General features: G+C 52.3%; 8 protein-coding genes across 12 annotated transcripts; 3 read left to right on the plus strand and 5 right to left on the minus strand.

Annotated features, from left to right (window-relative positions):
- Positions 1 to 5,107: 5,107 nt before the first annotated feature.
- Positions 5,108 to 8,274, plus strand: GLMP (glycosylated lysosomal membrane protein; the record flags this gene model as incomplete). The annotated part of the gene is made up of 6 exons (XM_080690683.1): positions 5,108 to 5,227; positions 5,682 to 5,939; positions 6,097 to 6,297; positions 6,417 to 6,635; positions 7,749 to 8,005; positions 8,109 to 8,274. The coding sequence occupies 6 exons, from the start codon at positions 5,108 to 5,110 to the stop codon at positions 8,272 to 8,274; spliced, it is 1,221 nt and encodes a 406-aa protein (XP_080546809.1).
- A 2,082-nt stretch (positions 8,275 to 10,356) lies between these two features.
- TMEM79 (transmembrane protein 79) lies at positions 10,357 to 13,609 on the minus strand (the record flags this gene model as incomplete). Its single annotated transcript, XM_080693347.1, has 3 exons — positions 10,357 to 10,570; positions 12,431 to 12,644; positions 12,853 to 13,609. The coding sequence occupies 3 exons, from the start codon at positions 13,607 to 13,609 to the stop codon at positions 10,357 to 10,359; spliced, it is 1,185 nt and encodes a 394-aa protein (XP_080549473.1).
- A 5,933-nt stretch (positions 13,610 to 19,542) lies between these two features.
- On the plus strand, positions 19,543 to 49,810 carry SMG5 (SMG5 nonsense mediated mRNA decay factor; the record flags this gene model as incomplete). Of its 3 annotated transcripts, XM_080690963.1 has the most annotated exons (22): positions 19,543 to 19,616; positions 26,730 to 26,828; positions 28,533 to 28,656; positions 28,976 to 29,132; positions 29,852 to 29,941; positions 32,019 to 32,108; positions 32,560 to 32,638; positions 36,512 to 36,637; positions 36,736 to 36,804; positions 37,447 to 37,655; positions 38,236 to 38,373; positions 38,718 to 39,311; positions 41,869 to 42,044; positions 42,871 to 42,946; positions 43,503 to 43,678; positions 44,699 to 44,857; positions 47,844 to 47,903; positions 48,154 to 48,313; positions 48,629 to 48,719; positions 49,216 to 49,290; positions 49,502 to 49,640; positions 49,727 to 49,810. In XM_080690963.1, 22 exons carry the CDS (start codon positions 19,543 to 19,545, stop codon positions 49,808 to 49,810), a joined length of 3,045 nt encoding a protein of 1,014 aa, XP_080547089.1. The 3 variants fall into 3 exon arrangements, with proteins under 3 accessions (XP_080547089.1, XP_080547091.1, XP_080547090.1); XM_080690965.1 differs by lacking the exon at positions 44,699 to 44,857; XM_080690964.1 differs by lacking the exon at positions 38,236 to 38,373.
- Positions 49,811 to 53,382: 3,572 nt separating this feature from the next.
- On the plus strand, positions 53,383 to 57,929 carry PAQR6 (progestin and adipoQ receptor family member 6; the record flags this gene model as incomplete). The annotated part of the gene is made up of 8 exons (XM_080692650.1): positions 53,383 to 53,403; positions 53,631 to 53,706; positions 54,268 to 54,395; positions 54,474 to 54,679; positions 54,947 to 55,073; positions 56,679 to 56,775; positions 56,909 to 57,053; positions 57,655 to 57,929. The coding sequence occupies exons 2-8, from the start codon at positions 53,656 to 53,658 to the stop codon at positions 57,927 to 57,929; spliced, it is 1,029 nt and encodes a 342-aa protein (XP_080548776.1). The 5' UTR covers positions 53,383 to 53,403; positions 53,631 to 53,655.
- A 732-nt stretch (positions 57,930 to 58,661) lies between these two features.
- On the minus strand, positions 58,662 to 59,348 carry BGLAP (bone gamma-carboxyglutamate protein; the record flags this gene model as incomplete). Its single annotated transcript, XM_080691574.1, has 4 exons — positions 58,662 to 58,797; positions 58,881 to 58,951; positions 59,108 to 59,145; positions 59,285 to 59,348. 4 exons carry the CDS (start codon positions 59,346 to 59,348, stop codon positions 58,662 to 58,664), a joined length of 309 nt encoding a protein of 102 aa, XP_080547700.1.
- A 4,576-nt stretch (positions 59,349 to 63,924) lies between these two features.
- Positions 63,925 to 77,925, minus strand: LOC308260267 (polyamine-modulated factor 1-like; the record flags this gene model as incomplete). The annotated part of the gene is made up of 5 exons (XM_080691575.1): positions 63,925 to 63,978; positions 65,709 to 65,904; positions 67,555 to 67,655; positions 69,535 to 69,640; positions 77,768 to 77,925. The coding sequence occupies 5 exons, from the start codon at positions 77,923 to 77,925 to the stop codon at positions 63,925 to 63,927; spliced, it is 615 nt and encodes a 204-aa protein (XP_080547701.1).
- A 2,341-nt stretch (positions 77,926 to 80,266) lies between these two features.
- On the minus strand, positions 80,267 to 90,263 carry SLC25A44 (solute carrier family 25 member 44; the record flags this gene model as incomplete). 2 transcript variants are annotated; one of them, XM_080692374.1, is made up of 3 exons in its annotated part: positions 80,267 to 80,458; positions 82,951 to 83,078; positions 89,630 to 90,263. In XM_080692374.1, 3 exons carry the CDS (start codon positions 90,252 to 90,254, stop codon positions 80,267 to 80,269), a joined length of 945 nt encoding a protein of 314 aa, XP_080548500.1. The 2 variants fall into 2 exon arrangements, with proteins under 2 accessions (XP_080548500.1, XP_080548499.1); XM_080692373.1 differs by lacking the exon at positions 80,267 to 80,458 and having other exon boundaries at positions 83,054 to 83,073; positions 89,630 to 90,254.
- A 12,556-nt stretch (positions 90,264 to 102,819) lies between these two features.
- Positions 102,820 to 122,756, minus strand: SEMA4A (semaphorin 4A; the record flags this gene model as incomplete). Of its 2 annotated transcripts, none has more annotated exons than XM_080690442.1 (14): positions 102,820 to 103,412; positions 104,458 to 104,558; positions 104,875 to 105,032; positions 105,145 to 105,263; positions 106,530 to 106,710; positions 112,603 to 112,753; positions 113,825 to 113,997; positions 114,133 to 114,257; positions 114,529 to 114,645; positions 115,905 to 116,010; positions 116,218 to 116,313; positions 117,089 to 117,151; positions 118,812 to 118,972; positions 122,591 to 122,756. In XM_080690442.1, the coding sequence occupies 14 exons, from the start codon at positions 122,730 to 122,732 to the stop codon at positions 102,820 to 102,822; spliced, it is 2,286 nt and encodes a 761-aa protein (XP_080546568.1). The 2 variants fall into 2 exon arrangements, with proteins under 2 accessions (XP_080546568.1, XP_080546567.1); XM_080690441.1 differs by having other exon boundaries at positions 104,458 to 104,555; positions 122,591 to 122,732.
- Between the last annotated feature and the right edge of the window lie 16,065 nt (positions 122,757 to 138,821).

Raw genomic sequence — 138,821 nt, forward strand, 5'->3', positions numbered from 1 at the left:
GAAGCCCTTCTACCTCTGGGCTACACTCCCAGACCTATTTTTTTATTTGGAAACAGGGTCTCTTAAGCCAGCGAGGCTGGCTCCGAACCAGCGCGATCCTCCTGTCTCTGCCTCCCAAGTGTGGGGATTACAAGCGTGTGCCACCACGCCCGGCTCATCTGGCTTGGGTTTTTATTTTTTATTTGAAAACTGTCTCACTGCCCCGTGTGGTGGTACACGCTTGTAATCCTAGTTATTTGGGAAGCCGAGACAGGAGAATCACATGTTCTCAGCCAGCCTCAGTTCCTTAGTGAAGCCCTCTGCAACTTAGACCCTGTTTCAAAATAAAGAATAAAAAATAGGGCTAAGGAGCCAGGCATGGTGGCAAACACTTGTAATCCTAGTACTTGGGTGGCTGAGACCAGGAGGATTGCAGGTTTGTGGCCAGCCTCAGCTACTTAGGCCCTCCGCAACTTAGACCCTGTTTCAAAATAAAGAATTAAATAAAAAAAAAAAAAAAAAAAACAAGGCTGGGAGTGTATGTAGCTCAGAGGCGAATGCTTCTGGGCTCCATCCCTAGTGTTTGGGGTGGGTACTGCAAAAGAGAGCTGTCACCAAGTCGCTGAGTCCCAGATTGCTGAGGCTGGCTTTCAACCTGTGATCCTCTTCCAGCCTTCTAAGTACTGGTATTATAAGCGTGGTGAACACTGCCTTATTTTTTGCCTGAAACTAAATTGCTGAGGCTATCTTCAAACATGTGAGCTCCTGCCTCCCAAGTACTTAGATTGCAGGTGTCACCACCACGCCGGCTTTTTTTTTTTTTTTTTTTGCGGGTCTGGGGAAGGAACCCAGGGGCATTCGACCTCTGAGCTACACCTCCTGCCCTGTTTTTGAGACAGGGTCTCATTGAGTTACAGAGGGCCTCACTAAGTAGCTGAGGCTGTCTGTGAGAACCACGATCCTCCATTCTCAACCTCCCAAATGCTGGGATTACAAACGTGGGCCACCACGCCCGGCTCACGCCTGGCTTTTATGTGCCTTCCTGAAGGAGTATTCTAAAGCTTCTCAGTAGGTCTTGGCTGGAAAAACTTGGGAGTTCAAAGAATGGTAATGCTTAAGGGCTGTGGGTGTAGCCCAGTAGTAGAGCACTTGCTAAGCATGCACAAGGCTCTGGGTTTGATTCCCAGCACCACCAAAAAAATTTTTTTTTATATTTGCCACCCAAAGAACAGGAGAAACCTGCCCAAACCGTGGGTGTTCCCGGTCTGTGGTTAGGTGTAGAGACACACCCAATGCAGGCTAGTGCTCAGACATTTGTCCTGGAGGGCATGTAACTTTTTTTTTTTTTTTTTTTTTTATGGTACTGGGATGGAACTCAGGGGCTTTCTACCTCCAGGCTACATTCCCAGACCTATTTTATATTTATTTGGAAACAGGGTCTCACTAAGTTGCTGAGAGCCTCACTAAATATCAGGCTGGCTTCAAACCTGTGTGATCCTCTTGTCTCAGCCTCCCAAACACTGGGATTACAAGCGTGCACTACCACGTCCATCTGTAACTTTTTTTTTTTTAAACTGGGGAACGGACCTAGGGGCATTCTATTTCTAGCAAGGCCCCCAATCCTATATTTTATTCTTTATTTTGAAACTAAGTCTCACTAAGTTGTGTTGGGCCTTACTAAATAGCTATGAACCTGCGATCCTGTCTCAGCCTTCCGAATACTGGGATTACCAGAGTGTGCCACCACACCCAGTTTAACGTCTCTTTTCATAAAGGGGGATGCCAGTAGTGTCCCTAAGTGAGGTCAGCCTTTGATTTCTTCCTTGTGCTACCTCTCACAACAGGGCCTTCCACCTTCCCCCTTTGATAGGCAAAAAAAATCCAATGGACCCAGGTGTGGGGGCACATGCTTGTAACCCCAGCATTCAGGATGCTGAGAGGAGGATCGTGGTTCACGGACAGCCTCAGCTACTTAGTGAGGCCCTTTGCAGCTCAGTGGACCCAGTTTCAAAATAAAGAATAAAAAATTGGGCTGGGGTGTAGCTTGGAGGTAGAATGCCTCTGGGTTCCATCCTCAGACCCACAAAAAAAAAATTGTATGGATGATTCATGCATCCAGCCATGTTTATCTTTTCCCTGACTGGACTTAGTCATACTAAGCTGAATACTTGGTAGAACAATGGTAATTTAATAAGTATGTTCTAGACAACTGTGTGTGAGTTAAGTAATTTTCACAACAATTCTATAAGGTAGTTAACATTGTCCTCGTGTGTGTGTGAGTATGTGAGAGAGAGAGGGAGATCGAGATTGGGGATTGAACCCGGGGCATTCTACCTCTGAGCTACACACCCAGCCTTACTTTATTTTTTATTTTGAAACTGTCTCACTAAATTGAGGTCCTCACAAGTTGCCGAGGCTGGTTGTGAACCTGCGAATCTCCTCAGCCTCCCAAGTACTAGGATTACAAGGTTGCACCACCAAGCCTGCCTTGCCCTTGGTTTTGTGCGGAGTAGTCTAAAATTCAGATAAAGCAGTATGTCCAGCTGTGGAAGCCAGTCCAGCCGTCCCACTGAGAAGGGGTGGAAAGGGCTGAGTACCTCTGGGCACCCTTGTGTGGCTCATGCCCGTCTTGACCTTCCGCCCTCAGCTTGAACTCTCCTACCTGGTGCTCCCCAGTGAGCTGCCCTCCTTTTGCTCAAATCCCGTCTCTGCCTCTGGTGTTAGTCCTTGGGGATGATGAGTAAAGTTTCAAGTCAGGGTCCTGAAATACTGCCCCAGGAGTACAGCTCGGTGAGAGCTCCAGCCTAGTGAGCATGAGGCCCTCACCCCAGCACTGCAAAGAAAAGACTGCCCGAGGAATCTCGGAGGTCCTCCGAGCAGAGGTTCCTCTTGTTTCTTCTTTTGTTGCTGGTGTTCTTTCTGGGTTCAGTTCTGATACTTAAGCATGTATATGTATATAATTAATTTTTTTTTTTTTTTGCGGTACTGGGAATGGGACCCAGGGGCATTCTACCTCTAAGCTACACCCCCAGCCCTCGTTTTTATTCTTTATTTTGAAACAGGTCTCACTGAGTTGCAAAGGGCCTCACTTAAGTAGCTAAAGCTGTCTGCAAACCGTGATCCTCCTGTCTCAGCCTTCCGAATGCTGGGATTACAAGTGTGCATGACAACTCCCAGCTCCCTCAAACCTTTTTTATTTTTTTCCAGTACTAGGAATTGAGCCCGAGGGCATTTTATCCCCAAGCTATACCCCCAGCCCTGTCTTTTTTTTTTTTTTTTTTTTTTCTGTACTGGGGATAGAACCCAAGGGTATTTGACCTCTGAGCTACACCCCTAATTCTATTTTTTTATTCTTTATTTTGAAACAGGGTCTCAGAATGGCCTCTCCCCTTGAGAACCGAGATCCTCCTGTCTCAGCCTCCTGAATGCTGGGATTGCAAGCTCCCAACCTAGGAGCTTTCTACCTCTGAATTATACCTATAGTTTGTGTGTGTGTGTTACTGAGGGTGGAACTCAGGGACATTCTACATCTGCACCAGTCTTTTAGTTTTTTTAATCGTTTTACTTAGAAACAGGGTCTATGTTGCTGATACTAATGATGAACCTGCGATCCTCTAGGCCTTTTAAACTTTGTATACAGCCGGGCATGGTGGCGCACGCTTGTAATCCCCGCATTTGGGAGGCTGAGACCGGAGGATCGCGCAGGTTCGAAGCCAGCCTCAGCTAGCTTAAGAGACCCTGTTTCCAAATAAAATATAAAATAGGTCTGGGAGTGGAGCCCGGAGGTAGGAGGCCCCTGGGTTTCATCCCCAGTACCACAAAAAAAGAAGAAAGAAAGAAAAAAAATAGGGCAGGGGGTGTAGCTCAGATGTTGAATGATCCTGGGTTCCATCCCCAGACCCGCAAAAAATAAAGAATAAAAAATGGGGGCTAGGAGTGTTTAAAATGTTCCTGGGTTCCATCACCAGTGTTGCAATAATGATAGATAGATAGATAGATAGATAGATAATAGATAGGGTTGTAACTTGGAGGCAGAATGCCCTTGGTTTCAATCCCCAGTACCGCAAAAAAAATAAAATAAAATTTGTATGTGTGTGATACCGGGGATTGAACCCAGGAGGATTGATTCTACCTCCAAGATACAGCCCAGCCCTTTTTTTATTTTGTTTTGTATCAGGGTCTTGGTAGATTACTGAGAATCTCACTAAATTGCTCAGGCTGTCCTCAAACCTGACTCTTCCTGTCTCAGAGTCAGCTAGGATTAAAGGCTAATTTTTTTTTAATAGTCTAAGTGCCAAGGCTGGTCTTGAACAATCCTTGTATTTCAGCTTCCTAAGTACTGGGATTATAGGTGTGTGTCACCACAGCTGGCCCATGTGCATTTATTATTTTTTAAAATTTTTTTGGCAGTACTGGGGATGGAACCCCAGTGCCTTTTACTTCCAGGCTACACCCTAGCCTTATTTATTTTTTATTTGGAAACAGTGTCTACCTAAATTGCTGAGAGCCAGAGTCGCTGAGGCTGGCCTGAAACCTGTGACCCACCTGTCTCAGCCTGGGTCACAAACATGAGGAGACACCACATCCGGCTTCAAAATAATTTAAGATTAAGCAAAAACAACAAAAAAGCATGCAATGGCCCAGCCAGCTGTGACTCCCTCTAAATAAAAGTGTTTCCTGGGACATCTTCACAATAAAATTGTGTGCTCCTCCAAGATGGCATCCTACTTGCCCAAGTTCTGAATAAATATTAGGTGATAAAAGTCTGGGGTACTTGCTTCATCTCAGAATTCCTTCCAGGTCCTCTCTGCACCTTCCTGCCATGGAGTCGGGTCACTCAGATTCTGTTTGGATCTTAAGTCCAGACGTGCTTGGTACAGTTAGCTGTTGAGAGGGTCTGGCTGGGTAGGCGCGGCTGGCGGTGTGTGTCTGCACCTGACCTGGAAGGTCGCCTGTCAGCCTCACCGGGGTTGGTGTTCTCCCAATCTTCCAGCTACGTTTGAAATCTGGGTTAAGGGAAGCGGTCTCTTTAAGAACTGCTGTGTTCGTCCCGCCCTTTAAAGGGATCAGCTGAATCTGAGTCACATGACTGCGGTCCCTTCCTCCAGCCCAACTTGCCGCTGGCCGCATGTACGGCTGTGGGGAGCCCCGCCGGGGTTGGGGTCCCCAAGCCCCCAGCCCCATGCTCCTCTTGAGTCTACTGCTATCTACAGTACCATCTATCCTGCTAGGGGAGGAGACCCGCCAGGTGAGGGCCGGGGAGAAGAGCAGTGAGGCTTCAGGAAATGCCATTTCCAGGGTTGCTGGAATCTGGGGCAAACAAGGGAGGCGGCTGCCAGGAGAAGTTTCTTCAACCCAAGGGGCAGCCATGGGTCCTGGGAAAGGATTGTGCAGGGGAGGAGGCGCCCTGGCTTCATGCTGTCCAGCGATGTCATCCCTGATGGCCCCGCGACACAACTCCAGGCAGGCCTGCTCTGGGGTTTTCATTCTCATCCCTGCCTTGACCTCCCCCTGCCAGGGTCAGGGCAGGCCTCCTCCACCCTCGGCCATTACTCCGGGATGCCCTTAGCTCCCTGCACCTGCCTGTCACCTAGGCTTCCTGGGTGCCCTGTGCTTCCTAGTGTCCCCCAATCCCTGTCCAGCCACCCTCGAGCTTCTCTGCCTGATCCGCTTCCTCCGCCCTTCCCTGCCCCATCTCCCAGGTCTCTCTGGAGGTTGACCCTGGCTGGCCAGGCCCCCCCCAGAACCTGCTCCATATCCGGGCAGTGGGCAGCAACTCCACACTCCACTACGTGTGGGGCAGCCTGGGGCCTCCAGCCGTGGTGCTGGTGGCCACCAACACGCCTCACAGCGTCCTGCGTGTCAACTGGAGCCTCCTGCTCTCCCCTGAGCCAGGCGGGGGCCTGGCGGTGCTCCCCAAGGACAGCGTCCAGTTTGCTTCAGCCCTCGTCTTCACCAGGGTGAGCGGGTTGGGGGACAGCGGAGAAGAGCGGAGAGAGTGCATCCCCATCAAAGCCAGGGAGACTGTGGGGGGTGAGACAGTGAGATGTGAGGGCCGGGGAGGGGGCCGGGGATGCAGGAGAGAGGGAGACACAGGCACCACTTCCCCACCCACAGCTGCTCGAGTTCCACAGCACCAACACGTCCGACGAGGAAGCAGAGCCACAGGGAAAACCCTACCCTCCATACTCCCTGGCCAGCTTCTCCTGGAACAACATCTCAGGCTCATTGGATCCCGCCACCTTGAGCGTCACGTTTCGAGGCCACCCTGTGCACGACCCTACCAAGGCTTTTGCCAATGGCACCCTGGCCTTCAAGGTAAAGGTGGAAACAGAACTCACAGGACCGGCTGGAGATGGTGGAGCTGATAGGGGTAGTCTTCAAGCACAGGCCTCCGCCTGTCCGCTTCCTTCCTTTCTCTGTGTCCTCCTTCCTAGGTCCAGGCCTTCTCCAGGTCCGGCCGGCCTGCCCAGCCCCCTCGCCTCCTGCACACAGCGGACACCTGTCAGCTAGAAGTGGCCCTGGTCGGGGCCTCTCCCCGAGGAAATCACTCCCTGTTTGGGCTGGAGGTAGTGGCTGTGGGGCAGGGCCTTGACTGCCACTCGATCCAGAAGCAGTACTCCATTGATGATGAATATTCACCCGCCGTCTTCCAGGTGAGGCTGCCCCCAGAGAGGAGAGGCAGGTGGATGGGAAATGTAGGGGGGACCCTAACAGGACCCTGGAGAAGTTTTGACCATTAAGACCTTCTTTTCTTTCTCCTTTTCTTTCTTTCTCTCCTCTTTCTTCCTTTCTTCCCTCCTTCGTACTGGGACAGAACCTTCTGAACTTCCTTGGTATTGGGGATAGAACCCAGGGGCATTCTACCTCCGAGCTACACCCCCCAGCCCTATTTTTTTTTTTTTTTTTTTTTTTTTTTGGTGGTACTGGGGTTCCTGGAAGCCCTTCTACCTCCGGGCTACACTCCCAGACCTATTTCTATTTTTACATTTTCATTTTGGAAACAGGGTCTCCTAAGCCAGCGCGCGCGGCTGGCTTCGAACCTGCGGGATCCTCCTGTCTCCGCCTCCCAAGCGCGGGGATTACAAGTGTGCGCCACCACGCCCGGCTTTTTTTTTTTTTTTTTTTTTTTTTTGTGGTACTGGGGGTGGAACCCAGAGGCTTTCTGCTTCTGGGCTATACTCCCAGACCCATTTTATATTTTATTTGGAAACAGGGTCTCACTGAGTTGCTGAGAGCCTCACTAAGTAGCTGAGGCTGGCTTCAAACCTGCGCGATCCTCCTGTCTCAGCCTCCAAAGTGTAGGGATTACAAGCATGCACCACCACGCCGGGCTTTCCCAGCCCTATTTTTTATTTTTTATTTTGAAACAGGGTCTCAGGGTCTAACTGGGTTGCAAAGAACCTCACTACATAGCTGAGGCTGGCCGCGAACCTGGATGTTCCTGTCTCAGCCTCCCAAATGCTGGGATTACAAGCGTGCGCCACCACGTCTGGCTATTTTTTATTCTTTATTTTGAAACAGGGTCTCACTGAGTTGCAGAGGGCCTCACTAAGTAGCTGAGGCTGTCCGCAAACCGCGATCCTCCTGTCTCAGCCTCCCGAATGCTGGGATTACAAGAGAGCGCCACCACGCTGGCTCAGGCACAGGATTCTTGTTGCCCTGAGCAGAAGGCTGTCACTGTTGGTGACAGACGGAGGCAGAGAGGTGGGCGAGTGGGTTAGACACGGGTTGCTCCTTCTCACCCAGCCTGTCACCTTTCTCCCCAGTTGGACCAGTTGCTGTGGGGCTCCCCGCCGTCCGGCTTTGCACAGTGGCGGCCAGTGGCTTTCTCCCAGAAGCAGGGCAGCCGAGACTCAGCACTGTCCTGCCAGATTTCCCCTCTGCGCCCCACCGTGGCCTACTCCCTGCCCCAGTCTCCCATCATCCAAGCCTTCTTTGGCTCTCAAAGCAACGTGTGCACCTTCAACCTGACCTTCGGGGCGTCAGCGGGTCCTGGCTACTGGGACCAACACTACCTCAGCTGGTGAGAGCCGGGACGGGGCTGAGGGGCTGGGGTTGAAGTGGAGGAGGGCGGAGCTCCCCATCCCCGAAGCCCACCTACCTCTCCTTCTCCCCTCTTGTCCTAGGTCGATGCTCCTGGGCGTGGGCTCCCCTCCACTGGATGCCTTGTCCCCGCTTGTCCTAGGAATCATGGCAGCGGCCCTGGGGGCACCAGGGCTCATGCTGCTTGGGGGAGGCCTGGTTCTGCTGCTGCGACACAGACAGTACTCAGAGTACCAGTCCATCAACTGAGGCCCACTCTCCGGAAAGAAGGACATTACTGGACCTTCCTTTCTGTGCCTGGGACCACTGGACACAGGAGGGCCAGTGTTGTAGCTGGCTGCTCCCCTCTCCCATCATGCTTTGCTGCAGAACCTCAGAAACCAGCTTCAACTTCGTGGTGACCCCTAGGGGGTGCTTCATAAGTATCTTGAGGGGCCCTGGCCAGGACTTTTACAAAAAGATGTTGCCTCTTTATGCCAACCCCTGTGGAGGAGAACTCCAAGGCCTAAACGGGAGTGATTGGTGGGTTGCTCAGAGGCTCTGAAATAAGACTTATCTTTTCCACAAGTTTCCATTCTCTCACTGTGTGGACGTTGTTGGATTCATCTGGGGCTGGTTCCGGGGAGGGCAGAGGTGGGTCTGGAAGGCAAGCTTCCATCCGAGGCCCCAGCTCTCACCAGCCGTGCTTCCTTCCCTCCCTCTTGAACCCTGACTCCTGCCACCACCACGGAGCTAGTGGATTTCAGTACAGTCGGAATCAAACAAGAAAGGGGCACTTGTAAGTGAAGGGCAAATGGGAAATGAAGCCAGGCATGGTGGCGCACACCTGCAATCCCAGTACTTGGGAGGAAGATCACAGGTTCAAGGCCAGCCTCAGCAATCTAAGTGAGACTCTCAGCTTAATGAGACCCTGTTTCAAAATAAAAAATAGAGCCAGGCATAGTGGCACACGCTTGTCATCTCAGCATTTGGGGAGGCTGAGACAGGAGGATAACAGTTCACAGACAGCCTCTGCAACTCAGTGAGACCCTGTTTCAAAATAAAAAATAGGGCAGGGGGTGTAGCTCGGAGATCAAATGCCTCTGGGTTCCATCTCCAGACCCGCAAAAAAGTAAAAAAAAAAATAAAAAATAAATAAAGAATTTAAAATAGGGCAGGGGGTATAGCTCGGAGGTCAAATGCCTCTGGGTTCCATTCCCAGACCTGCAAAAAAAAAAAAAAAAAAAAAAAAAATAGGGCTGAGAGTGTCACTCAGAGGTACTGGGTTCCATCCCCAGTACCGCCAAAAAAAAAAAAGCCAATGAAGACTGATATAGAAATTTATTGTTACTCACACGTGTACACACACACTCACACTAGTTAACATCAGCCACTGGTCTTCCAGTCACCACCCAGGTGGGTGCACATGCCCTCTTGGGGGGCAGATGTCTCTGTCCTCTCTTCCCATGGCAGGCGTAGCTTCTGGGAGGTTTGGGTGCGCGCCTATGTAGGTTGCTGGAAGGGAAGAGGCCGCAGCGCTGCATGGGGCAGCTGTAATAGTCTTGTCTGAAGCTATAAAGGGCCTTAAGGCCAGTCATGGAGGGTCCTGAACCCAAGCCAAACGTGAAAGTCCTTATTTGATCTGATGCCTCCCTCGAGCCTGGGACATGGGCCATTTGTCCAATCTCCTTGAGTTCCTCTGCTTAAACAACTGGTACAGAAACCATCAGGGTTAGCCGGGCGTGGTTGGCGCAGGCTTGTAACCCCAGCATTCGGGAGGCTGAGACCAGAGGATCGCGGTTCGGGGACAGCCTCAGCTACTTAGTGAGGCCCTCTGCAACTCAGTGAGACCCGGTTTCAAAATAAAGAATAAAAATAGCCCTGGGGGTGTAGCTCGGAGGTCGAATGCCCCTGGGTTCCATCCCCAGACCCGCAAAAAAAAAAAAAAAAAAAAAAAAAAAAAACCATCAGGGTTAACTGGCTTTCGCCCCTGTCTCCTGGGCAGCGTTCAGGGTCAGGGAGAACCCAGAAGCAGTAGAAGGAGGCTGCTCCGGAGGAACCAGCACCTCCCCCTGGTCTGGGTCCGGGGTCCTCAGCATCCTTAAGGGACATGGCGGTCCATTTCTAGCCCCGCAGAAGTCCCTCCATTTGACTGTCCCAAGCCGCAAAGGTGGAGGCGGCAGCTGCTGGGGCAGAACAGGGCCAGGGCCAAGTCCAGGCTCTGACCGATGGGTCCGGACCCCTATGGGGCAGTAGCAGGGATCCTCCCGCATGGCCCAGGGCCTGGGCTAAGTCCAGACGCGCAACCGGCTCAGAGAAGGTCAGTCGGCGAGCAAACACCGTGGGCAGAGCTCAGCCCCAGGGGCGAGGCCTGTAGTCGGAGGCCGAGCGGGCGTGGTCGGGGTAGTCCAAGCGGCCCTCGGAGGCAGTGAGCATGCGCTCGGGCTCCACCGCGAACATGTAGTAGAGGTTCCAGACCAGCATGGCCAGCAGCGGCAGGAAGGTCAGGCCGTAGCCGAAGCCTCGGAAGGAGCGGCCCACGGCGAAGGTCAGCCAGTAGATCAGCCTGCAGGGGTGCAAGGCGGGCACTCAGGGACCCCAGCCGGCGGGCTGAGGGAGGCAGGGGTTGGTGAGGATGGGTGGTAAGCCGAAAACAACTGGTGCTGCCTTTTTTCTTTTCTTTTCTTTTTCCGGTACTGGGGATGGAACCCAGGGGCATTCTACCTCCAAGCTACACACCCAGCCCTTTTTTTAATTCTTTATTTTATTTGTTTGTTTGTTTGTTTGTTTGTTTTGGTGGTACTGGGGTTCCTGGAAACCCTTCTATCTCCAGGCTACACTCCCAGACCTATTTTTATACTTTTTAAATTTGGAAACAGGGTCTCTTTTTTTTTTTTTTTTTGGTGGTACTGGGGGTGGAATCCCCTGGGCTATACTACCAGACCCATTTTATATTTTATTTGGAAACAGGGTCTCACTAAGTTGCTGAGAGCCTCACTAAGTAGCTGAGGCTGGCTATGAACCTGTGCGATCCTCCTGTCTCAGCCTCCCAAGCACTGGGATTACAAGCGTGCACCACCATGCCCGGCTGGTTTCTGCCTTTCCAATGGTCTAGGAACACAGCTAATGACAGCAGGTGCATGATGTAATTATTTATTTATTTATTTTTGTGCTACTGGGGAGGGAACCAAGGGGCTTTCTACCTCCAGGCTATACTCCCAGACCTATTTTATACTTTATTTGGAAACAGGGTCTCACTAAGTTGCTGAGAGCCTCACTAAGTAGCTGAGGCTGGCTATGAACCTGTGCGATCCTCCTGTCTCAGCCTCCCAAGCACTGGGATTACAAGCGTGCACCACCATGCCCGTCTCACGATGTAATTTTGACTTCCCAGACTATTCATGAGTGGGCAGTCCACATTCACACAGTTTCAAACTACACCCTATACCTATTTTTTCCTTTTTTTTCTTTTTTTGTGGGGCTGGGGATGGAACCCAGGGACATTCGACCTCCAAGCTGTACCCCAGCCCTGTTTGTTTGTTTGTTTGTTTGTTTGTTTGTTTTTGTGGTACTGGGGATGGAATCCAGGGGCATTCTACCTCTGAGCTATATCCCCAGCCCTGTGTTTTATTCCTTATTTTGAAACAGGGTCTAAGTTGCAGAAGGCCTCACTAAGTAGCTGAGGCTGTATATGAACCTGTGAACCTCCTGTCTCAGCCTCTCAAGCACTGAGATTACAAGCGTACAGTTTATAAATTCATTTTTATTTATTTATTTTGCAGTACTGAGAATGGAACTTAAGGGCATTGTACCTCAGAGCTACACCCCCAGCCCTATTGTTTTAGTCTTTTGTTGTTGTTGTTGTTGTTGCAGATCTGGGGATGGAACCCAGGGACATTCTACCTTCGAGCTATACCCTTTGCCCTATTTTTTTTTTTTATTCTTTATTTTGAAACAGGGTCTCACTAAGTTGCGCAGGGCCTCACTGAGTAGCTGAGGCTGTCCGAGAACCGTGCTCCTCCTGTCTCAGCCTCCCAAATGCTGGGATTACAAGCGTGCGCCAACACACCCTGCTATAAACACTTTTTTTTTCTTGGTGGTATTGGGGTTCCTGGAAACCCTTCTATCTCCGGACTACACTCCCAGGCCTATTTTTATTTTTTTATTTGGAAGCAGGGTCTCTTAAGCCAGCGCGGCTGGCTTCAAACCTGCGCGATCCTCCTGTCTCCGCCTCCCAAGCACGGGGATTACAAGCGTGCAACACCACACCTTGCTATAAATGCATTTTTAAGAGAGAAAGAGAAAGTGGATTCATCCCCAACGTGTCCACTGAGTCTGATGTAGAATCCAGAAAGACCCCGACCCTGGCTTTCCAGACTCTTGGGTGTCTGGCTCCTCCCTCTCCCCTCCCCAGGCGCCTACTCACCGGGAGATGGCAAAGAGCCCCGTGAGCAGGGGCAGCAGCTTGAGGGTGTCCTGCGGCAGGTAGGTGGAAAGCACGGCCAGGTTAAAGAAGTAGAGAATGAAGAGCTGCACCGACTGGGCCACGTACCGCCGGTGGATCTCCACCTCCCGCCTGGGCTCCTCGAAGGGCCGCAGAGACGAAAAGCACAGCAGGCTCAGCCCGTACACCAGGAGCCCTGGGGAGGCAGGTTGGGAGCACACTGGGTCAGAGGAGGAGGCAGGAGGGGAGACAGCAGGAAGGCGGGCCCCGCTCGCCTGGCACCCCGGCGGGCAGAGGTGCTCTTGCAAGGGGATGGCACACAGACCGGGTGAAGGGCATCCCTCCTACCCAGGCCAGGCAGACTCAGCCCGCAGCCCAGGTCTCCTCCCAAGGCCCAGACTCACCCAGAATAATGGGGAAGGTGGCGAAGACCCCACAGCGCAGTGTGTAGATGAGGCGGGAGCTCATGGTGGGCAGCCGCGGGGCATCGAAGGGCAGGAAGGCGTAGGCCCCGTACAGCAAGCAGGGGAAGAGCACCAGGGCGGCGCCCACCGAGGCCACGGCCCTCAGCCCCTCGCGGCCCCCGCAGGTCCCGCAGCCCCCGCAGGGCCGGGCCGGCGGCTTCACGATGGCCTCTGCCCACTTGCGCTCCAGGGGCTCGGGGTAGCTGGCCCGGGGCGGCAGGAAGGGCCGGCGGGCGCCCTGGCCGGGCTCGCAGCGCACGATGAGGTCTTCCTGGGGCCGCCGCTCGATGCACTGAAGGTCGATGGGCACGAAAGCCCGGGCCGCCTTCTCAGGCAGCAGGTTGGCATCCTCTTCTGGGGGCTCCTCTGGCTTGGTGGCTGGTTCAGACTCCAGGAGCTCCGGCTCCAGCTTCCGCCAGCCGGGAGGATCCGGGAATGGGGCAGTGGGCTGGGGCTCAGCACCCCAGGGCAGGGTGGCAGCCTCGCTTACTGTGCTGTCTAGACCGTCCTCAGCCCCCTCTCCGGCCATGGGTGATCCGACTGAAGACCCCACTCTGAGGGACTCGGCCCCAGGGGACTCGGTCTCACTTTCCTCCTCTGGCTGCCGGCCATTAGGGACCAAGGCCTGGGGTGGACCCTTCTCCAGGGTCTCAGGCCCCTTCACCTCCGTCAGGGCCAGGGCCTCAGGTTCTGCCATCCTGGGGCCTCAGTTCTGGGTCTACCATGAGGTCATCCTGGAGAGAGCAGAAGAAAGGTCTCTTGAAGCTCCTGTCTTTAGCCGGGGAAGGGGTACACGCCTGCAATCCCAGTACTTGGGAGGCTGCGGCAGGAGGATTGCAGGTTGGAGGCCGGCCTCAGATACTTAGTGAGGCCCTCCGCAACTTAGTGAGACCCTGTTTCAACATGAAAAATAAAATAGGAGATGGTAATGGTGGCTCACGCTTGTAATCCCAGCATTTGGGAGGCTGAGACATAGGATCGTGGTTCACGGACAGCCTCAGCTACTTAGTGAGGCCCTCTGCAACTCAATGAGACCCTGTTTCAAAACAAAGAATAAAAAATAGGGCAGGGGGTGTAGCTTAGAGGTCGAATACCTCTGTGTTTCATCCCCAAAACCACAAAAAAAAGAAAAAAAATAGGGCTGGGGCTGTATCTTGGAAGTAGAATGCCTCTGGATTCAATCCCCAGTACCTCAAAATAAATAAATAAAACAAACAAACAAACAAACAAACAAATGGTCTAGTGGTGGTGGAGCTCAGAGGTAGAATGCTCCTGATTTCAATCCCTAGTACCACAAGGGGGGAAAAAAAAAACCTGTTTTAGTGCTGGGAATATGGCTCAGGGCTGGAGCACTTTGCCTAGAATGCACAAGGTGTTGGATTCCATCCCTAACACATAAAACAAACAAGCCGGGCGGTGAATGCGCACGCCTGTAATCCCAGTACTTGGGAGGCTGATCCAGGAGGATCGCAGGTTGGAGCCAGCCTTAGCAACGTAGTAAGACTCTCTCTCATCAACCTAGTGAGACCCTGTTTCCAAATAAAAATTAAATGGAAGCTAGAGGTGTAGCTTGGAGGTAGAATGCCCCTGAGTCCAATCCCCAGCATCCTCCCCCCAACACACACACACACACACACACACACACTCACACGCACGCACACACGCAAAGCCCCTGTCTTCTGGCCCTTATCGACAGTTTGTCAGAACTGGAACTCTCTGGGGCAGCTGGCTTCACTGGTTTGGCTCCGCCTAGGACCTTAGGGAGTGGGATGGTGTTGAAACAGAGAGGCGGGAGGGCCGCGAGCGGCTGGCACAGAGGCTTTCAACATCAAATACAATCCAGCAGGTCAGAGTGAGTCAGGGGGCACCGGCCTCAGCCAGCCCCACCCACACCTTCTACCCCTCCGCCAAAACCCCTGGAGTCATGGCCACCCCAGCCGGGAATGGGAGGGTGAAAAAGGATAGTCTTAGAACTTTCAAAAGCGTCTTTCCCACCAAGGGCCTTTTCTTTTTTTTCTTTTTAGTACTGGAGATAGAACCCAGAGGCATTCTACCTCGGACCAATAACCCCAGCCCTACTTTTTATTCTTTATTTTTTATTATTTTATTTTATTTTATTTTGGCGATACTGGGGGTGGAACCCAGGGGCATTCTACCTCCAAGCTACACCCCCAGCCCTATTTTTTATTCTTTATTTTGAAACAGGGTCTCACTAAGTTGGTGAGAGTTTTACTACTTGGTGAGGCTGGCCTCTAACCTGTGATCATCCTGTCTCAGCCTCCCAAGTACTGGGATTACAGGAGTGTGCCATCACTGCCCAGCTTGTTTATGTGTTAGGGGTGGAATCCAAGATCTCAGTTTCCAGGTCTCACGAAGAAACTATTCCCAAGAGGGGCTCACTAAGTGGCTGAAGCTGGCCACGAACCCGGATCCTTCCATCTCAGCTTCCCCAATGCTGGGATTACCACGCCCGGCCTTTATTTTTTATTATTTATTTATTTATTTTTGTGGTGCTGGGGATAGAACCCAAGGGCATTCTACCTCAGAGCTATACCCCCAGCCCTATTCTTTATTTTGAAACAGGGTCTCACTGAGTTGCAGAGGGCCTCACTAAGTAGCCAAGGCTGTCAGAAAACCCGGATCCTGTGTCAGCCTCCCAAATGCTGGGGTTACAAGCGTGTGCCACTACACATGGCGCTTACTTATTCTTTATTTTGAAACAGGGTCTCACTGAGTTGCAGAGGGCCTCACTAAGTAGCTGGGGCTGTCCGAGAACCATGATCCTCTGGTCTCAGCCTCCCAAGTGCTGGGATTACAAGCTTGAGCCAGCATGCCTGGTTCAAGGATCTTTCTAAAAAACAGAGGTGCTGCCCTCCACGGCCCCATCCACCTTTCTCCCTGCCGATCGGTCCTCACTTTGAACTCTTCTGAAAACTGGCCCCAGTGACCTGCTGACACATCTGTCCCGAGGGGTGGCAAGGCGACACACCGGCTCATGGTGCCTCCAATCTGGGTCCCTGGGCAGTTTCCAGACTCCCTGCTCGCCCCCCCACCCCAGCCTCCTCCCATCTCTGCGAGGCCTGGGCTCCTCGTCCTAACACTTAGGTCTAGTCTAGTTGTGGCTGCTTCCCCTGCCTCTCTTCAGTCCTTCCTCCCCACCACCCTGCATCTCACTGCTTCTAGAAGGGTCTCTTCTAGGACCCTCCTAGCCCTGCCGTTTAGACCCATGACACCCTCTTACCTTTCATCTGGAGAGAGGTGGCAGGTCCCTAGCATCCGGGAGGGAGCTGCCCCAGCTCCCTGCTAGCTCTGCAAGTATTTCTCTCTGTCTCCCTCCCTTTACCCGTGTCTCCAAACCTGTCTGACCAGAGCAGGTGGGGCCCAGATTAAAGGGGCAGGCCCTGTCCTGCTAAATCGGAGGACAGAAAAAGCATTGAAAGTAGCCCGGCATGGTGGCGCGTGTTTGTCTTCCCAGGATTTGGGAGGCTGAGACAGGAGAATCTGGGTTCAAGGACAGCCTCAGGGACTTAGTGAGACTCTGTTTCAAAATAAAGAATAAAAAATAGAGATAGGGGGTGGAGCTCAGAGGTAGAATGCTCCTGGGTTCCACCTCCTGTGCCATAAATAAGAAAAAAGAGAGAGAGAATAAAAAATAGAGCTGGAGTTGTAGCTTGGAGGTATAATGCCCCAGGGTTAGCCGGCTGTGGTGGTGCAGGCTTGTAATCCCACCATTGGGAGGCTGAGACCTGAGGATCATGGTTCACAGACAGCTTCAGCTACTTAGTGAGGCCCTCCCCAACTTAGTGAGACCCTGTTTCAAAATAAAGAATAAAAAATAGGGCAGGGGGTATAGCTTGGAGGTCGAATACCCTTGGGTTCCATCACCAGACCCACACACACACACACACAAAAAGAATGCCCCTGGGTTCCATTCTCAGTGCTGCAAAATAATAATAATAATAATAATAATAATAATAATAATAAGAAGAAGAAGAAGAAGAAGAAGAAGCAGCCGGGCGTGGTGGTGCACACTTGTAATCCCAGTATTCAGAAGGTTGAGACAGGAGGATCGCAGTTCGCGGTCAGCCTCAGCTACTACTTAGTAAGGCCCTTTGCAACTTGGTTTCAAAATAAAGAATAAAAAATAGGGCTGAAGCACGCTTTTAATCCCCGCGCTTGGGAGGCAGAGACAGGAAGATTGTGCTTGTTCGAAGCCAGCCATGCTGGCTTAAGAGACCCTGTTTCCAAATATAAATTTAAAATATAAATATAAAACTGTTTAAAATATAAAACAGTTCTGGGAGTGTAGCCTGGAGGTAGAAGGGTTTCCAGGAACCCCAGTACCACCACCAAAAGAAAAAAATAGGGCTGAGGGTGGACCTCACGTGCACGCACAAACACACACACACACACACACACACACACACAGCATTGAAGGTGGACATCACCCTCTCTTGGTGTGGGGTGCAGCTGGGCACAGAGGGAGATTTGTGTTGTAGACAAATGGCAGGTGTAAGAGTTCCCAGGTCAGGAAAGCACAGGGAGTCGGGGGAGGTGGGTTTGTGTGCATTAAAGGACATTTAGAGTAGGTTGGGACACCTAGAAGAAAAGCATTTGTGCATTTTTTTATTTATTGAGCCACTGCTATTAGCGACACACTATTCTAGGCCCAGGTACAGAAGAGAACGAGATGCCTGTGGCGCTCTCTGCCATGAGTTCATGTTTTGTTTTGTTTTTGTGTGTCTGGGGATGGAACCCAGGGTCATTCTACCTCCGAGCTACACCCCCTGCCTCCTTCTTCTTCTTCTTCTTCTTCTTCTTCTTCTTCTTCTTCTTCTTCTCTTCTTCTTTTTGGTGGTACTGGGGGTGGAACCCAGAGGCTTTCTACCTCCGGGCTATACTCCCAGACCTATTTTATATTTTATTTGGAAACAGAGTCTCACGACCCTAAGAGCCTCACTAAGTAGCTGAGGCTGGCTTCGAACCTGTGCGATCCTCCTGTCTCAGCCTCCCAAGCGCAGGGGAATATAAGTGTGTGCCACCACGCCTGGCTTTTTCTTCTTTACTTTGAAACAGGGTCTCACTAAGTTGCGGAGGGCCTAAGTAGCTAAGGCTGTCCCCAAATAGCAATCCTCTGGTCTCAGCCTCCCGAATGCTGGGATTACAAGAGTGCACCACCACGCCCGGCCTTGAGTTCACTTTTTAATGGTACAACAGTAGCCAGGAGTGGTGGCACATGTTTGTAATCCCAGGACTTGGGAGGCTGAGACAGGAAGATTATGCAGGTTCGAAGCCAGCCTTGGCTACTTAGTGAGGCTCTCAGAAATTTAGACCCTTGAGAGCCAGGCGTGGTGGTGGCGCATGCTTGTAATCCCAGCATTTGGGAGGCTGAGGCAGGAGCATCGCGGTTCGCGGACAGCCTCAGCTACTACTTAGTGAGGCGCTTTGCAACTCAGTGAGACCCTGTTTCAAAATAAAGAATAAAAAATAGGGCTGGAGGTGTAGCTGGGAGGTAGAATGCCCCTGGGTTTCATCCCAGTACCGCATAAAAAAAATAAAAAAATAAAAATAAATTAATAAATGGGGCTGGGGGTGTACCTTAGAGGTAAAATGCCCTTGGGTTCACTCCCCAGTTCTGCCAAAAAATATATATAAATAAAACCAAATCTGCTTGCCATGCTGGTACACACTTGTAATCCCTGTACTTGGGAGGCTGAGACAGGAGGATCGCACAGGTTCGAAGCCAGCCTCAGCTACTTGATGAGGCTCTCAGCAACTTAGTGAGACCCTGTTTCCAAATAAAATATAAAATAGTTCGGGGAGTGTAGTCCGGAGATTAAAAAAAAAAAAAAAAAAGAGTCCCTGGGTTCCATCCCCAGTACCTCCTCAACACACAAGCAAAAGAAATATAAATAAATAAATAAATAAATTCCAGATTCCCAGTACCACCATAAACAAATAATTAACTAATTAATTTTGGGGGCGAGGGATCAATGTGTATGTTGTGTGTGTGTCCGAGAGATATACTGGGGATTGAACTCAGGGGCATTCTACCTCTGAGTTACAGCCCCAACCCTATTTTATGTTTTATTTGGAAGCAGGGTCTCACTAAGTTGCTGAGGCTGGCTACGAAACTGCGATGCTCCTGTTTTAGCCTCCCAACTCCTGGGCTCCCAGGCATGTGCCACCACAGCCTACGGTACGGGAATCATTCTCAACAATGGCCTGATCGAGCTGTGAATCCACCGGTCCCATCCAGCTCAGCCTCAGCGGCGCGGGGCCCACTGTCCGTTCTCCGCACGTCTGTTTCAATAAAGTTTTTCTTAAGGTCTTGAAGAGAAGCCAGAAAGAGGCCACGCTGCCCACACTTAGTTCTGGCAACTTCCGGGGAGGGAAAGCAAGTTCCGCGAGATTTGGTAGCAGCGGGCCGCCGGCCCGTCACGGCGCCGCTGCTCTCGCGAGATTTGGGCGGCGGAGGAGGAGCTGGCGCGGGCTGCCGCCTCTCAGCGATGGCGGCCGAGCAGGGCCGGCGGCGGTGGCGGCTGCGGCGACGGCCGGAGAGGGCAGCGGTGGAGGTAGCGGTGGGCGGCGGGGGCCTGTGACCCGGAGCCGCCCCCGGACCCGGGCATCATGAGCCAAGGCCCCCCTCCAGGGGAGAGCAGCGAGCCCGAGGCCAAGGTCCTCCACACTAAGCGGCTTTACCGGTGAGCGGGGCCGGGGCGTGAGTGCAGCTGCCGGGGGCGGCCCGGCCGAGGTGGGCTGCGCGGCGTGGGCAGGAGCGGGACCGGGGCCCGTGACCTGGGATGGCTCTGAAAGGAGCAGCGGGGTGGGTGGGAGGCTGGCGAGCACGTGGGGGCCCCCTCCGCGGCGCCTTGGGGTGGGCGCGGCGCTCTAGGAGTTGGGGTACCCGGGTGGGAGTGGGGCCTGGAGGGGCACGAGTAGGTGAGTCCGGCGGGCGGGGGTCAGGGATGGAGAGAAGCCGGAAGGAAAAGGTGCTGAGAAGCTTGAGCGACGCACGGAGCAGAGCCCTTTGCTGAAAACCACAGAGTCAGGCTCAGGTCCCTGCTGTGCCTTCTCATCGGGTGACCTTGGGCCTCAGTTTCCTCTTCCTTAAAAGGAGAGGGTTGGATCGAATACGCTCAGAAGTCGCTCAGGTCCCCAGTTCCGGGGAGTCCGAATGGAGCTAGGAGGAGGGCGGAGGAAAGAGCCTAGCGGAGGAGCTGTGTTGGCCGGGAAGGTCCGCGAAGGACTTTGTGTCCAGCACCCGGGCACTCCCGCGGCCTGCGTTTCTCCGGCCTCAGGGCGACGTTGTCTTGCCAGTTTCCATTCGTGGTTTCTGATTTCCACGGTGCCACTCGGTTGGGAACACCAGCAAGAGGTCTTCCCACCTTGGGTGGAGGAATTTTTGTGTAGGTCACCTGGAATATGGGCCCCAGAACTGGATCACAATAGGATGAAACACAAACCAAACCGAAGCTTCTGCCTTCTAGTAGGAAGTAGCGTTTGGAATTTTCATTGAGCTCGGGCTGTGCGGGACAGGGGTTCCACCTGACAAGATACCCTCAGCGCCTTAGACCTCTGGCAGGGAAAGGGTCAAGAGTATGTTGTCTTTTCCTCCTTGAGCAGGCATCTTGCCTGCTACGGCCTTGTGAGCCAAGAGGCAGAGGGGAATATAGGCTGGTCCCAAAATAGCAGAATGATCCAATCCAGCTGCCTCTGGGCGCCCACTGTCCCCAGGCAGGTGAGGAGTTGGCTGCGGGTGGCATGTGTGCCTGAGCATGCTGTTGGGTGGCGGTGCTGCCTGTCAGAGCGTGGGCAATGTCTGCAGTATTTTTTACTCAGCTCTAGCTCTGGGGGATGGCGCTGGCCAGCTCTGATTTTCCTCAAATCTAGTCCTTTCTCAAACCGTGACCTTCACCAGATTGACTGCCTTAAAACTGGTATGTTTGCCTATGTGGCTTACATGTGTTACATATAGGTATCTCTGCCTGTAATTGTGTGTTTTTGACTTTGAGGAGAGTGAACAGTTGAGGCAACCCGTTTCTGTATTTATTTATTTATTTATTTATTTATTTATTTATTTATTTATTTATTTATTTTTGCCGTACTGGGGATGGAACCCAGGGGCATTCTACCTCCAAGCTACAGCCCTATTTTTTATTTATTGTGAAACAGGATCTCAATGAGTTGCGGAGGGCCTCACTAAGTAGCTGAGGCTGTCTGTGAACCACAATCCTCTTGTCTCAGCCTCCCAAATGCTGGGATTACAAGCGTGCACCACCACATACGGCTTCTGTTGTTGTTGTTGTTGTTGTTATTATTATTATTATTATTATTACTATTATTATTATTATTATGTACTGCAGATTGAACCCAGGGGCATTCTACTTCTTGCTTGTATCCCCAGCCTAATTTTTTATTCTTTATTTTGAAACAGGGTCTCACTAAGTTGCAGAGGGCCTCATTAAGTAGCTGAGGCTGGTTGCGAACTTGCGATCGTCCTGTCTCAGCCTCCTAAGTACTGGGATTACAAGCATGTGCCATCACGCCTGGCTTATTCTTTAGTTTTTGAGACAGGATCTCACTGAGTTACGGTGGGCTTCACTAAGTACCTGAGGCTGGCTGTGAACTGTGATCCTCCTGTCTCAGCCTCCCAAGTACTGGGATTACAAGCATGCACCACCATGCCTGGCTCTGTTTTTATTTATTATAGCAGTGGTGATTGGTGGAAGGCGCTGGGAGGGATGTCTGATTTCGCTGCCTAAGATAAATATGTTTTTAGATTATGGACCTGTCATACAGCTTCAGTAAATTTGGGGAACTTCCAAACATAGCTGTTATTTTTTCCAGTACCAGGGATTGAACCCAGGGGCATTCTACCTCCAAGATACATCCCCAGCCCAATTTTTTATTCTTTCTTTCTTTCTTTTTTTGAAATTTTTGGTGGTATTGGGGATGGAACCCCAGTACTACCCATTTTATATTTTATTTGGAAACAGGGTCTCTTAAGTCATGGAGGCTGGCTTGGTACCTGCGTGATCCTCCTGTCTCCGCCTCCCAAGTACAGCGTGCGCCGCCACACATGGCTTTATTCTTTATTTTTGTTTGTTTGTTTGTTTTTGGTGGTACTGGAGTTCCTGGAAATCCTTCTACGTCCGGGCTATATTCCCGGACCTATTTTTATATTTTTTTTATTTGGAAACAGGGTCTCTTAAGCCAGTGAGGCTGGCTTCGAACCTGCATGATCCTCCTGTCTCCGCCTCCCAAGCTTGGGGATTATAAGAGTGCGCCACCACGCCCGGCTATTTGTTCTTTTTAAATGAAGTCTCACTACGTTGTAGAGGCCTCATTAAGTAGCTGAGGTTGGCTGGGAATCTGTGATCCTCCTGTCTCAGCCTCTCATATACTGGGATTACAAGTGTGTGCCACCACTCTTGGCTCCTATTTTTAAATTTTTATTTTGAAACAGGGTCTCACTAAATTTTGGAGGCCTTGCTGAGTAGCTGGGGCTGGCTGCGAACCTGTAATTCTCCTGTCTCAACCTCTAAAGTACTGGAATTACCATGCCTGGCTTAATTTGGGGGGGGGGGTTTCTTTTCTTTTTTCTTTTCTTTTCTTTTCTTCCGGTACTAGGGGTTGAACCCAGGGGGCATTCTATCTCTTGAGTAGTACCCCCAGCCCTATTTTTATTCTTTATTTTTGAAAGAGGGTCTCAGTATGTTGCAGAGGGCCTCATTAAGTAGCTGAGGCTATCCTCCTGTCTTTGCCTCCCAAGAACTGGGATTTTCAATGTGTGTCACAATGCAGGCTAGGGTTTTGTTTTTGTGTGTGTGTGTGGTGCTGGGGATGGAGCCCAGGGGCATTTGACCTCCGAGCCACACCCCCTGCCCTATTTTTATTCTTTGAAACAGGGTCTCACTAAGTTGCGGAGGGACTCACTAAGTAGCTGAGGCTGTCCGCGAACTACAATCCTCTGGTTTCAGCCTCCCAAATGCTGGGATTACAAGTGTGCGCCACCACGTCTGGCTCCGATTTTTTTTTTCCTTCTTTATTTTGAAACATCATCTTACTGAGTTGCAAAGGGCCTCACTAAATAGCTGAGGCTGTCCATGAACTGTGATCCTCCTGTCTCAGCCTCCCAAGTACTGGGATGACAAGTGTACCACCATGCCCAGCTTCCTACTTTATTTTTATTCTTTATTTTGAAGCAAGGTCTCACTAAGTAGCTGAGGCTGTCAGTGAATCTGTGATTTTCCTGTTTCAGCCTACCAAGTGCTGGGATTACATGCATGTGCAGTCACCCAGCTTTAATCATTTCTTTTAAAAACTTAAACTGTCCAGCCTGGAATTATATAAGTGAATGAGACAACTACAAATAATTTTTCAGTTTTTGTTCTGAAGGAGATTAGAATTTAGTGGAAGATATTATGGTCTGATGGGGAATGGAGAAAAAATGTGTTTGAGCTTTCCAAAGTTTTGGTTATTAACCTTTTTTGGGTTGAGAATCTAAGAGCTCTGGAGCCTATCCATAAAAATACATACACGGGGGCTGGGGTTGTAGTTCACTGGAGGCCCTGAGGTCAATCCCCAGCACCAAAAAAAGAAAAGAAAAATACACACATTCCCATCAGATCTGTTCATGGAAACGAAGTTAAAAGCTCTTGCAGAGCTGGCATGGTGGTTTATGCCTGGATCACAGGTTTGAGGACAGCCTCAGCAAAATAAAAAATAAAATAGGGCTAGGGGTATAGCTTGGAGGTAGAATGCCCCTGGGCTCAATCCCCAGTAAAACACACACACACACACACACACACACACACACACACACACACACAGCCCTGTCAGGCAGGTGGTAGTATATATAATCCTAGCTACTCAAGAGGCCAAAGCAGGAAGGGTTTTTTGAACTCTGGAGTTTGAGGGCAGCCTGGGCAATGTAGCAAGACACACACACTCCCTTCCTTCCTTCCTTCCTTCCTTCCTTCCTTCCTTCCTTCCTTCCCTCCCTCCCTCCTTCCTTCTTCCTTCTTTCCTATTGAACATAGGAGTGCTTTATCTCTGAGCTCTACCCTTAGCCCTTTTTTATTTATATTTTCTGTGGTACTAGGAATGGAACCCAGGGGCATTCCACCTCCGAGCTACACCCCAGCTCTGTTTTATGTCTTGCTGGGTTGCGTCTCCCAAGTACTAGGGTTACAGGTGTGTGCCATCACTCCCAGCTTGAGACTGGGTCAGGCTAGCCTTGCTATTGCCTCGGCAGTGGGATTACAACACAGATGTATACCTTTGCACCTGGCTAGGACCCTGTCTCTTTTATTTATTTTTTGTATGTGGTACTATGGGTTGAACTCAGGAGCATTTTACCTCTGAGCTACACCCCAGCCCTGTTTTTAAACATTTATTTATTTATTTTTGCAGTCCCGGGAATGGAATCCAGGGGCATACTACCTTCAAGCTACACCCCCCAGCCCTATTTTTATTCTTTTGAAACAGTCTCACAGAGTTGCAAAGGGCCTCACTAAGTAGTTGAGGCTGTCCACAAACCACGATCCTCTGTCTCAGCATCCCAAATGCTGGGATTACAAGCATGTGCCACCACGCTTGGCTTAGCTTAGCATTTTTATGTATTTTTTTATTTTTTGGTGGTACTGGGGGGTGGAACCCAAAGGCTTTCTACCTCTGGGCTATACTTTTTTATATATATTTTATTTGGAAACAGGGTCTCACTAAGTTGCTGAGAGCCTCACTGAGTTGCTGAGGCTGGCTTCGAACCTGTGTGAGCCTCCTGTCTCAGCTTCCCAAGCGCTGTGATTACAAGCGTGCACCACCACGCCCGGCTCTTGAAACAGGTTCTTACTAGGTTGCTGAGTCTCACTAACTTGCTGAGGCTGTCTGAACCTTTCATCCTCCTTGCTCAGATTGCCTAGTACTGCATTGCAGGTGTGTGCCACCAGTTCCTGTAGGACCTTCTATCTGTCTATCTATCTATCATCTATCTATCTTTTCCTGTGTGTGAGGGGGGTTACTGTGGATGGAACCCAGGGGCATTCTACCTCTGAGCTATACTCTCATCCCTTTTTACAGGGTCGTGTTAGATTGCTAAGAGTATCACTACATTGCCGAGGATGGTCTTAAACCTGTGATCCTCCTATTTCAGCTGTACTGGGATTAGGCCTGTGCCTCCATGCTTGGCAGGACCTTATCTCTCAAAATAAAGAGCGATGCTGTACCCGATCACTGTGCTGCTGGTGCCTGTCACAGCTTCACTGCTGCCGCCCCTGATGTTGAGAGCCAATGGGCTGGGAAATGCAGTTTTCCTCCCGGCCGCCAGGAAGGCATTGGCAGAGACTGAGCTTTCAGTATCGCCTGTGAGGAGGCCTTGCTGCCATTCTGCGGCTCAGCTGGGAGCCTCAGTACAGGGCAGCTCATGGGGTCCCACCTGAGCCCCACCACCGCGTGCCAGCCTGTGGCCCATTTGCCCTGGGCTGGGTGCATCTGGGCTTGTTCTGGGTATTGTGTGTGTGTGTGTGTGTGTGTGTGTGTGTGTGTGTGTGTGTGTGTGTGTTACTGGGGATTGAACCCAGAGGCATTCTACCTTTAAGCTACACCCCCAGCCCTAATGTATTTCTTATTAGAAACAGGGTCTCACTAAGTTGCAGAGGGCCTCATTAAGGAGCTGAGGCTGTCCATGAACTGCGATCCTCCGGTCTCAGCTTCCTGAATGCTGGGATTACAGGTGTGCACCACCATGCATGGCTTTGTCTGTTTTTATTGATTTAGTAAAGCTTTTTTTTCCCTTGTGGTACTGGAGGTGGAGCCCAGGGGCATTATACCTCCAAGTTACACCCTGCAGTCTCTTTATTTTGAAGTGGGTGCTCACTGAGTTGTGGAGGGTCTCCCTGAGTAGCTGAGTCTGGCTCCCAACCTACCATCCTTTTTTCTCAGCCTCCCAAGCACTGTGATAATAAGCTTGGGCCACCATGCCCAGCTGATACTATAAAGCTTTAAAAGGTTAGATAAGTCAGAGTGGTGCCTGCTTGTAATCCCAGTACTTGGGAGGCTAAGACAGGAGGATCGCAGGTTTGAATCCAGCCTCAGCAATTTAGTAAGACCCTTTTGAATAAGTAAATATATAGGGCTGGAGGTGTAGCTCAGAGTTACAATGCCTGGGTTCAATCTCCAATACCACACACACACACACACAAAGATTATTTGTCAAAAGACATGGGATTCTGATTCAGATTTCTGCCTGGCATGGAAGCCTGCCCATTTTCCAATGGGAGAGTCTCCATTCCTAAATCAGAGCTTCTCTACTTGACACTGTTGACATTTTGGACAGGTTAAATCTTTATCGCGTAGTAGGCTAACTCATGTATTATGTCTGTCAGCACCCACTAAGTGCCAGTAGCTAATACCCTCACCCCCAAGTGTTTGTTGTTGTTGTTGTTGTTGTTTTTGGTTTTTTTGCAGGTCTGGGGATGGAACCCAGGGGCATTCTACTTTTTATTCTTTATTTTGACACAGGGTCTCGCTGAGTTGCAAAGGGCCTCACTGAGTAGCTGAGGCTGTCCACAAACCGTGATCCTCCTGTCTCAGCCTCCCAAATGCTGGGATGACAAGCGTGCGCCACCACACCCAGATCCCAAGTTATGACAACTGAAAATGCCTCCATCCTTGCCAAAAGTCCCTCATCTGGAGGCCTCTGGGCGCTGTGTTCATCCTGCTTTGTCCACCCCGACGTCGCAGCGTTTCTGTAGAACGAGCATCTGCGCTGGGCTGTGCCATGCTCAGCGGCTCTTCCCCTCATTTCCTTGCAGGGCTGTGGTGGAGGCTGTGCATCGACTTGACCTCATCCTTTGCAACAAAACTGCGTATCAAGAAGTGTTCAAACCAGAGAACATCAGTCTGAGGAACAAGTAAGCTGGAGACTAAGCGCAGAGCCTCACTGGAACCCTGCCGAGCAGGAGCCCATGCTCCCTCTTCTCTCCTGCCCTGTGATAGCACAGTGGAACAGACGCTTCTGGCCTCCCTGAGGGGGTGGGGCCCTTGCTCCACCGCAGCCTCCACATTCAGCACCCTGGTTCCATAGAGAGCCCCTGGAGCTGGACGCTGTGCTGCATGCCTGTGGTCCCATGACTCAGGAGGCTGAGGCAGGAGCTTCAAGTTGGAGTGGGCGCTCAGCACCTTTTCCATATCCTGTCTCAGAAAGTGCTAGGGATGTGGCTCAGTGGTAGAGCACCCCTGAGTTCAGTTCTCACCCCCGTGCCCACCCTGCCCGCACTCACAGACAGGTATTGGAGGGAGATGGCCTGCTTCACTGGGAAGGGAAAGGGAGAGGGACTAAAAAAATCAGAGGAAGAAGCCGGGGTGCTGGGTGGCACACACTCCTGATCCCAGTACTCAGGAGGCTAGACAGAAGGATCGCAGATCATGGCCAGCCTCAGCTACTTAGTGAGGCCCTCTGCAACTCAGTGAGACCCTCTTCAAAATAAAGAATCAAAAATAGGGCTGAGAGTGGGGCTCAGCCCTATTTTTATATTTTTATATTTTATATTTTTATATTTTTTATACAATGCCCCTGGGTTCCATCCCCAGTTCAGGGGGTGGGGGGGAGGCAGAGAATAAGAGAGTGAAGGATATAGGAGGAAATGAGGGTCCTTAAAAAATATTTTGGCTGGGTGTGGTGGCACACGCTTGCAATCCCAGCACTTGGGAGGCTGAGACAGAAAGATCACACTGGTTCAAAGCCAGCCTTGGCTACTTAGTGAGCTGACCTATTTTCTATTTTATTTGGAAACATGATCTCACTAAGTTGCTGAGAGCCTCAATAAGTAGCTGAGGCTGGCTTTGAACCTGTGCGATCCTCCTGTCTCAGCCTCCCAAGAACTGGGATTACAAGCATGTGCCACCACGCCTGGCTTATTCTTTATTTTGTAACAGGGTCTCACTAAGTTGTTGGGGGCTACACTAAGTAGCTGAGGCTGGCCATGAACTGTGATCCTCCTGTCTCAGGCCTCCCAAGGGCTGAGATCACAAGCATGAGCTACCATGCTCCACTATCTATCTATTTATTTATTTTGCAGGACTGGGGATTGAGTTCAGGAGGATCCTACCTCCGAGCTACACCCCCAGCCCTATTTTTTATTCCTTTTATTTGAAACAGGGTCTCACTAAGTTGCAGAAGGCCTCACAAGTAGCTGAGGCTGGCTGGGACCTGCGATCCTCCTTCAGTCTCCCATGTATAGGGATTACGATCGTGCACTACCACTCCCGGTTTTTTTATTTTGAAACAGGGTCTCACTAAGTTGCAGGGGGCCTCACTGAGCTGCTGAGGCTGGCTGTGAAGCTGTGCTCCTCCTGTTTCGGCCTCCCAAGCACTGGGATTATAGGCGTGCCCCACCATGCCTGGCAGATCCTGAAACTTCTTACTGACCCCTGCTTCTGTCTTTGGGACCCCTACTGGCTTCCTAGGCTGTTGTTTGGGGTCGTGGACTCTGGACGTCTCTTGGGGCGCTCATTGGTTTGTTGGCGGGGGAGCTGGCATGAGCCTTCTTGTCATCTGTTCCCATGCCCCTCACCAAGGGATGGGCGGCCTTTCATGCTCTTTCACCCATCCCCAGGCTGCGTGAACTCTGCGTCAAGCTTATGTTCCTGCATCCGGTGGACTATGGGAGGAAGGCCGAGGAGCTGCTATGGAGAAAGGTGTACTACGAGGTTATCCAGCTTATCAAGACTAACAAAAAGGTAAGGGAGGACCTAGAGTCTAAGAAGAAACCTGAGTAAGAAAGGTAGCTAAGGCAGAGGCCGCTAGTACAGCATGCCCAAAGTGTGGCCAGAGGCCGGGGGGCCAAGGAAAAGGTGTCAGAAAGGAAGAAGGAAACCAGGCATCATTGGGTTGGAGAAAGGGGCGTCGAGTTCCAGGTGGGGAGACCAGAGGTCAGAAACAAGAGCTGTGGATGGGTTCCAGAGCCAAGAGGTAAGTGTATTGTCTCAATGAGATGACGAGTGGGGCGGGCAGGTGTCCTCAGCTACTGCTCAGCCAGCCCCTCCTTTCCCGCCCCAGCACATCCACAGCCGGAGCACCTTGGAATGCGCCTACAGGACACACCTGGTGGCTGGTATTGGCTTCTACCAGCATCTCCTTCTCTATATCCAGTCCCACTACCAGCTTGAACTGCAGTGCTGCATTGACTGGACCCATGTCACCGACCCCCTCATAGGTCAGTGAAACCGAAGGAGGACGTGAGGAGGCATGGTTAGGTGCGGCGGCCCCTTGTCCCTCGGGGTTTGTGTAGCTTGAGACCAGCCAGGTAGCGGGAGTTCTAACACCGCCTGCAAGTGCTTTGTGGAACTCCAGTGGCTCCACACAGGCCTGTGAGTTGGGGTAAAGATCTGAAGAAAGGAGAAGGCCTGGGATTGTGGACCAATATGGAGGCAAGGGAGGGACGAGAAGGGTCTAGCATAGGTCTGGCGCTGGAGCATGGTACTATGACATTTTTCGTCTTCCAGTTGAATTTTGCTGGCACTGTTCTTTATTTTTCTCTCTTTTTTCCCCCCTGAACTGCGGGTGGAACCTAGGGGCATTCTGCCTCTGAGCTACACCCCAGCCCTATTTTTATATGCACATACATACATACATACATACATTTATCTATTTTTGTGGTGCTGGGGATGGAACCTAGGGGTGTTTGTAGTTGGGAAGGTGGCACATGCTTGTAATCCCAGCCCTTGGGAGGCTGAGACAGGAGCATCTAAGGTTCAAGGTCAGCCTCAGCATTTAGCAAGATTCTGTTTCAAGAAATAAAATAGAGCTGGAGATACAGCTCAGAGGTAGAATACCCCTGGGTTCCATCCCCAGTACCTGCCACACACAGGCCAAAAAAAAGTGAACTTCAGTAGGGCAAAGGAATGGACTCATAAGTGTCTCTCTCTTTCGTAGGATGCAAGAAGCCAGTGTCTGCCTCAGGGAAGGAGATGGACTGGGCGCAGATGGCTTGCCACCGATGTCTAGTGTACCTGGGGGACTTGTGTAAGAATCTGTACCTCTCATTTCTTCTCTTTGGGGCCCAGGAAGGACCCATGTTGCTTCAGTGGTTAGTGCCGCCTTCTACCTGGGTGGAGAGCAGAAGAAACGGCCTTTTCATGGCTACCCGTGAGGCAGAGAGGACCAGTGAGCGGAGAAGGGGGTGTGCTTTTGAGCTCCGAGAAAGCCAGGGTGGTCACTGTCACTAGAGGGCAGGAAGGTTTTAACTTTTTGGGGGTGGTCTGGGGATGGAACCCAGAGACATTTGACCTCCAAGCTACACCCCCGCCCTATTTTTTATTCTTTATTTTGAAACCGGGTCTCACTGAGTTGCTGAGGGCCTCACTAAGTAGCTGAGGCTGTCTGAGAGCCACGATCCTCCGGTCTCAGCCTCCCGAATGCTGGGATTACAAGCGTGCGCCACCACGCCCGGATCGGAAGGTCTTAACTTGATGTGTCTCTCCTTGGAGTCCCTCCCTGTGGGCGCCTCGATGAGTAGGGACTTCAGGACTTGGGAGCTCTCGGCTGTCTGGCAGATGCTCTTAAGGACGGAGAAGTGCGTCTTGCTTTATGCCTATGTCTCCAGACATCGTGCCTCGTTAGGCCATTGGCCTGTGGCTGCTGGGCGCATAATCGGCTGTGACCGGAGGTCCTTCTGTCCTGCCGGGAGCCCTCTCCTGGGCGCTGTGCAGAGCTGGCGGTTTCACATTAGTGGCCTGGAGCAGCCTTAGCAGTGTCTTCTGTAGAATCAGGTGGTCTTAGCTGCATGTGCCGCGGCTCCCCTTCATTGGGGAGACATAATCAAGAACAGCCTATTTGCTTTTATTTATTTATACTTTTTTTCTGATACTAGAGATTGAACCAAGGAGCACTCTACCTCTGAGCTACACCCCTGGCTCTATTTAATTTTTTTATTTTGAAACAAGGTCTTGTTAGGCTGATGAAAATCTCACTACTTGCTGAGGCTGACCTTTAATCTGTAATCCTCCTGTCTCAGCTTTCCAAATTCTGGGATTACGGGTGTATGCTGCCACACCTGACTCCCATTTACTTTTTATTTATTTATTTTTCATTTTTTTATTTTTTGCGGTATTGAGGATGGATCCCAGGGACATTCTACCTCCAAGCTACATCTCCAATGCTATTATTATTATTATTATTATTATTATTATTATTATTATTTTATTTATTTTGTGGTACCGAGGATGGAACCAGGGGCCTTATACCTCTAGGCTATACCCTCAGACCTATTTTTATTTTTTTATTTGGAAACTGGGTCTTTCACTAAATTGAGAGCCTTGCTGAGCTGGTGTTACTGGCTCTGAACCTGCGATCCTCCTGTCTCAGCCTCCCAAGTACTAGGATTATCAGCGTGCACCACACCCAGCTTCCCATTTACCTTTTTTTTGGGGGGGTGGTACTGGGAATGGAACCCAGGAGCGGTGTACCTCCCAGCTTTACCCCCAACCTTATTTTTAGTTTTATTATTTATTTATTTATTTATTTATTTATTTATTTATTTATTTATTTATTAGTGGTGCTGGAGGTAGAACCCAGAGACTCTTCTACCCCCGGGCTATACTCCCAGACCTATTTTATATTTTATTTGGAAATAGGGTCTCACTAAGTAGCTGAGAGCCTCACTAAGTAGCTGAGGCTGGCTTCTAACCTCTGCAGTCCTGTCTCCACCTCCCAAGTGCGGGGATTACAGAGTGTGCCACCACTCCTGGCTTTTTTTATTTTTTGAAACAGGGTCTCACTGAGTTGCAAAGGGCCTCACTAAGTAGCTGAGACTGTCTTCGAACTGTGACCCTCCCATATTAGCCTCCTAAATACTGGGAGTACAAGCATGCGCCACCCGCCCAGCCTTGTCCTTTACATTTTGAACTGACCAGCAAGAAAGAGAGTTAAGTGATTTGCCCGTAGTCGCAGGGGTTGAGAGCCCTCTGAGACTCCACAATGTGCTTCCTAGCTTGGGTCCCGCCCTCCCAGGCTCTTGTTATAGCTCTTCAGGGTGGGCTTCCATGAGGGGAGAGTGTTCTGAAACATGGAATCATCATGGTTCGCGTCCTCTCTTCTACAGCACGCTATCAGAATGAATTAGCTGGCGTGGACACCGAGCTGCTAGCTGAGAGGTTTTACTACCAGGCCCTGTCAGTAGCTCCTCAGATTGGTAAGTGGACAGCCAGTAACGTTTCCAAGAGGGTGGCAGAGCTGTCGGGCTGTTGGCCTGCTACTCGTGTCCCCAGGCCCTCACCCTCGGCCCCTGCCCTCACCTCAGGTGTGCATTCTCCACCTCGTCTTCACTCTCGGAAGGTGCTGGAGAGAGGAGGAATGGGGTTCCTCCTATGTGAGGAGGTCACGCTGCAGCATCCCCACGGGGGATGCAGGGAAAGAAGGGGTGGCTGGCCTTCCAGGGAGAGGGGGCTTTGCATGTAGGGTGTAGGAAGGAACTCAGGTGATGAACTGAGCCAGGAGACCCGCTTCCTGGAATCCCATCAACCCTGGAAGAGCCACAGCGGAACCTGAAGGAGTGGACTCGAGCCACACCTCGGCCGGGACCCAGGGTTGCCTGCAGAGCTCCTGGCTCTGCCTTCGGCTGCATGAATTCTCTTTCTCTCCAGGAATGCCCTTCAACCAACTGGGCACGCTTGCAGGCAGCAAGTACTATAACGTGGAAGCCATGTACTGCTACCTGCGCTGGTGAGTACTGGCAGCTGCTGCCCATGCTCCTGTGCATTCTCCTGCTTTGTTTCCCGTCTTCTTTACTTCCTTCTCCAGCTAGATAGGATGCTAGGGCCCTCCACTCGGGGATGCTGGAATAGCCCATTCCTTTTTTTTTTTTTTTTTTTTGCAGGTCTGGGGCTGAAACCCAGGGGGGGAATTCGACCTCTGAGCTACACCCCCTGCCCTATTTTTTATTCTTTATTTTGAAACAGGGTCTTACTAAGTTGCCGAGGACCTCACTAAGTAGCTGAGGCTGTCTGCGAACCGCCATCCTCTGTTCTCAGCCTCCCGAATGCTGGATTACGAGCATGTGCCTCCATGCCCGGCAGCCCTATTACTTTTCATAGAGCCAAATGGGTTTGGAGGCACTTGGGCTGCTAAAATAACTAAACACTTCTTGAAGAAAGAATTTTTTTTTTCAGTACTGGGGATTGAACCCAGAGACATTCTACCTTCGAGCTACACCCCCAACCCTATTTTATTCTTTATTTGAAACTGTCTCACAGAGTTGTGGAAGGCCTCAGAACCTAAGATCCTCCTGTCTCAGCCTCCCAAGTACTGGGATTACTAGCATGCACTCCCATGCCAGGCTGGAAATAAATTTGATACAGTTTTGACAAGAACCTTGGAATTCTAAGCCCTCAGTGTTTTAATATGGTGCTAAATTAGCTGCAGAGTGGGTCACTACTTCCCTGAATCTGACCCCACAGCTCCAAGCGAAAAAAAAGTTTCAGGACACCCAAAATTGTTTAGGCTCAAGGTACGGAGTCACCATGACCAAGTACACAGGAGGCTGGTGGGCTGCCGGACGCCATTGAGGCTGTCACAGTGAGGGGAGCCTGCATATCCACAGTTCAGCCTTCTTGGGGCCCAGGTATCCTGGAGGACCAGGTCATGCCAGAGAGAGAGGTTCAGCATGAGTTGGCATCTAGCACAGGGCACTGTGTGGTCTTCACAGCAAAAGTGATCAAGTACTAAAGTGTGTCCCGGTAGTACAGTGGCCAGCCAGTGGTGCACACCTGGAATCCCAGCAGCTTGGGAGGTTGAGACAGGAGGACCGCAGGTTCAAGGACATCCTGGGCAACGTTGTGAGGCCTCGTCTCAGGAAAGAATGAAAAGAGCTGGAGATTAAATTCAGTGGCTTCAATCCCCGGTGCCATATTTTTGTGGCATCCTACCTCTGAGATAACACTTACAGCCCACTTTTATTTTTATTTTGAAACAGGGACTAGGTTAATGAAAATCTCACTGTTAGCTGAGGTTGGCCTTCAACCTGTGATCCTCCTGTCTCAGCCTCCCAACTACTGGGATTAGAAGTGTGTGCCACCAGGCCTGGCCAAAAAATGTTTTTAAAAAGTAAAGTGAGCTGGGCGTGGTGGCGCATGCCTGTAATCCCTGCGCTTGGGAGGCTAAGACAGGAGGATCGCACAGGTTCAAAGCCAGCCTCAGCTACTTAGTGAGGCTCTCAGCAACTTAGTGAAACCCTGTTTCCAAATAAAATATTAAAAAAGGGTTGGGAGTATAGCCCAGAGGTGAAAGCCCCTGGGTTCCACCCCCAGTACCACCAAAAAAAAAAAAAGTAAAGTGAGCCGGGCATGGTAGCACACGCTTGTAATCCCTGTGCTTGGGAGGCAGAGACAGGAGGATCACACAGTTTCAAAGCCAGCCTTGCTGGCTTAAGAGACCCTGTTTCCAAATAAAAATATAAAAAAAATTAGGTGTCTGGGAGTATAGCCCAGAGGTAGAAGAGTTTCCAGGAACCCCAAGACCACCAAAAAAAAAAAAAAGTAAAGTTAAGCCAGGCGTGGTGGCGCACGCTTGTAATCCTAGTTTTCAGGAGGCTGAGACCAGAGGATCGCAGTTCGCGGCCTCAGCTACTTAGGCCCTCTGCAACTCAGTGAGACCTGGCAGGGGGGTGTAGCTCGGAGGTCAAATGCCCCTGGGTTCCATCCCCAGACCTGCCCCCCCCCAAAAAAAAAAAAAGTAAAATGGTTGGCACTGGAACCCTGGAAATTCAAATGGAGGTGGTGTGAAGGTAGCTGGAGCATCAGGGAGCCCCCCCCCCCCCCACCCGGGGCCTGGGTTCTGAACAGGATGTCCTTGGACAAAGCATTTGTTTTCTGGAGTCCGCCGCTTCCTGCCAGGACAGGCCTTGGGAAAGGGGCCGAGCTGCCGAGCTGCTGTAGTACCCTCAGCTCACGGTCTCTGGGCTTAGCTTGTCTTTAAATGGCACAAGCGTGCGTGCCGCTCCCGCTCAGGTGACAGCGTCCCCTGCGTCTTTCATATTCCTCAGGCGCCTCCCAGAGAACCCTGCTTGTTCTTAGTCTCCTCACACTCATAAACTCGCTTAGGGTGAGTCACTTCCAAACAGAGCCAAGCACGTCCACGTTTGGGAGGTTTTCTTTTAAGAGCCTTCCCTCTGTGTTAAAAACAATTGAAGCTCCTGGTGTATGGGTGAGGCATCTGGGCAGGGCGCCTGTGGGCATTCCTCCAGTGGTATTGTGTGGGGCAGTCATTGGGTCTCAGCTGGCCGGGGCGTCTCAGAAACCTACAGGCTTGGCCCAGATGGCTCCCTCCGTCTTGACGCAGTGTCAGGGCCCCTGCGTGGTGTCCTGCTCAGGCTGGGTGGACTTCTTCATCTAACATCACAAGCATGCGCCACCATGCCTGGCTTCTAAAACATTGTTTTTGTTTTTGTGTTGCAGGTCTGGGGATGGAACCCAGGGGCATTTGACCTCCCAAGCTACATCTCTGGCCCTATTTTTTTATTCTTTATTTTGAAACAGGGTCTCACTGAATTGTGAAGGGCCTCATTAAGTAGCTGAGGCTGTCCGTGAACCGTGATCCTCCGATCTCAGCCTCCCTAATGCTGGGATTACAAGCGTGCGCCACCATACCCGGCTAAAACATTGTTTTTAAAAAATAAGACAAGCTGGGCATGGTGGCGCACACTTGTAATCACAGCATTCAGGAAGCTGAGATGGGAGGATCACGGTTCGCAGCCAGCCTCAGCTACTGAGTGAGGCCCTTTACAACGCAGTGAGACCCTGTTTCAAAATAATGAATAAATAGGGCTGGGGTGTAGCTCAGAGGTAGAATGCTCTGGGTTCCATCCCCAGTACCACAAAAATAAAAAATAAAAAGCAAAAAATAAGAGAAGCCAGGTGTGGTGGCGCACGCTTGTAATCCTGGTACCTGGGAGGCTGAGACAGGAGGAGGATGGCAGGTTTGTGAACAGCCTTGGCTACGTAGTGAGGCCCTCCGCAGCTTATTGAGTCTCTGTTTTAAAATAAAGAATAAAAAGTAGGGCTGGTGATGTAACACCGAGGTAGCGTGCCCCTGGGTTCAATCCCTGGTAACACACACAAAGATAGCCTGCTGTGTAGTGCCAGGATTGTTGACTTTGATGTGCCGTGGCGTGCCCTTGGGCATGTCCTTGTTCTTGAAGGCTGTTTTGTCATCTCTGTGGACAGTGTCCGCGCACACTGTGTCTGACATAGGGCTGCTCAGGAATCTTTGGCTCTGGGCCGGGCGTGGTGGCGCACGCTTGTAATCCCCGCGCTTGGGAGGCGGAGACAGGAGGATCACGCAGGTTCGAAGCCAGCCGCGCTGGCATAAGAGACCCTGTTTCAAAAATATAAAATAGGTCTGGGAGTGTAGCCCGGAGGTAGAAGGGCTTCCAGGAACCCCAGTATCACCAAAAAAAAAAAAAGGAATCTTTGGCCCTGAGCGTGAACAGAGGTGAGGCCGGCAGCGTGTGCTTATTCATAGCCCTCTTCCCCAGCCCGCTGGAACATGTTCCTTCTCGCCTGCCTGCCCAAACTCAGCTCACCCCCGTGTCTCCCTCAGCATCCAGTCGGAGGTGTCCTTTGAGGGAGCCTATGGGAACCTCAAGCGGCTCTATGACAAGGCAGCCAAAATGTACCACCAGCTGAAGAGGTGTGAGGTTCGGAAACTCTCTCCCAGCAAGAAGCGGTGAGCGCGGCGTGCTGCGGGGCCTGCTGGCACTGGGACAGTCGGCCCACAGGGCCTCTGGAGCCACTCGTGGTCACTCTGGGCTCCTCTTGTTTCAGATGTAAAGATATTAAGAGGCTGTTGGTGAACTTCATGTATTTGCAAAGCCTCCTGCAGCCCAAGAGCAGGTGAGTGGAAGGAAGCACAGACCAGGATGCGCTGGGAGCCGGCTCTGAGCATCCTACTTTATTTGGAAACAGGATCTCACTAAGTTGCTGAGAGCCTCACTCAGTAGCTGAGGCTGGCTTGGAACCTGTGCGATCCTCCTGTCTCAGCCTCCCAAGCACAGGGATTACAAGTGTGCACTACCACGCCTGGCTACATCCCTTATTTTTGATTCTTTATTTTGAAACAGGGTCTCTAAGTGCAGAGGGCCTCCCTAAGTAGTTGAGGCTGTCTGCAAACCGTGATCCTCCGGTCTTAGCCTCCCAAGTACTGGGATGACAAGCGTGTGCACCACGCCCGGCTAACTTAGTCTTTTGCCCATGGGTTCTGTGCCCATCCTCTCCCTGGCAGCTCACTCTCTGACACAGAGCACATGGCTCAGTGGGTGTTGAAGGAGCACCCCCTTCCCACACTGCTGTCCTGCCCTGTGCTGGGCAAGTGCTTTCTCCCCGAGCCATGGCCTCCTTGGTTTGCTTTGGAGATTGCCCAGTACTGGCCTCGTGGCAGTCTCCCCAGGCTCCCGGGAGCCTCCGGTGTTTCCCCTGAACCTTGTGTGCGGCTCCAGGCCCATCGCTGACCCTTGCCCATCTCTTGCCCTTGCCCAGCTCCCTGGACTCAGAGCTGACCTCACTTTGCCAGTCGGTCCTGGAGGACTTCAATCTTTGTCTCTTCTACCTGCCCTCCTCGCCCAACCTCAGCCTGGCCAGTGAGGAGGAGGAGGAGTATGAGAGCGGATACGCTTTTCTCCCGGACCTGCTCCTTTTTCAGATGGTCATCATCTGCCTTATGGGTGTGCACAGCCTGAAGAGAGCAGGTATCCTCCCCGGCCCCTCTTCCCCTCCCGACTGGGATCCAAACTGCCCTGTTTTGCAGCTCCTTATTTGTAAACTTCCTTCCATGAGCAGCCCCTGCCGGGCTGCGGGAGCTAAGGGCCAAGGAGGCCCACCCTGTGGGACCTCCTGTGAAGGAGCAGGGGCTGCGGTGGCCCACCATGGCCCTGTGCCCTTGGCCTAGGACATGGGCCAGGTGACAGCCAGCATGCTCAGCTAATGAGCCAGAGTTCACAGCTGCCATGGGGGCACTCGGCCACTTCTGGAAATCTTTCTGATAGAGGTCCTCCGAGAGCAAGGCCGGAAGGAAGGGGGAGGGGAGGGGCATGGCTGGTGGGAGGACTCTTGGGCTAACGGGAGGAGCCTGGAAGCCAGAGTAGTGTGCCTGGGTGAGAGGATTCGCTTGCGAGGGGAGGGCAGGCTGAGCTGGTGCCTCGCAGGTGGCGAGAGGGCAGTGGTCTCGACCTTGGGAGAAGCTTTGAGGGGTGGTGCAGATGTGGGGGTGGACTTGGCAGGACCTACTCCTCATTAGGCCTGGGCCCTCCTCCCTCTCTTCTGGCCCAGGATCCAGGCAGTACAGCGCAGCCATCGCCTTCACCCTGGCCCTCTTCTCCCACCTCGTCAACCACGTCAACATAAGGCTGCAGGCTGAACTGGAAGAGAGCGAGAACCCTGTCCCTGCCTTCCCGAGCGACGGCACAGGTGGGGAGCGGGACGGGGAGACCATGACAGTGGGGAGCAAGAGAGGGATGGAACCCCGCCCTCGGGAGCCTGAGGGAGGAGGAGCCCCAGCGCAAGGCCAGCCCGGCAGCTGAGACAGGAGACCCTTTTTCCACAAAGAAATGAAATTGAACTGGGGTGTAGCTCAGGTAGAATGCCTCTGGGTTCAGTTCTAGTACCACCATAAAGGGGGGCTGGGGTGCAGTTCAGTGTAGAGTGCTCCTGGGCTCAGTCCACAGTCCTGCTCAAAATGTGGAGGTAGAGGCGTGCGGGAGAGCTCAGGCTCCAGGCGTCCTGAGGCTGTGCCTGATCTTCCTTGTCCACAGACGAGCTGGAGTCCAAGGAGCCACTGGAGAAGGAGGAGCCGGACCCTGAGCCTCCTCCTGCAGCACCCCACGCCATGGAGGGCAGAAAGAACCGGAAGGTCTCCCGCCTGTCCTGCCTCCGCCGCCGCCGGCCGCCCAGAGCCGGCGATGACAGTGACCTGAGCGAGGGCTTCGAGTCCGACTCCAGCCGGGGCTCAGCCCAGGCCAGCGAAGGCTCTGACAGTGGTTCAGACAAGAGTCTGGAAGGCGGGGGCACGGCCTTCGATGCCGAGACAGACTCAGAGATGAACAGCCAAGAGTCCCGGTCAGACCTGGAAGACATGGAGGACGAGGACGGGGCACGGTCCCCTCCTCTTGAGCCCCCTCGGGCCAGATCGGAGGCTGTCGAGGCCCTCAACGGGCCCCTAGGCCCCAGCGAGGCCAGCATTGCCAGAAATCTGCAGGCCATGTCCACCCAGATGTTCCAGACCAAGCGCTGCTTCCGCCTGGCCCCCACCTTCAGCAACCTGCTTCTCCAGCCCCCCGCTGAGTCTCACGCCTTGGCCAGTCGCAGGCCCTGTGCCAACGGTGATGTGGACAAGCCCTCCGAGCCAGGTGTGTGGCCTCGCTTGCCCTGCTCTTCCCACGCCTCCCGCCACTGGCCTTCACCCTGGAGGGGCCGCTTCCCAGCCCAGGAAGCGCGCTCATCCTGCCGCCCAGTCCTCCTGCTGGGGCAGATCCCTGCAGTGTACTCAAGAGCCTCCCCTGCTCACTTTCATTTCTGGGCTCCAATGATCCTCCCGGTGTCACTCCTCTCCCATGCCGCTGACTGTGCCTTGGGCTCCTCACCCACAGAGTTGCAGCTAGAGCTTCCTCCGCTGGTGCCCTCGGTGGCTCTGGGCTCCCCAAAGCTGGGAAACCTCTTGCCATCTGTGCAGCATGGGTGGCTTTGAATGGGACTTCTCTCCTGAGGAGCCCCTGCAGCAGCACAGCCAGGACCTGCTGCACCTGCACCAGCCTGGGCACCGTGTTCTCCATGGTTTGGGGGGGGGGGGTATTGAGTTTGGGTCCCAGGGGCAGTCTGTCTCTGAACTACACCCTGGCCCTGTTTTTTATTCTTTATTTTGAGGCAGGGCCTCACTTAGTCGAGAAGGGCCGCGAACCTGTGATCCTCTTGTCTCAGCCTCCCAAGTATTGGGATTACAAGCGTGCGCCACCACACCCAGCTTTTATTCTTTTTATTTTGAAACAGGGTCTCACTGAGTTGCAAAGGTCCTCACTAAGTAGCTGAGGCTGGCTGTGAACCACAATCCTCCTGTCTTGGCCTCCTGAATGCTGGGATTACAAGCGTGTGCCGCCACACCTGGTATTCTGAGTGTTTTTTTATTTTGAACTGTCAGGTGTTTTTATTTTCAATTGTCAGAACAGTCCTGTGGTGGAGGAGTTGTGCTTTTTTTTTTCTTCTTTTTTTGGTGCTGGGGATTGGACCAAGGGTCTTGTGCTCTCCCACTGAGCTAAACTTCCAGCCCTGGGTGCTGCCTTTTACCTCCAGACTTTTGAGCATGGTCTCCCTCCCTCTGCAGCATACTTCCCTTCTCCCTGCCCCACCCATCCTGCCAGTTGGTTGATTCTTGCTTGCCCTCTCCCTCAAGATTTTAACTTAGATACCTGTGATCCTCCTGTCTCAGCCTCCCAACTACCGGGAATACAAGCATGGGCCATCATGCCCATCTAGAAAATTTTGAATAAATGAAATGTGGAAATTGGCCAGGTGTGGGGCCATCAGCTTGAGGCCAGGCTCAGCAGCATACTGAGACTCTTTCAAACTTTAAGATAAAATAAGGCTGGGGGTGTTGCTCAGAGGTAAAATACCACTGGGTTCAATCTCTGGTACCCCCCCACACACACACCCCCAGGAAATGTGGAAGCTGTTGCTTAAGAGAAACCTGCACTGTGTTCTTACTTATAAAATAGAATATGGGTATAGTGGTGCACGCCTGTAATTCCAGTGTTTGGGAGGCTGAGACAGGTGGATCACAGGTTAAAGGTCAGCCCCAGCAAGTAGTGAGACTCTCATCAACCAGTGAGATCCTGTTTCTTATTAAAAGTAAGATAGGGCTGGAGTTTATCTTGGAAGTAGGATGCCCCTGGGTTCAATCCCCAGTACTATTAAAAAAAAACAAAACAGCAAAATAGAAGACATAGAGCCAAGTGCAGGCGCTTGTCTGTAACCCCAGTACTTGAGAGGCGAAGAGGAGGACCACAGATTTGAGGTCAGGCTTAGCAACTTAGTGAGACCCTGTTTCAAAATTTAAAAAGGAGCTGGGTGTGGTGGCGCACACTTATCCCAGTACTTGAGAAGCTGGGACAGGAGGGTTGCAGGTTCGAAGCCAGCCTCAGCGGTTTAGTGAGGTTCTCAGCAACTTAGTGAGACCCTGTTTCCAAATAAAACATTAAAAAAAATTAGGTCTGGGAGTATAGCCCAGAGACAGAAGGCACCTGGGCTTCATCCCCAGTACCACAAAAACAAAACAAAGCAAAAAAGGACATGGGGTATACTCAGAGGTAGAATGTCCCTGGTACACAAAAAAATTTCCAGTCATACACATGCACACACATGAAGAGGTGGCGGTGTGGAGTCGTTTTCACCTGTGCCCCTTGATTTTCTCCTTTCCTTACAGCTCCTTGGGGCTGCTTACCTTTCAGCACAGAGTAGGCACTTCATAAATGTTAGTTGAGCTGGGTGTAGGGGCGCACACTTGTAATCTCAGTACTTGGGCTGAGACAGGAGGATCCAGGTTTGTGGACAGCCTCAGCTACTTAGTGAGGCCCTCTGCAACTCAGTGAGACCCAGTTTCAAAAAAAAGAATAAAAAATAGGGCTGGGGTGTAACTTGAGGTAGAATGCCCCTGGGTTCCATCCCCAGTACTGCAAAAAAAGAAAAAAGAAAAGAAAAATTAGCTTGAGTTTGAAAGAATCATATTAAACGGCACCAGGCTCTTGGTTTAAAAGCAGCTAATTAATGGGTCTGACAGTGAGTTCCCTGCCTCTTCCCCGTCAGTTCCTCAGAAGATTCGGGAGGGCTTGGGGCGTGCCCCCCCCCCCCAGCCCTGCGCTGCGGCCTTTTGCCAAGCACCTCAGTTCACCTCAGTTCTCCCCCCCCCCCCCCCAGCCTCTGAGGAGGGCTCTGAGTCGGAGGGGAGCGAGTCCAGTGGGCGCTCCTGTCGTAACGAGCGCAGCCTCCAGGAGAAGCTGCAGGTGCTGACGGCTGAGGGCCTGCTTCCCGCTGTGAAAGTCTTCCTGGACTGGCTGCGGACCAACCCTGACCTCATCATCGTGTGTGCGCAGGTGCTGGCCGGCCTCGGGTCCCAGGTTGCGGGGTGGGGGAGTAGGCAAGTCCCTTGCACTCTCAGAGCCTGTGGCCAGGAAGCTGCGAGAGCGGCCTGCTTTGCTTCATGAGGGATGTTGATGGAAGTTGGTGTTTGAGGCCCGAACTTGGTAACTACTGGAAAATCTGACAGGGGCCACCGAGTGGAGGAGAGCTTGGGGTGGGGGCGGGTGCAGGTGGGCGCAGAGCGGAGCCGCTGGGGGCTGCCTTCTCCTTGGGTTCAGAGACCCCTGAGCCCTTGTGCTCTGAGGCTTGTGTTCAGTGAGTTTCTCCCAGGAGCCCACCTGCCCTGCTGTAAAAGATTCCCTCTCTTGGCCCATCCCTTCCCTGGATGAGAGTTTGGGCCAGGGCCAGGCACACCCTGGGTGTGTACTGAGGACAGCTACTCAGTCGCTCGTCATCCAGGAGGGTGGGGAAGGAAATACTGGGTCACGTCCCTGGGGAGCTGTCCTGGAATGGACACAGGGAGGCCAACAAAGGCTTTGTCTAGACACAGAGAAGCCACCTCCTCCGGGGCCCGCTTTTCCTACAGCCTGGCTCCAGGGAGTCCTTCCTGCGGCTCCCTGCCTTCTCTTCTGAGGAAGTGCTCAGCTGCTGAAGAATTTCAGGGCAGCCCGTGGTCCCTTCCACCCTCCCTTTCTGCAGTCCTCGAGTCCATGGCCTCCTGCTCCTTTCCTATGAAACCTCTCCAGGCCCGGAGCACAGCCCAGATCCCCCTAGGCCGGTGGGGTAGCTGCGGCCCTCACACCGGCTGAAGCCTCCCTTCCGCTCCGCTCCCCTCCCCAGAGCTCTCAGAGTCTGTGGAACCGCCTGTCAGTGCTGCTGAACCTGCTGCCAGCTGCCAGCGAGCTGCAGGAGTCAGGTGAGTGGTCCTGGGCACCCCTCCCTCTCTTCTCCCTCTTACCCAGCCCGAGCCCCGGGCAGGGAAGTTCTGGGGCTCACTGTCAGCCTCTGCCAGCACACAGCAGGCATTGTGTTACAGGGCTCTCGGGTTCCACCGACACGCCTGCTGGGGCAGGTAGCCCCGGGCGGGCTGCCTCTGCCAGGGGTGCTCCCTGGGGGCGAGGGGAGCCAGGCTCCACTGCGGCCTGGGCATTGAGAAGTGACTCATGCCTCCTGCCGCCTTCTAGCTGGACCCCTGCCCTTTTCTCCTGCCAGCCACCCACAAGGCTGATGGCATTTGCGTCCCAGTGTCCCCGCCCCTGTCAGAGCCTCCCTGGGCCACGCGGCCCTTATTCTTCCACCCCTAGCCTTGTTCTCCGACCTCCAACCTCCGTCTTCAGTGTCCTCGACTCAGCCTGACTGGTCCCTGCGTGCTCAGCCCTCTCCTCCCTGGGCTCCCTCCACCTCTGTCCTGTGCTGTGTGCCCCCGCCTGGGCGCTCCCAAGGAAGTGGCTGATGTGTCTCTCCCTGCCCAGGCCTGGCCTTGTGTCCCGAGGTCCAGGGTCTTCTGGAAGGTTGTGAGCTGCCCGACCTCCCCGCTAGCCTCCTGCTCCCGGAGGACATGGCGCTTCGCAGCCTGCCCCCTCTCCGGGCCGCACACAGACGCTTTAACTTTGATGCGGATCGGCCCCTGCTCAGCACGCTAGAGGAGGTGAGGAGCTCTTCTCAGGTCTCGCGCAGGAGCGTCCTCAGGCTGCCGGGCCTTGAGGACCTTCCAAAGGGCCACCTTTGGGACCCTCCACCCACTCCTCGCCAAGTTCTGTAGAGGGCAAAGCAAGTTAATTTCTGGGCTTGGGGTTTTTTTTTGTTTTTTGGGGTTTTTTGTACTGGGGTTTGAAACAGTCTTGCTAGGTTGGTGAGAGTCTCACTACTTGCTGAGGGTGTCCTTGAACCTAGGATCCTCTTGTCTCGGCCTCCCAAGTACTAGGATTACAGGCATGTGCCACCAAGCTCCTCTGGCTTGGAAATCTTTATCAGCCTCCAGGCCTGCTCCTGAACTGAAGGTCAGATGACAGATTCGAGGCTGCAGGGGCCTGCTGCAGTCCGCCACCACACGGGCTTCTGGGGGCAGCAGAGGGAGGCCGAGCAGACAGGTGCTCCTGCTTTCCCTGGCTGCCTCCTTTCCAGGAGTGTTGACTAAACTGTTTTATATTGTAGAGTTCCATCGGGCTTTTATTTGAAGGGGAAGAAGGGTTTTACTGGCAAAAAAGAGTTGAGGAAAGTCGATCTAGCTTAGTCCCCTCAGTCACAGGCGAGAAGCCGAGTCCCTGAGCGAGACGGCACTGGAGCCTCGTGCAGCCCTTTGCTGGCTCTCCCAGCCCTGCCTGGTTCTCCATCCACCCGGGCCCTGCTGCCTCTCCATCCACACAGGCCCTGCCTCCCTCTCCATCCACCCAGGCCCTGCTGCCTCTCCATCTACTCAGGCCCTGCCTGCCCCTCCATCCACCCGGGCCCTGCCTGCCTCTCCATCCACCCGGGCCCTGCCTGCCTCTTCATCCACACAGGGCCTGCCTGCATGCTTGACTCATTTCTGGGGTTAGAGCTCCGGCCTTGGCACTCCTCTCCTGCCGTACACCCCAAGCCTTTCCCAGCAGCCCCTGTTCCCAGGTGGCCTGGTTAGCAGGAAGGTGCTCCCCGCAGGCAGCGCCCTGAGGGCTCTGTGTCCCCGCAGTCTGTGGTGCGCATTTGCTGCATTCGCAGCTTTGGGCACTTCGTCGCCCGCCTGCAAGGCAGCATTCTGCAGTTCAACCCAGAGGTCGGCATCTTCGTCAGCATCGCCCAGTCTGAGCAGGAGAGCCTGCTGCAGCAGGCCCAGGCCCAGTTCCGCATGGTGAGTCTGGTGTGCGGGGAGACAGCGGGGGCTTGAGGGCTGTGTCTGTCGCCTTCTCTGAGTGAGCCAGCCACTGAACCTCACTAAGCCAGCTTCCTCTGTCAGCTAGGTGGGATTAAATGCGGTGGGACTTTGTGGGGTTTTGTGAAGATGGAGTGACAAGCTCCATCTTCATGGGCACAGTGGTGCACACCTGCCATCCCAGTGCTTGGGAAGCTGAGACAGGAGGATCTCAGGTTCCAGGCCAGCATGTGCTAATGTAGCAAGACCCTGTTTCAAAATAATAAAGACAGCCGGGCGTGGTGGCACAAGCTTGTAATCCCCGTGCTTGGAAGGCGGAAACAGGAGGATCGCACAGGTTCGAAGCCAGTCTTGCTGGCTTAAGAGACCCTGTTTCCACGTTTAAAAAATATTAAAAAAAAATAGGTCTGGGAGTATAGTCCAGAGATAGAAGGGTTTCCAGGAACCCTAGTACCACCAAAATAATAATAATAATAATAGTAGTAGTAGTAGTAGTAGTAATAGTAATAATAAATAATAATAATAATAAAATACAGCCAGGCTTGGTGGCGCATGCTTGTAATCCACGTATTTGGGAGGCTGAGACAGGAGGATCACACAGGTTTGAAGCCATCCTCAGATACTTAGTGAGATCCTGTTTCCAAATAAAATAGGTCTGGGAGGATAGCCTGGAGGTAGAAAGCCCCTGGGTTCCACCCCCAGTACTACAAAAAAAAAACCACAAAATAATAAATACAATAAGGCTGGGGTGTGCCTTGTTAGTGGACGGTCCTGGGTCGTTCCCCAGCACCACCCAGACACAGAAAGACGCAGTGATGACATGGCTGGCCTGGGTGCCTTAGCCTGTGGTGTGCCTGGCCCAGCAAGGCCTAGGGCCTCCCAGGCACAACCCACAGGCCTGGCGGCAGGCAGAGCCTGTGCTGCCTCTTCTCTGTTGAGAGATTGTCCTGCACGTGCTTAGCAAGTGCTCCGTGGACACGCTGGTGCTCTGAGCGCAGGGTGCGGAGGCAAACACCACGATTTTCTCTCGTGGGCTGATGCTTGGGGCTCGCACAGCCTGGGCCTCTGTCTACCCGACGCCAAGCTGGCTGCCAGTGCCTGGCATGGGAGGCACAGCCACAGTCTCGGCTAGGCAAGTGTCCTCCCCCACTCTGCCCGCCCCAGCCCAGTCAGCAGCTCCTACCCTCTCAGAGCCCCAGTCCTGGGGGCAGGGAAGGGCCTGCTCCCCAGAAACTCCCTTCCTTGTGGTCTTATAAACAAGCACCTTTTATTAAGAACAAGCCTTTTGTGTGAGCCTTTTACTGCTGTCCCATAGGGGAAGAAGACAGGGAGGGGGATGTTAGAAAAATAATTATGGGGAAGTTACACAGCTTCAAAAAATGTTAGCGTTCTACAGGCATTTCCCCTAGCCAGAAGCTCCTGGGCCGGCCGGGTGGGGAGCACCTGCAGCCTCCTCGCCCAGTGCGCTTCCTCCTGCTCCACCTGGCAACGGGCTGCTGCCCTGGGGCGCAGCCCTCAGCAAGCACTGTCCTTCTGGGCTCACTGAGCTGCAGAGGGCCTCACTAAGTAGCTGAGGCTGGCTGAGAACCATGATCCTTCAGTCTCAGCCTCCCGAATGCTGGGATTGATTCCAAGTGTGCGCCATCACGCCCGGCTTCGTTTTCTATTCTCTTTGAGCCAGGGTCTCCTATGTTTCCCAGGCTGGTCCTGGACTTGTAGTAATCTTCCTGCCTCAGCTTCTCGAGGAGCTGGGATTACAGGTGTGTGCCACACGCCCGGCACAGACAGTTCTTTATTGTGCAGGCTCCGTAGGTTTTGGGGGTGGAGCTTGGTAACTGCAGTAATTACCCAAACTGCGAAGTTGGGATTGGCACAGTAGTCCTCACTAGACTTCATAACACCTGTTTGGAGTTTCCCTCTACCTGTCCGGTGCGGTCTTCTGGTCAAAACAAGGTGTTGGAAACTCCCCCCAACCCCCTGGCATGATACTGCTCAGCTCACCCAGGAGTCTCCAGTGACGGCCTGTGTCTCAGAGTAAGGGCCGGTCCTGGAGCCGGGCGTGGTGGCGCACTCTTGGGAGGCTGAGACAGGAGGATCGCACAGGTTCGCAGCCAGCCTCAGCTACTGAGTGAGGCTCTCAGCAACTTAGTGAGACCCTGTTTCCAAATAAAGTATAAAATAGGTGCGGGAGTGTAGCCCGGAGATAGAAAGCCCCTGGGTTCCATCATTAGTACCATTTAAAAAAGGGCCCCGTACTTCTCTGCTTTTAGAACGTGTTAAGGAATTTGGCTTTCACCCAGGAAAACCACCAAAGGACTAGGCAGGGCCATGATGGCGTCAGTGGTGTGAACAGTTGCTGTGGCCCTGGTGGAGGGAGGTTTTGAGTGAGGGGCCGACACGGAGGGGGTTGGGGCAGTTGGGACGGGAGAGGCGGTTGGGCCAGGGTTTCTGCAGTCGGGTTGTGCTAGGTAGGAGAGTCAGTGGGCAGCACTGGGCGCTGGGGACGTCTGGGCCGAGGAAAGAGTCAAAGCTCTGAGCTTGCCGGCTTGGGCAGACGGACGGCAGGTCCCTTAGGAAGCGCAGGGACGCTAGAGGGAAAGAAGCCAATTGAGGGACGCCTGGGGCTGCCTGGCAGGGCGGGCAGGTGTCTGTGGGGCTGGAGCTCAGGCGGGCCAGGCCTGGGCTACGTCTGCAGAGCTGAAGGCAAGGGGGAGCCGGCTGAGAAGAGCAGAAGTCAGGCGCTGCGGCCCAGCACAGGCTGTCCTGAGAGGCTGCTCCGTGTGACCTGTGGCCACGCTCATGGGGGTCTCCACTGCACCAGGAGAATGCTCCCTCTTCCAGCCCTCCCCTCCTGCAGCAGGAGGAGCATAGATGGTTTTCCAGGAGCCACTAAGGTCTCAGACCCCAGGAATGCCTCTGGAGGAGGGGACACACTTCCCCTCCACACAACTTCTATTTCCTGCAGGCACAGGAGGAAGCTCGGCGGAACAGGCTGATGAGGGACATGGCCCAGCTCCGGCTTCAGGTAGGACATCAGGCCCGGGTACTCCTTCAGTTCTTGGTCTGTTTTTTGCTTAAACCCCACCTCGGTTGCAGACCCCTGTGCAGCCCCTGTGCCCCCAGCCTCTCACCTCCAGGCCTCCAGGTGGGCCTCCCGTCCCTCAGGCTCCCTTTCCCTCCCCCTTCCTGAGGTCTTGGGAGGAAGGTTCTCCCGCCCCTAGCTGTGGAGGAGCCTGCTGCATGCCCTGGGTCCCTTCTCTGCCCTCTCTCACCAGCTGGAGGTCTCTCAGCTGGAGGGCAGCCTGCAGCAGCCCAAGGCGCAGTCCGCTATGTCTCCCTACCTCGTCCCTGACACACAGGCCCTCTGCCACCACCTCCCCGTCATCCGTCAGCTGGCCTCGAGTGGCCGCTTCATTGTCATCATCCCTCGGACAGGTAGGCATGGGGCCTGGGGACGCTGCGGCGGGTGGGGCTGAAAACCCTCATCTGGGGCCAGATCATACAGGGCCTGCTACCTCTCCACCTCCCCACCCGTCATGTCACCTGGAATGGGCAGAGGCCTGCTGAGCCTGCCTCCAGGGCGGTGGGAGGGACATCCAGCACCGGCCCGTCGCCAGGTGCATCCCGGGCAGGAGTTTGTGTGTTTAAAGGCTTTCCTGAGCCTCGCGGGCCTGGCCCCTGCGTGTGCTGGGGTGTGCAGGCTCCCCAGAGCCCACGCAGCGGCCGCAGCTTCTCCTCGTCCTGCACCAGTGATTGATGGCCTGGATTTGCTGAAGAAGGAGCATCCAGGGGCCCGGGATGGGATCCGCTACCTGGAGGCAGAGTTTAAAAAAGGAAACAGGTGAGTGCAAGCCTGGCTGGCTGCAGCCCTGCCACCCAGGCCGGCCTGCGGGCGGCACCCAGCTCCAGCTGCAGGCTCCTTGTAAGGGATTTTCTCCCTTAGGGTGTCCCAGTGTGGGCGCCTTCACTCAGCCGGCCCAGGGCCTCCCTGCCCTCCAGCCTTTGGGGCTGGAGGAAAAGTAGGCAGGGCGCACCAGGCCGGAGGGAGCCGCTCCTCCCCCTCCGCCTGAGTGGCAGGAAGCCGCATAAGGCCTGCTTGTTTGGACCTTGTCTCCAGAAGCCCTGACTTGAAAGCCTCTGCTCTTGCCCTCCCGCTCTCCCCCGGGAGGAACCGGAGCCGATGTTATCAGCAGAGCAAGCCGGGCCTGGTGGCCAGGAAGCCACTCCAGAGTGGCTGCACACACACAAGGGCCGGGGGAGAGGTCCTCCCGCCCTGGCCACAACACCTGCTTTGTGCAGGCCCCTCCCGGCCTGGCCCACTGCGCTCTCCTCTGCAGGTACATCCGCTGCCAGAAAGAGGTGGGGAAGAGCTTCGAGCGGCATAAGCTGAAGAGGCAGGACGCAGACGCCTGGTAAACCTCAGCCCTCGCCCAGGCCGTCAGGGGCCAGCCTCGCCCCACAGGCACCCCGGGGAGCAAGAGAGCAGGACAGTGCGCTCGGCGCCCTCCAGGGCCCGCGTCCAGGACCGCTGCCTCCGGGTGCCCTCCCACTGCCAGGCCCTGGCCCTGGGCCCTCTGGTCGGGTTGTGCTAATGCTGGGCTTTGGCCTCTTTCCATCCTCCAGGACTCTCTACAAGATCCTGGACAGCTGCAAACAACTGACGCTGGCCCAGGGGGCGGGGGAGGAGGACCCGGGCGGCATGGTGACTATCATCACGGGCCTCCCCCTGGACAGCCCCAGCACACTCTCAGGGCCCATGCAGGTGGGTCTTGGGCGCTGGTTGAGCCCCCCACCCCACCCCATGGCCTGCCAGCCAGCTCAGCTCAGGCCCTCCTTCCCATTTTACAGGCTGCCCTGCAGGCCACCGCCCATGCCAGTGTGGACATCAAGAATGTTCTGGACTTCTACAAGCAGTGGAAGGAGATTGGTTGAGGCTGACCCCAAGGCCCTGCCGTGGGGCTGACTCCAGATCTCCCCCGGCAGCCGGGACCACCTGTAGTCACCCCACCACATGCAGACTCACGCACGCACATAGGAAGGAAGCCAGCTGCGCAGAGGCTGCTGGGAGGGTGGGGTTCCTGTTGCCAGGACGACAGGAAAGCAGGGAGTGCTGGGAGCAGGAGAGGCCCCTGTTCCCCGGCAGGCGGCAGGCGGGGGTGTCCGCGTTTCAGAGTGGGTCCTGGACCTCTAAGGGGAAGGGACAGCAGAGGGGCCCTTCATCCTCCCCAGGACGTGAGGTTTGGGCAGGGATTGGGACCGCCTAGGCCTGGGCAGCAGTGACTGATGAGTGTCTGGTGGTTCTCTGCAGACCCTTCCCCCTCGGCTCCCCAGGGCAGCTGTGGGTCGGCGGGAGGAAGGGCCAAGTGGCCTGTGCCACCTGGCCGGGCAGGGGCTCAGCTTCCTCCTGCTCCCTGGCCTCTGTCTTGCTGCAGGTGCCTGGCCAAATTCTATGAGGAGTGCCCCACGCCACCAGCCTGCGGTCGCCGTGCTCTCCTGGCTGCTGTGCTGAGGCGGAGGGGGTGGCAGGAAAGGGGGGTGCGGGCTGAGCTGGCCCTCACTACCTGGGGAGGCCAAGAGGGTGGCGCCAGTGGGAGCAGAAGGGAGAGGCCTGGGGCACTGCTGGGCTGGGGCCCTCGTCCGGGCTTCCCTCCTGCCTCCCCAGCACTGGTGCCTGGGTGGGCCGAGCGCTGGCCGGCCTCAGGGAATCGAGTGGCCGCGTGGGAGCAGAGGTCATGATAGCTCAGGGCAGTGTCGCCACAGGAGGCCACGGAAGGGTCTCAGCTCTGCTCCCAGCCCCGTGCTGGCCTGGCTTCCCAGGCTGTACTGAGGAGAGCTGGCTTCCTGCCTTTCTTCCACAAGAGCATGTCTGGAAGACCTGGGGGAGCGGGCTCACCTGCCCCCAGACCCTGGCAGAGACCAGACCGAAGCGTCATTAATAAAGACCCCAAGCCCATACCTGTGTACAGGACTCTTCCTGGGATGTCGCCGAAAGTGCACTAAGGGTGGACAGAAGCCAGGCTGTTGGTGCACATTATGTAATCCTAGTGTTTGGAAGGCTTGAGGCAGAGGGATCACAGGTTTACAGCCAGCCCTCTGCGACATAGTGAGACCCTGTTTCAAAATAAAATAGGAAGCCAGGCATGGTGGTGCACACTTGTAATCTCAGCATTAGGAGGCTGAGACTGGAGGATCGCGGTTCTCTGCCAGCCTCAGCTACTTAGGCCCTTTATTTCAAAATAAAGAGTAAAAACTAGGATGCTGGGCGTGGTGGCGCAGGCTTGTAATCCCCATGCTTGGGAGGCTGAGACAGAATCGCACAGGTTCAAAGTCAGCCTCAGCTCTTTAGTGAGGCTCTCAGCAACCTAGTGAGACCCTGTTTCCATATAAAACCGGCCTGAGAGTATAGCCCAGAGGTAGAAAGCCTTTGGGTTCCACCCCCACTCACACACACACACACACACACAAAAGAATAAAAACTAGGCATGAAAAGCCAGGCATGGTGGCGCATACTTGTAATCCCAGCACTAGGGAGGCTGAGAGGAGGATCCCAGTTTGCAGACAGCCTCAGCTACTTAGTGAGATCCTGTTTAAAAAAAAAAAAATAGGGCTAGAGGTGTAGTTTGGAGGTAGAATGCCCCTATGTTCCATCCCCAGTACTGCAAAAAATAAGACTGGGGTGTAGCTCAAAGGTAGAATACCGTTGGGTTCGATACCCGGTAACCCCCTCCCCCCCAAAATGGGCAAAGGTGTGGCCACACACACCTGTATCCCCAGTTTAGGAAGCAGAGCCAGGAGGATCACAGGTTTAAGGGCATCCTCTGCAACTTCGTAAGACCCTCTTTACAAGTTAAAAAAATAATTTGGCCAGGCGTGGTGGCGCACGCTTGTAATCCCCACCCTTGGGAGGTGGAGACGGGAGGATCGAGTAGGTTCGAAGCCAGCCCGCACACGCTGGCTTAGGAGACCCTGTTTCCAAATAAAAACATAAAATAGGTCTGGGAGTGTAGCCCGGAGGTAGACGGGCTCCCAGGAACCCCAGTACCGCCCCCCCCAAAAAAAATATTGGGTCTAAGTTTACCTCAACGGGAGAACACCTCTGGGTCCAATCCCCAGCACAAAAAGGGAATGACATGCCAGATGTTGTGGCACATGCTTGTAATCCCTGCACTTGGGAGGCTGATCGCACACGTTCAAAAACAGCCTCAGTTACACCTGAGATCCTGTTTCCAAATATAAGATAGGTCTGGGAGTATGTCCCGGAGGTAGAAAGCCTATGGGTTCCACCCTCAGTACCACCAAAAAAAAGAAAACCAGAAGGGTAGGCAGGATGCCCGGGGCTGGCACAGACCTGTAATTCCAATATTTGAAAGGCTGAGACAAGAAGATCCCAGGTTCCAAAATAAAAAGGCTAAGGGTGTAGCTCAAGAGGTAGGCGGCCCCTAGGTTCAATCCTCAGTGCTACAAAAAGGTAAAGGTGGACAGGACAGTGGTTCCAGAGATCCCAGGAGGGGGCCCGAGGAGTTGCCGCGGCGCTGCTGTCTGGGTGGCTTTGCCGTCCCCTGCCGGATCCTGGGCCCGAGGGGATGTGGGAGGTCACCTGAGACCAGCGTGGGGCCACAGTGCTGGTCTGGCAAGAGTTAGCACAAACCGGGGTGAATAAGCCTGGCACATCCTTGGTGAGCTTTGAAGCGGGTTCATAGTCACCGCCCGGACCCTGCCTGAGCGTGCAGAGCCAGGCAGCCAAACTGACAGGACCAATCCACACAGACTGGGGCGCAGCTTTGGAGCTGGGTGCACTGCTCTGGGGGTTAGGCCCACTGCCCTCGGGCCCTGCCCTGTCCCCGGCTGGTCTGCACTGCGAGCTGGGTCAAGTTGGAGGCTGCCGTGTGCCCAAGGCTGAGTGAGCTGCCTGCTAATGGGGCTGGGCCACCGGAGCTGCTCCCCAGAGGCCAGACAAGGCTGGGATTGTGCCCGGCTCCCTTTGTCTCCCCACTCCCCGCCCAGCCTGGCCTCCCCAGCCACCCTCGGCCTCAGCCTGGCTGGCAGGAGCGGCCGCAGCCCTGCTGGCCTAGGAGGTAAGGACGCTGGAGACTTGGGGCTCTTCTAGGGAAATGGGTAGTGTCTGTCAGCCCTGTACTCCCGGGAGCTCCAAATCCTGCTGAGGCCAGTGACCCCAGGGAGACAGACCTCAGCATCACCACCGCCCATGTAACATCCAGCTGGGGCACTTGGATCCAAGCCCTCCCCGCTCCCGGGAGGCCCCTGCTCACACGCGGGGCGGGTTTGCCTTGTGCCCCCCAGGGCCTTTGGCACCCAGCCCTGGGACAGAGGCCGGGAGCACGGCTGACCATGGGTGGGCGAGGCTGGCGGCAGGAGGAGCGGCGGGGAGGGTCCCTGGCTGGCCACTGCCTCCGCGGGCGCCGCCCACTGCACTGGCCCAGCCCCTCGCTGGTGCCCAGGAATGTGCGGGGAGAGGCCGGGCGGGCGGGCGGGGCAACGGAGCGGCCACCGGAGCCAGCGCACAGGTCTGGGCTGCGGGGCGGGCTCAGGAGGGCAGGGACCCCCAAGCACACCAGGCATCCCCACTTGCCCACGGGGGCACAATGGGAACTTTCGGGGGGAATGGCTGAGGGAGGCAGCCTCGCTGGGGAGCCCCCGCTGCAGAGCCAGAGAGCAGGAAGGGCTTCCCGGCCACAGGCACACTCGTGAGCGGCTGTGGAATCCAGCCCTGAGCCTCCCACTCTGTCTCCAGGTCAACGTGGAGGTGCCGGGCCACCATGCTCAGCCTCAAGCTGCCCCAGCTCCTTCGGGTCCACCAGGTCCCCCGGGTGAGGGGCTCCACCAGCCAACCCCACACCCCACCGCCAGACGGCGCCTGGGGCTGAGGCTCTACCCTCGGGAAGTTCCTCCTGCAAGCTCCTTCTCACTCCTCCCGTGCCACTGCGACTGTCTGTTTTCTTACTTTCTTTTTGCAGTAGTAGAGATGGAACCCAGGGGCTTTCTACCTCCGGGAGACACTCCCAGACCTATTTTACATTTTATTTGGAAGCAGGGCCTCACTAAGTAGCTGAAGTTGGCTTTGAACCTGTGCCATCCTCCTGTCTCAGCCCCCCAAATGCTGGGATTACAAGCGTGCGCCACCACGCCCGGCTACTTTCTCTGTTTCCTAAGAAGCGAGTGTGACTTCTCCTTCGCGCCCCCAGCACCGCCCCCCAGCCAGAGTCCTCTGCCCGAGTGCCCTGCGGACGCGTCCTCTCCAGCCCCGCCAGGGCCCCGCTCTGCTTCCTCCGTCTCTCGCCTGCTCCGTGGGTGTAGGGGACTTGTAGTGAGATGGGGATGTGCTTTTGCCTGCCTTGGGGGCCACTGTGACGCCCTCCGCCATCCCCCAGGTGTTCTGGGAAGACGGCATCATGTCAGGCTACCGCCGCCCCACCAGCTCGGCCTTGGACTGTGTCCTCAGCTCCTTCCAGATGACCAACGAGACGGTCAACATCTGGAGTCACTTCCTGCCCACCTGGTGAGGGCGGCACGGCCTGGGATGCCCCGGGGGCCAGGACGAGGGTCCGTCTGAGACCCGCCCGCCCTCCGGCTGCAGGTACTTCCTGTGGCGCCTGCTGGCGCTGGCCGAGGGCCCGGGCTTCCGCGCCGAGCCCTACCACTGGCCGCTGCTGGTCTTCCTGCTGCCCACCTGCCTCTACCCCTTCGCCTCCTGCTGCGCGCACACCTTCAGCTCCATGTCGCCCCGCGCGCGCCACATCTGCTACTTCCTGGACTACGGAGCACTCAGCCTCTACAGCCTGGGTGAGCCGGAGGGACGGGAGGGATGGGCAGGGACGGGGCGGGACGGGGCGGGACGGGGAGGGATGGGCAGGGACGGGGCGGGACGGGGCGGGACGGGGAGGGATGGGCAGGGACGGACAGGGATGGGGTGCGACGGGGAGGGACGGGCAGGGACGGGGGGGGGGGCGGGACGGGGAGGGATGGCAGGGACGGACAGGGATGGGGCAGGACGGGAGAGACGGACGGGATGGGCAGGGCGGCCTTGGCCTCAGCTCCCGTGCCCCACAGGCTGCGCCTTCCCCTACGCCGCCTACTCCATGCCGGCCTCCTGGCTGCACAGCCGCCTGCACCGGCTCTTCGTGCCCACCGCGGCGCTCAACTCCCTCCTGTGCACCGGGCTCTCCTGCTACTCCCGGTGGGTGCTGGGCTCCGCCGTGGGGCGGCAGGCGGGAGAGGGCAGGCCAGGCAGCCTGCTGCTCCTGAGCGTTCAAGGCTCGCAGGCGGGCTGCGCTAGTTCCCCCGGCCTTCTGCCATGACTGGCGACCTCCTCCCCCTTGACAGATGTGACCATTTACAGAGGGTCGTGTGGCCTGAGGGCACGCACGCTCTCCCTTTCTCCTCTCTCTTTTATTTTTATGGTACCAGGGATAGAGCCCAGGGGCCTTTTACCTACACCCCCAGACCTATATTTTATTTATTTGGAAATAGGGTTTCACAGGGTTGCAGAGGTCCTCACTACGTAACTGAGGCTGGCTGCGAACCTGTGATCCTCCTGTCTCAGACCTCCCAAGTACTGGATTTACAAGTGTGCACACACCCTGCTAACCTAAGTAAGGGCTTTCTTAGCCATCTCACTGATACTCTTTTTTTTTTTTTTTTTTTTTTTTGTGGTACTGGGTTCCTGGAAGCCCCTTTACCTCCGGGCTACACTCCCAGACCTATTTTATATTTTTTAATTTGGAAACAGGGTCTCTTAAGCCAGCGAGGCTGGCTCCAAACCGGCGCGATCCTCCTGTCTCTGCCTCCCAAGCGCGGGGATTACAAGCGTGCGCCACCACACCCGGCAACTGATAATCATTTTATTTATTTATTTATTTTGTGGTACTGGGAATGGAACCCAGGACCATTCTACCTCCGAGCTACACCCCTAGCTCTATTTTTTTATTCTTTATTTTGAAACCGGGTCTCACTGAATTGCAGAGGGCCTCACTAAGTAGCTGAGGCTGTTCACGAACCACCATCCTCCAGTCTCAGCCTCCCAAATGCTGGGATTACAAATGTGTGCCACCACACCCGGCTCCCAGCTCTATTTTTATTCTTTATTTTGAAACAGGGTCTAAGTTGTGGAGGGTCTAAGTAGCTGAGGCTGGCTGCAAACCAGGATCCTCCTGTCTCAGCCTCCCAGGTACTGGGATTATAAGTGTGGGCCACCATGCCCAGCTCCTTTTATTTTTTTCAATAATGGGAGTGGAACCCAGGGGTTTCTACCACTGAGCTACATCCTCAGCCCTTTGTATATTTATTTTGAGACAGGGTCCTTCTAAGTTGCCCAGGCTAGCCTGGGACGTGTGATTCTCCTGTCTCATCTTCCAGAGGAGGTGGGGCTGCAGGTGCGGCTCCCAGCTACCCTTGCTCTCTCTCTCTCTCTCTTTTTTTTTTTTTGGTACTGGGGATGGAACCCAGGACAATTCTACCTCCAAGCTACACACCAGCCCTATTTTTTATTCTATTTATTTATTTATTTATTTGTACTGGGGATGGAACCCAGGGGCTTTTCTATCTCCGGGCTACACTCCCAGACCTATTTCATATTTTATTTGGAAACAGGGTCTTACTGAGTTGCCGAGAGCCTCACTCAGTAGCTGAGGCTGTCAGTGAACCATGATCCCCTGTCTCAGCCTCCGAATGCTGAGATTACATAATACACGTGTGCTGTGCCACAGTGCCCGGCTCCTCTTGTCCTTCTTGGCCTCTCCTGAGCAGAGGCTGGTCCAGCCTGTCCCTCTCGCCTACCTCGCAGGTTCCCGGAGCTGGACAGCCCTGGGTTCAGTAAGTTCCTCCGCACAGCTGCCTTCGCCTACCCCTTCCTGTTTGACAACCTCCCACTCTTCTACCGGGTGAGAGCCCCAGCCAGAGCCTCGCTTTCCCGCGCTGACCCTCCCGTGCCCTTCGTCCTGGGCCTGCAGCCGGGGTGCGGCCTTGGCTCCGTGCCCAAGGGCCCTCCCCACCAGCCCTGCCTTCCTTTGCCAGCTGGGGCTGTGCTGGGGCCACAGCTGTGGGCAGGAGGCGCTGAGCACCAACCACGGCTACCATCTCCTGTGTGCGCTGCTCACTGGCTTCCTCTTCACCTCCCACCTGCCGGAGCGGCTGGCTCCTGGACGCTTTGACTACATCGGTGAGGATGCAGACATGGCTGGCCTCCCGGGAGGGGACACAGGGATGCGGGAACTGCTGCCCCAGCACAGGATACAAGATACATGGGCTGGAGTCACAACCTGAGGGCGGAGGCTCCTGTCAGCCCCAGGCTGCTTCTCAGGTAGCAGGTCAGCTCAGTCGCCAGCCCCAGGAACCTGGGCTCAGAGTTTTTTTTTTGTTTGTTTTTTGTTTTTTGCAGTACTGGGGATGGAACCCAGGGGCATTCTACATCTGAGCTACCTCAGCCCTATTTTTTATTCTTTTCTTTTTTTTATTTGCGAGTCTGGGGATGGAACCCAGAGTCATTCTACCTCCAAGCTACACCCCCTGCCCTATTTTTTATTCTTTATTTTGAAACAGGTCTCACTGAGTTGCAAAGGGCCTAGTAGCTGAGGCTGTCCTCCAACCACAATCCTCCTGTCTCAGCCTTCCAAATCCTGGATTCCAAGCGTACGCCACCTCACCCTGCTCCAGAGTTTCTTCTTCCCAACTTAGAGGGGAGCAGCAGGGCTGGAGGACGGGGCACTTGCAGGCCATAGGGTGAGTCTGTGACCTTCCCTCCTCTCCGTCCCTCCCTCCAGGGCACAGCCACCAGCTGTTCCACATCTGCGCAGTGCTGGGCACCCACTTCCAGCTGGAGGCGGTGCTTGCTGACATGGGGTCGCGCAGGGCCTGGCTGGCCACGCAGGAGCCGCCCTTGGGCCTGGAGGCCACAGTGGCCACACTGGGCCTGGCAGTGGCTGGGAACCTGACCATCATCGCTGCCTTCACGGCCTCCCTGTTCCGGGCCCCTGACCTGTGCCCCCTGCTCCAGGACAGCCTGCCAGAGGGGGGAAGCCCGGCCAAGCTGCAGTGAGGGCTGGCCGTCAGCGGGGCCTGGAGGAGGCAGAGGCGCCAGCTGGGCCGCACACACGGTACAGGCATCTGGGGCCTGGGCCCCAGAGAGGCTGAGGAGAGGTGGAGTGGAGGGAGGGCTCGGCACCAGGGGACCAGTGGAGTGGCGAGGGGCTCTCGTGCAAGTACGAGGGTCTGCGAAGGAAGATGCCCATGTCCAGGCTGGAGCCGCCCAGGCCCAGCCGGGCAGCTGCGATGCCGAAGCACCGGGGCCTCCAGCTGACCCCATTTCTGGTGCTTCTAGAAGTCTTCCCAGCCCAGGGAAGACCTGACACGACTAACCTAGGCTGCAGGCGCTTGCTAACCAGCATCCGGTCCCAGGGCCGCCGGCGTGGAGCCCAGGCCTTCAGGGCTGCTCTGTGTGAGTGTGTCATGGGGACAGAGAGGAGCGAGGTGGGGACTGGGCCAGGCGGGAAGCTTGGTCAGGCTTTAGGAAGCCGCCTCCTGCGCTTTCTGGAAGGGAGCAGGGACCAGAAATAAACTGGACTTGGGACGCACTTTCTGGACTGCAGCCTCTCAGCCCCTCCCGTCGAGCCCTCCCCTGCACCCCAAAGACCCCAACAGACTCAAAGGCCTGCCACGCCTCCTCTGGACTTTATTTAGGAGCAGCTGGGATGCCCGTCCTGGGGCAGCAGGTGGGGAAGAGAGGGGCTGTCCTGGAGGGGTCCGAGCCAGGGCCCGCAGGGTGGACGGCCTAGGCCGTGCCGGTGCCGTAGAAGCGCTGGTATGCGTCCTGGAAGCCAACCTGGTCAGCCAGCTCGTCGCAGTGTGGGTTGAACTCACACATCTCCCTCTTGGGCTCCAGGGGATCCTGGTAGGGGGCTGGGGCTCTGAGAAGCCCCACACAGTGGCATCAGTCCCCCTTCAAAGTAGGGCTGCAGCCAGCACCCACCAGCACCTCCTTTCCTCTCACCCCATCCCAGGGTCCAGGGTGCGCCGGGGCCGCTTCACCACCTCGCTGCCTTCCTGCTTGGACATGAAGGCTGTGGGGCAGAAGGCAGGGTCAGGAGGCTGGGGGGTAAAGAGGCTGGGAGGCCAGGAGGATGGGGGTCAGGAAGCTGGGGAGTCAGGAGGCTGGGAGTACGGTGCAGACGGGGTGTGGGATAGGAGGGTCGGGAGCCCCAAAGGCCAGCTTCATACTGTACCTTTACCCGGTTCTTTACCACTGGGCTTTGCATCTGCAAAGAAAGGGGCCTGATTCACTCCTGCACGGCCAGGCTCTCACCCTCCTCCTCAAGCATGGAGCCCAGGAGATGCTAAGGACTGCCGAGGACACACAGGACGGGCGAGGGGAGCAGCCCGGGAAGTGGCACTCACCTGCCCGGCCAGGGAGGCAGAGCGCAGCCAGGGCCAGCAGCGCCAGCAGCGTGAAGGGCCTCATGGTGTCCTGAGGGATCCAGTCCCTCCAGCTCCAGCGCACTTTATACCCGCCGGCTGTGCCTTAGGGGAGGGCCTCCCTGCCCTGGTGCAGGCGGGGCGCAGGGCAGCTGCCCAGCTAATTGGGGGTCATCATCCCTGGCTCTGAAGGCCAAACCTCAAGGATGCTGCGGCTGGAAGCTGCGGCTGCCTGGGCGGGGCCCGGGGGCTGCACTCCCAGGCTGCTGACCTCACCTCGTGACACTGCCCTGACCCCTTCCCTGGGGGCCCGCGTTAGGTGCCTAGGCCCTTCTCTCCCTTGGAGACCCAAACCTGCAGCCTCAGTCTGAGGTCTGCTGGGCTCTGGGGTGAGCCAAGAGAAGAAGGGGGCTCGGAGGTCTGAAATAGGTCTGAGCGGCACTGGGCTTCAGCACTGCCCAGCCTAGGATTTAGTCTGCCCTGGAGGCAGGAGCCAAACCGTAGGGAGGGCGCCTGGCATTTCCCCCCCTCACCTGAGGGGCTGGCAGAGGCAGGGGGAGGCTGGGGTGGGCACCAGCTAGCTGCTCCGGCCCCTTGTTCCATCCAGACAGAGGGGCTCGGGGGGGGGGGCAGCACAGGACCAAGAGCCAAAGGCCTCCCGGGCAGGCCAGGTGTCTAAAAGTGCCAGGCCTGCAGGCTCTGACGGAGGAGGTGGGACACTGGGGAACCTTTCTCTGTCCCCGGAGTAAGGGGGCCATGAGGGGGTGGAGAGGGCGTGCTTGATGGGCCCGGACCCCTGACTCCTCCTGCCTGTGTGGCCTCCCAGGGCACAGCCTGTCAGCGGAGAAGGGGGGCCCAGCCCCTGTCCCTCTCTGACCTGAGTCCTCTCACCCACCCCTCTACCAGGGCTCCAGACATAAACGAAGCCGGCCTGGGGAGGGCCGCACAGCCCGGAGGAGTCTGTGGCCTTTAATTCTGCGTCTTGGGCGGGGAGAGAATCTGGGCTCCGTCCAGGAGAACGTAGTGAGAGCAGCGGCCCCCTTTTTTTTTGGCACTGGGGGTTGAGCCCGGGGGTGATCTACCTCTGAGCTTTATCCTCAGCCCTATTTTATTATCATTATTTTTTTTGGTATTGGGGATGGAACCCAGGGGCATTCTACCTCTGAGCTACATCCCTAGCTCTATTTATTATTCTTTATTTTGAAACAGGGTCTTACTGAGTTGCAAAGGGCCTAAGTAGCTGAGGCTGTGCTCGAACTGTGATCCTCCTGTTCCAGCCTCCCAAAGGCTGGGATTACAAGCGTGTGCCACCATACCCAGCTCCTATTTTATTTTTTACTTTCAAATAGGGTCTCATCAAGTTATAGAGAGCTTTACTAAATTGTTGAGGCTGACCATGAACCTGTGATCCTCCTTCCTCAGATTCCCAAGTACTAGAATTACAAGCATGGGCAGGGGGGCATGCCTAACTCCTTTTTTTTAAAACTAGGGATTGAATCCAGGGGCACTCTACCACTGAGCTATACCCCCAGCCATTTTTTATTATTTTGAAACAGGGTCTCACTGAGTTGCAGGCCTAAATAGCTGAGGTTGTTTGCAAACCGAGATCCTCCTGTCTCAGCCTCCCACACCTGGCTTTTTTTTTTTTTTAATCTTAAAACAGGGTCTAAGTTGCAGAGGGCCTTGCAAAATTGCTGAGGCTGGCTTTAAGCCTGCAATCCTCTTGTCTTAACCTCTAAAGTACTGGGATTACAAGCATATGCCACCATGCCTGGTTCCTTTATTATTTTTATTATTATTTTGCGCATCTGGGGATGGAACCCAGGGGCATTCAACTTCTGAGCTACAGCCCCTGCCCTATTTTTTATTCTTTATTTTGAAACCGGGTCTCACTGAGTTGCAGAGGGCCTAAGTAGCTGAGGTTGTCCGCGAACTGCGATCCTCTGGTCTCAGCCTCCTGAATGCTGGGATTACAAGCATGCACCACTACGCCTGTCTTATTTTTAAATTAATTAATTCATTAATTTTCTGGTGGTACTGGGGCTAGAACCCTTCTACCTTCGGGCTATACTCCCAGACCTATTTTATATTTTATTTGGAAACAGGGTCTCTTAAGCCAGCAAGGCTGGCTTCAAACCTGCATGATCCTCCTGTCTCTGCCTCCCAAGCATGGGGATTATAAGCGTGCGCCACCACGCTAGGCACCCTTTTTATTTCTTTTTTTTTTTTTTGGTGGTACTGGGGTTCCTGGAAGCCCTTCTACCTCTGGGCTACACTCCCAGACCTATTTTTTACATTTTCATTTTGGAAACAGGGTCTCCTAAACCAGCACGCGCGGCTGGCTTCGAACCTGCGCGATCCTCCTGTTTCTGCCTCCCAAGCGCGGGGATTACAAGCGTGCGCCACCACGCCCGGCCCTTTTTATTTCTTAATTAATTAAAATTTTGAACAGCCGGGCGTGGTGGCGCATGCTTATAATCCCAGCATTCAGGAGGCTGAGACCAGAGGATTGTGGTTCGCGGACAGCCTCAGCTACTTAGTGAGGCCGTCTGCAACTCAGTGAGACCTGGTTTCAAAATAAAAAATTAAAAATAGGGCAGGGGGTGTAGCTCGGAGGTCAAATGCCCTTGGGTTCCATCCCCAGGCCCGCAAAAAAAAAAAAAAAAAAAAAAAAAGAGGAACTGGAGATTGAACCCAGAAATATTATACTTCTGTGATATACTTCCAACTGTTTTTCTTATTTTGAAATAGAGCCTTACTAAATTGTGGAGGGCCTCACAAGTTGCTGAGGCTGGCCACAAACCTGTGATCCTTCTGTCTCAGCCTCCCAAGCACTGGGATCATAAGTGTGCACCACAAGGCCTGGCTTGGCTCCTTTTTAAATATTTTTTTGCAGGTCTGGGGATGGAACCTCAGGGCATTCGACCTCCAAGCTACAGCTCCTGCCCTATTTTTTTTAATTTTTATTTTTTCTGTGGGTTTAGGGATGGAACCCAGGGGCATTCTACCTCTGAGCTACACCCCCAGCCCTATTTTTTATTCTTTATTTTGAAACAGGGTCTCACTAATTTGTAGAGGGCCTCACAAGCAGCTGAGGCTGTCCGTGAACTGTGATCCTCCGGTCTCAGCCTCCCAAATGCTGGGATTACAAGCGTGGGCCACCATGCCTGGAACCCTAGCCTGGCTATTTTTTTTAGTCTTTTTTTTGACACAGGGTCTCACTAAGCTGCAGAGGGCCTCACTAAGTAGCTGAGGCTGGCTGTGAACCAGGATCCTCCTGTCTCAGCCTCCCAAATGCTGGGATTATAAGCATGCGCCACCACACCCGGCTCCTTTTTTAATTTTAAAACAGGGTCTTAAACTGGGGCATGGTGGCACTTGCTTGGAATCCCAGCAATCCTAGCATTCGGGAGGCTGAGACCTCAGCTACTTAGTGAGGCCCTTCACAACTTAGTGAAATCCTTTTTCAAAATAAATAAAAAATAGGGCAGGGGGTGTAGCTCGGAGATCAAATGCCCCTGGGTTTCATCCCAGACCTGCAAAAACCCCCAAAGAAACAAAATTTAAAAAAACAGGGTCTTGCTAAGTTGCTGAAGGTCTCAGTAAATTGCTGAGGCTAGGCTTGAACCTGAGATCCTACTCTCAGCCTCCCAAGCACTGGGATAACCGGTGTGCACCACCATGCATGGCTAGCAGGGCGGCCACCTTGGTTTCATCTCTGTCCTGTGCTCCTCAGACAGACCCCATCACACCTCTCCCCCTTCTCTGGCTGGGAAAGCAGCCTCCTGCCTTTGGTGGCCCTGGCTGGAGAAGACAAAGCGCCTGGTCACCCTGCAAGACACCACAGTGCAAGCCACAGAGCAAGCCCCCCAGACACCCCATAGTCCCCTCAGATGGCTGGGCGCAGTGGATCACACCTGTAAGCCCAGTACGTGGGAGGCCAAGATAGAAGCACACGTTCGTGGCCAGCCTCAGCCACTTACGTAGGCCCTCCGCAGCTCAGTAAGACCTTGTTTCAAAGAAAAAAAATCAAGCAGGGCTGAAGGTATAGCTTCCCCCAGTACCCCCTTACACACACACACACACACACACACACACACACACACACACACACACACATACATTGAGCTCAGATGGCAAAGAGAGGGCCAAGTAGACTGAGGCGCGACCCACCGACGCCAGAGCCCAGGGGTCCCGGGTCTGCTGCCCTCTGCACAGACCTTCACACACAGCTTGGAGCCAGGGCCGGGGCCCAGGAGTGGGCTGTGGTTGGGAGCCGCCAGCTGGCTGGCGAGGCAGCATCCTCACAGATTACAGTGTAGGGAGGATGTTTATTCACGGATGTGGGGAGAGCATGGCACGGGCCCTGGGCTGGCGGGCAAGGGGGCAATCAGTGGAAATTGAAGACTCCAGGTCCTGGGGCTTGGGACCCACTGGAGGAAGTCGGGCGGTGGTGGGGGCCTGCAGCAAGACGAAAGCCCGGCGCCATAGTCCTCCAGGTCAAAGAAAATGGGGAGGAATCGGAAGGTGGCCCTGAGGCGTGGCGCAGTGGCTGCTCTGGCCTAGGGCTGGCACCGCTCCGGCTTGGTTGCCTTGGCTGCCCTCTGCTCCTGTGGCCTGCCTCACTCCGGCTCCCTCAGCACAGCCGCCAGCTCCCGCCGCTCTCGGTGCAGGGCCTGAAACCAGCGGGGGCGCAGAGCTGCCATCAGAAAGGGAAACCGAGCCCTCCGACGCCCAGCGCAGGGCAGGCCAGGACACAGCTCGGCGGGTGACCTGGCAGCAGGGTCTCCCCAGTGGATCCTCTGCTTTCACTGAGGTTTCCTAGCACAGAACTTTGTTTCTTTGTTCTTCCTTCTCTTTTTTTTTTTTTAGTGGTACTGGGGATTGAACCCAGGGGCATTCTAATTCTAAGCTATGCCCTATTTTATTAATTTTTAATTCTGAATCAGAAGTTTGCTAGGTTGCTGAGTCTCACTAAGTTACTGAGGCTGGCCTTGAACCTGTGGTCCTCCTGTCTCAGCCTCCCAAGTGCTGGGATTCCAGGTGCACGCCACCAGCCACCATGCCTGGCTTTTGCTTTCCTTCTGTGTTGACGGGGATCAAACCTAGGGCTTGCACACGCTGGGCTCCTCTAGCATACCGCAGCCCCAGTGACCCTGCAGTTGGGCTAGACATGAAACGGTAGAAAAAGCAGCTCCTCCATGGAAGTTCCTCCAGGCAGGAGCACCGGCAGGATCTGAGGCAAGGCAGGGAGGCGCGGCCTCGGGAGCGAGGGCTCCTGTTCCCCTTTGTAAAGCAGGTGCACTGACAAGGTCAGAGCTGGCAGGCCTCTGGGGACCACCGTTAGGCCCAGAGCAGGACTGTTCCAGGGCCGAAGACTCAGCAGGGCAGCCCGAGGCAGTTCCGAGCTGTGCAGCCTGTCCTGGGAGACAGCACCAGGCCGCAGTCCCAGTCACTCTACCTCTGTGCTGCCGTCCAGCCCCCAGGGCCCCTCCATGACCAGCGAGGCCAGAGGGGCACAGGGATGAGAGCGGCTGCCAGTGCCTCTGCCACTACCTCCTCAGATCAGGACCCTTGCGAAGGCCTGACAGGACGGCTGGCTGTACCTAACTAGTCCTGGGAAGAGAAGCCCAAGGGTACCTGGGAGCCACAGATCTGGACTGGGTCCCCTCCAGAACAGGGGGTTCTGCCTCAGGAAGTGGCAGCCCAGTGGCTACTACTAGAAAAAGCTGACATCCAGATGGCAGATGGAGAGAATCGATGTTTGTGTCCCACTCAAGTCCTGCTGGCAACCCCTTTGGGAGTTGCATTTTGAGCCAATAAGAAACTATCTCGAGCTGGGCGTAGTGGCGCACGCTTGTAATCCCAGTACTTGGGAGGCTGAGACAGGAGGATCGCAGGTTCACTGCCAGCTACAGCTACTTAGTGAGGCTCTTTGCAACTCAGTGGGACCCTGTTTCAAAATAAAGAATAAAAAATAGGGCTGGGGGTGCAGCTCAGCGGTAGAATACCCCTGGGTTCCATCCCCAGTACTGCAAAAACAGACAGACAGGGCTGGGGTGTAGCTCAGAGGAGAATGCCCCTGGATTCAATCCCTAGTACCAAATAAATAATTGAGGATGCCGGCTGTAGTCACAGGAGCAGTAAAACTGCCGCTGGATACCGCGGGTCCAGCTCACATCTGACACATGGCCGTGGACAAGCCCCTTGGCCAGCAGCTGCAGCTGCTGGATTTCAGTGAGCGCATGCTGGGCCTGCAGAGGTTCCTGCTGCACGCGTCCTAGCAGAAACTGTCCACCAGGGACAGCCCTGCTGTACCCTGCAGGAGCCCGCATGGCAAGGGCAAGCCCCTCATCTGGGAGGACTGAAGGCTGAGGTGGGAACGCAGGCGGGGCCACGCGCTTGCCTGCCACGCCTGCTGCCGGGCCTGGACCTGCAGCTGCAGCTCCTCCACCAGCCTGCGCCCGGCCAGCACGGCGCTGGCCAGCTCCTGGTTCTTGGCCTCCTGCCTCTGCACGTGGCGCCGAAGGGTGTCCCGTTGCTGCAGGAAGTAGGGGGCCATGGCGCTGCACACATCTTTCTCTGGGATCCCGCTGGGGCGCCTGGGGGCCACACGGGAGAGAAGGGCGCATGTGAAAAGGAGGTACTTCCAAACCCAGGCAGTGACAGTCTTGCTCCAGCTCCGAGTCAGGCTGCAGTGAAGGCCCCTCCTGCGCTTCCATAACCTCCCAAGACCGGCTCCTGGTGGAAGGCACCTCCCTCCCGTCAGCCTCTGTCCTGCCTGGTCAGCCTCTCCACCCCACCCTGCACTCCTTACTCCTGGGCTGACAGGGACTTTTTTTTGCGGTACTGGGGATTGAACCCAGAGCCATGCTATTTCCAAAATCACCCCAACCTCCTCCTCCACCACCACCTCCTCCTCCTCCTCCTCCTTATTTGTGGGTCTGGGGATGGAACCCAGGGGAATTCGACCTCCAAGCTACTCCCCCTGCCCTATTTTTTATTCTTTAATTTGAAACCAGGTCTCACTGAGTTGCAGAGGCCTCACTAAGTAGCTGAGGCTGTCCGCAAACCACGATCCTCCAGTCTCAGCCTCCCGAATGCTGGGATGACAAGCGTGCACCACCATGCCCAGCTTATTTTTTTATTTTTTTGCAGTACTGGGGATGAAATCCAGGGGCCTTCTACCTCGAGCTACACCCCCAACCCTATTTTTTATTCTTTCTTTTGAAACAGGGTCTCAGAGAGTTGCAGAGGGCCTCACTAAGTAGCTGAGGCTGGCTGTGAACTGTGATCCTCCTATCCCAGCCTCCCGAATGCTGGGATTATAAGCATGCACGACCACACCCGGCCCTGACAGGGACTTTCTGGTGGGGCTGTTCTGTTGCCATGTGCCCTGCCGAGCATCACCCACAAGACTGTGAGCTAGAGATGGGGACAGTGGCAAGGGGCGCCACCCCAGAGAAAGGGCTCGAGGAAGGCCAGACCCTGGGAGGAGGTGGGGAGTGTGCCGATGGGGAAGACAAAGAGAAAGGGTCCAAGAGGAAGGGTTCCACAGGGAGGGGGTGCCACAGGAGCTTCTTCTAAATTCTTTTACAGCCTGCCGTGGTGGCACACACCTGTAATCACAGTACTCTGTAGGCTGAGACAGGAGGATCGCACAGGTTCAAAGCCATCCTCAGCTACTTAATGAGGCTCTCAGCAGCTTAGTGAGGCCCTGTTTCCAAATAAAGTATAAAATAGGTCTGGAAGTACAGCCCGGAGGTAGAAAAGTTTCTGGGTTCTACCTGCAGTATCACCAAAAAAAAAAAAAAAAAAAAGGGCTGGGGATATAGCTTGGAGGTAGAATGCCCCTGAGTTCCATCCCCAGCACTGTAAAAATAAATAAACATAAAAAAATAAAATAAAATAGGACTGAGGCCACAGGAGGCATCCCCTACATTCTTCTTGTTGTTTGCCCCTTCTGGTAGGGGACTAAGCCAGGGGCTGCTCAGCTGCCTCCTCCCTCCTGTCCCTCCTTCTCCCTAAGGGCCGTTAGAGCTCCCTGGAGGCTCCCCGCCCGCCTCAGACCCTGGACAACACGCCAGGCTCCCTGCAGCGGGCCACATTTCAGCTGGCTCAGTACTGTCTGGCGTCTGTCCTCTCTGCCTGCCCCCTCAGGGGTCCTCCCTCCTCAGGGCCGGGCCGGGGCTGCTGGCTGGGGCCAGCCTGCGTCTCTGTGGACATGGGCGCCGCCCCCGGGCCCTTCTCACCATGCTGGCCCCTTGGAGCCTTTGCCTTCTTCCACGATCTCATCCAGGGAGTTCAGGACGGCTTCCAGGTTCCCTTCCTTTTTGATTTCAGAAATTTCCTCCTGAAGAGAAAGCGGAAAAGGGCTACAGTGACTCTAGACAGGCCCTTGGTGGAATGTGCTAACGCCCAGCAGCGCTTGGTAAGAGTCCACCTGGTGTCTGTTCTGTTGCTACCGTCACAAGCATCCCAGCTTTACTGTAACGCGTGGCGTGTGCGTGTGCATGTGGTGTGGGCGGTACTGGGGATGGAACCCAGGATATTCTACCTCCGACTACACCTCCTTTTATTCTTTATTTGGAAACAGGGTCTCACTAAGTAGCTGAGGCTGGCTGCAAACCTGAGATCCTCCTGTCTCAGCCTCCCAAGTACTGGGATTACAGGCATATGCTACCATACCTGGGTAAGGAACCCAGGAGCATTTTTTTTTTTTTTTTGCAGGTCTGGGGATGAAACCCAAGGGCATTTGCCTTCTGAGCTACACCCCCAGACCTATTTTTTATTCTTTATTTTGAAACAGGGTCTCATTAAGTTACAGAGGGCCTCACTAAGTAGCTGAGGCTGTCTGCGAACTGCAATCCTCCGGTCTCAGCCTTCCGAATGCTGGGATTACAAGCGTGCACACCACGCCTGGCTTATTCTTTATTTTGAAACAGGGTCTCACTAAGTTGTGGAGGACCTGAGTAGCTGAGGCTGTCTGCAAACTGCAATCCTCCGGTCTCAGCTTGTAATGCTAGAATTACAAGCGTGTGCCACCACACCCACTAAAATATAGCTTTTATAATTAAGAAAATAAGATATAAAGCCAGACATGGTAGTACACACCTGTAATCTTAGTACTTGGGAGGCTGAAACAAGAGAGTTGCAGGTTGGAGGGCAGTCTTGGCAACTCAGTGAGACCCTTTTTCAAAATTAAAAAAAAAAAAAAAAGCCCTGCATGGTGGTGAACGCTTGTAATCCCCACGCTTGGGAGGTGGAGATAGGAGGATGGCGCAGGTTCGAAGCCAGTCTTGCTGGCTTAAGAGACCCTGTTTCCAAGATGGGCGTGGTGGCGCATGCTTGTAATCCCTGCGCTTGGGAGGCTGAGACAGGAGGATTGCACAGGTTCAAAGCCAGCCTCAGCTACTGAGTGAGGCTTTCAGCAACTTAGTGAGATCCTGTTTCCAAATAAAATAGAAAATAGGTCTGGGAGTATAGCCCAGAGGTAGAAAGCCTCTGGGTTCCACCCCCAGTACCACCAAAAAAAAAAAAAAAAAAAAAAAAAAGAGACCCTGTTTCCAAATAAAAAGTATAAAAATAGGTCTGGGAGTATAGCCCAGAGGTAGAAGGGTTTCCAGGAACCCTAGTACCACCACCACCACAAAAACAAACAAACAAACAAACAAAAAACCACCACCACCACACAAAAAAAAAAGAGCCTGGGAGGCTGAGACAGGAGGATCATGGTTCACAGCCAGCCTCAGCTACTTAGTGAGGCTCTTTGCAACTCAGTGAGACCCTGTTTCAAAATAAAGAATTAAAAATTAGGCCCGGGAGTATAGCTCGGAGGTCGAATGCTCTTGGGTTCCATCCCCAGGCCCACCAAAAAAAAAAAAAAAAAAATCCTTTTGTATTCCCAGTAGCATTCAATTTATCAAAAGCTTCTCCTGGGCCCAGCACTCCCCCAGGAGCCGGAGATAGGAAGACGAGTAAGACCCATCCTGAGCTTGCCGAGCTCACTCAGTCTAGCGGGCAGACGATGGATAAACACATAATTACAACAGGAGACGGGAGCAGGGGGCACTTAGGGCCCACATGGTTGGAGGACGGCGCTGGCACTGCAGCGTGCGGGCGTGGGGACCCTTCTAAGGCTGAGGACACAGAGGGCAGAGGGTGGGACCTGCTCTCATGGGATCGAGGATAGCCTGACCAAGCCAAGGTGCTCTGGGCTCCTGGCCACTCACCCGGACAGATGCCTGCAGCTGAGTTATAAACGTGTCATAGACTCGCTGTGTCATCTCAGGCTGCAGCTGGTAGAAGCGCTTGTAACAGTCTGAGAACCTCTGGAAGCTGGCAGGAGAGAAGGCAAAGGTGGGGGTCACGTGCACAGCCAGCCACCAGGCTGCCTGGCACCGTGGCTCCCAGGCAGAGGGCCACTCGAGCCCAGGAGTTCAGGCCTGGGCAACATAGTGAGACCCATCAAAAAAAAAAAAAAGTGGGTCATGATTATTGTAGCTATGGTTCCTTGACTATGCACAGACTCACCAGGAGGATGGTCAGTAGACAGATAACTCACTGGGCACGCGCCTGTGATCTCAGGACTTGAGAGGCTCCGTAAGGAGGATCACAGGTTAGAGACCAGCACGTGGTAACTTACTGAGACCCTGTTTCAAAATAAAAAGGGCTGGGAGTATGGCTCAGAGATATGATGCCCCTGCATTCAATCCCCAGCACACACACACATACACACACACACACACACACAAAATAAATTATATAACTTACAATAGTATTTTCTTTGTGTGTGTGGTAGTGGGGTGGAACCCAGAGGCTTTCTATCTCCGAACTATACTCCCAGAGCTGTTTTTTATTTTATTTGGAAACGGTCTCACTAAGTTGCCGAGAGCCTCACTAAGTAGCTGAGGCTGGCTTTGAACCTGTGCGATCCTCCTGTCTCAGCCTCCCAAGTGCGGGGATTACAAGCGTGAGCCACCACGCCTGGCTTATAATAGTATTTTTAATTTTTTTTTTATCTTGGGTATTAAAACCAGAGGCATTCTACCTCTGAGCCATACCCACAGCCCTATTTTAATTATTTGAAACAGGGTCTCACTGGGTTGATGAGAGTATCAGTACTTACTGAGGCTGTCCTAAAACCTGTGATCCGCCTCAGTCTCCCAAGTACTGGAATTGCAGGCGTGTGCTACCATGTCCAACTCATGATAGTATTTTATTTTATATTTTTGAGGTACTAGGGATTGAACCCAGGGGCATTCTACCTCTGAGCTACAACCCCACTTCTATTTTATTTTTTTAGTTTTAAAACAGGGTCTCACTAAGTTGAAGGGGGCCTCACTAAGTAACTAAAGCTAGCCAGGAACCTGCGATCTACCTGTCTCAGCCTCCCAAAGTACTGGGGTGACAAGTATTTTAAAAAACAAAGCAAGTGGGCAAGATGGGCATGCTTGTAATCCCAGCATTCAGGAGGCTGAGACTGGAGGATCGCGGTTCGCGGCCAGCCTCAGCTACTTAGTGAGACTCTTTGCAACTCAGTGAGACCCTGTTTCAAAATAAAGAATAAAAAATTGGGCAGGGGGTGTAGCCTGGAGGTCAAATGCCTCTGGGTTCCATCCCCAGATCCGCAAAAAAAACCAAAAAAAAAGGGCAGGGGATGTGGCTCGGAGGTCAAATGCCCCCTGGGTTTCATCCCCAGACCCAAAAAAGAATAAAAGGCCGGGCGTGCTCAAAATAAAGAATAAAAAATTGGGCAGGGGGTGTAGCCTGGAGGTCAAATGCCTCTGGGTTCCATCCCCAGATCCGCAAAAAAAAAACAAAAAAAAGGGCAGGGGATGTGGCTCGGAGGTCAAATGCCCCCTGGGTTTCATCCCCAGACCCAAAAAAGAATAAAAGGTCGGGCGTGCATGCTTGTAATCCCAGCACTTGGGAGGCTGAGACAGGAGGATCGTGTAAGTTCAAAGCCAGCTTCAGTTACTTCGTGAGACCCTGTTTCAAAATGAAGTATAAAACAGGTCTGGGAATATAGCCCGGAGGTAGAAAAGCCCCTGGTTTCCACCCCCAGTACCATCAAAATAAAAAATTAAAAAAAGAAAAAGAAAAAGTAGGGCTGGGGGTGTCTCTTGAAGGCAAAATGCTCCTGGATTCCATACCCAGTACTGCAAAACAAACAAACAAACAAACAAACAAACAAACAAAAACCAACAACAAAGTAAAGGCAAAAACAACTTCAAAATACCACTTCCTAACCATTCTATTGCTTTTCTTTTGTATTGGGGATCAAACTTTGAACTCAGGGGCATTCTACCTCTGAGCTACACACCCAGCCCTATTTTATCTTTTATTTTGAAACAGGACCTCACTAAGTTGTGAACCTGTGATCCTCTTATCTCCGTCTCACAAGTACTGGGATTACCAGCATGTATCACCATGCCTGGCTCACTCTTTATTATTTATTTATTATTATTATTATTATTATTATTATTATTATTATTATTATTATTATTATTTTTTTTGGTGGTACTGAGGTTCCTGGAAGCCCTTCTACCTCTGGGCTACACTCCCAGACCTCTTTTTACATTTTTTAATTTGGAAACAGGTCTCCTAAGCCAGCGCGCGCGACTGGCTTCGAACCTGCGCGATCCTCCTGTCTCTGCCTCCCAAGCGCGGGGATTACAAGCGTGCCCCACCACGCCCGGCTCACTCTTTATTTTTTTATATATTTTCTTTGCGGAACTGTGGATTGAACCCAGGGGCATTTGACCTCCGAGGTATACCCTCAGCTCTATTTTTGAAACAGGGCCTCACTAAGTTGTGGAGGGTGTCACTAAGTAGCTGAAGCTGGCCATGAACCTGCGATCCTCCCGTCTCAGCCTCCCAAGTACTGGGATTACAAGCGTGCGCCACCACGCCTGAATTTTATTCTTTATTTTGTTTCAGGGTCTCACTAAGTTGTGGAGGGCCTCACTAAGCTGCTGAGGCTAGCCTCAAACCTGCGGTCGTCCTGTGCCAGCCTCCCAAGAATAGGGATTACAAGTGTACGCACCACGCCTGGTGTCTCCCACCTTCCTGATAGTTAACATTCCATATTACACATGTTGGAGGTTAAGCCTAGGTGAAAGGACAATTCAAAGGCAGGTGATGAGTTAGGTGTGGGGACTTGCACACCTGCAATCCCAGTACTTGGGAGGCTGACACGGGAGGGTTGCACGTTGGACAGCCTCAGCAATTTAGCAAGACTCTTAGCAAGACCCCGTTGTCAAAACGAAAAACAAAAAGGGCTGGGGGTGTAGCTTGGAGGCTGAACACCCCTGGGTGCACTGGGTTCAATCTCGGGGGTGTAATTTGGAGGCTAAACACCCCTGGGTGCACTGGGTTCAATCTCTGGTATCCAAAACTAAACCAAAGCAAACAAACAGAAAACCAAGGCAGATGCTGGGCATCCTCTCAACCTCAGCAGCGTCCAGATGCCTGCTTTGGTCCTGGCCTCGCTGGCCACGCAGCCTGTGGTCACAGGGAGGAGTGCAGAGGGACACTTGATGTCCGACCAAGCAGGGCTGGAATGGAAACTGGGTAATTGTAGCTTGAGATGGGCTGGGCTTGGATGCTGGAGCCTGCTTCTCCTCCCAGCCCGCCTGCCCGCCTGCTGGAAAGCAGGGGTTTCAGAGGGTGCAGCTGTCTTCAGCTCAGCAGCCAGCAGGGGACAGAACCAGGGTGGGGCTGAAGGAGCCTGCCACAGTGGCCTGTGGATTCTTAGGGGGGTCTCCTTTATGACTTGAGAATTAATGAGTGTAGAACCCCAGGAACATGCACGCTCATATGAATACATGTGATGAGAATATATATATATGCAGCACAGAGATGGGGTCTAAGCAGAGAGGGAAGGGCCTGCCTGGGGCCAGCATCAGTAAGCAGAAGGAAAGTGATTTCTCCTTCTTGAGACCAGATGCACACTGGATGGGTTTCAATGCCCTGTGGATATCTCGAAAAATATAAATGGAGCCGGAAGTTGTGGCGCATGCTTGTAATCCCAGTAGTTGGGAGGCTGAGACAGGAGCTCGCAAGGTCACAGCCAGCCTCAGCTACTTAGTGAGACCAACTATTTCCAAGTAAAATATAAAAATAGGTCTGGGAGTGTAGCCTGGAGGTAGAAAGCCCCTGGTTTCTATTCCAGTACAAAAAAAAAAAAAAAAAAGGAATTAAAAAAAAAAAAAAAAAGGCTGGGAGTGTAGCTCAGTGGTAGAATGCCCCGGTTCCATCCTTAGTACCGTAAAACAAACAACAACAACAACAAAACAGTAGCAGGGGCTGGTGATGTGGCTTGTACTTAGTGGTACAGTAGCCCTAGGTTTAATCCCCAGTAGTACAAATAAACTAAAAACTACATCAATGAGTTTTTAGGGTTTTTATTTTTTTTTTGAGTTTATTTTTTTGAGATAGGGTGTCAGTATTTCGATCAGGCTTGTCAAGTGACCCTCCTACCTCAGCCTCCCAAGTAGCTGGGACTGGAGCTGCACACTGCCATACTCGGCTTGACTTTACTGAGTTTCAAAACAGGGATAACCAGGTAAAACTGATTTGCACTTATAATTTCCTGTTAAACATTCTGCAGTTTCTGAAAAACTATCACTTTTTTTCTGATGTTGGGGATTGAAATCAGAGGTATTCTATCTCTGAGTTACACCTTTTTTTTCTTTTTTTCCTTTTTTTTGCAGTACTGGGATGGAACCCAGGGATATTCTACCTCTGGGCTACACCTCCAGCCCTATTTATGACTCTTTATTTTGAAACAGGGTCTCACTGAGTTGCAAAGAGCCTCACTAAGTAGCTGAGGCTGGCTGCAAACCTGTGATCCTCCTGTCTCAGCCGCCCAAATGCTGGGATTACAAGCGTACGCCACCATGTCTGGCGTGTGTGTGTGTGTGTGTGTGTGTGTGTGTGTGTGTGTGTATATAATAATTTTTTGGTGGTACTGGGGTTCCTGGAAGCCCTTCTACCTCCGGGCTACACTCCCAGACCTATTTTTATATTTTTTATTTGGAAACAGGGTCTCCTAAGCCAGCGCAAGCGGCTGGCTTCGAACCTGCGCGATCCTCCTGTCTCTGCTCCCAAGTGCGGAGATTACAAGTGTGCGCCACCACGCCCGGCTGTATTTTGTATTTTGAAAAAGGGTCTTGCTAGGTTGCTGGGTCCTGCTGAGTTGCTAAGACTGGTCTTGAAATGTGGTCTTTCTGCCTGAGCCTCCCAACTACTGGAATCATAGGTGTGTGCCTCCTTGTCCTACTTCACCACTTTTTTTTTTTTTTTGGTGGTACTGGGGTTCCCGGAAGCCCTTCAACCTCTGGGCTACACTCCCAGACCTATTTATACTTTTTTTTTTTGGAAACAGGGTCTCTTAAGCCAGTGCGGCTGGCTTCGAACCTGCATGATCCTCCTGTCTCCGCCTCCCAAGTGCAGGGATTATAAGCATGCACCACCACGCCCGGCAACCACTTTTTTTTTTTTTTTTTTTGAGGTACTGGGGATGGAACCCAGGCGTTCTACCTTCAAGCTACACCTTCAGCCCTATTTTTTATTCTTTATTTTAAGACAGGGTCTCACTAAGTTGCAGAGGGCCTCATTAAGTAGTTGAGGCAGGCCGTGAACCTGCGCTTCTCCTGTCTCAGACTCTAGAGTACTGGGGATTAAAAGTGTGTGCCAAAGCCAGGTGTGGCAGTGCACGCTTGTCATCCCAGCATTTGGGAGGCTGAGACAGGGGGATCGCGGTTTGCGGACAGCCTCAGCTACTTAGTGAAGCCCTTTGCAACTCAGTGAGACCCTGCTTCAAAAGAGAGAATAAAAAAATAGGCGGGGGTGTAGCTAGAAGGTCAAATGCCCTTGGGTTCCATTCCCAGACCCGGAAAAAAAAAAAGTGTGTGCCACCACACCCTGCCTTTTATTACTGTTTTTGAACTCACTGAGAAAGCATTTCGATTACTGCACTAAAAACTCACTCTAGGGGCTAGAGGTGTAGCTCAGTAGTCGAACATATGCTCAGCGTTCGTGGCCAGCCTCAGCTACTACTTAGTGAGGCCCTTTGCAACTCAGTGAGACTGTTTAAAAAAAAATAAAAAGACTAAAAAATAGGGCTGGGTGTAGCTCCGTGGTAGAATGCCCCTGGGTTCCATCCTCAGTGCTGGGGGAAAAAAAGAAAGAAAAAAAAAAAACCTCTCTGTAAATTGAGTTGTACAAATTTGACTTAAATTTAACTCTGAGTTTTTTTTTCTTCTTGTTGTTGTTTTTTTCCCCGGCACTGGGATGGAACCCAGGGGCATTCTACCATGGAGCTATACTCTCAGTCCTATTTTTTATTCTTTATTATTTTTTTTGTTTTGTTTTTTGGCTAAACTGGGGATGGAACCCAGGGGCATTCTACCTCTGAGCTACACCCCCAGCCCTATTTTTTATTCTTTACTTTGAAACAGGGTCTCACTGAGTTGCACAGGGCCTCACTATGTAGCTGAGGCTGTCAGCGAACCGCGACCCTCCTGTCTTGGCCTCCCAAATGTTGGGATAACAAGAGTGCACCACCACGCCCGCTAGCTCTGAGGTATTAAAGCACAGAATCAAGCTCTGGTGGTCTGTCAATCTGTTGGTTTATGTACGCAGGTAAATTGTGCAGGGTGTCATGGAAGCCAGAAGAGCCACAGGGCGTGAGCACAGGCCTCCTCCAGCTCCCAGCTGGCGCCTGGCCATAACAGCTGCTCACAGGTCGTCCACCAGAGGGCAGCGGCGACTGGTGCTTGGCTCCCAAGAAAGGAAAATCGTTGAGAAAGGTGAGAACCAGGGAGACCCAGGCTGGGAAGGAAACCAGGGAGGGAAACTCAGTTCTTCATCCCCACCCGCCACTGCACGGCTGCCCCATCCCCTCGGAACCGGTCTCTATTTGGTCCTTTCCCTCTTTCCCCTTTCTCAGTCCTGTGTATACTGGGAGAAAAGACCAGTGAAAAATTTCTTAATGAAAATAAGAGGGGCCGGGTGTGGTGGCCCCCTCCTTGTAATCCCAGCATTTGGGAGGCTGAGACAGGAGGATCGAGGTTCTCAGCCAGCCTCAGTTACTTAGTGAGGCCCTCTGCAACTCAGTGAGCCCCTTTTTTCAAAATAAAGAATAAAAAAAATAGGGCTGGGGTGTCACTCAGAGGTAGAATGCCCCTGGGTTCCATCCCCAGTACTGGGGGGGGGGGGAGTAAAATTTGCCAGTGGGCATGGTGGCACAATCCTGTAATCCCAGTACTTGTGAAGCTGAGACTGGAAGATTATAGGTTCAAGGCCAGACTCAGCAATATAGGCTCTCAGCAATATAGCAAGCCTTGTTTTGGGGAAAAAAAAAAAAAAAGGGCTTGGGATGTAGCTTGGAGTTTGAATGCCCCTGGGTTCAATCCCTAGCACTAGTAAATAAAATAATTAATTTAAATTAAATTTTCAATTAAAGCTGGTAATCCCAGTACTTGGTGTTAGATGAATTAGGTTCTTGCTTCAGAATCCCCCATAAGCTAAGTCTCCTGAAAGGCCCTGGTCTGACCAGTTAAGCTACCAACCCCCTCTGACCGCACCTGGTCATTTACCTGGGAGACCTGTCCCCTCCTGGTGCCCTTGGCCAATCAGTGAAAGGGACATTCCCCGCTGACCCCAAGCCAACTACCTGGCCACACGACCCCCTCCCATGGGACTCTAGCCAATTAGTTCAAAGGGCATTTCTCCTAGCCTATGAGCCCCCAATCTGTAACCCCAAGCCCCTATATAACCCTGATCCCAGCGCGAGCTCCCTCTCTTCCTGGATTCTTCTTTCTCTCTCCCCCTCTGTCTGTCTCTCTCTTGCTTCCTTTCATACCCGCACCTCCAATAATCTCTTGGCTACAAGGTGGTCTCTGGTGTGATCAAACTTCGTCCTTTCACTTGGAAGGATGAGACAGGACCACAAATTCGAGGCTAGACTCAGGAATACACCACTCTTCAAATGTTGAACATCTTAGGTGGTTTCCAATTCTTTTTTTTTTTTTTTTTTTTTTTTTTGGTACAGTACTGGAGATTGAACCCAGAGGCATTCTACCTCTGAGCTATACCCCCAGCCCTATATTATTTTTATTCTTTACTTTGAAACAGGGTCTAAGTATCCGCTTCTCCTCCACTGAACACTGGCTAGGATTCTTAAGTCAGGGTCTCCTAACTGCCCAGGCTGTCCTCGAACTTCCGATCCTCCTGCTTCAGGGCTGGCCACTGGGAGTACTGGACTGCGCCACCACCGCCGGCCGTAACTGCTTCTTTCACGGCTACAGATCTCTTCACACTGTTTCTCGGTGACATCTTTGCCATTTCCAGCTCCCGTGGAGGAGGAGCTCGCGCCCGCCGCCCGCCGCTCTCGCGAGACTCGGACCGCGCGACTCGCTCGCCCTCCGGCCTCCCCGTCCCCGTCCTCCGCCTTACCTCCCGGCGGCGACCAGCTTCTGGAGAAAAGTGTCCACCATGGTGTCGAGGAGTGTCACCCTCGAGATGGTCAGGCCGGGCGGCACGGATCCCGGAGAGGGCTCCTCGGGCCTTTCTGCCTCCGCCGCCGCCTGATTGACGTTCTCCGCTTCAGCCATGTTGAAGCCGAACCGCCAAATCCCGCCGGCCCGCCCTCCGGGGCCCCGGATTGGCTGCCCCCGCGGCGGGCGCTTCCGATTGGAGCCGGCGTTAGCCTGTCACTGAGCCGGGCGGGGGCGGGGCCGGCGCATCCACCTCCCGACTCCCCACCGCGGCCCGGGAGAGCATGCGCAAAACAAAGTCAGGGACTCAATGAGGGCTTTTAATTACACTTCAAAGACTTAGTACAGTGCAACGGTGCATGTTCGATTCTACTATTCACAAGAGTCCATTTGATCAGATGTGGTTACTCCATTTTCATTCCCGTCCCCCAAGACTCCTCCGGTCGGATTGCCTGTCTTGCTCAGAAACTTCCCGAAGTTTTGGTTACCCATCAATTTCCAGGTGCTTTGGTCTCCAATTTCGGCAAAACCGCAGTCCACGTCCCATTCCTAAGACCTATTTTGAGCCCAATCCCAGCCTTAAGGGAAAGTAGAGCCAGGAGTCCCATTAATTATACACATATAGTTCTTTAAAACTGGATGTGTTGGGGGGGGGACACACAAAAGACTGAGAGATCCTGTACAAGAAACTGAACCAAGGAAAGGTGTTTGGAGGATAAACACTCTAAGACATGAGAGGCAGGAGACTACGTGTCCACAATACTTTCCTACGTCACCTCAGAGGGTGAGGACGGAAGACAAGCCTCTAGCAGGGAGCTGAGGACGCCAATCTCCAAAGACCACGCCAGAAAAACCTTAGAGAGGGGGATCCCTTGGCTTCCAGGATCTCGGTGGTTCTTAGGGAAACGAGGTGGGGAAGGGGCAGGAGATTCAGAATGACCTGTGGGCCCTACCCTTGGGTGACCATTTGTGGACAGAAACTGGAGGACTCTCTTCCCAAAGTGCAAGAAGGGACAACAAAATAAAATAAATAAAAATAAGTGGAAGGAACCAAGATGGGTAGTGGTGGTGGTAAAGGTAGAGAAATGCGTTTTTCATATTCTGATCTGGTCAGGATGGAAGAAGGTGGGGCAGCCATAGAAATATCAAGGCTTCAGGTAGCTAGCACCTTTCAAATTGGCACCGTGGCCTCTCCCAGAGCGTGGGACCATTAGGAAGGGTTAAAGGATCATTCAAGCCAAATGTCTCGAGTAGAGAGGCAGGGTCTGGCTGCCTTCTCATTCCCTCTGCTGTGCAGGCCTGGTGGGTGGGGAGGATGAGGCAGGAAGGAGCGCCACCTCCCAGCTCCAGGAGAGCTTCCCCGGCAATCCCCGCAGAGCGATCCTGCTACTGGGTGACTTTCTGAACTGCTCTTTACTCTCTGGCCAGCACAGGGAACCATGACTGGGATGACTTCACAGCCAGGGAGAGGGAACCCGAGAGCATCGCACGGCTCCGATTCCCGTGGCGAGGCAGTATCCGCTGCTGTGAGTGATGACTGGGGCGATCGTGTGTGCCAGGGCTGCCTGGCCTGGAGAACCTCCACCACTCTGCTAGGCTCGGCTCAACTGGCCTCAGGAGACATGGTGGGGACACACACCCTGTCGCTTTCCATAAAAACGACTCTCTCAACCTGACATCAGTGGCTCCAAGTCTAGCGTGCTCCGAGGCAGCGTGATCTTAGAACTCTGACCCTAGTTGCAGCCACCGGGGCCAGGGGAGTCAACAGTTCCTATTATACCAGGGCTGAAGGGACAGAAGAGATCCCGAAGGGACAGGGAAGTGGGGCTGAGGAAAAGCCCCATGACCCTGGCCCACCTGAGGAAGGGGCGGACTCTGACAGCAGGTCTGAGGCTGGTTCACAGATAACTAAGAATGCACGCACAAAATAAAGTATGAACTCCCCTTCCCATCTTAGCTCCTCCAAAGAGGGCACAAGTGCTTTGCAGAGCCAGGGAGTTTGCGGCTCCTAGGCAAAAGCACCTGGCAACTTGCCCCCACGTGGCAGAGAAAGCAGAGCGGGCTGGTGGGCAGCTCAGTCCCAAGTGAAAAATAAGCCTGGCTAAGCGGTGAGGCGGGAAGGGGCTTCGGGCTGCTGCTCAGAGGTGGCAGGAAACTCAGCTCCCCTCGGGGCCTGGGAAGGGTAGAAAGGGAGGCCGGAGAGGGGCCGGCAGGGTAGGGGAAGGTGGGGTCTGCAGGCCAGGGCTGAGGGCAGGGACTGAGCGAGCCCGGATCAGCAGGAGAATCAAACACAACGAGGGGCAGGTGAGCCAGGCCTGGGACCCCTTCAGCAAGAGCAGTTCACAGTCTCTGTTCCTGGCCCAGGACTGGGCTGGGTGTGTACTGGGGCATTACAGAGGGCGCTATCTGCCCCCTCTACCCTAGTGTGGGAAAAGGCCAGCTCGTCTGCCCGCCGCTGCTACCAGTGTCTGGAGTCCACCAGCTCTGGCCGGAGGCTGAGCTTCTTGAGGCTCTCGTAGCCTACCACGATGACGATGGTGGACGGTGTGGCGGAGATGATGCGGGCCGACAGGCCCTTCATGAGGCCCCAGGGTCCTTCTTCAGCCATCAGCTGCCTGAAGGTCAGGATGATGGAGCTCTTGCCTTCAACCTGAGAAAGCCAACACATTGCGGGGGTTGCTGTCTGCAGCCTAGGTCCCCTGCTGCATCCCTCCACTGCTCCCCAGCTTACTAACCCAGCTCCTTGGGTCATTTTCGTAACCGCACCTCGGTCTCCTCAAATCCAAACAGCGCTAATAGCCCCTAGGCCAAAAACTGTTCTCAGAAAAGTAATACTTAATGTGGTGGCATGTGCTTGTAATCCCAGTACTTGGGAGGCTGAGACAGAAGGATCGAAAAAAAAAAAAAAAAAAAAAAGACAGTTTGAAAACAATACTTTACATGCTGACATCAGTACCTGGCAGACAGTAAGTGTTTAATAAACTGGCTTACCTCCCCAGCCATTTGTACTTTGAGGCAGGGTCTAGTTAAATTGCAGAGGTTAACTTTAAACTTGTGATCCTCCTGCCGGACTTATGCTTCACAGGTGGGAGGCCCTGTGTTTGATCCCCAGCACCACACATACACAGTCCCTTTACTCTCCACCTAGAACCTTATATATCTTTTCTTCTTTTCCCCCCAGTACTAGGGATTGAACCCAGGGGCATTTTACCTTTAAGCTATGCCCCCAGTCCTATTTTTAATTTTCTAGTTTGCAACAAGGTCTCACTAAACTGTGGACGGCCTAAGTAGCTGACCTTGACTATGAACCTGCAATCCTCCTGTCTCAGTGTCTCAAGTACTGGGATTAAAAGCATGCACCACTACACTACCTAGCTAACCTTATATATCAAAACCCACCCTCTGCATATTATTTATTTATTTATTTTTGCGGGTCTGGGGATGGAACCCAGGGGCATTTGACCTCCGAGCTACATCCCCTGCCCTATTTTTTATTTTGAAACTGGGTCTCACTGAGTTGCGGAGAGCCTCACTAAGTAGCTGAGGCTGTCCACGAACTGCGATCCTCCAGGTCTCAGCCTCCCGAATGCTGGGATTACAAGTGTGCGCCACCACGCCCGGCGCCTCTGCATATTATATACCACCATTTTTTTTAATGCTAAAGGGAACTGAATCCAGAGGCATTTTACCTACAAGCTACATCCCCAGGCTGCTTTTGTTTATTTGGTAACAGGGTCTCACTATGTTGCTGAGAGACTCATTAAATTGCTGATGTCCTGGTCCGATCCTCCAGTCTCAGCCTCCCAAGTATTAGAATTACAAGCTTGCATCTCTATGCCCGGTTCATATACCACCATTATTTGTGTGCATGGCAGTGGGGATTGAACTCAGGGATATTCTACCTCTAAGGTACACCCCAGCTCTATTTTATTTTATTTGTAAACAGGGTCTAGCTAGGTTGACAAGACTCTCACTGCCTACTGAGGCTGTCCTCAAGCCTTCAATCCTCCTGTCACAGCTTCCTAAGTACTGGGATTATAGGTGTGCGTCGCCACAAGCAATATTTCTTTTTTATTTTTCCCCCTTTTCCCTGTGGTACTAGGGATTGAACCCAGGGATGTTCTACCTCTGGGTTACACACTTATCCCTATTTTATTTTTTATTTTGAAATAGGGTCTCAACCCAGGTGTGGTGGCACATGCTTGTAATCCCAGCATTTGGGAGGTTGAGACAGAAGGACTGTGGTTCGGTTCAAGGGCCTCAGCTACTACTTAGTGAGGGCCTTTGCAACTCAGTGAGACCCTGTTTCTTTTTTTGTGTGTGTGTGGTACTGAGGGTGGAACCCTTCTACCTTTGGGCTACACTCCCAGACCTATTTTATATTTTATTTGGAAACAGGGTCTCTTAAACCAGCAAGGCTGGCTTCGAACCTGTGCGATCCTCCTGTCTCTGCCTCCCAAGTGCGGGGATTACATACATGTGCTACCACGCCCAGCAGAGACCCTGTTTCAAAATTAAGAATAAAAAATAGGGCCAGTCATGGTGGTGCACACTTGTAATCCCAGCGCTTGCAAGGCTGAGACAGGAGGATCGCACAGGTTCGAAGCCAGCCTCAGATACTTAGTGAGGCTCTCAGCAATTTAGTGAGACCCTGTTTCCAAATAAAGTATAAAAAAGGTCTGGGAATATAGCCCAGAGGTAGAAAAGCCCCTGGGTTCCACTCCTAGTACCACCAAAAAATAAATAAAAAAAAGAAAAAGAAGAAGAAAAAAAAAAACAAAACAGCTGGAGAGGGGGTGTTGCTTGAAGGTAGAATGCCCCTGGGTTCCAATCCTGGTACCGCAAAAAAAAAAAAATTAGGGCTGGGGGTGTCGCTCAGAGGTAGAATCCCCTAGGTTCCATTTCCAGTACTGGAAAAAAAAAAAAAAAAAAAAAAAGATACGGCTGGGGCTGTAGCGTGGAGGTAGAATACCCCTGGGGTTCCATCACCAATACTGCAAAAAAGAAAAAAAAGAAAAAAAAAAGGAGAAAAAAGGTCTCACTAAGTAGCTGAGGCTGGTCTTGAACCCTGAATCCTCCTGTCTCAGCCTCCCTACAGGCATGTACCGCCCACCATGCCCAGCTTAAAATCAGAATGTCTACCTGCACGCGGGTTCGGATGACATCCATGGGGTTGGTGAGGATGGAGGCGGTGGCTGCAGCCAGGGGCCCCGAGATGGCTTGAAAGACAATGTGCGGGCACTCCTTAGGACACAAATGTGAGAGCTGCTCTGGAATTCAGGGAAAGACAGTGTCTCAGGACAGGAGGTGGCACTGTCGCCATGCCTGCCACTCCCACCCGACTGTGCCGCAGGCCCTCCTCCACCCCGGGCGCCTTACACCTCTGACACCGCCCTTTCCTTTACCGTTTCCACCTGCATCCTACAAGAAGTCATATTCTGGAAAGCCCCTTCCAGAGTCATCGAAGTGACATCACCCATTGAAACAGAACACAGTTCTTTTTTTTTTTAATTTTTTTTTTTTTGGTGGTACTGGGGATGGAACCCAGGGGCCTTCTACCTCCATGCTACACCTCCAGCCCTATTTTATATTTTATTTGGAAACAGGGTCTCACTAAGTTGCTGAGAGCCTCACTAAGCTTCTGAGGCTGGTTTTTTACCTGCCATCCTCCTGACGCAGCCTCCCAAATACTGGGATTACAAGCGTGAGTCACCACACCCAGCTCAGAACACAGTTCTTTAGAGAAGGGAATTTCAGAACCTTCTTTGCAGCCAGGTGTGGTAATCCAGTGCTTGGGAGGGAGGCCGAGGCAGGAGGATTGCAGGTTCGAGGCTAGTTGCAGAAACTTAGCAAAATCCTGTTTCAAAATAATTTGTGGCGTGCTAGGCGTAGTGGCGCACGCTTGTAATCCCAGCATTTGGGAGGCTGAGACAGGAGAATCGCGGTTCACAGACAGCCTCAGCTACTTAGTGAGGCCCTTTGCAACTGGTGAGACCCTGTTTCAAAATAATTTGTGGCCGGGCGTGGTGGCGCACACCTGTAATCCCAGTATTTGGAAGGCTGAGACAGGAGGATCACAGTTTGCGGCCAGCCTCAGTTACTTAGGCCCTTTGCAACTCAGTGAGACCCAGTTTCAAAAAAAAAGAATAAAAAATAGGGCTGTGGGTGTCACTCAGAGGTAGAATGCCCCTGGGCTCCACCCCCGGTACTGCAAAAAAATTCATTCATTCCCAGTGCCATTGGAAAGTCACTGCTTCATCATCTCTGGAAGCAAAAGACAAGAATTTGTTCATTTATTTAACAAATATTTACTCAATGACTACCATGAGCTGGTGCTCACCGTGGGTCCTCAGAATTTAACAGTGAATAAAAGAGCCTCAGCTGGGGGTGCAGGGGCACACACCAAAAATCCCAGTACTTGGGAGGCTGAGATGAGAGAATTGCAGATTTGAGGCCAGCTCCAGCAACTCAGCGAGACCCTCAGAAACTCAGAGACCTTGTTTCAAAATAAAGGGCTGAGAGTGTAGCTCAGGTACAAAAAAAAAAAAGCCTCAAATTCCTGCTCTTAGGAAATTAACATCCTACTTAGGGCAGACAATAAACAAAAAAAAAAAAAAAAAAAGCAAAATACATAGCCATGTCAGAAGGTGTGTGCTGTAGATAAAAATAAAGCAGGAGAGGAGGATGATGGAAGCATGGTGGGGTCAAGGAGTCCCCACTGTATTTTTGGGTGCTAAGGATTGAACTCGGGGGCATTCTACCTCTGAGCTACACTCCCAGCCCTTTTCCTTTTTCTTTCCTGTGCATGGGGTAGACATGGACCTGAGGGGTATTCTACCTCTGAGCCGTACCTCTACCCTATTTTATTATTTATTTTTATGGTACTGGGGATGGAACCCAGGGGCATTTTACTTCCCAGCTATATCCACAGCTCTATTTTTTTTTTTTTTTTTTGAAATAGGATCTCACTAATTTGTGGAGGGTCTCACTACATAGCTGAGGTTGTCCTGAAACCTGCAATCCTTCTGTCTCAGCCTCCCAAGTACTGGGATTATAGGTATGTGCCCCCATACCTAGCTTTATTTATTTTTTATGGTACTGGGAACTGAACCCAGGATATTCTATCTCTGAGCTACACTCCCAGCCCTATTTTTTATTCTTTATTACAAGGTCTCATTAAGTTGTGGAGGGCCTCTAAGTAGCTGAGGCTGGCTGGGAACCTGCAATCCTCCTGTTTCAGCCTCCCTTGTTCTGGGATTACAAGCATGCACCACGATGCCGGGTTTCACTAAGTTGCTTATGGCCTTGCTAAATTTGTGAGGCTGGTCACGAACCTGCAACCCTCCTGTCTCAGCCCCCAAGTACTATGTATGATTGCAGGCATGTGCTGCCTTTCCCTGCAGGATTTGCCATTTTATTTATTTTTTTATTTTTTGTGGTACTGGGGATGGAACTCGCATTCTACCTCCAAGCTATACCCCCAGCTCTATTTTTTATTCTTTATCTTGAAACAGGGTCTCACTGAGTTGCAGAGGGCATCACTAAGTAGCTGAGGCTGTCTGAGAACCGTGATGCTCCTGTCTCAGCCTCCCGAATGCTGAGATTACAAGCATGCGCCACCACATCTGGCTTATTCTTTTATCTTGAAACAGGGTCTCACTAAGCTGCGGAGGGCCTCAGTAAGCAGCTGAGGCTGGTGGCAAACCTGTGACCTCTTGGCTCAGCCTCCCAAGTACTGCAATTGCAAGTGTGTGCCACCATGCCCGGCAGGAGTTGCCATTTTATTTTATTTTTTACTTCTTTGTGGTACTGGGGGTGGAACCCAGGAGCTTTTCTACCTCTGGGCTATACTCCCAGACCTATTTTATATTTTATTTGGAAACAGGGTCTCACAAAGTTACTGAGAGCCTCACTTAAGTAGCTGAGGTTGGCTTCGAACCTGCGCGATCCTCCGGTCTCAGCCTCCCAAGCACGGGGATTACAAGCGTGCGCCGCCACGCCAGGCAGGAGTTGCCATTTTAAACAAAGTAGTCATGGAAGCCCTTTTTAAGAAAGTGAAGTTTGAGCAAAGACCAGAGGAAGGAGAATAAGTTAATGAGTGTGTGAGAAGAGCTTTGTGAGCACAGGAGAAAAGGCTACGTGCAGCTCTTGAGGGGCACACGTGCCGGGACGGAGGGCAGCAAGGCCAGCAGCCTGGCGCAGAGTGAATGAAAGAACCCTGACCGAAACCCAAGAGCTAACCTATTCAGGGCCTCAGGCCACTGCAAGGACTTAGGCTTTTGCCCTGTGTGAGACATAAGATCGATTCCCTGTCTCAAAATTCCCTCTCAGTGCTCTCTTCCAGTCAGTCACCGTACCTTAACATTTTTTTTTTTGGGGGGGGGGCTGGGCGTAGTGGCGCTCACCTGGAATCCCAGTGCTTAGGAGGCTGACACAGGAGGATTGTGGGTCACAGACAGCCTCAGCTACTTAGTGAGGCCCTTTGCAACTCTCTGAGACCCTGTTTCAAAATAAAGGATAAAAAAATAGGGCTGGGGTGTAGCTTGGAAGTCAAATGCCTCTGGGTTCCATCCCCAGTACTGCAAAAACAAAAACAAAAACAAAATAAAATAAAAATGGGGCTGGGGGTGTAGCTCGGAGGTAGAATGCCCCTGGGTTCCATCCCCAGTAAAACACACACACACACACACACACACACACACACACACACACACACACACTTTCTCTCTCTCTCTCTCTCTGTCTCCCAGTTTAGGCTGTCTTTGAGCAGGCAGCTAAAGCCTCGAGGAATAGGGAGGGAGGGCTTGCAGGGCAGCAGTGGCAGCTGGCACAGCACGATTCCTGAGCCCTCCCAGAGCCACCTCTCCCCCGCTTCCTAATCACTTGCCTGCCCAGCGACAGCGCAGGGGCAGAGCCACAGTGAGCGGTAGCTGAGCCTCATGGGGCCTGGCTGCTCCCGCGAGGGCTCGCGTTTTGCAATCGCCAGAGGCAGCACTGACCTGGCACCCCTGCCCGCTCAGCCCGTATGCCGCAAGCCACAGCGGGATCCAGGCCCCACTTCTAACTATACACAGGCCTCCCTCCTGGGGACCGCGAAGAGGGGAGGACAAAGGCGTGCTGGGAGGCTGCAAGTCCCCTCCTCCCTGCTGCTCACGCTCAGCTGGTGGAGGGCTCCCCAGCACCACGAGGCCTGGCATTCACTGCACAAATGTTTACTGAGCACCTATTATCTACAAGGCCGAAGGTAAATACAGGCCGACTTGGTTCAAGTCCCTCCAGGTTAAACGACTTTAGACAAGTAATATAAATTAATATCTTAAGCCGGGCGTGGTGGTGCAGGCTTGTAATCCCAGCGCTTGGGAGGCTGAGACAGGAGGATCGTGCAGGTTCGAAGCCAGCCTCAGCTACTTTGTGAGGCTCTCAGCAACTGAGTGAGACCCTGTTTCCAAATAAAGTATAAAACAGGTCTGAGAGTATAGTCCGGAGGTAGAAAGCCTCTGGGTTCCACCCCCAGTACCACAAAAAGTAAATTAATTAATTAATTAATTAATATCTTTCTTCTTTTTTGCAGTACTAAGGATGGAACCCAGGGGCATTCTACCTCCGAGCGACATCCCCAGTCCTATTTTTTATTCTTTATGTTGAAGCAGGGTCTCACTGAGTTGTGGAGGGCCTCACTAAGTAGCTGAGGCTGGCTGTGAACCTGGATCCTCCTGTCTCAATCTCTCAAGTACTGGGATTACAAAATGCATCACCACACCAGGCTCCAGTTTTTAAATTTTGAAACAGGGTCTCACTAAGTTGCAGAAGGTTATGCTGAGCTGCCAGGGCTGACCTTGAACCTGTGATCTTCCTGTCATGGCCTCCCAAGTTACAGGGATTACAGGGGTGAGCCAACACGCTCAGCATGGAATTTATATTCTTGTTAAAGAGTAGAAAGTTAGGGCTAAAATAATTGCAAGTTATGTCAAGTGCCAAGAAGGAAGCAAGGTGCTGAAACAGAAAGAGCCCTCTGTCCAAAGAGTAGCTAGAGAAGTCTTTTTTTGCAAAGGTGACATGGAAACCGAGCCCCGGGGCAGGAGAAGGGGCCAGCCGCGCTGTGCTCTGCCAAAGGACAGAGCCAGCCCCAAGCACTGCGTGCAGAGGCCCCGAGGCAGACAGAGCCTGATGTACCAGGAACTGAGAGGGGCAGAGGCGCTGCCAGAGGGGCGAAGAAGCGGAGCCTGGTGTGGGACAGGGCTCAGAGCCCAACGGGGAGGACACTGGTTTTGATTCTAAATGACCGTGGGCAGCACTGGCCTATTTCAGGCAAAAGAAAGTGACAAGAGCCAATCTATTCACTCAATAAATATTTAGTGAGCACTTAGTGTTCACCAGACCCTGGCCCAGGTGTTGCTGGGTCAATAGGGGACAGAAGCAGACAAGGCAGTCCACTGAGGAGAGAGAGATCATCACTACTAGTAGTAGTAGGACTACTACAGTACTAGGGATGGAGCCCAGGGGCATTCTACCTCTGAGCGACACCCCAGCACTGTTTTATATTTCATTCATTCATTCATTCATTCACTGTGGCACTGGAGATGAAACCCAGGGGCATTCTACCTCTGAGCGACACCCCAGCACTGTTTTATATTTCATTCATTCATTCATTCATTCATTCATTCATTCATTCACTGTGGCACTGGAGATGAAACCCAGGGGCATTCTACCTCTGAGCTACACCCCAGCACTGTTTTTTTTTTTTTATTCTTTATTTTGAAACAGAGTCTCACTGAGTTGCAGAGGGCCTCACTAAGTAGCTGAGGCTGTCTGAGAACCCAGATCCTCCTGTCTCAGCCTCCTGAATGCTGGGATTACAAGCCACCATGCCTGGCTTCTATTTTTTAATTTTTTTTTTTTTTTTGGTGGTACGGGGGTTCCTGGAAACCCTTCTACCTCTGGGCTACACTCCCAGACCTGTTTTTATACTTTTTTTATTTGGAAACAGGGTGTCTTAAGCCAGTGAGGCTGGCTTTAAACCTGCATAACCCTCCTGTCTCGGCCTCCCAAGCACGGGGATTACAAGTGTGTACCACCACGCCCGGCCTATTTTTAAATTTTGAAACAGGGTCTCACTAAGTTGCAGAGCCTGGCCGTGAACCTGCGATCCTCCCATGTCTGCCTCCCAAGCACTGGGATTACAGGTGTGCACCACTGCACCTGGCTCATCATAGAGTTCTTGTAAGAGTGAAATTATGAGAAAGATGCCAGGTCCCTGCACACAGCCTGGCACGCAGAAGGCATTGGGAGGCTGAGTCAGGAGGATCCAGGTTTATGGACAGCCTCAGCTACTTAGTGAGGCCCTTAGCAACTCAGTGAGACCCTGTTTCAAAATAAAGAATAAAAAATAAAAACAGGGATGGGGTGTAGCTCAGAGGTAGAATGCCCCTGGGTTCCATCCCCAGTACGGCAAAAATAAAATAAAATTAAATTAAATTAAAATAAAAAGCTCATTATGGCCCGCCAGTCCCAAGAGCTCTTATCCCCCACCGCCCTTCAGTTCTCTGCCGCTATCTGGCTAGCCTGGGCTGCTGACAGCACATCCACAGGCACACACTGCATGTTCTGCACGCTTCTGCTTTACTTGTGTGACCCCCTCACCATATATCTGTTCCTCTGGGGCAAGAGCCAAGTGTTACTTGTCTGGAATCCTTCTGGATACACACATTTGCTGACAAATGGCCCCTTCCCCCAGTAATCTCGTCTCCACTGCACACGCACAGGTGCCAGCGGCGCGGCCGTCAGCAGCCTTTCCTCCTCCGCTCCCCTGGCCCCTGCTTACCTGCATAGAAGTGATAGAAGGGCCACCAGACAGCACTATTGGGGATATAGGTAAGCAGGGAAGCCACGTAGCCCCGGTAGAAGCCGCGAAGCCCGTCGGCCCTCAGGATCTGCCTGATGATGTCCTTAGTCTGGCCGAAGGCGACTACCCCGCGCCCCTCTGGGTTCACGCGCACGTGGAAGCGGCCCGTTTTCTCGCCCCTGCGCTGCATCATCAGGTGCTGGGAGACCACGTCGATGGGCACCGTGATGCTCTGGGCCACCAGGGAGGCCGAGCCGCCCGCCACCAGTGACTTGACTGTGTTGCTCTGGCTGTAGTCGGCTACAAATTTCCGGGTCAGCTCGTAAGTGGTGACGTAGCACTGGCCGGAGATGAGGGTGAAGGTGTTGACCAGGAAGCCCCGGTAGAGGCCCGTCACGCCGTCGGCCCGCAGGATCTTGATGAAGGCATCAAAGGTCCCATGATAGAGGCTCTTGCCCTTCTGAACCTGCAGCCGGGTGCGGATGAGGGTGAACGGGTAGACGCTGACCCGGATCATCATGGTCATGGCCACCCCAAACACGTAGAACTTCTTCTTGTCCAGGTGTTCCCACTCGATGATCTGGATGTTCCGTTTGTCCTCCATTGTGCCTAAAGACCTGGGGTTGGGACGGGTAGAGGGGCGTGAGGAAGGCGGCCAGGACTTCCCCTCCCAACGGGGCTCTCAGGCCTCATCTCTGGGACACACTCCACCCAGCCTGGCCCCACGCGTCGCCTCCCTTCACAGATCCACGCCCCCTCTGGTCCCCTTCTTTTTTAGGGTCCTAGAGATGAACTCGGGGTGTTCTATCTCTGGGCTACCTCGGCCCTTTGAAAATTTTTTGTTGTTGTTTTGAAATTGGGTCTTGGTAGGTTGCTAATGGTCCCACCAAGTTGCTGAGCCTGGCCTCGAACCTGGGGTCCTCCTGTCTTAGCCTCCCAAGTACTGGGATTATAAGTGTGTGCCACTGTATCTGGCTGAGCATCCATTTTTGGTATTGGGAATCGAACCCAGGGGCATTCTACATCTGAGCCACAACCCCTGCCCTTTTGTATTCTTTATTTTGAAATGGTCTTATTTGAACCTGCAATTCTCCTGTCTCTCCTCCTGTCTCGGCCTCCCAAGTTCTGGGGTCACAGGTATGCGCCATGGCGCCCAGCTGAGTATTCCATTTTGATGCTCCTGGACTCACTGAAGAGGACCTTTCTTTTTTTGTTTTTTCCTTTGCAGTACTGTGGATTGAGCCCAAGGGCATTCTGCCTCCAAGCTACACCCCAGCCCAATTTTTTATTCTTCTTCTTTTTTTTTTGGTTCAAAACCAGCCTCAGCAAGTAATAAGATTCTCATCAACGTAGGGAGATCCTGTTTCCAAAATAAAAGTAAAAAACAGTGCTGGAGGCACTGCTCACAGGTGGAACGCCCCGGAGTTCGATCCCCAGTGCTACACACAAAAACAGAAAGTGTAGAGAAGAGTGCAAGTAGGGCCTTTGCACAAGACAGCCCCACCACCTCCCCTCTCCAGGGAAAGGAATTAGAATGGGCCAAAGGTCAGAGTCCTTTTTGGTTATTAGATAACTCACTCTAGAAAAAGAAAAGAACCACCTGAGAGCTCCAGTCTTGCCGAAGCACGGGGACTAGGGGCAGGAAGGGTCGACCCTGCGATTTCGCCCTCCGCATGCAGACTCAGTCCTGGGAGGGAAAGCAGGCGGACTCTGCCTCGGAGAAAGTCTGCTCAAGGTGACACCGGATTCCTCTGGGGACGGACGGATACACAGAAAGAAACCAGGGCAAACTGACGCACACTTGGTCCACAGGTTACGTTTATTCCTTAACTAGAATGTCAAACAAAACGAATAGGCTGCCTAACATAATACTTGTCCAAAACCAGGAGCCTCCCATTTAGGAAGTGGGAGGCCAGAGGACAGCCCGTGTTAGACATGTATTAGTGGCAACATGGCGGCTCCAGTGCAGACTCCCCTGGCTATGTAGGGCACTGGGAATTTTTAGCCAGGCGGGGAAAGTGGGAGGTTAAAGTCCAGAAAGAGAAGTCAGGGGTTCCCCAGACCTTTTTTTCTTTTTTTTTTTTTGCAGTACTAGGGATGGAACCCAGGGGCATTCTACCTCCAAGCAACACCCGCAGCCCTATTTTTTTTTTTAATTCTTTATTTTGAAGCAGGATCCCACTGAGTTGCAAAAGGGCCTCACTAAGTAGTAGCTGAGGCTGTGTGTGAACCGCGATCCTCCTGTTTCAGCCTCCCAAATGCTGGGATTGCAAGCGTGCGCCACCACGCCCGGACTTTGAGAGAACTCCCTCAGGAGACGGCCACCTCACAAGGATGACTCCAGAGGCCAACACGTTCTACACAAGCAGTCCCAGTGGGAAACCTCAGGCCAGCTGTCTAACCAGGGTCTGCCCTCGACCCCCTTCTCCAACCAGAGGTCCCAACTCTCGCTTGGCTGCTCTCGTACCATGGGGGTTGCTCCTGGTGTTCCACAGAGTCAGTGGGGAAGCGAGGCTGGCTTTCCAGGAATCTCTGAGCCACGCATCACCACCCTGGCTAAGGCCTGGGCCAGCCGCCCTGCAACCTGAGTCCCTGAGAGCTGGGTGTGGGTGAGGTCCCGGGAAGACAGGCTTCCTGGAGGTCGAAGCAGATGAAGGAAGGAGGAATACAGGTAGGCAGCGAAAGACGCAAACGATGGCTTGGGCGTGAGAAAACAGAAGTCAACGGGGTTGGCCAGAATGGAAAATCTAGGCCGGGGGTAACAGGCACAGGTGGAGCTCCAGGAGGGCCCCTGGAAACCTACTGCTGCTGTGGGCCACGGCCGCCCTCACGCCCAGCCTCAGCCCGAGGTCCCACAGAGTCCAGCTAGGCCTCTGCTGTGAGCCTCCAAGAGAAGGTGGTCACTGCCTCCTGCCCCACGGTGCTTGGCAACCACGTGTCCAGCACCACTGAGAGGCAAGGACACACAGGGAGGCGCTTAGACTTACCCAATACCCACTGCCTCGCGCCACCCTTGGACATGTCTATGGCTGGACACTTCAGACAAATGAGAAAACAGGACTGGACGGGTTAAATGTAACAGGCCCAAGGTCACACAACTGCTCAGTGGATATGAGCCAGGGTTTCTCCTCCAGCCTGCCGTGCCTTCTACCCCAGGGGAGTTGAAGAGTCCAACACAAGTCACTCTGCTCAGTTCAAAGGCACGTCATTCCCACCGGTGGGAAGCAGGGCTGACGTCCTCATGACTGCGGGTCAGAGGTGGAGCGTGCTCCTGGGGAGATGCCTGGGGACTTCTCCCAGCCTTGCCCTGCCTCTGCCTCGCAGCGTGCGTGGGGAGCAATGGAGCGGGTTCAGCACTGGACACCCGCGGCGGGGCTCAGGCTGGAGGCCTCTGCTGGGCACGTGTAGACCTTGTGCTACGCAGGGCAGGGCCGAAGGGCACAGCACGGAAGGATTTTGTTCCAGGACCTGGTTTTGTGCATGCCGTTTCAACTTGTTAAGCGGAATCACCAAGTACCAGCATCTCCTGATGAGAAATGTTTTTCTTTTTCCCCCCAGAACTGGGGATTGAACCTAGGGGCATTCTACCTCTGAGCTCCACCCCAGCCCTATTTTTTATTCTTTATTTTTGAAACAAGAGTCTCACTAAGTTGTAGGGGGGCCTCACTAAGTAGCTGAGGCTGGCCGAGAACCTGCGATCCTCCTGTCTCGGCCTCCCAAGTACTGGGATGACAAGCATGTGCCGCCACGCCCGGCTTCCTGAGAAGATACCTAAAGCAGGACCCGCTGCTGTGTCTCTTACTTGTTTGAGTCCATTGCAAGTTCCCAGAAGGAAGCTGGGGCTCTCAGAGGCAGGCAATGCCTGTGTTGCTATGGTAACAGGAGCCGCCACTAAGGGTCAGGCCTCAAAGTGTCACAGAAGGCGAGAGAGCACCGCACCCGTCCCCCTGCTTCTTCGAAAGGGCGAGGTTGCTCCCAAAAGGTGAGACTGCGCCCTGCTCCTGGTTATATAACCTCCCGGCTTCCTGCTGAAACAGCAAAACCAGCTCCTCTTGTTTTACCCTCTGGAAACTCCTCTTCCAGACACCCTATGCAAACTCAACTTCCCTGCGCCCCATTCAGTCAACCCGGCTTCTCTATGAACCTTTCTCAGGCTTTTATTTATTTGTGCTCATGGCTCAAATTCCAGATTCTCTCCCACCATTAAAGCTGCTCAGCCATGAAGGCTTCAGGGTTTCCTGTGAGGACCCAGCAGGCGACCTAGGGTTAGGGAGCACCCTGTCCCCAAGTCCTCACATGAAATGTCACGGGTGGGGCTCCACCACAGACTTCACAAGTGGAAAGGCACAAAGTGACCCTTCCTCTACACACACACACACACACACACACACACACACACCAGAATATTCCCTAGGTTATGAGGTAAGACCTGGCTCAGGAGGCAACTTCCGCTGAAGGCAAGGTCATATGCTAAAAAGAACACGAGTCATCAGGAATCATATTTGAGTCTCACTCCTATTATTTACTAGTGTAAGACCAGAACCAAGTCACTGCACTCAAATTATCTCTTCATCTGTGAAATGGGGCAAAAAAGAAGCCTGCCATGGCCGGCTGTGGTGGCACACACCTGGAATTCCAGTATGTGGGAGGCTGAGAAAGGAGGCTCGCAGGGTCAAGGCCAGCTTTGGCAACTTAGTGAGGCCCTCTGCAACTTAGTGAGAACTTGTTCCAAAAAATAAAATAAAAATAGGGCTGGGGGTAAGGTCAGAGGTAGAATGCACCTGGGTTTGATCCCCAGTACCACACACACACACACACACACACACACACACACACATGCACCTGCCATAGGCACACAATGGTTGTGATGCAATGCCACAGGAACCACTAATTGCGAGAGCGTTTTGTTAACTGTAAAGTGTTTCTGCTATTGCAGAAAGTTCTGCTGCACAGTGAGTGATGCTCTTGCCTCTGTATGGGGTTCACTGACCAGCAGCCTGGGCATCACCTAGGAGCTGGTTAGACAAAAACAATTTCAGACCCAAGATCTGCTGAATAAGAAAGAGGACACTTTAGCAAGATCTCTAGGTGCTCTCTATGTGTATCAAGGTATTGTCAGTATAAGAATTAAAATGTAGTGTGCATTGGTGCACACCTATAATCCCAGTACTTGGGAGGCTGAGACAGGAGGATGGCAGGTTTGCAACCAGCCTCAGCCATTTATTTTTATTTTTAAATTTTTTTGTGTGTGTGGTACTGGGGGCAGAACCCGGGGGCTTTTCTATCTCCGGGCTATACTCCCAGACCTATTTTCTATTTTATTTGGAAACAGAGTCTCAATAAGTTTGCTGAGAGCCTCACTAAGTAGCTGAGGATGGCTTCGAACCTGTGCGATTCTCCTGTCTCAGCCTCCCAAACGCTGGGACCAGCGTGTGCAGCCATGCCCTGCAAGCCTTGGCAATTTAGCTTCAAAATAAATAAGTGGAGCCGGGCGTGGTGGCGCACACTTGTAATCCCAGAGCTTGGGAGGCTGAGACAGGAGGATCACACAGGTTCGAAGCCAGCCTCAGCTACTTAGTGAGGCTCTCAGCAACTTAGTGAGACTCTGTTTCTAAATAAAATAGAAAATAGGTCTGGGAGTATAGTCCAAAATCAGAAAGCTGCTGGGTTCCATCCCCAGCACCACACACACATACACACACAAATTAATAATAAAATAAATAAATAGGTTAATTAATTAATTAAAATAGGGCTGGGTGTGTAGCTCAAATGTACAATGCCCCTGTACCAATCCCAAGTAACACACACACACACACACACACACACACACACACACACACACAGTGAAGCCACTATTCCAGGAATCCAGGATCATTACGCCTAGGTGAGGAGCCTTCTGGCTCCATCCTGACTTGTCAGTAGAAATGGACACAGTGATCACTTGGTCCACTCCAGTCTTTTCAGTAAACCACTCTCACCAAATCAAACCATCTCGTACAGCTGCAGACGAGGCTCTCCCGGGGCCCCACTTCCCCGACGTAAATAGGGCAGCATCCTCTGGTCCTTGGGTCTTCCCTACCGCATCTGCATCGAAGACGCTCCCGGAGCTCTCAGCCCCACGAACGGGAATCGCAGTCTGTCTACCTGTTCTCCCAACATACACTTCCCTCCTGGAGGTCTCTGGCCAAGTTTCCGACCCTCCCTTCAGTATAATCGCCCTTGTAGGAGGTAAGGTTCCCACCCGGCCTTCCCAGGGCGCCCACAAATACCACGTGATCTCACCAGACGCCACATGACACTAATCTCCACAGCTCCACGTGACGCCCCTCTACGCACCCTCGGCCCTGGCTCCCCGCAAGGCCAGCTCTGGGCCCTGGACAGGCCCCTGGCCATGCCTCTCCCGCTGCCAGCGAAACTCACGCTCCTCTGGCGGGAAGACTGGCCTCCCGCACTGGCCCTTCATGCCCAAACTGCAGCTCGGCCCCGCAGGCATCGCTCCTCCTGGACAGCTCCGGGTCCTCGGAGTCCTTAGCCCTCAGGCACCGCTGGTATCACGGCTTCTTACCTCCTCAGAGCCTGGCGGTTCCACCGTGTCCGCGGCGAACTCCGCGCCTGGATCTCTAGGCCGCGGCCCCCGCTCTGTCCTCCGTTCCCAGCGACGGCCGGCCTCGGGTCGCATCTTCCTCCATCTCGACTAGGATCCCGGAGTCGCCGGAACCGGAACCTGAAACTCTATCGTCCCGCCCCCAAGGGGCGGGAATGAGTGGTGAGGAATTCGACCAATGGGGTTCTGAGCCTTTGAACCTCCCCCAAGAACGAGGCGGAACGGTCCCGGCGGCCATCTTGGGTGAGGGCAGTGGCCACGCCCTCTGCGGCTTCGCTCTGCCCTCAGCGCGACGGCGCGTGCGTGCGCCGCGGGGGCTCTTTCTAATTCGTGCGCACAATGGGCACCGCTTCTTTCTTCAAGATCCAGGAGTAAATGGGTCATCCTGTACTCTGGAATCCATTGGAATCTTTCTGTTCATTTCTAATGTAGAGTTTGGCTCCAGCACTGCAAAATAAACAAAGATAGTTCTAATCTTTCCAGGAGTGGTGGCGCACGCTTGTCATCCCAGCATTCGGGAGGCTGAGACGGTTCGGAGACAGCCTCCGCTACTTAGTGAGGTCCATTGCAACTTTGTGAGACCCTGTCTCAAAATAAAGCATAAAAAATAGGGCTGGGGGTGTAGCTCGGAGGTAGAATGGCCCTGGGTTCCACCCCCAGTACCGAAAAAAAAAAATTATAATCTTTAACTGTTGTGTAGCTATTTTCATTATTTAAAAAGCCCAGCCAGGCCAGGCGTGGTGACAGACTCTTGTAATCCCCGCGCTTGGGAGAGGGAGACAGAAGGATCGTACAGGTTCAAAGCCAGCCTCGCTGGTTTAAGAGACCCTGTTTCCAAATAAAATATAAAACAATAGGTCTGGGGGTGTAGCCCGGAGGTAGAAGGGTTCCATCCCCAGTACCACCAAAAAAAAAAAAAAAAAAAAAAAAAAGCCCCATGGCACACACTTGTAACCCCAGCACATGGACTCTGAGACAGGATGATCGCAGGATCGCAGGTTCCCACCAGCCTCAGCTATTTAGTGAAGCTCTCTGCAACTTTGTGAGACCCTGTTTCAAAATAAAGAATAAAAAATAGGGCCGGGGGTGTAGGTTGGAAGTCGAATGGGCGTGGGTTCCATCCCCAGACCCACAAAAAATAAATTAAAAATAGGGCTGGAGGTGGGGCTCGGAAGTAGAATGCCCCTGAGTTCAATCTTCCAAAATAAATAAATAAATAAATAGCCCAAACAGTAGAGGTCAAAGTGCAGCTGGAAAGACACAAGGTTATATAAACAGTTTTGAGGTTTAGGCGGTATTGGAGATTGAACCCGATGTATTCTACTTGCGAAGTATATCAAACAGGGCCTCCCTAGGTTGTAGAGGCTGTCCTAGAACCTGTGATCCTCCTGTCATAGCCCCTCAAGTACTGGAATTACAGACCTGTGCCACCATTCCCAGTACCTATATATAGACGTTTATTTATTTATGTATTTATTGGTACTTGAAATTAAACTCAGGGCAATTTTACCTCTGAGCTACACCCAGACCCTTTCTATTTTTGTTTTTATAATTTTAATTTTTAATTTACTTGTTTGTTTGTTTGTTTGTTTGTTGCAGTACTGGGGATTGAACCCAGATACATTTTACCTTTGAGCTACACCCTCAGCCCTTTATTTTTAAATTTAATTTAATTTATTTACTTATTTTTGCAGTCTGGGGATGGAACCCTGTCCTGTTTTTTTCCTTATTTTGAGACAGGGTCTCACTAAGTTGAGGAAGGCCTAAGTAGCTGAGGCTGTCTGTGAACCGCGATCCTCCGGTCTCAGCCTCCCGAATGCTGAGATTACAAGCGTGCACCACCACACCTGTTTCTATTTTATTTCTTATTTGAAAACAGGGTCTCGCTAGATTGATGAGAGTCTCCCTACTTGCTGAGACTGTCCTCGAACCTGTGATCCTCCTGTCTCAACCTCCAAAGTACTGGGATTACCAGTATGCGCCACCATGCCTGGCTTACATAGAATTTTAACATCTGGTGAATAACGCCTTGAAACAGGTTGTATAGGCCAGGCATGGTGTCCCATGACTGCAATCCCAGTACTCAGGAGGCTGAGACAGAAGGATCACAGGGTCCAGGGCAGCCCCAGCAACTCAGTAAGGCTCTCAGGAGCCTAGCAAGTACCTATTTCTAAATAAAATATAAAATAGGGCTGGGTATAGCTTGGAGGTAGAATACCTCTGGGTTTACCCTCCAGTGCCAGAAAATAAAAATATCCTATAATTCCATTCTTGCATTTTTCCACAGTTTTACTGACACATAAAAACTGAGCATATTAATGGGGTACCATGTGATGTCTTAATACATGTATACATTGTGTAGTGTTTAAACCTGGTAAAGTTGGGCATAGTGGCACACACTGGTAATCCCAGTGCTTGGGAGGCCGAGACCGGAGGATTGAAGGTTTAAAGCCAGCCTCAGCAATTTAGCAAGACTCCCAACAACCTAGCAAGACGCTGTTTCAAAACAAAACAAAACAGAACAAAAAAACATTGTGTGTGTGTGTGTGTGTGTGTGTGTGTGTGTGTGTGTGTGCGTGCATGTGGTAGTGGGGACTGAACCCAGAGGCATTCTACCTCCAAGCCAAACCCCCCAGCCCTATTTTATTTTTATTATATTATATTATATCTTATTTTGGTGGTACTGGGGTTCCTTGAAGCCCTTCTACCTCCGGGCTACACTTCCAGACCTATTTTATATTTTTATTTGGAATCAGGGTCTCTTAAGCCAGAGCAGCTGGCTTCGAACCTGCTCGATCCTCCTGTCTCCTCCTCCCAATCCCGGAGATTACAAACGTGCACCACCATGCCCGGCTAAGATATCCAATTCTTGGGAGGCTGAGACAGAAGGATTGCAGGTTTGAAGTCAGCTTCAGCAACTTAGCCAGGTCCTCAGCAACTTGGCGAGATCATGTTTCAAAAGAAAAAAATAGCCGGGCATGGTGGTACACACTTGTCATCCTAAAATTTAGGATAAGAAAGGAGGATTACAGGTTTGTAGCCAGTCTCAACTACTTAGTGAAGCCCTTTGCAACTTAGTAAGACCCTGTTTCAAATTACAGAATAAAAAATAGGGTTGAAGGTGTAGCTCAGAGGTAGAATGTTCCGGGTTCTATCCCCAGTACCGCCAAAATAAATAAATAAATAAATAAATACATAAATAAATAAATAAATAAATAAATAAATAAAATAGAGGATCCAGGTTCATGGACAGCCTCAGCTACTTAGTGAAGCCTTTTGCAACTCAGTGAGATCCTGTTCCAAAATAAAGAAAAAAAAAAAATAGCCAGGCGTGCGCCATCACGTGATGGCACACGCTTGTAATCCCAGCATTCAGGAGGCTGAGACCAGAGGAGGATCGCGTTTAGGGAGGCCCTTCGCAACTCTGTGAGACCCTGTTTCAAAAGTAAAAAGATTAGCTGGGCGTGGTGGCACACACTTGTAATCCCTGCACTTGGGAGACAGAGCAGGAGGATTGCGCTGGTTCGAAGCCAGCCTCTCTGGCTTAAGAGACCCTGTTTCCAAATTTAAAAAATATAAAAAATAGGTCTGGGAGTGTAGCCCGGAGGTAGAAGGGTTTCCAGGAACCCCAGTACCACCACCACCAATAAATAAATAAATAAATAAATAAATAAATAAATAAATAAATAAAAAGGAAAAAAGGAAAAAGACTAAAAAATACGGCTGGGGTGCACTTCGGAGGTACAGTGCCCCTGGGTTCCATAAATAATAAAATAAAATAAAATAAAGCTGAGCGTGGTGGCACATGCTTATAATCCCAGCATTTGGGAGGAGGAGACCAAAGGATTGCAGTTGGTGGACAGCCTCAGCTACTTAGTGAGGCCCCTTGCAACTTAGTGAGACCCTGTTTCAAAATAAAAAATAGCCGGGCATGGTGGCACACGCTTGTAATCCCCACGCTTGGGAGGCAGAGACAGGAGGATCGCGCAGGTTCGAAGCCAGCCGCACGCGCTGGCTTAGGAGACCCTGTTTCCAAATAAAAATGTAAAAATAGGTCTGGGAGTGTAGCCCGGAGGTAGAAGGGCTTCCAGGAACCCCAGTACCACCAAAGGAAAAAAAAATAGGGCAGAAGGTATAACTTGAAGGTCAAATGCCCCTGGGTTCCATCCCCAGACCGAAAAAAAAAAAAAAGAAAGAAAGAAAGAAAGACTGAAAACCAGGGCTGGGAGTATAGAATGCCCCTGGGTATTAAATAAACAATTATTAAGTTAATTATAATAAATAAATAAGTTAATTAACTTATAAATAAATAAGTTAATTAGTAAATAATAAATAAATAAGTTAATAAATAAAAATAAGTTAATAAATAAATAATAAATAAATAAGTTAATTAATTAATTAAATAGGGCTAGGGGCGTAGCTCAGAGGTGGACTGCTCCTGGGTTCCATCCCCAGCAACACCCACTCCCCCCACTCACAGCAGGGCGGCCTTGAGCAGATGGGTTATTGTGTTGTTTGTGTGTTTTCATACAAGTGACACCTGGGCACAACCATAGAAGAGAGAGAAAGTAAAGACAAGGGAAAGCCAGGCGTGGTGGCGCACGCTTGTCATCCCAGCATTTGGGAGGCTGAGACAGGAGGATGGCGGTTTGCAGACAGCCTCAGCTACTTAGGGAGGCCCTTTGCAACTCAGTGAGACCCTGTTTCCCTGTTTCAAAATAAAGAATAAAAAATAGGGCTGGGGATGTAGCTTGGAGGTAGAATGCCCCTGGGTTCCATCCCTGGTACTAAATAAATAAATAATAGGCTGGCCGTGGTGGCGCATGCTTGTGATCCTGGAGGATAGCAGTTCTCGGACAGCCTCAGCTACTTAGCGAGGTCCTTCGCAACTCAGTGAGACCCTGTTTCAAAAAATAAAAAAGACTAAGCCGGGCATGGTGACACACGCTTGTTATCCCAGTGCTTGGGAGGGTGAGACGGGAGGATCGCACAGGTTTCAATCAACTTAGTAAGACCCTGTTTCCAGCATCAGCTCTCAGCAACTTAGTAAGACCCTGTTTCCAAGTAAAGTACAAAATAGATCTGGGAGTATAGCCCAGAGGTAGAAAAGCCCTTGGGCTCCACCCTCAGTACCACACACAAAAAATTAATTAATTAATTAATTAAGACTAAAACATAGGACTGGAGGTGTATCTCAGAGGTAGAAGAGGTAGAATGCCCCCGGGTTCCATCCATAGCACCACACACACACAAAAAAGAATAAAATATAGGGCTGGGGGTGTAGCTCGGAGGTAGAATGCCCCTGGCTTTCATTCCATCCCCAGTACCGTAAGAAAAGAAAGAAAGAAAGAAAGAAAGAAAGAGAGGAAGGAAGGAAAGAAGAAAGAAAGAAAGAAAGAAAGAAAGAAAGAAAGAAAGAAAGAAAGAAAGAAAGAAAGAAGGGGCTGAGGCCAGGAGTGGGGTGGCTGCACAGTCTGGCTATAAATGTGTCTCCCAGGAGTCGAAGCCAGCTGCTGTTGTAGGCTGAGCTGGAGTCACGAGAGATGCGGTGGGAGCCCGGCCAGGGCGTCGCGGGGGTGAGGCGTCGCCGAGTGGCAGACACAGCGGAGGAGGTCTGCGGGGACCCGTGGGGCGCCGTCGGCAGGGTTTGGGTTCCAGGCCTGGCATGGAGGGACGGGCGGTGGGGTGCCTCTGGGTGGGTGGCTGTCATGGCAGCCAGGTAGTCAGGAGTAGCAGAGCAATCGCTCCCAGACCCGTCGTTCCCTCTCATACACTGGCAGTCCTTTATAGGGACACCCGCTCCTATAAAAACAGCACCAGTCATGAGCTTTGTCTTTTTAATAAAAAATAAACTGTCTGTGACAAGCAATTTTTAGGATCCCAAAATGACGGGAAGGGGAGAGGACAGAGGAGACTTGAGGGTCCAGCCAGGGTAAAGGAATGGACAAGGCTCAGATTACCCTGCCGTCCTAAGCCAGGGCAGGAAAAGATTCAAATCTGCCCAAACCGAAGCAAGGATGCTGGTCACGCTTCCAGGGACTTCCTGGCGTCAGCTATGCATGATGGGTAAGGGAGCAGGAAGGGGGCTCCCTGCAAACCACAGATGCCCGGGCCCAGGGGAGGCTTGGTATTCAAGGGGGCAGCTGAGTTCAGAGGGAGTTTCTGGGAAAGCACCCTCCTCAGTCATTTAGATGTTTGGAATTCCTTAGCATAGGGTCCTGGAGGCATCAGGGTCTCCTGAGGTCTCCTGCAACAGTAAAGGGTTTCTGGAGAGTTCTGGGAACGGCCAGAACTGTAGCATCTTCTCCCAAGTCCTACTGGCATAGCACAGGCGCAGACCTGGGACCCCTGCGCCCCCGGGAGAGAGCCGGTGCACGGTGACATCCCTGGGGAGGCAGCTCGGGCGGGCACAGCCCTGCAGGGGGCCAGAGGTGGCCTACGGAGGCAGCTAAAGCTCTTGGCATGGACGAAGGTGATCTTGAGCTGGCCCCGTCCTAGTCAGGGCTGTACCCAGGCCCCGTGGCCAGGTTCCTGCCCCATCAACAGCCCCAGCCTGTCCGACAGCTTAGGCCACCTCGGTGCCTAGACAGTTGTTGTCCACGTCCACGACTCCGGCAGAGGTCCTGCGTGTCTTGGAGGGCTGGAGGCACTGCTCCTGGCTCAGCGGCGCCTTCTCCCCGGGGGGCAGGGCCCCACAGCCCTGAACCTTGCCCCGGGCCCGGAGTGCGCCCAGTGGGGAGGCCAGGAGGACGACGAGGGCGCCCGAAAGGACCACGGCCAGCATCACGGTGACCACTAGGAAGTGTGGCCAGTAGGAACGCGGCGCAGCCATGGCCGCCCCGCCACTGACCCTGGTCAGCGGGACCTCCACGCGTTCCCGGGGAATGCCCGCCAGCTCAGGGTCCAGGGCCAGCGGCCGGTCCTGGCTGTCCACCCAGTAGGAGACCACGGGGTAGGAGAAACCGTTCTCAGTGGCCATGCACTGGTAGAGGCCCCCGACTCCTTCCTGCGGCAGGAGAAGGAGGGAGCCATTGTAGACCACTGAAGAGGCTTCTGGGACCGCAGCGGCTCGGTGAGTCCAGCAGTAAGAGGCCAGAGCTGACAGGTGGGGGCAGGGGAGCTCCAGGATGGAGTTGGGGACAGCCAGGACTTCTTTAACTGAGGAACAAGGGAAGGGGCAAAAGCATTAGGGAAGCTGGCGTGGTGGCCCACGCTTGTAATCCCAGCACTTGGGAGGCTGAGACAGGAGGATGGCACAGGTTCGAAGCCAGCCTCAGCAATTAGTGAGGCTCTCAGCAACTTAGTGAGACCCTGTTTCCAAATAAAACATAAAATAGGTCTGGGAGTATAGCCCAGAGGTTCCATCCCCAGTAACACACACACACACACACACACACACACACACACACACACACACTCTTTAGGGGAGAAGACCAAGGAGGCCTGGAGATCCTCTAGTCTATATCCAGCTTCCATTTTAACTCCCAAGCTCACCCCTTCTCTGTCACTAGTCTGGACCCCAAACTCCAGCCTTTTTTTTTTTTTTTTTAGGTACTAGGAATGGTACCCAGGGGCATTCTACCTCCGAGCTACACTCCCAGCCCTATTTTTTATTCTTTATTCGGAAACAGAGTCTCACTGAGTTGTAAAGGGCCTCACTAAGTAGCTGAGGCTTATCTGTGAATTGTGATCCTTCAGTTTTGCCAGCGTTTGCCATCGTGCTGGCTGTCTCATTTTATTTTTATTTTGAAATAGGGTCTCACTAAGTTACAGAGGGCCTCACTATAAATTGCTGAAGCTGGCCTTGAACCTGGGATCCTCCTGTCTCAGCCTCTCAAGTACTGGGATTACAGGTGTATGCCATCATGCCTGGCTAGTCCTATTTATTATTTTATTTGGTACCCAGGGGCTTCCTACCTCCAAGCTCCACCCCCAGTACCACCAAAAAAAAAAAAAAAAAAAAAAAAAAAAAAAAAAAAAAAGGTCTGGGGCTGTAGTTCCATCCTCGGTACTGAAAAACAAAAACAAACAAACAAAAAAAAAACAGAATTCCTATGGCTCCCTGTTATAGCCAGGACCCAGATCTCTCTTGACTCTGAGGTTCAGGTCTCAAGGTAGGCATGTTGGGGGAAGACATAGAAAAGGAAGGCCCACCCTGCCAGGAGTCCTCAAAGCCTCTGGGGCTCCCTAGTCCCACACTCACTGATTTGAGGGCGGCTCTGAGGCCGGCGGCTCCTGCCAATGGGGCCGTTAGCACACGCCCACCCTGGGTTCCCGTGCTCCATGTCCTGCTTCCAGGAGCTCCTGAGAAGGCAAGCCAAAATCATCCTTTGAAATGACAGAAACGGGAAGCAGAGGAAGAAAGACAAGTAGAGTGGGGATGCTGGTGGGAGAGAGTGAGGGAGAACAGAAACGGGGATGGGGACCCCAGGACGGCTGGAGCGGCGTCAACGCTGCCTAGCAACACGCTATCCCGGGATGAGTCCACCAAGGGCCGGGTGGACCCTGGTGTGAATGTGTCAGGGGCCCTGGAGAGAAAGAAAGAGGAACAGAAAGTGGGTGGGTGGGTGCGGCAGGTGTCAGGGGCCATCTTCAGCCTCGGTCCCAGACCGGCACTCACAGGTTAGCGGTTGAAAGAAGACTGCACATTCGAGCCTCGGGGTCCCAGGCGCAGTGGGGGTCCCGGGCAAGCACACAGTCCACGCAGCTCTCGTACACACTGCAGTTGGCTCGGGGCACCTTCCAGATGCCTCCTGAGGAGCCCACGAAGAGTGCACCCTGGGAGAGAAACGGAGAGTCTCAGGGAGTCCCTGCCATAGCTAGACCTCCGCCCAGGCCTGGAGGCCAGCCCCACCACCGGAGGCCACAGAATGATCAGGTCTCATCTCACCTGGGTGGGGGCTAGCTTCAGGTTGTGGACAGGTTCCAGGTCTGGAAACAGCTGTATCTCTTCCACCAGATAGGCATGACTGTTACCACTCACCACCGCCTTGTGCAGGGACCCCGTGGCTGCAGAGACAGAGAGCTGAAATCTCCCCTCTTCTGTGAAGCTAGACGCAGATGCCCCCGGGTTCAATCTCCAGTACCACAAAAATAAAATAAAACGTAAAAGGCAAAGCCGGACATGGTAGTGCACGCTTGTAATCCCAGCATTCGGGAGGCTGAGGCAGGAGGATCACGGTTCACGGACAGCCTCAGCAACTTAGTGAGGCCCTTTGCAACTCAGCGAGACCCTGTTTCAAAATAAAGAATAAAAAATAGGGCTGGGGGTGTAGCTTGGAGGTAGAATGGCCCTGGGTTTCATCCCCAGTACCTAAAAAAAAAAAAAAAAAATAGTGTCTCACTAAGTTACTGCCTTAAACCTGTGATCCTCCTGTCTCAGCCTCCCAAATACTGGGACGATAGGAGCGTTCTGCAGTGCCCAGGTGGGAGATTGAAATTTAAAATTTTTTTTTTTTCAATTTTGGCTGGGCACAATCCAAAGACCTTCTTCTCTGTGTATACCATCAAATTGAAAGCCCAGTTAGGGAACTGTCTCCCCCACCCCCTGATATCTTTCCAGAGCCTAGCAGGGAGTCAGGCACACTGAACAGTGTGTGTATGTGTGTGTGTGTGTGTGTGTGTGTGTGTGTGTGTGTGTGTGGTGTTGTTGTTATTGGGGATGGGACCCAGGGGCATTCTACCTCCCAGCTACAACCCCAGCCCTATTTTTTATTCACTCTAGTCCTATTTTATTTATTTATTTATTTATTTATTTATTTATTTATTTATTTGCAGGTCTGGGGATGGAACCCAGGGGCATTCGACCTTTAAGCTAGACCCCTTGCCATTTATTTATTTATTGATTGATTGATTGATTGATTGATTGGTGGTACTGGGGATGGAACCCTTCTACCTCCGGGCTACACTCCCAGACCTATTTTATATTCTTTATTTGAAAACAGGGTCTCTTAAGCCAGCGAGGTTGGCTTCGAACCTGCGCGATCCTCCTGTCTCCACCTCCCAAGCGCGGGGATTATAAGCGTGCGCCACCACGCCCGGCTTATTCTTTATTTTGAAACAGGGTCTCACTAAGTTGCTGAGGGCCTCACTAAATAGCTGAGGCTGGCCTAAACCACGATCCTCCTGTCTCAGCCCCCAAAATGCTGGGATTACAAGCGTGTGCCACCATGCCCAGCTTTGAACACTGAATAAGTGACCAGACTCAGAGGCTCCGCAGCCTGACCCAGCTCCTACTCTAGTCTAGGGGAGGCATGCCCAAAAGCCCTCACTCACAGGTGCCCAGGTACATGACCAGATGGGGGTTCCCATCAAGGGCCTGGACTGTCTCCACCGCCAGCTGTGTGTACTCCACCCCGGACTTCACCAGCAGGGGCATCCCCACCACCTTCTGGTCCATCAGGAAGTGGTCCTTCATGAAGGTCAAGGCTTTATCGGAGGAGGGGCCAACTGAGCACTGCAGGAGAAAGATGAGGCGGGTTAGCATCTTCCTTCGGCTCACCCGTCCATCCTCCCTTCCTCCCCTGCAACTTTTTGTTTGTTTGTTTGTTTGTTTTTGCGGTACTGAGGATGAACCCATGGGCATTCAATCTCTGAGCTATACCCCAGCCCTATTTTTTATTCTATTTTTTTAAACAGGTTTCACTGAGCTGCAGAGGGCCTCACTAAGTAGCTGAGGCTGTCCGTGAACCATGGTCCTCCTGTCTCAGCCTCCCAAATGCTGGGATTACAAGGGTGTGCCACCACACCGGCTCCCTGCAACTATTTTCCTTTGCCTTCCTCCCTCCTGTCATTGCTCCTGAAAGAATGGCCATTAAAACCTGGCATGGTGGTGCACACCTGTAATCCTAGTACTTGAGAGGCTGAGACCAGAGGATCCCAGGTTCGAGGACAGCCTCAACAAATAGTGAGACTCTCATTAACCTAGCAAGACCCTGTTTCAAAAAAATAAAAATAAGCCAGGCGTAGTGGAGCACGCTTGTAATCTCAGTACTTGGGAATCTGGGACAGGAGGATCACAGGTTTGTGGCCAGCCTCAGCTATTTAGTGAGGCTCTCTACAACTCAGTGAGACCTTGTTTCAAAATAAAGAATAAAAAAATAGGACTGGGGGTGTCGGGGTGTAGCTCTGAGGTAGAATGCCCCTGGGTTCCATCCCCAGTACTGCAAAAATAAATAAACAAAATAAAATTAGGGTTGGAGATGTAGATCTGTGGTAGAATGCCCTGGATTCAATCCCCAGTACTGCAAAATAAATTAATTAATAAAAATAAAAATAGGGCTGGGGATGTAGTTCAGAGGTAGAGTACCCCTGGGGTTCAATCTCCAGTGCCACAAAACAAACAAAAATTTAAAAAATGCCACTAATACAAGCCGGACATGGTGGCACACGCTTGTAATCCCAGCATTCGGGAGGCTGAGACAGGAGGATCACGGTTTGCAGACAGCCTCAGCTACTTAGTGAGGCCCTTTGCAACTCAGTGAGACCCTGTTTCAAAATAAAAATAAAAAGTAGGGCTGGGAGTGTAGCTTGGAGGTAGAATGCCCCTGGGTTTCAACTCCAGTACCACAAAAATAAATAAATAAATAAAATAGGGCTGGAGGTGTATCTTGGAGGTAGAATACCTCTGGGTTCTATCCCCAGTAATGAAAAAAAAAAAAAAAAAGCAGTAATACATGAAAAGTAATCAGCACAGTGCTGATACATGCAGTAGGTGCCCAATAAATGTCAGCGGTTATTACTGTCCCTGCACTGGGGATGCCTGGCAGCAGGGTGAAAGCTCTTTCTGAGAGCCTCGCTAACCCTACCCCGCGCTCCTCCTGTCTATCTCCCAAGTGCTGGGATTACAGGTCTGGCTCACCACACCCGGCTGCGAGGACCGTACTTTCCTGGTGTCTGTCGGTGGCTCAGGCCCCGGCACACTTGGTGCTGGGCACGTTTGCTGAGTCAGTGGTCAGAGGGAGGATATCTCAGAAGGGGGCGGCGTGGCTCCGCGTTTTCTCATCACGGTTTTGTGTAAACTTGCTGCATGATTCTGGAAGTCCCTTCCCCTTTCTGGGCTTCGTTTTTTCTCACCCATGAATGAGGGGGTTGGACCGGCTGTTGTCTAAAGGCCCTGCCAATTCAGCAGGCTGCAGCTCTGGGAGTCCTGGAGCCTGCTCTTCAGTTGGGATCCGTGTCTCCCACACCCAGCATAGCCGTCCTGTTGCTAGCCCCAATTACCTGCACTTAAACAAGTTACTTAACCTCTCTGGCCTTCAACTTCCTCATCTGTAAAGTGAAGTAATAATGCCGCGCACCCATTTTGATGCCAGCGAGAACACATACACCTACTTTTGCCTCCTCCCAAGAGATAGATAATTTGTGTATGTGCTGGGGGTGGGGGAGATACTGGATTTCTTTTTTTTTTTTTTTTTTGGTGGTACTGGCGTTCCTGGAAGCCCTTCTACCTCCGGGCTACACTCCCAGACCTATTTTTTTATTTTTGGAAACAGGGTCTCCTAAGCCAGCGAGCACGGCTGGCTTCGAACCTGCGCGATCCTCCTGTCTCTGCCTCCCAAGCACGGGGATTACAAGCGTGCGCCACCACGCCCGGCTGAGATACTGGATATTAAACCCAGGGACATTTGACCTCTATACTACCAGCCCTTTTTATTTTTTATTTTGAAACAGGGTCTTGCTAAGGTGCTGAGGCTGGCCTTGAGCCGCTGATCCTCCTGTCTCAGCCTCCCAAGTACTGGGATTACAGGCGGACACCACCACATCCGGTTCAGTTTCCGTTTCTGTTTTTTTTTAAAAACCATTGAGGTTGTGGTAGTTTGTCTCAGCTGCCAGGGGAAATCCATAGAGATGAAATGATAGGATGTCTAGAATATGTTTCAAAATAATAAGGGAAAAAGATGAAGCAAGTTTGACTGGCTCTCAGTTGAAACTGGTCAGTGGGTATGTGGAGGTCCATTACATCATTCTTTCTATTTTTCATATATTTGGAATTCTTCATATTAGAACATTTTATAAAGGGCATGTTCAAGCCAGAAATAACGGCACACACCTACAGTCCCAGTATTTGAGAGGCTGAGACAGGAGGATCACAGGTTCAAGGCCAGTCTCAGCAAGTATCAAGACAAGAGCAACTTAGCAAGACCCCGTTAAAGACAGAATAAAAGGGCTGGGGGTATAATTAGGAAGTAGAATGCCCTTGGGTTCAATCCTCAGTAACACACATACACACACACACACACACACACACACACACACACAAAGAGATATCAAATATTTTGGCAAAAATGAAATTAAAAGCTGGCGTGGTAGCAGCACACACCTGCAACCCCAGTACTTCAAAGGCTGAGACAGGAAGGATCGCAGGTTCAAGACCAGCCTCAGCAATTTAGTGAAGCCCTCTGTAACTTAGTGAGACCCTGTTTTCAAATAAAAAATAAAATAAGGCTGAGGATGTAGCTCGGAGGTAGAATACCCCTGGGTTTAATCCGCAGTACCCCCCCCACACACACACACACATATACACATAAGGCTGAGGGTGTAACTAGAAGGTAGAATACCCCGGGGTTCCATTCCTGGTACCAAAGGAAAAAAAGAAGTTATCTTTATTCTAGCATTACAAATACCCAGCCAAGAGCTGGACGTGTAATCTCTACATTCGGGAGGCTGAGACCGGAGGATCACAGTTTGTGGACAGCCTCAGCTACTTAGTGAGGCCCTCTGCAACTCAGTGAGACCCAGTTTCAAAATAAAGAATAAAAAATAGGGCAGGGGGTGTAGCTCGGAGGTCAAATGCCCCTGGGTTCCATCCCCAGACCCGAAAAAACAAAACAAAACAAAAAAACAAAAAAAAAAAATACCCAGCCAAACTCTGTGTGTGTGTGTGTGTGTGTGTGTGTGTGTGTGTGTGTGAGAGAGAGAGAGAGAGAGATAGAGAGGAGAGAGCAGAGAGCACGTGCACTACATCCCCAGACCTATTTTATTTTGATTTGGAAACAGTCTCACTAGAATGAGAGTCTCACTACTTGCAGAGGCTGTCCTTGAACCTGCAATCCTCCTATCTCAATACCCCAAGTACTGGGATTACAGGCATTTAGATTATTATTATTGTTGGGGTTTTTTTTGTGTGTGTGGTACTGGGGTTCCTGGAAGCCCTTCTACCTCCGGGCTACACTCCCAGACCTATTTTTACATTTTTTAAAATTTGGAAACAGGGTCTCCTAAGCCAGTGCGCACGGCTGGCTTCGAACCTGCGCGATCCTCCTGTCTCTGCCTCCCAAGCGGCGGGGATTACAAGCCTGTGGGGATTACAAGCCTGCGCCACCAAGCCCGGTATTTAGATTAAATTTGAAAAAGAAAGAGGAAGCCCTGGGAGCAAGACCCAGGCCAAGGAAATCCCCAAGGTGATGGGGAGGGAGACTCTGTTCTGATGCAAAGGGCCACAGTCTAGATTGCAGGATCTCCAGGAAAACAAAACTGTTCAAATATCTAATGGAGGCAGGCATGGAGGTAGCACACGCTTGTAATCCCAAAGTTTGGGGGATTGAGACAGGAAGATCGCAGGTTCACTGCCAGCTTTAGCAATTTAGGGAGGCTCTGTTTCCAAATAAAAAAATAAGAGCTGGGCGTGGTGGCACAGGCTTGTAATCCCAGCATTTGGGAGGCTGAGACAGGAGGATGTGGTTCGCGGACAGCCTCAGCTACTACTTAGTGAGACCTTTTACAACTCAGTAAGACCCTGTTTTGAAAAATAAAGAAGAAAAAAATAGGGCTGAGGGTGTAGCTTGGAGGTAGAATGCCCTGGGTTCAATCCCCAGTACCAAAATTAATTAATTAATTAATTAATTAATGTGGCTGGAGGTGTAGCTCAAGGGAAGATTGCCCGGGTTCAATCTCCAGTAACACACACACACACACACACACACACACACACACACACACACACAGTGCTAATGGGTCTGCCTTCAAGAGCTATTTGGATAATTCAGAAGGAATCTGTAGTTGAGGTAGATACGAATTTAGATTACAAAGTGAGCAAATAAAAAAATCAAGATAATTACTAACCACAGGGCAAACAAAAATTATGCAAAATTATCTTAGGTTTGAGACTCTCCTTAGCCGCTTATCAAGATTGTTTCAAAATTCCAAAACAAATAAAAAAACAGCTGGGGATATATCTCAGAGGTAGGACATCCCTGGGTTTAATCCCCAATACTACCATTATTTTTAAAATTTTTAATAATTAAAGAAAATAAGCTTGGTGTGGTGGCACATGCTTGTAATTCCAGTACTTGAGAGGTTGAGACAGGAGGATCACAGGTTCACGGCCAGGCTCAACAACTTAGTGAGGCCCTCCGCAATTTAGTGAGGCCCTGTTTCAAAATAAAAGATAAAATACAGGGTCTGGGGATATAGTTCAGAGGTAGAATGTCTCTGGGTTCAATTACCAGCACCACACACACACAAATGAAGAAGAAAAAAAGGGGGGACAGGAAGAAAGAGAAAGGAAGAAAGAAAGAAAGAAAGAAAGAAAGAAAGAAAGAAAGAAAGAAAGAAAGAGAGGAAATAAAAAGGCTAGGAGTGTGGCTCAGAGGTAGAACATCCCTGAATTCTATCCTTGGTAACTCCCCCCAAAAAAGAAAAGAATAAAAAGAAAAAAGAATAGCCGGGCGTGGTGGCACATGCTTGTAATCCCAGCATTTGGGAGGCTGAGACAGGAGGATCCGGGTTCTCAGACAGCCTCAGCTATTCTTTGCAATTCAGTGAGACCCTATTTCAAAATAAAGAATAAAAAATAGGGCTGGGAGTATAGCTTGGAGGTAGAATGCTCTTGGTTTCATCCCCAGTACCGCAAGAAGAAGAAGAAGGAGAAGGAGAAGGAGGAGAAGGAGAAGGAGAAGGAGAAGGAGAAGAAGAAGAAGAAGAAGAAGAAGAAGAAGAAGAAGAGGAGGAGGAGGAGGAGGAGGAGGGGGGGAGGAGGAGGAGGAGGAGGTAAGAAAAGAAAAGAAGAGAAAGAAGAAAGAAAAAGAGAAATGCAGGTGATGATGTTCCAGACAGTCCTTGGCGCACAACCCATGGTCCCTTAATTCCTCAGTGATGTGTTCAGACGCGTGGTGTGCACTTAGCCTTGGAAGGGGCTGCTTTGGAGACTGCCCTGGGCGTAGAATGGTGTTAGACACCTGTGCAGTGTGGGCAGCTGGGCCAAGTGTCTGTAAATGGGCCAGGGGCAGCACCTGGTGAGTGGGAGCACTTGCAGGCGCTGGGAATTTTCCCTGTGTGCAGGTGCTGTTTCATTCTGGAGATGAGTGTGCTTCTGTGCAGAGGGGTTTCCTGGGAGGAGGGTACTCACGCTGCCTGGCCGGGGGTTGGTCTCGCTGTCCCTATAAGTGGTCCAGCGTGAAGTTTCTTTGTTCAACTCCTTGTATTTCCCCTTAAAGACATTCTCGATGTCTGTGAGAGAGAAGGCACAAACTGCAGAACTCCTGGTCCCGCCGACCTGCCTGCAGACAGCAAGAGAGAACACTGTGGCTTCCTGGGCCAGAACAGCAAACTCCTCCTCCAGCAAGAAACCCCAGGGGTGTGTGGCTGGGCCAGCCTCCAGCTGAGCTGATAAGGGCCAGGAGGGCCCCATGCAGTCCCCGATCTGGCCTAGAGCCTGGCTCCAGGCCCATCTTAGGATCTGAAAGGTGATTATCCTTAATGAGAATTAATTGGGCACAGGCCCTGGGTTGCGCCTGCCTGTCCTGCCCAGGCCAGGCTGCACCCGTAGGAAGGCGGTAGCACCAGCTCCGGGCTGTCTCTGCAAAGCCCTCTTCTGAGTCCCCTGAGAGCCTATCACAGCCTGAGTACTAGACTGTGGGTGGGTGTGTGGGTGTGTGGGTGTTACTGGGCATTGAACCCAGGGGAATTCTACCTCTGTGCTACATCCCAGCCCTATTTGATTTTTTTTATTCTGAAACAGCATCTTACTAAGTTGTTGAAGGCCTTTGCTAAGTTGCTGAGGCTGTCTCAAAGCTGTGATCCTCTTATCTCAGCCTCCCAAGTACTGAGATTACAGGCATGTGCCATCACACCTGCCTCTTCTCTAAGGAATGAATTAATTAATTGTGTGGTACAACTGGATTGAACCCAGGGACATTCTACCTCTGAGCTACACCCCAGACCTATTTTATTTTTATTTTTGGGTCTTGCTAGGTTGATGAGAATCTCACTACTTGCTGAGGCTGGCCTTGAACCTGCGATCCTCCTGTCTCAGTCTCCCAAGTACTGGGATTAATTACAGAGGAGCATCACCATGCCCAGTTTATTTTATTGATTTTAATGCTTGGCTTTTGTAACCTTCCTGTCTTTTTATTTGGAGCTAGGCAGACTATAGACTAGTCAGAACCTCTCTGAACTTTATTTTTTCCCATCTACATAAAGAACATGGATGAAATTCCTGGGAAATGATGAGGACCAAAGGCCTTTCTATGTAATGCTCAGAGTAGGCGCTTGGTTCACATCAGTTCTCCCTGCAGGACCCCTGGCCTCAGATCCCGCATCCAGCCCGCCTGTTTCTGCCTACTGCTCACCACTGGGAGGTGAAGACGGCGTAGATTTGGGAAGCCGAGGGAGATTCGGCAGGCAGCAGGGCCGCGTGGCGGATGACGTTGAAGGGCAGCTGCCCGGGTTGCGTGCAGAGCAGCTGGGCTTTCAGGAAGGTGGTCCATTTCTTCTGCAGTAGCTTTTCCCCGCCCACGTCATTCTGCGGGCGTGAGCCAAGTCAGGGCGCGTTGCCCCGCCCTTCTCCTCTCTCATTGGTCCCTAGGACCTAGGCCCCGCTCCCTCCATCTCCCCATTGGCTCTCCATGGAAAGGCCCGCCTCCCTCCAGCTGCAGACCTTGCAGACTCGAGCCACCCGGGACGTGTGAAGCCTCTCGAAGAAGTCGAACTCGCTGGCTGTCTCCTCGAAGAAAAAGTAGACGACCTGGGTGGACGGGATGGCTGCTACGAAGGAGGCGTCCGCTGCGGGGCCGGGACAAGATGCGCTTAGGGACTGAACACCTTCACGGCCTGACTTCCCTCGGTGAAAACCCTGGGGTTGGCTCTGGGGGCCAGGGACAGGCTGCCTCAGGTCTAATGATGGGGTGCGGGTGCAGGTGCGTTTATTTAAGTACGAGGAAAGCTTCGTGTCTTCTTCCCCACTGTGCCCCGAGTCCTTAACTGCAATGCTCCAAGCCCGGGCTAGGACTGGGGAAGGGGCCAGAGCCGTGCTGTCTAGGGGTCAGGTCCTTACGGTGCAGCCAGCGGAGGAAGGTGTCGGTCTTGAGGACGGGCTGGGAGCCCAGCGTGCGCATCAGGATGGGCTCGCTGCCCAGGAAGTTGTTCATGGTGCCAGAATAGAGCATCCCATCTGGGCAGGGGGAGAGGGAGGAGAGGAGAACTTAGCAGGCAGATACTGCCTTGACTCGCCAGCATCCACGCGGGACTTCGGAGCCCTCATTCCTTCTCTGTCCACTGAAGTGACCAGTGCGGCCCTCCCCGTTTGGGCCCTTCTCTCCAGCCTTTCTCTGGCTACCACCTCACACCAGCAAACCACTTGTCTAGAATCCCTCACCTAGCTCAGAAAATGATGGTTCCTGCTTCCATGCCTTGGGTCCCCCTTCTCTTCCTGGAATATGTCCTGGTCATCCTACCTCCTGCTCAGAAGCCAAAGGCACCCAGCATTGTGGTGCACCATAATCCAAGTACTTGGGGGGCTGAGACAGGAAGATCACAGGTTGGAGGCCAGCCTCAGCAATTTAGTGAGGCCCTAGTAACTTAGCAAGACGCTGGTTCTTTTTTACCGCTAAACTACACAAGACATTATTGATTGATTGACTGATTGATTGATTGTGGTACTGAGGACTGAACCCAGGAGATTTCTACCTCCAGGTTACACTCCCAGAGTCTCACTAAGTTGCTGAGAGCCTAAGTAGCTGAGGCTGGCTTCAAACTTGCATGATCCTTCTCTCCCAGCCTCCTAAGCACTGGTATTACAAGTGTGTGCCACCATGCCTGGCTGCCCTGTTTGATTTTTTTATTTGAATCAGGGCCTCAGTAAGTTGCTAAAGCTGGCCTTGGACTTTGATTCTCCTGTCTCAGCCTCCCAAATACTGGGATTACAGGCATGTGCCACCACACCCATCTCAGACCCTGTTTCAGAAATAAAAAATAAAGGCCAGGGTAAATAATATGTTAAGACCTCATTCAGGAAGCCAGGGTAGGAAGTCTATGGTGCCTATAGTGTTTTTGTCCAAGAGGTTAGGGGGCCATTATTTCTTCTTTTAAACCCCATTAGTACCTAGCCCCATGCCTGGCACCCCAGAGGAAGTGTCCACACACGTGCACATTGGTGGAACAAGTGACCAAACTCTAGGTCTCTTCTCTGCCTGATGCCTCTCCCCGACCCTCATTCTTTGGGGTCACTCCACGCCTGTCTCCTTCTCCCTCCTTGGCTGTAGTTCCAGTAGAAGCTGGTGATTGGGGTGCCTGATCCTGTCTCTGTTCTTGCGCTCCCAGGCTCCTGGCTTCCCTTTCTGTCCCCTGCCTTTAGGAGACTGTCATATTCATACGTCACAGAGCAACTAGAGGAGGCAGATGTTGGGGTGGACCAGGAAGCCCGACACTCACCCACCAAGACCGCTGTGTTCTTGTGAGCAGGGTCAAAGGGGCTCTGGCCTTTTCCCTCCAAGACCTTGTTCTCCGAAACGGGCAACAATTGGGAATCCTGGACTTCCTAGAGGGGGAGAGAGGCTGGGGGCCCAGAACGCCAGGGTTTCACATCTGGAAACCAGGAGTAGGAGGGAGGAAGGGGAGTTGGTCTGGGGCCAGGAAGCTCATGAGGGTCCTGAGGGACCAGAGTTTTCCAGAGCGCAGAGGACAGGCCCCAGGTAGGCATCAGAAAGGATGCTGGGGGCCTGGGAGCTGGGCATCAGGGACTCACAATGAAGGTGCAAGCCGGGCTGAAGGCGAAGGTGCCACAGGCGTAGAGGTGAGTAGCGTTGAGAGAAACCAGGACACGGATGAAATTGAAACACGTCTGGGGAGACAGAGATTTCAGGCCTCTGAATTCCCGGGCCCTCCGAGGCTGCCCCCATTACGTTGGCCAATGCTGGAAATGTCTGTGCACAACTCTGTGTGTGTGTATGTCCAGAAGCATTCTACCTCTGAGCTACACCTCCTGCCCTGTTTTTAAGTGTGTGTGTGTGTGTGTGTGTGTGTGTGTGTGTGTGTGTGTGTTACTGGGGATGGAAACAGGGTCTCACTAAGTTGCAGAGGGCCTCACTAAGTAGCTGAGGCTGGCTGCAAACCTGTGATCCTCCTGTCTCAGCCTCCCAAGTACTGGGATTACAAGCGTGCGCCACCACGCCCGGCTCTGTTTTTAATTTTGAAGCAGGGTCTCACTGAGTTGCAGATGGTCTCGCCAAATTGCTGAGGCTGGCATTGAACCTGTGACTCTCCCCTCTCAGCCTCCCCAATACTGGGGAGCTGTTTACACAGCTATTTATTTATTTATTTATTTATTTATTTATTTATTTTTGCGGTACTGGGTATGGAACTCAGTACCATTCTACCTCCGAGCTACACTGCCAGCCCTTATTTTTTATTCTTTCTTTTGAAACAGTCTCACTGAGTTGCAACGGGCCTCACTAAGTAGCTGAGGCTGTCCACGAACCACGATCCTCCACAGTCTCAGCCTCCCCAATACTGGGATTACAGGTGCAGCTTTATAGACCCCCATAAGGCAATCCTTAGGCAAAGGCCCTGCTCTGCCTGCCCCTGTAATGGTCCAGGGACTCCAGGGTCTCTCTTACCTCATTGCTCTTCTTCTTAAAGGCACATTCACTCTTTTTTCGGTCACTGGCTGGCCAAGGTATCTGGAGTGGGGAGTTGGGAAAGGGGGAGATGAGGGGAAATGGGGCCTTCAGCGCTTCCGTGCCCAGCACCCCCCACCCCAGAGTGAAATCACCAATAGGCATGGCGGTTAACGTCATGCTGATGGGCAGAGGCAACATCCATGTGATTGCCTAATAGTGATTTGCATCTGGACACAGCTGCATGGTAGAACATCCATGCCTCAGCTCTGTCACTCACGATCCCATAGGCTGCTGGTAGACACAGCGCCCGGAGGGAGGCAGCAGTGTCCACAGGAGCAGCTGTCAAGCCACACATCCCCTACAGAGCTCACCGAAACATCAATTCCTGCATTTTTATCTGGCACCCCCATGGGTGCAGGTGGCCAAAAGATCATCTACTGAGAATAAACTGAAGAATCAGCCAGCAATTGCTGGGGTCTTCCCTCCCCTTCTTCCCTCCTGCCCTCTCTCCCTCAAATGCTCCCATTAGGGTGATGATAATCCAGAAGCCTCCCTGGTTTCTACCAGTGAGTGGGTAGCAAATTATTGATATCCTTTGAGTCAATGTTTAGCATATGCCCATGATTGCCAGATCAGTCATTTTAGCAGTTGACATATATGTTATATATATTTTAGCATATATATTATTTTAGCAGTTGATATATAGTGATTTTGGGGGAGGAGTATTGGGGATTAAACAAAGGGGTATTCCCCCAAGGACTTTTTCTTTTCTTTTCTTTTCTTGTGGTAATAGGTATTGAACTCAGGGGCATTCTACCTCCAAGCTACAGCCCCAGCCCTATTTTATTTTTATTTTATTTATTTATTTATTTATTTTTGTGGTACTGGAGGTGGAACCCAGGGGCATTCGACCTCCGGGCTACACCCCCAGCCCTATTTTTTATTCTTTATTTTGAAACAGAGTCTCACTGAGTTGCAGAGGGCCTCACTAAGTAGCCGAGGCTGTCCTCAAACCACAATCCTATGGTCTCAGCCTCCTGAATGCTGGGATTTCAAGCGTGCGTCACCACGCCCGGCCTATTTTTTTATATTTTATTTTGAAACAGCATCTCACTGAGTTGGAAAGGGCCTCACTAAATAGCTGAGGCTGTCCGCAAACTGCGATCCTCCTGTCTCCGCCTCCCAAACGCTGGGATTACAAGTGTGTGCCACCACGCCCGGCTGGGTTTTATTTTTATTTTGAGACAAGGTGTTGCTAGGTTGATGAGAGTCTCACTACTTGCTGAGGCTGTCCTGGAACCTGTGATCCTCCTGACTCAGTCTCCCAACTCCAGGGATCACAGGTGTGCGCCACCACACCAGCTCTTTTTTTTTTTTTTTTTTTTTTTTTTCCATTTTGAAACTGGTTCTTGCTAGGCTGCTGGAAGTCTTACTAAGCTGCGGAGACTGTCCTCAGACCTGTGGTTCTCTGTATCAGCATCCCAAGTGCTAGGACTACAGGCAGGTGCCACCATGCCTGGCACAGTTGATAGGATTCAACAGGTGTTTTGTGATACCGATTAGTAATGAAGCCACAACATGATTTCCTGTCAGTCAGTATATAACAAGAATGGCCGATCACTGCTGATGCCGGATGACAGGGCTTCGGCTGTCATGAGTCCTGGCACAGGACGGTGCCCCACCACCCCCAGCTCTCGCCCCACATCCCTGGGTTCCTCACCATGTTCTTCAGGCTTGGGGCTCCTGGATCCTGGATATTCAAGGCCAAAATCGCCTCTCGTGCCCCCACATAGAGAGTGTCTCCATCCCCACTCAGAAGCAGAGTGTCAAAATTCTGGAGGCCTTTCCTGTGGAAGAAGCTGAGTCCCCTGCGTCCATCCCCTGTGGGAGGTGAGGACAAGGAGAGGGTGGGAAGGGGACTGAGACAGAGGAGAGGGAGGGGAGGCTGGCAGAGTACACGCTCAGCTCCACACCTCACCCTCGGCCGCTATTATCCACCTGCAGCCTCTCCTCTCTCCGCAGCCCCAGGACCTGTGTTTGTGGAGCACAGGGGAGAGGAGAGAGACATCCAGAGGCGGTAGGGACAGCCTGGGGCTGCGGAGCTGGCCCCTGCACCAGACGCACAGGATAGGAAGAGAGGTGCAGGGCTGCTCTTTGAGACCCAGGGGGAACAGCAGTCAGATGGACAGATAAGAAGGTGTCCCTAGCCACAGCAGGAAAGGAGGGTGCAGACAGGCTGGGGGTTTTAAGGGTCCCTCTTGCCACCTCTGACACCAAACCCCGCTTCCTTCCCCTCCTTTGTTACAAGAAATTTCCACTCCTAAAAAGTCACGAGCAGCCGGGCGTGATGGCGTACACTTGTCATCCCAGCATTCGGGAGGCTGAGACAGGGGGATCATGGTTCGCAGCCAGCCTCAGCTACTTAGTGAGGACTTTTGCAACTCAGTGAGACCCTGTTTCAAAATAAAGAATAAAAAATAGGGCTGGGAGTGTAGCTTGGAGTTAGAATGCCCCTGGGTTCCATTCCCAGTACTTAAATAAATAAATAGGAACCAGGTACAGTGGCATATGCTTGTAATCCCAGTACTTGGGATGCTGAGACAGGAGGATGGCAGGTGTGAAACCAATCTCAGCTACTTAGGCCCTTTGCAACTCAGTGAGACCTTGTTTCAGAATAAAGAATAAAATATAGGGCTGAGGGGTATAGCTCGGAGGTAGAATGCCCCTGGGTTCTATCCTCGGTACCACAAAATAAATAAATAAATAAATAAATAAATAAATAAATAAATAAATAAATAAATAAATAGGGCTGGGGTATACTTTGGAGGTAGAATGCCCCTGAGTTCAATCCTCAGTAATTTTAAAAAAAAAAAGGGCATTTTCTCTCCCCTCCTGAGGTCTGTGTGGACAGGCCTGATGTCACCTGGGCAGAGGAACTGAGCTGGTGTCTTGTCCTTTACCCGGGTACAGAGTGTTGGCGCCCACAGGGCCGTGTGTTCTGCTCCTTAGCACAGGCAGGAGGAGAGACGCTCTTCACATGCTCTCATTAGCTCGAGTTAGACGACTGACTAGCTAACTGTTACCCTCGCTGGCTCAGGGAAGCTCAGATAGGCCTAAGGGGAGGCCAGGAAAAGACAGAGAAAGGTGCTAGAAGGGGGGCCTTGGGGTGAGGGGTCTCCTGGAGGCCAGACCTCCTCCAGAACTGTGTCTATCCCCGCCCAGTTACTGAACTGACCTCCCTACTGCAGTTTCCTTCCTTTCTTTCATTCTTTTTTTTTTTTTTTTTTTTTTTTGGTGGTATTGGGGATGGAACCCAGGGGCATTCTTTTTTTTTTTTTTTTTTTTTTTGGTGGTACTGGAGATAGAACCCTTCTACCTCGGGGCTACACTCCCAGACCTATTTTATATATTTTTTGGAAACAGGGTCTCTTAAGCCAGCAAGGCTGTCTTTGAACCTGCGCGATCCTCCTGTCTCTGCCTCCCAAGCATGGGGATTACAAGCGTGCGCCACCACGCCTGGCAACCCAGGGGCATTCTACCTCAGAGATACACCCCCAGCCCCATTTTTTATTCTTTATTTTGAAACAAGGTCTCACTGAGTTGCAGAGGGCCTCACTAAGTAGCTGAGACTGGCCAAGAACCATAATCCTCCTGTCTCAGCCTCCCAAGTGCTAGGATTACAATAGTGTGCCATCACACTGGGCCTGCCCAGTTCTCTGGTTGCTCACCCTGCTTTCCCCCATGGCTGTGGGCCCCTTGAGATCAGGACAGGAGTCTTATCCATTCAACACAGAAGAAGCCCCACTAGCAGTGGGTACCAGGTTCCCCCAGAAAGATGCTAAAGGGGAGCTGCCCTCTGGAACTCCTATGGGGCTCAGGTCCTTGCCCAAATCTCCCAAAGGTGAGGGGGCCAGCGGCCCCACAGACTCAGGAAGGAGCCAGCTGAGCTATGCTTGCAGGGCCCCCAGGCCGCCACCCCAGCCAGTCCACTTATGCCCCTGGCACTCACGGACATGACCTGGTCCAGCGCCATCTCTGTGGCTGGGCTGAACCTGGCATGTCCTAGGTCACTGGGTCCACACATGACCTTCTAGCATGGGTTTTGACTCTGGGGCCTCTGGGGTGTGAAAGAAATTAGAAGTTTAAGATACCCTGCCTGAGCTGGGCGTGGTGACGCATGCCTGTAATCCTAGTACTTGGGAGGCTGAGAAAGGAGGATTGCAGGTTCAAGGACAGCCTCAGCAAGTAGTGAGACTCTTAGCAACCCAGTGAGACCCTGTTTCCAAATAAGTAATTTTAAAAATTGGGCTAGGGATGTAGCTCAAAGGTAGAATGCCTCTGGGTTCAATCCCCACCATAAAAAAAAATAAAAGCCTTCCTTGGTGACATTTAAGTGACATTTAAGGACATATGGGAAGGGAAAGAACGAGCTGGGTGTGGTGGTGCACACTTGTAATCCCAGCATTTGGGAGGCTGAGACAGGAGGATTGCGGTTCGCAGACAGCCTCGGCTACTTAGTGAGGCCCTCTGCAACTTAGTGAGACCCTGTTTCAAAATAAAAAATAAAAAGTAGAGCTGGGGTGTAGCTTGGAGGTAGAATGCCTCTGGGTTCCATCCCCAGTACTGAAAAAGAAGGAGGAGGAGAATGCCGGGCGTGGTGGCGCACGCTTGTAATCCCCGCGCTTGGGAGGCGGAGACAGGAGGATCGCGCAGGTTCGAAGCCAGCCACGCGTGCTGGCTTAGGAGACCCTGTTTCTAAATAAAAATATAAAAATAGGTCTGGGAGTGTAGCCCGGAGGTAGAAGGGCTTCCAGGAACCCCAGTACCACCAAAAAAAAAAAAAAAAAAAAAAAAGAAGGAGGAAGAGGAGGAGGAGGAGGAGGAGGAGGAGGAGGAGGAGGGAAAGAACCAGACATTGTGGTGCCTACCTGTAATCCCAGTACATGAGAGGCTGAGACTGGACGGTCACAGGGTCAAGATCATTCTCAGCAACTTTGCAAGACCTCAGCAACTTAATGAGACCCTGTTTCCAAATAAAAAATCAAAGCCGGATGTGGTGGCGCACACCTGTAATCCCAGGACTCGGGAGGCTGAGATGGGAAGATTGCGGGTTCGAGAACAGCCTCAACAAGGAGTGAGACGGTCAGCAACCTAGAGAGACCCTCCCTGTTTCAAAATAAAAATAAAATAGGGCTAGGGGTATATCTCAGAAGTAAAATGCCCCTGAGTCCAATCCTCGATGCCAAAAAAAAAAAAAAAAAAAAAAAAAGAAAGAAATCAGGGCCCAGCGCCTGGGGCCCTCTTGGTCTGCGCCTCAGGCATATCGCCTCTGGGTTTGCATTTGTATTTCTTCTTTCTCTGAGAGTCTGTTGCTCCCTGTGTCTCTCTGGGCGCCTCTGTTTCTCCAGACCCCTTTCCCTTCTCCCTCTGCCCTCCTCTCCTCCGTCAGCCCCTCCAGCCCTCCCCCACCCTGGCACTTCCGGGCCATCAGACGCTTACCTGAGTGGTATCTGACCCTGGGCACAGGCCCCTGCCCTCCGCTCCCGGCAGTCGGCGGCGGCGGTGACAGTAACAGGAGCAGTTGGAAGGAGAAGAGGCTCAGGAAGCGGCAGGGGTCCAGGCCCAGGGCTGGGAGGGCCATGCTCAGCCACAGGCTGTCACCAGACGGCTCTAGAGAAGCAGGCACCCGGGCACTTTGTGGGTGAGTAGCTCTTACCACATCCCCCCTGAGCACCAATCACAGAGCCCCAGGCAGCAGAAGTGTTTGTGTTCCTGGGGCAAGGGATCAGGGAGGGACAGTTCCCCATCTGGAGGAGCGCTGGTAGAGTCTCGGTTCCATCACCTCACCCTCTCGGATGCTCCCCACTCTCCCCGCTTCCTGCCCTGTCCCTTCTGGTCTCTCCTGGCGTGTATCTCTGTCTCTGGGAAGTCCCTGTGCTTTTCTTCCTGTCATATCCCAGACCCCAAACCCTTGCCTGGCCCTACACAGGGGACCTTCGGGGCAGCAGGTTCCTGTATTCAGAATCCCACAAATACACTCAAAATATAATCTCTCCTGCCAAGAGTGGTGGCTCACACCTGTAATCCCAGTACTTGGGAGGCTGAGACAAGAGGAGTGCAGGCTTGAGGTCAGCCTCGACAATTTAGTGAGATTTGCAGCAACCTTACAAAATCTTGTTTCAAAACCAAATAAATAAAAATAAAAATAAGGAGCTGGGAGTATAGCTCAAAGGTAAAACAACCCTGGGTTCCATCCCCAGTACCACAAAAATTTTTAAAAATAATAATACAGAGCCAAGCATGATGGCACATGCTTGTAATCCAGGCTTTTGGGAGGCTGAGACAGGAGGATCGTGGTGGTTCGTGGCCAGCCTCAGCTACTTAATGAGGCCCTTTGCAAGTCAGTGAGACCTTGTTTCAAAATAAAGAATAAAAAATCAGGCTGGGGCCCCAGTGTGCTGGCTCACGCTTGTAATCCCCGCACTTAAGAGGCAGAGACAGGAGGATCGTGCAGGTTCGAAGCCAGCCATGCTGGCTTAAGAAACCCTGTTTCCAAATAAAAAGTATAAAATAGGTCTGGGAGTGTAGACCAGAGATAGAAGGGCTTCCGGGAACCCCAGTACCACAACAATAATAATAATTTAAAAAATAAGGCTGGGGGTGTAGCTCAGAGGTAGAATATTACTGGGTTCTATCCTTAGTCCCCCGCCCAAAAAAAAAAAAAATACAAAAAATAAGAAAGAGCTACGGGGGTGTAGATTGGAGATAGAATACCCCTGGTTTATCCCCAGCACAAATAATAATAAAAATAATTAAGGGCTGGGGTATAGCTTGGAGGTAGAATGTCCCTGGGTTCCATCCCCAGTACCACAAAAAATTCTTTTAAATAATAATACAAAAAGGAAAGTGCTGGGGGTGGGGGGACAGATTGGAGGTAAAATATCCCTGGTTTATCCCCAGTGCAAATAATAATAAAAATAATTTAGGGCAGGGTGTGGTGGTGCACACTTGTAATTCCAGTACTTGGGAGCTGAGACAGGAGGATCCAGGTTCACAGCCAGCTTCAGCCATTTAGTGAGATCTTTTGCAACTCAGTGAGACCCTGTTTCAAAATAAAGAATAAAATATCGGGCTGAAGCCAGGCATGGTGGAGCACACTTGTAATCCCCGCGCTTGGGAGGCTGAGACAGGAGGATCGCATAGGTTCGAAGCCAGCCCCAGCTACTTAGTGAGGCTCTCAGAAACTTAGTGAGATTCTGTTTCCAAATAAATTATAAAAAATAGGGCTGGGGTGTAGCCCGGAGGTAGAAAGCCCCTGGGTTCCACCCCCAGTACCACATACACACATAAAATAATAATAATAATAATAATAATAATAATTTAGTAGCTAAGCATGGTGGTGCATGCTTGTAATCCCAGCATTTGAGAGGCTGAGACAGGAGGATCTGAGTTTGCGGCCAGCCTCAGCTACTTAGTGAGACCCTTTGTAACTAACTCAGCGAGACCCTGTTTCAAAATAAAGAATAAAAAACAGGGCTGGGAGTGTAGCTTGGAGGTAGAATGTCCTTGGGTTCCATCCCCAGTACCGCAAATAATAATGATAATAATAATAATAATTTAGTGCTGGTGGTGTAGCTTGGAGGTAGAATATCCCTGGGTTCAATCCCCATACCAAAATAATATTATTTTTAAAGGGCTGAGGGTATAGCTCAGAGGCAGATGACCACTGAGTTCAGTTCCCAATACCCCCAACACAGATGGAACTTTATATATATGTACAACCTCTCTTACCACTTTCAGGTCTGTTGACATCTTGTTCCACACTCTCTCCTTGACCCGGAGCCTGGGGGCAACCATGTCTGAGCCAGACTGCTCTATCCTGTCCCCCAGAACCCAGGGGGATCCGGGTCTTTGCACCCAGGCATCCCTGGTCCTCTCATTCCAGGGAAGGGATACAAGACCATCCCGCCAGCCTTCCTCTTGGCATTTCCTGAGCACCAGCGAGCCTCTGGTCTCCCCACTTCGCGGGCTGCCCCTCTCTCCCAGTCTGGTCCCCTTGGGGGCCCCTGCGGCATCCTCCGCCCAGGCCACCAGCGGCAAGCCGCCAGCCTACCCACGTACCTGGACCAGCCACAGTCCCTGGTGCGCAGACTCTGGGTTGGGGGGGCCATCCAAGGGAAAGGAGGGGGTTCCCGGGCCCCAGAGGCAGGCAATAGAGGGCTCAGCTTGGCACGGCCCTCCAGGGGCCCATCCTGCTGAAAGCCAGCACAGCCTGGGCCAGGGAAACCAGAATTTCCACCTCGAGTCCTGACAGATCCTGGCTTAGGCGGAAGTTGGTGGGGAGGGAATAAAAAAAAGAGAGGCTCCTCTGTGCGCGCCACGCCTCTCTCCCTCCCTCCTCTGGCTCAGTCTACGCAGAAGCTGTAGGAGGCCCTTCGAGGTCATCTCGGCCATGCCCCTGCCTCTGTGCAACATCACACCCAGTCTAGCTGCGCTCTGCGCGCCTGCTCAGAATCTCCCAAGCAGGGAATAGGAGGTCATCCTTCCTATTCCTCTTTTCATTTTATGCGTATGGTGCGGTCTCCCCATTCCTACCGAGTGGGAAGTCCCTGCGGGAGTCTAACCTTCAAGCTGCCCACTTCTTAGTGAGACCACAATCTTTAAAAGATGAAATAATTGTACCAGGCCCTTGCCGGTGACTGCTGAGGAAGTCCCTCTCACGGTTAATTACCACCGTCCTCAGGGTGGTACGGGACGGTGGGAGGCCCAAGTAAATTCCCATCTGAGCCCAGGCTTAATGGAAAATACTGGTAGCTGTTCGTCCCTCCCCAGAGGCTCCGGGGGAACCTCATAATGCGGGGTTAATGAGGAACCCGGGGCCCCATGGCCTATAAAGTGGGTAGGTTCCTGCCCACTCAGCCTGGTCAGCTGACAGCAGGTTAAAGAGCACAGGTAACCCAGGGCCAAGCCAACTCCAGTAAATATCCCACCTCCATCATAAAGGCACATTCCTTACTCCAGGAAGTCCTTCCTGTGCTGTAGCTTCCATCCCTCCTGCTGCAGCACCAGCCAATAAATGTGGGGGCAGCCCCAGTCTACTCCTGTCCAGAGCCCGCCCCTCCCTCCCTCCCTCCCTTCCTTCCTTCCTTCCTTCTTTCCTTCTTTCCTTCTTTTGTGTACTGGGGGTTGAATCCAGGGATATTCTACCTCTGGGCTATATCCCAGCCTTATTTTATTTATTTTAATTAATTAAAAATATTTTTGTGCCAGGCATGGTGGCACACACTTGTAATCCCCGCGCTTGGGAGGCGGAGACAGGAGGATCGCGCAGGTTTGAAGCCAGCCGCGCTGGCTTAAGAGACCCTGTTTCCAAAAAATAAAATAGGTCTGGGAGTGTAGCCCGGAGGTAGAAGGGCTTCCAGGAACCCCAGTACCATCAAAAAAAAAAATATATATATATATATATTTTTTTTTTGTGGTACTGGGTATGGAACCCAGGGGCATTTGACCTCTGAGCTACATACACCCCAGCCCTATTTTTTATTCTTTATTTTGAAACAGGGTCTTGCTGAGTTGCAAAGAGCCTCACTAAGTAGCTGAGGCTGGCCACCAACCACGATCCTTCAGTCTCAGCTTCCCAAATGCTGGGATTACAAGCGTGTGCCACCACACTCAGCTCTGTTCTTTAATTAATTAATTAATTAATTTATTTATTTATTTTGGTATTGAGGGTGGAACCCAGGAGGTTTTCTACCTCCAGGCTATACTCCCAGACCTATTTTATACTTTATTTGGAAACAGGGTCTCACTAAGTTTCTGAGAGCCTCACTAAGTAGCTGAGGTTGGCCACAAACCTGCGATCCTCCTGTCTCAGCCTCCCAAGTACTGGGATTACGAGCGTGCGCCACCACACCTGGCCAGAGCCACCTTTTTTCCCCCTCGGTTCCCAGAAATATGCTGGAGGCTGTTTGGGGGTCCCTGCCAGGCACTCAGAACCCAGGGGAGACTTGTATTCAATCACACTATCTTCAGTGTCTCCTCCACCCCAAGTTCAGATTTCAGGAGCTAGCCTGCCCAGGGCCTCTGCTTGAGCAGTGGCTTATCTGGGTCACGGGGTGGAGTTTTGATAGGGAAGGGGAGGCTCCAGCACCACCTGCCGCCTAGCACCCTGTTCACCCTTCTGAGACCCAAAATTCCCCCAGCCCTGGGCCTGCCAACAGCAACAGTCCCATTAGGGGAGAGAGAGAGGAGAGAGAGAGAGAGAGAGAGAGAGAGAGAGAGAGAGAGAGAAAGAGAAAGAAGAAGAAAAAGAAGGAGGAGGAGGAGGAGGAGAGGAGAGAGAGAGAGAAAGAGAGAGAGGAAGAAGAAGAAGAAGAAGAAGAAGAAGAAGAAGAAGAGGAGGAGGAGGAGGAGGAGGAGGAGGAGGAGGAGGAGGAGGAGGAGGAGGAGGAGGAGGAGGAGGAAAGAAAGAGAGGAGCGAGAGAGGGAGAAAGAGGGGGGGGGCCTGGGAATGGGAGGGAGCTAGTTAGATTCAAATCTGCCTAATTCCAAAGGTTTTTTTTTTTTTTTTTTTGCGGTACTGGGGATGGAACCCAGGGGCATTCTACCTCCAAATGATCCCCTCATCCCTATTTTTTATTCTTTATTTTGAAACAGGGTCTCACTGAGTTGCAGAGGGCCTCACTCGGTAGCTGAGGCTGGCCGCGAACCGCGATCCTCCTGTCTCAGCCTCCCGAATGCTGGGATGACGAGTGTGCGCCAGCACCACCGGCTTCCAGAGCTAATCCTGGGCTGAGAATGTACTTCAGTCGGTATTGAGGTCCTGGGTTTGATCTCCAGTACTTCAATCAACCAATCAATCATCAGTCTAAGACCTTAGCCACAGAGTCTGTCCAGCAACCTCCGACCCTCCTCCTGCTCCCCTCAGTCTGGGAAAGTCATATGGGAGCCACTTGGATGGAGAAGACTGTCTGGGATGGGAAGGTAGCAAGCTCCATCTCATCTAGCCTAAAAAAAAAAAAAAAAAAAAAAAAGATCTCCAGGCGATGCCTGATCAGAGGGCACAGAAACCTCCAGGAGGGGAGGCCTTTGGTGCCACCCTGCCTCCACCAGTGCCTCTTTGGGACCACGTCCACACAAGAGCTGGACCGGGAGGGGGCTCCCTGCCTGCAGCACAATGTCTGGAATCAGATCCCAATTCGTCTGGCACCGCTGACCTGCACAGCTGCGCGGCCCTGCGCTCAGAGGAGCACACACTTGCCCCGAGGCTGTCTGGAAGGTCTTAATAATTTCTGAACAAGGGGCCCACATTTTCCTTGGGTTCCAGGCCCCACAAATTACGCAGCAGCTTCCAGGAATCAGGCGGCAGGGCCCCGCCTCCTCCTCCTGATACCACAGGGGTCAGGAAGGGTTGTCCCTCGGCTGGGGTAGGAGCCCGCAGCAGGACAGGTGGGTGGCATGGGGTCAGGTGGCCAGGGCCACGGCAGGCTGTCTGGCCGTGCCACCTCCAGAGAGCCGGATCGGGGCTTTCCCAGCTCTTTCTTAAGGAAACCCAAGCCCAGCCTGGGGACCCCGGCCCCACAAAACAAGGCGGGGATTCAACCTCTGCTGCCAGGGTTCAGCTCCTCCCCCACAGCCTCCAGACCTGGAGACATGGAGCCCCATTCCGGCCAGCATTACTGCCAGAGACCTCTAGACCTGGGGGTGGATGTGGGAGGACCAAGCGCTGGCTTCCCGCCCTGCCCAGCCGGCAGCCTCGACCCACTCAGGGTCTCTGTCTTTTCCGAGCCCCTGAGCAGCGTGGCTGCCACCCTAAGTGCCACAGAGGCCACTCCTGGTCTCACGGGTGACTCAACAGTCCCTCTGCCTCCCCCAGCCCAGAGGAGCAGACTTGGGGAGCACCCGTTTCCTGGCCCCCTTCCTTAGCCCCTCTGCCCTGCCCCTCGCTGTCCTCCCCTTATGATCACATCAACTTGCATGCACTGAGTGTGTACTGTCTGGAGGCAGGAAGGAGGGTGTCCCCAAGCCTCTGGCACCCTCCCACCTCCTCCCAGCCCTGCCATCTCCCGCCTTCTCGCCACCCACACAGCGCGATCCCTTGGCCCCCCTTACCCAGAGCCTCCCGGGTCCCTTCCTCCAGCCAGACTCCAGTTGGAGGGCTGCGGGAGGATCACGCACAATGGCTCGACCCCTCTCTGGTCTGCCCCCTCCTCAGGGCAGAGCCAGCGCCAGACAATGGCCCGCCTCCTCTGGAGCGTCTGTCTGTCTGCCTGCCTGCGCTCAGCCCCCCTTACCTGGAGCTGGGGATGCCGCGGCGTTTCCCTCCCCCTGGAATGCCGGCGTTCCCGTCTCTCCCAGTGCCTGGTCTCTGCCACACCCCCACCCCCATCCCCAACCCCATCCCGCTCACTGGTCCTTAGTCACCATGGCGACCGCATCTCTAAGTGGGAGGGACCAGAATCTCCCCATATTCTTCCTCCTCTTCGTGTCCCACTGCACCCCACCTTCTGTGGCTCCCGGAATCCACATGTGTGGAGGAGGAGGGCTCCAGATGTGAGGAGGGGGTCAGGCAAGGAGTGGGTACTTTCGCCCCTGAGTCTCTGCTCAATTTCCTGAACCACCTTCGAGCAGGCACCATGGTACAGATGTTCCCCAGCCGGGTTCAGCTAGGGCCAATTTCCCTTTATGGTCAGTTTCTCTGGGTTTCCTTCTTCCCTGGGAACTATGTAAGGGAAACACCTGTGTGCCTGTCTGGCTGCAAGCAAATACAAATTTACCAATGTGGATGCAAATGAATGTATAAATAAGCACATATGCAAATAAACCAAGTGTCAAGGTCTCTCAAGAAGCCCGAGGAAGCCAGGTGTGGTGGCGCACACCTGTCAGCCCAGCACTTGGGAGGCTGAGATCAGAGGATCTCAGGTTTGAGGACAGCCTCAGCAAGCAGTGAGACCCTCAGCAACCTATGGAGACCCTGTTTCAATATACAAATAAAAAATAGGGCTGGGGGTGTAGCTCAAAGGTAGAATGTCTCTGAGTTTAACCCCCAGTATGACGATGAGGAAGAGGAAGAGGAAGAAGAAACCTGCTCCTGTTAATATTGTCCAGAGGGGAGGGAGGAGGTCTACTATCAGGTTGTTTCCACTCTGGGTACTGGGATTGAACCCAGGGCATTCTATCGCAGCTACACCCCAGCCCTTTTTATTTTTTTTAATTTATTATTATTATTATTATTATTATTATTATTATTATTATTATTTGCAGTACTGGGGATGGAACCCAGGGGCATTCTACCTCCAAGCTACACCCCAGCCCTATTTTTTATTCTTTATTTTGAAACAGGGTCTTACTGAGTTGCAGAGGGCCTCACTAAGTAGCTGAGGCTGTCCGCGGACCACGATCCTCCCGTCTCAGTCTCCCAAGTCCTGGATTACAAGCGTGCGCCACCACGCCCGGCTTTATTTTTTATTTTGAAAACAGGGTTTCACTAAGTTGCTGCGAGTTTCACTGAAGTTGATGAGGCTGGCCTCAAACCTACAAGCCTCCTGCCTCGGCCTCCCAAGTACTGGGACTGCTGGCATACACCATCACACCTGGCTCTACCTTTTCTTCCTGAACCTTCTGGAAGTCTCTCTGCAGGTCCTCACTGGCTAGCGTACCTGCCGCCTGCCAGTAGGGACAGGTCTGTGCTATGAGAGGAGGGATAGTGGGCTGGTGGAGTAGTTCAGTGAGTGATGAGCTTTTCTTGGCTAGGAGATGGAGGCCCGGGATTTCATCCTTAACACTACAAAAATAAAATAAAATAAAAAGGAAGGACTTTTTTTTTTATGTGGTGCTGAAGATTGAACCCCAGGGATAGCGTGCCTCCAAGCTACAGGACCAGCCCAATTTTTTATTCTTTAATTTGAAACAGAGTCTCACTAAGTTGCAGAGGGCCTCACTAAGTAGCTGAGGCTGGCCGCGAACCTGCGATCCTCTTGTCTCAGCCTCCTAAGTACTGGGATTCCGAACATGCACCACCACGCCAGGCTTGGAAGGACTTTCTTTTTACTTTTTTATTTCTTTTTCTTTTTGTATAGTACTGAGGATTGAAATTAAATCTAGGGGCATTCTACCTCCAAGGTACATCTACGCCTTTTTTATTTTTAGTTTGAAACAGGGTCTTGCTAGATTACTGAGAATCTCACAACATTGCAGAGACTGGCTTTAATCCTGCGATCCTCCTGTCTCTGCCTCCCAAGTACTGGGATTACAAGTGTGCGCCACCACGCCTGGCTCTCAGGAAAGGCTTTCTTTCTTTCACAGTACTGGGGATGGAATCCAGGGGCATTCTACCTCTGAGAAACACCCCCAGCCCTAATTTTTTATTCTTTATTTTGAAACAGGATCTCTGAGTTGCAAAGGGCCTTACCAAGTAGTAGCTGAGCCTGTCCTGGAACCACGATCCTCCTGTCTCAGCCTCCCAAATGCTGGTATTACAAACGTGCGCCACCACGCCGGGCTCTCAGAAAAGACTTTCCAACTGGCTAGACTAGCCCGGAATAGAAAAAGAATCAGGCTGAGCAGACTCCCTCTCCCCTAGGAAGCAGCGGAGGCAGGCAGGGGTCAGGTGGTGGCCTCGGGAGCAGGGCTTGGTGTCCCCTCTCTGCCCTGATTCTATGCAGCCCTGTTACCAAAGGTCCTTTCTGTCCTGAAGGGCCTCATCTTCTTCATTGATAAAATGAGGAGTTGGGGGGCGGGGAGAACCTCTCTGACTGGCCTTTCTCCGTGTGCAGGACCGTGAAAGAAAGGCATCCCAGCCCAAGGGACAAGGGCCCTGGCTGCCTGTGACTTGCTGTGTGTTCCCAGGCAGGGCATTTTCTCTGATTTGCCTCAGTAAAATAGTAGCTTTTCAGCCGGCCACGGTGACACATGCTGATGTCATCCTAGTATTTGGGAGTCTGAGACAGAAGGGCCATAGGTTTGAGGACAGCCTCAGCAAGTACTGAGACTCTAATCAACCTAGTAAGACCTGCTTCTTCCTTCCTTCCTTTCTTTTTTTGCAGATCTAGGGATGGAACTCAGGAGCCATATACTTCCAGGCTATACTCCCAGACCTATTTTATATTTTATTTGGAAGCAGGGTCTCACTAAGTTGCTGAGAGCCTCACTTGGTAACTGAGGCTGGCTTCAAACCTGAGCGATCCTCCTGTCTCAGCCTCCCAAGCGCTGGGATAACAAGTGTGCGCCACCATGCTGGGCGTGAGGCCCTGTTTCTAAACAAAACAAAATAAAACAAACAGAGCTGGGATGTGGCCCAGAGGCTGAGTGTCCCTGGTTCCCATCCCTAGTACCCCAGAAACAATGAAAAAATATTGAAATAAGGCTGTGGTTATAGCTTAGAGATAGAATGCCCCTGGGTTCAATTTTCCAGTACCTCCCACCAAAAATTAAATACATAAATAGTGGCTTTTTTGAGGACCCAGAGCTGCTGTCAGAGCCTGGCCGGGGCAGAAGTGTTCCCTGGAGGACTCGACTTCCCTCTTAGGTCAGCGTGGCGGCCTCTGGCCGTTGTCTCCTGGGGTGGGGCGAGAGGGGCACTGGCTGCGCTGAAAGCAGAAGGACCCTGCTCTCACATCCGCCACTGCTTCCGGGGCCCGGCCTGGCCGTGCCCCTCTGGGGCCGCCCCCCAGGACGCAGAAGCAGGGGAGACACTCCTCCTGACTCAGACGCAGGGACTAGAAACCCAGCTGGTAGTAGCTCAGGAGGAGGAAGTGGGGCTACAGAAGGACTTTAGGGCCTCAGGGCCCAGCCCCATCCCCTTCCCTTTTAGAGAAATAGGACCCAATCTCTATGGAAGAATGAAAGAACCCACCACTTCCTGATACTGGGGACAGAACCCAGGGGCATTCTACCTCCGAGCGACACGCCCAGCCCTATTTTTTATTCTTTCTTTTGAAACAGGGTCTTACTGAGTAGCAGAGGGCCTCACTAAGTAGCTGAAGCTGGCCGCAAACCGCCATCCTCCTGTCTCAGCCTCCCGAATGCTGGGATGACAAGCGTGCGCCACCACGCCCGGCTTCCTATTTTATTTTGAAACGAGGAGGTCTCCCTGAGTTGCTGAGGCTCTAGGTTGCTACAGCTGGCCACGAACCTGCGATAATCGTCCTCACTCCGCACCCCAAGTACCAGGATTACAGACGCGCGCCGCTATGCCAGGCAAAGGAGCTACATTCTCTGAAATGATCCAAGGAGACAAAGGCATCTGTAGGTCTCTCCCTGCCTGTCCCAGCTTGGCATACGGAAGTCCTGACTTCCAGAAAGGAGCCATGTTGTCCCAACCAGGGTCCTAGTTCTCCGTTCCCTCCGGTGGAGAAGGAGAGAGAGAGCCTTCCTGCAATCTAATCTCCACTCTGCCACATGGTCCAATTTCCCTTTAATCCCCCCCCCAAGTACTGGGGATGGAATTCAGGGGCATTCTACCTCCAGGTGACACCCCCAGCCCTATTTTTTATTCTTTATTTTGAAACAGGGTCTCAGTGAGTTGCAAAGGGCCTCACTAAGTAGCGGGGGCTGTCCATGAACTGCGAACCTCCTGTCTCAGCCTCCCGAATGCTGGGGTTACAAGTGAGCGCCACCACGCCCGGCTCAATTCCCTTTAATTTGCCTAGCCTCGGTTTCCCCCCGCGGGAAGATGGGGTGTTGTGCTGATGAGCCTTTGACTGTGGGAGGGCCAGGGAGCAGCTAGTGGGGTTAGGGAAGTGGGTGAGGGTGAGGAGACCAGGTATCCTGCCCCTTGGGCTTGTCCCCTAGGCTCCCTGGGGATGCCCTTCCCCGGCCTGAGGCCCGAGGGCCACCTCTTACTGCTGTCCACGGGAGCTGGCACCCAGACACTCTGGCTGTAGTACAGGGATCTGGCATCGCCCTCATCCCACCCTAGAGCCCGCGCCCCCCCTACCCCTCCACCTTCAAGCCTTACCCCCAGCCCAGCAGAGACCCTAACCCAGGCGTCCAGGACTTCAGGCAGTCTGTACCGGGCAGGGGGCGGAGCAGGGGCGGGCAGGGGACGGGAAGGGTTCCTGCCCCCTCCAGTGCCCCAGTTCCCAGGCAGCTCTTAAAGAGACCAAGAAGAATTAGCCAGGGGCAGCTTAAGTGGACAGGAAAGAAGGTGGGCAGAGTACTGGACTAGCCAGGGGCCAGAGGAGGGGGCCGGCACCTCCCCTCCTCCCTGCAAGGCCCCAGGCTCCGGGGTTCAGCCAGCCTCTCACCCCAGGAGTCCCCATGCTGTCCCCCAGCTCTGACCACCACCTCTTATGTCCTGGCCCCGGTTCCCTGGGCCCCTGCCTGCTCTCTCCCCCACCCCCGTATTTGGGCCACCTCGGTCTCCGGTCTCCGGTGAGAGCTGCCAGCTGGCGCTGACTGGTACTTCACTCCCAGAGCAGCCCGAGGAGGCCAAGGGCTGAGGCACGGCCCCTGGTGGGGGAAGGGAGCCCAGCCCCTCAGATCCAACCTGGAGGGTGTGAGGCACCGGATCCCCAAGGCCTTCTAGCATGGAAGCCCAGACCCTGAGGCTTTAGGGGGCTGAGAGACAAAGGGTTCTGACTCCTTGGCTTTCCTGGCCTACTGCAGAGGGGTCATTAGGGTTATGACATGGAAAGGAGAAATGATTTAGCTATAACCCCCGGAGGGACAGGCCTGAGAGATACGGATAAGCGAGTAAGCGGGAGGATGAAGAGAACGAGCCGGGCATGGCGGCGCACGCTTATAATCCAGGACTTGGGAGGCTGAGACAGGAGGATCGCGGTTCGGGGACAGCCTCAGCTACTTAGTGAGGCACTTTGCAACTCAGTGAGACCCTGTTTCAAAATAAAGAATAAAAAATAGGGCAGGGGGTGTAGCTCGGAGGTAGCATGCCCTTGGGTTCCATCCCCAGCACCACACACACACACACACACACACACAGCTCAGTAGCAGAGCACCCCCAAGTACTAGGGGAAAAAAAAGTGCTCATACTGTTACAAGTCGGTTTCTGAGTCTATGCATTTCCTTTACGTACTTACAAAGTCCCTACTATGCAATGAAAGGACTTGACATGAATAAAACAGACGAAAACACCTACCTTCAGATATATGCGTTTTGGATGAGAGACAGAAAATAGACAGATACACAAGTGGGACACGTTCAGTGGCATTAAGTGCCCCGGGCAAAAGTTATCAGAGGAGTAACTCTGATGTGCTGCGACATGAAAGATACTGGTTTTTTTTTTTTTTTTTTTTTTTTTTTGTGGTACTGGTGTTCCTGGAAGCCCTTCTATCTCCGGGCTACACTCCCAGACCTATTTTTACATTTTTTTTAAATTTTGAAACAGGGTCTCCTAAGCCAGCGCGCGCGGCTAGCTTCGAACCTGCGCGATCCTTCTGTCTCTGCCTCCCAAGCGCGGGGATTACAAGCGTGCGCCACCACGTCCGGCTGTTTTTTTTTTTTTTTAAATCAAATTTAATTACAGAAGGCTTAGCTGGGAGTGATGACGCTGGGAGTTATAATCCCAGTACTTGGGAGGCTGAGACAGGAGGATCGCGGTTCGAGAACAGCCTCAGCTACTTAGTGAGGCCCTCTGCAACTCAGTGAGACCTGGTTTCAAAATAAAGAATAATAAATAGGGCAGGGGTGTAACTCGGGGGTCAGATGCATCTGGGTTCCATCCCCAGACCTGCAAAATAAATAAAATAAAAAAATAAAGAATGATCCCTAGTTCCTCAAAAAAATTATGGAAGGCCTTGCTGGCCGGTAACTTTTATTTTTCTTTCTTTTTCTTTTCTTTCTTTCTTCCTTTTTTATTTTTATTCTTATTTTTATTTTTGCAGTACTGGCAATGGAAGCCAGGGGCATTCTGCCTCCATGCTATACCCGAAGCCCTATTTTTTTTTCTTTTTTTTTTAATTTATTTTTTATTGGTGCAATGTATTCATACATCATAGTGGTATAAAGAAAATACTTTTGTAGACATACATGCACATCTCGCCCAGTTAGCCCCTACCACGATCCCCACCCCATTCCCTCCCCATCCCTCCTTCCCACGCTTGGCTTACTGGTTGACATCTAGTATTATAGCAATTTATACAATATTAACATTGATAATCTCACATAACAGTTTCATTTGTCTGGTACCAAACTTTTGATGACTTAAAGATAACATTTCAATATTTCTTTTTGCTTTCTTTCTTACCAGAGAATATTTTTTTCTTTTTTTTTTTTTAGGTGAAACTATCATACATTTATTTATTTATTTTTCAGAAAAATCTATCCTGATATGGAATATGGACTCTAGATACCCAAAACAGTCTCAAAGAAGAACAAAGCTAGAAGATGTATATTTTCTGATTTCAAACCATATAAAGCTACAATAATTGAAACAGTGTAGTACTGTTCTAAAGGCAGATATATAAACCATTGGAGCTAAATAAAAGCCTAGAGATAAATTCTTCCATACATTGTCAAGTTATTTTTGACAAGGTTTCCATGAACTTTTGGTGGAAGAAATACTAGTCTTTTAACTAAATATTGTTGAAAAATAATAATAAATGAAAAAGAATAAAATTGGACCCTTACCTAACACATATACAAATATTAACTCAAAATAGATAAAAGACCTAAATATAAATCTTAATCACTTCCAATTTCAATGTTGTGAGGTTTTATGACCCAGATTTTCTTCCGAAGCCCTATTTTTAATTATTTTATTTTTTTATTTTTTTGAGGTACTGGGAATGGAACCCAGGGGCATTCTACCTCCGAGCTACACCCCCAGCCCTATTTTTTATTCTTTATTCTGAAACCGGGTCTCACTGAGTTGCAGAGGGTCTCACTAAGTAGCTGAGGCTGTCCGCGAACCGCGATCCTCCTGTCTCAGTCTTTTAAATGCTTTTATTGGTGCATTCTAACCTCACATGCAATAGCGGTGGTGACATAGATGCACACAGCACTTGGTGGGCTTTCCCCTGCTCGTTCCCCATCCCTCTCTTTCCTATACTGGGCATTGATATTCCCCGATATATACATAATGTCAGTGGAAGTGATTCTTTCATTACACCGCCTCCCTTCCCTTGGACCTCTTTCCTGGCTCCACTGGAGTTTCTTGTCCATTATCTGAAGTCCCTTTGGTATCCTGATTACTCCCTACCTTCTATGTATTAGAGAAAACACATGATCTTTCCCTCTCTGAGACTGGCTAATCTCACCTACCATAATCTTCTCCAAGTCCATCCATTTTCCTGCAAATGACGTTATTTTGTTCCCTTTTCTTGCTGAATAGAATTCCACTGTGTGGATATCTCAAAATGTTGTAATCCATCATCTGTTGATGGATACCTAGGGCGGTTTCATAATTTGGCTATTGTGAACTGTGCTGCTATGAAGATGCATATGTATTACTACTATATATATATTTTTTATATTTTTATTTTTGTGGTACTGGGGGTGGAACTCAGGGTCTTTCTACCTCCAGGCTACACTCCCAGACCTATTTTATACTTTATTTGGAAACAGGGTCCAAGTTGCTGAGAGCCTCACTAAGTAGCTGAGGCTGGCTTGGAACCTGCATGATCCTTGTGTCTCAGCTTCCCAAGTAATGGGATTACAAGCGTGTGCCACCACGCCCGGCTCATTACTACAATATTCTGATTTCAATCCTTTTGGTTTTGATCCCCCCCACCCTGGTACTGGGGATGGAACCCAGTGGCATTCTACCTCCAAGCTACACCCCCAGCCCTATTTTTTATTCTTTAATTTTGAAACAGGGTCTCACTGAGTTGCAGAGGGCCTCACTAAGTAGCTGAGGCTGTCCTTGAACTGTGCATCCTTCTGTCTCAGCCTCGAATGCTGGGGTTATAAGCAAGTGCCACCACGCCCGAATCTGATTTCAATCCCTTTGGAAAGATACCCAGGAGTGATCCATCTGGATCACCAGTGACATTTCAGTAGAGACCTGAAGACAGGAGTAAGGAAATGAGGCGTGCACATATGTGATGGGAAAGTGGTCCAGGCAGAGGGATACTCCAGTGCAAATGTCCCGGGCAGACTTCTGCTTGGGGTGTCCTGGGGCGCCACTGTGGAAGCCTGACGTTTGCACCAAGCTCTCTGGGAAACTGCAGATTCTGAGCACAGCGCTAGCCAGACTATTCAGGGATGCCCGCTGCTGCGCGAAGCATCCGCATAAGGCAGCTCTGGAGAGCGGTTAGGACACTAATTCTGTGTTCGGGTCAGAGAGGTTGGGGGCAGAAGCGAGAACAGACTGGATTCCACAGGCACTGTGTTATTGTTGGTGTTACAGCTGTAGCGGCGTTGAGGGCTCTCTTCCTCCACTCAAATAGACAAATTGATTCGGGAAATTAGAACTAATAGACAATTCAGTTGCAGCTTCAGCAAATCTTTATTACAAAATCAGTGGGGAATAAAAAATGAAGAAAAGCCGGGTGTGGTGGCGCACGCTTGTAATCCCCGCGCTTGGGAGGCAGAGACAGGAGGATCGCGCAGGTTCGAAGCCAGCCGCGCGCGCTGGCTTAGGAGACCCTGTTTCCAAATAAAAATGTAAAAATAGGTCTGGGAGTGTAGCCCGGAGGTAGAAGGGCTTCCAGGAACCCCAGTACCACCAAAAAAAGAAGGAGGAGGAGGAGGACGAGGAGGAGGACGAGGACGAGGACGAGGACGAGAGGAGGAGGAGGACGACGAGAAGAAAAGAAGAGTAACGCGCCTG

The sequence above is a fragment of the Muscardinus avellanarius genome (genome assembly GCF_963383645.1).
Source record: "Muscardinus avellanarius genome assembly, chromosome: 3".
Taxonomy (NCBI): Eukaryota; Metazoa; Chordata; class Mammalia; order Rodentia; family Gliridae; genus Muscardinus; species Muscardinus avellanarius.